This window comes from Diadema antillarum, unplaced genomic scaffold (assembly GCF_040938485.1).
Source record: "Diadema antillarum isolate AM-2024a unplaced genomic scaffold, OU_Dant_1.0 seq00000009_RagTag, whole genome shotgun sequence".
Classification (NCBI taxonomy): Eukaryota; Metazoa; Echinodermata; class Echinoidea; order Diadematoida; family Diadematidae; genus Diadema; species Diadema antillarum.
The window spans coordinates 242,400-371,885 of NW_027271131.1; the positions used below are offsets into that span (position 1 = coordinate 242,400).

Genomic DNA, 129,486 nt, shown 5'->3' on the forward strand with positions numbered 1-129,486 from the left:
AGCAAACGATACGAAAAATACCAACTTACCTTGAATTTTGATTATTTCTACGCACAGTTTCCTGCAAGGTGTTTGTGAGTATCTTTGATGTGCTCGCGCATTGTTGGGCAGTTTCAAGACTATTTTGTGCATGATTTGATATCGCATAAATATTCTCGTACTCGTGTACACGAGGCAACTGACCTATGGACGAGTACGAGAATATTTCTGCGATAATCACGCACAAAATAGTCTTGAAACCGCCCAACAATGCGCGAGCTCATCAAAGATACTCACGAAAACCTACTCAGCTCCTAGAATTTCAAATTTGAAAACACATGAATGAAATATCCACTTTGAAAAGAGGAAAAATGTGCGTAGAAATAATCAAAATTAAAGGTAAGTTGGTATTTTTCGTATCGTTTGCTTGTTGAAGCGTATGTAGATCTATACAAGTCAAAGATAGATTTGCAATTCCATCGCGTGACCAGTCTGCCTGCAGCAGAATGGTCAAAGCCGCTGTAGAATTGAGCGAAACTTTCATGTGAGCTCACCCCAGTAGATATGTCATCGCCGTACCGCGAAACGTCGTCTGAGTGCATGTTTCTACAGGTTGAGCGACATCGATTTATTAAAACTCTAATTTTTTTTGAAAAACAGGACGGAATTTTTTTCTTGATTTGAGCAATAAGAGTGGACAAAAAAATCAATGTGCCAACTCGCGGTTTTATTTCTGTTAGATGTGAGAGATAATTAGAATACAAAAATTCCTCGTGAGGGGGGCCCCGGGAGGTACTCACGAGGGGGACGGAGATACTCATGAGGAGGGACCCTCCTCACGAGAGGGTTTCCCGGACTGATATGTACTAGACGTCTATGTAGATTTAACATGTGTACACAAGCCTAGCAATATAACATTTTGATCAAAATACACCATCTAGATCTATTTAAAAAAAATGAAAATTCAAGCATGAAAATTAATTCATATGAAAGACAAACTACTGTACCTCTTTTATAGAGTCAGAAAAATAAATAGAAGTCTATTGAAAACAAAATATAAATATTATTAAATTATTATTTTGAATACGAATAGAATAGTTAGAAGAACACCAAGCTTCCGATGCATCTTGACGAGCTTCAGACTAGCGTATGTCTACACTGCAGTACCTGCCGGCGAGCTTGGCCAAAAAGCCACTGACAAGCCAGTGCCGACCAGCGAGCACCTGCTGAGCTGTGCTTCTTCCCAGCAACTCTGGGCCTGGAGGCCGGGGGAATTGTCTGTCCAAAGCTTTGAAGGTATGTATTTTGTTTTTGTTTTTACTTCCTCAGTTTTTGACCAGTGTTCTTAAAACTTGGCACACACATTGGTCTTGTAAGATGTGCAAGACATATTTGTCGAAGGTATGGGAAACTGTTGCCATGGTAACGGCACGTTTATTGCAGAAAGTCAGGGATAAATATTGCGGAGTGAACTACTTCCTCAGTTCTAGACCGATACTCACAACACCTGCACACACATAGGTAGGGACAGTGATTTTCTGTTTAGAAAAATGGTCTTTTCCATTTCTGAAAATATGTAATTCTGTTTCAAACTTGAGCTAAATTGGAAATTCTGTTCTGTCATAGAAAATGCACACAGCAAAAACATGAATTCCACTTTACAAAGGTGAGTTCCATGAGTTTTCAACAGAAAAGTACAAAACCCAAACGGATTTTCCATTTTGATTTACCAGTAAACGGAAATCACTGTCCCTACAATATGATCTTGGTGGTGGAACATGTAAGAAATATTTGTGGGTGTGTCAGAAACTTCTTTGCCATGGTAATGGCATATTATTAAATAAAAATCATGGAAAATATTGTGAAGTGAACTACTTCTTCAGTTTTTGACCGAAGTTTAATACTTGGTACATACATTGGTATCAGTGGGAAGAGGTGAAAAATAATTTTTTTGATGTGTGGGAAACAGCGTTGTCATGGTAATGGCATATTTATCGCAGAAAATCAGGGAAAAATCTTGCGGAGTGAACTACTTCCTCAGTTTTTTACTAATGCTCGTGAGACTGGGCGAACACATTGTTCTTGGTGGGAAGATATGCAAGACATTTTATGGATGTGACAGAAACCATGTTGTCATGGTAATGGCACATATTAATCTAAAAAAATCAGGGAAAAATATCGCAAAGTCAGATACTCAGTTTTTGACCATTGCTCATGACACCTGGTACATACGTTGGTATTGGTGAGAAGATGTGCAAGACATACAAATGTATTTTTTATGAGTGGGAAACTTGCTATGGTAACGGCAGAATTATTGCAATCGAAAACTTTTGCGGCATGAACTATTTCCTCAGTTTCTGACCAATGCTCACGAAACTTGACACATGGTTATAGCATATTCATCTAAAAAATAAAAAAAAATCAGGGAAAAACCCTCCAGAGTGAACTAATTTCTTATTTTTTGACCAATGCTCATGACACTTAATAGTACACACATTGGTCTTGGGAGGAAGACATGCCAGACATATTTTGGGGATGTGTCAGAAACTATGTTGCCTTGGTGATGGCATATTTATTGCAGGAAATCAGGGAAAAATCTTATGGAGTGAACTACTTCTTTAGTTTTCGACCAATGCTCAAGACTATTAAAACACACTTATTAATAGTCTCAAGACTTAGCACACTTATTGGTCTTGGTTGTTTTGAAGACAGACATATTTTTGGGATGTGTCAGAAACTGTTGCCATTTTTATTGCAGAAAATCAGGACAAATCTTGCAGAGAGAACTGCTTCCTCCTTTTTTTGACCAGTGCTTAATACGAGACTTGGTGGTGGGGAGGGGCTACTATTGATCATCTTCAGTGATATTTCTGGGGGGGTTTGGGCGGCTATGGAAGTGATTTAAATCAGTGATAAAAAAAAATCAGGGTGATTTAAATCACGATTTAAATCAAACCGATTTAAATCATGCCAACCCTGATACTGTAGCGTATGAAGTTAATAAACTAGCTAGAAAAAGAAGAACATACAAGATAGACAAAAAGATAGACTTGGAAACTAGAGTGCAGAAACTAGTACTGCATTTTTATATGCCGGAAAGGTAGTATTATGGTATGGTGTTCATCGTCTGTCTGTTAGCAGATGCTTGTGCGGATAACTCCTTTGTTATTCAACAGAATTTTTATGCCTCCGCCACAACGTGGTCGGAGGCATTATGTTTTGGGGGTTGTCCGTACGTCCGTCCCATTTTCGTTCTCACGATAACTTAACCATTTGACGGATCATTTTCACACTTTGCTCATGTAATGAATGCATACTAGGGTGACAATGATCTGATTAGATTTGGGGGTCATGAGGTCAAAGGTCAAAGGTCACAGAGGTCATAATACACACAAAAGTAGCCAGGTCTGGAGATGACTCTTGAATGGTTTGACATTTTAACTTCATACTTCATGCTTCATACAAAGTGTATATTCTCAGATCTGGCAAAGGGCGGAGGCATTAATTTCGACTGCATGCAGTCAAGATTATATGGTTTCATATTTGTTGCGATGAAAGGTATGGATGTGTAGATGTGCATAAAGGTGATATACCTTGCATATGACGAAGTGTTGCCAAGGTATCCACATTTTATTGAAAACATTAAACAAATCCGAGTTGGCATAATTATGCTTTAATTGAAACTGAAAGAGAACTGGCTTATTAATCTTTGGGCGTATAATGTTCTGAATCGCAGAACTTGTGTTCCGGTATGGTATTCAAACTGACTGACACAACATATGAGGGTCTAGTTTTATAATGTATTTCTCTTTTGCTTTCCAGTGTTTTTCAGACTCAAGTCAAGGCATTCAGAGGAAGGAAAATGGAGGTGGCTGAACAAAGCCAGAGCAAGGAAATTAAGGTAAAATAGTTTTTAAAAACAAAATGAAAATTTTCCTAGAATTTAAAGAGATGGCTATTTTGAAAAGAGGGGTAAAATGTGCCATACTCAATAGTACTGGACAAATTGAATGTCATAAATGAAGTGAAATTTCACTTCAATTGAATTTGATGGTGACACTTAAATGGAATGCTGCATTACACGTTCTGAGTAACACAATCATCATCAGTGATCCGTAATCAATATCCCAGGCCATGAAAAGTTTAGGGAAGCATTTGAAGTGATGAATGTATGTAAAGTTATTTAGAATCACAATTAAATGCTTGTTTTATTCCATTTGCTGACTTGCAGAAAAGTACTTACATGCCTCTCTGATGCAGGTCAATGTTTCATTTTGACATGACATTTAACCTGATCTTTATTGTGAACTGCCTAAACGTACATGATACATATCTTAATAACTTATTCATTTCAGTGTCAACTCATTGAAAATTGCCTGTATTGCTTTAGCTCAATGCATGATGAGCATTACATCATTGGTGTTCTTGTTTTTTATACCCCTGCCAAACAAAGTTTAAGGGGGGTAAATAGGAATCAGAGTACGGGCGGTCTGTTGCAAATCTTGCAGATCGAAGTCCTTTCTCAGTTTTTGACAAATAGTCATCAAACTTGGCATGTACATTGGTCTTGATGTGAAGATGTGCAAGTCATATTTTTGGGTTGAATGGGAAACTGTTGCTATGGTAATGGCATATTTATCACAGAAAATCGGGGAAAATTTTGAGGAGTGAAGTACTTCCTCAGTTTTTGACCAATGCTCACGAGACTTGGCACACACATTGGTCTTGATTGGAAGATTTATACGCAACCATATTTTATGGATGTGTGGGAAACTGCATTGCTATGATAACACTAATAATTTCAAAAAATTTCTCATGTATTGACGAATGCTCATTACACATAACACTTGTTTATTTTCCGCAGGGTGTGACCAGTGTGAATACACCAAAAGCACGTGTCCTTGCCACAGCCGTTCTTGAGATGAAAGAGGTCATCAAAAAATCTCTTATGGCAGCAACCATGGCTGAAGTAGAAAAGGAGTTGAAAGAGGCTTGTGCAGTTATTTCTAATCTTTCAGTGAACAGAATGTTGGTGTATGACAAATTCTTTGAGGAATATGTTGATGAACCAAACCATGTCCTAGTGGACAAAGACAAAATAATCCTCCATTTTGCATCAGCTACAATGCCTTCAACAACTGCAGCATCTTCAACAACTGCAGCACCTTTAACAACTTCAGCACCTTCAACAACTGCAGCACCTTCATATGCAAAGCTTTCAACATCACAGTCAGCCCTGGTTATCGCTAAAGGTGGCACCCTCAAGATCAGCTCAGAGCCTCCATTAGTGCAGGAATCCAGCCAGTCGCACTGTGGCCAGCTGTCTGAGAGAGATATAGAAGAAAGGGCGAAGATATTTGGCAGAGATGGGAAACATGTGAATCGTTATGGCAAGAGAATCAATGCAGTGGCACTTTCCTTAGCCAAAGAGGACCCATCACTTCTGCAAAACAGAGGGAATCTTCTCCAAAAAGCAAGACTGGCTCTTCACGAGTCTGGCTATGAGTATGCACATGGGAAAAAAACACGCAGTAAGAAATTTGGCACCGAGTGCCACAAGGCAAAAGAAGTTTCTAATCACAGTTGTGAAGTTGTACACCAGGACCGCCTAACTGAATTAACAGAAATTATCAGTAGCCTCCTAAGACAGGTTTCCTATTTGGAGAAGGGAAAAGAGCAAGCTGTAAATTCAAATCTGTATTGTAAGGCAGCTACTTTAGATCAGCAGGTATCTGAGATGAACCTGAAAATCTGGAAACTGCAGGTGGAGAAGACAGAGATCCAACGACATAACGTCAAGTTAGAAAAGAGAAGAAGTAGGAGAAAAGAGGCCAGAAGGCAGTCAAAGGAGACACAAAGTGCTCATGTAGATGGGTCAAAATTTTTAACGATGTACAATTGAGCCAAAACAACGCAAAATTTAAAAAGTAGGAAATTCTCCAAATCATTTATCTTACCTGAAAGAGTATAACTCAAGCTTTAATATGAACCCAATTATACTACAATGTACCTATTTGTGTATACACACATTCACATATTCCTTTATCTCTCCTTCTCCCTCTCTGTCTTTACTAAACCCCTCATTTACCCATTCTACCCTGTTCTTTCCATCTGTTCTACAATCAGGTGAAAGCTTTCATTGACTCTGTATCATTTTGATGGGGCCACCTTCCCTTTCACATTGTTGTATCTCTTTATCTTTGCAATTTTAAAATGTGCGGTCCATGATATGTATGTATGCATTCATTACTGTGAAAGCTAAATAGGATATAAATGTGTCATTTTTTCATTCTCCATCCCCATACAAACGTCTCCATTTATGTATGTACATGCATATGACTGTGTATGTATGTACAGTATGATTATACCTGTATATGTATGTATTATATAAACATCAAAATATTTGTTAAACCCATTTTTATCCAGTATGCCTTGTCCTTCCCATCTGCTCCGGCAGGCGAAATTTTTCACTGATGTCATTATTTTGATGGGGCTACTTTTCTGATTATGTTGCTGTTCATTACCGAGTATCTTTTTATTTTTCCAATATCTGTTAAAAATATGTGTGGTTTATGATATCTGTTTTACTGAGAAAGCTATGCAGGACATAAATATGTTATTTTTTTAACTCTCCCCCCCCCCCCCCATAGAAAGGTTTGTTTATTTGTGTGTATATGCAAATGACTGTGTATTTGTGTGTATTGTGTACACCTGTATATGTATTGTATACACATATCTACTTATTCCTATCTTTATCTCTCCTTCTCCCCCTATTCCTCTCGTATCTCTACTCCACATCTCTTCCGTACTGATACTTACCTTGAGAATCACTCTCATAATGTTATCTTTTCCCCCATATTTCTGCAAATTCTGAGTGGAGAAAAATGAAATTTTTATCCATATTTTTGGACAGTTAGACGAATTATTCTGTGAATTTGATGTTGTTACTTTGATGATGTTTAAAGAAGAATGTGGGTCACGGGGCTTTGTAGGGGTCGGTTGAGAGTGCTAGGGTATATAAGTTACATGTGATAATTCAGCCATCAGAATGAAATTTTGTTATGAAATTTAAAGGTCATGTTTACCTTTGGGAGCAGTGATTTCAAAATGTTCAAGATATCACATTTGATGCATATGTGTAGGTCTGTTGTGTCACAAAACATCCTACCATATACAATTTTCACAATAAAGCCTAAAATATAAGGAGATATCAGTGTTTTTCTCAATAAACCGTAACTGCAGACGGTTTAGTCTGGAAACATTCATTTCTTATTATAACTATTGTTCACATTTTGTGTATTTAACAACGCTTAACATCGATTATACGGATTAAAATTCTAACAGTGGTTATTTCTATCCCTGACTCACATATTAGAACTATTTTAAAGCACTAATAATGGGTTTTTGTTTCATCTGCAAATGGTAAATCATGCCTTTAAAAACAGTTGATTTAATTATATTGGGGGTTGTGCAATCACATTTCTAAATATCTTTTATTCATCAGTCATGTAAACCTGACGTTTTGTAGCTTTATTGGAGTAGAGGCAAATCAGTCCTCACAGCATTTTTTGTGTAGTTCTGTTTGTTTTGACAAATGCGGAATATGTTCTTATCTTGCATAATGCTCAACCTATTGATTTGTGTAATTATGATATTTTCCCACTCATTTCTATCACACATGTAAATGCTTTATTCTGTAATTGTCTGAATGTTTGAATTTGTATGTACATATTGTGGTGAATACCCCCCCCCCAGTACATTTTTCCCAAAAATCTTTTTCTAAGTGCAGACTTTAGATATTATGCAGAATCACGATCGTGATACATTACACATTCATTTTACACATTGTAGGCAGGAGGTACCGATAACACCATAGATTATAGTATGTGGGACTAAGCTGCGATTGTTTAGCGAACCCTAACTTGTCACATGAATCTAAGGTGCATACAATACCTGTTTCCGTAGCTGGTCAAGCTGTGAGGTATTCATACTTCTAAATTACCATAATTCATTGTTTTTGATGTGTATCCTGAATAATTAAGCTTGATTTATACTCCGAACCCCGACTGTCCCATTTGTAGTTCGCGGGTTCCCCTGTGTATTAGATGTGCAACCTGTTAGTTGTCTTGGTGATATTGAACGCTAACGTAGGGGGCGCAGTACAACAAAGGGCTTAATTATGGGACTTTTAGCCAATGAGCGGCCAGAATCGCCGTATATAAAGGTGGCGGGAAGCTTGATTCATCACTTTTCGGGAAATTCACTTCTGCAAGCACTCTCATCAGCATCACTTCTTTAGTCACACCAGTTCTCTCATCAATCGTCCTCAACCTCCATCACTGTAAGTCTCACTTGCTTTCTTTTATGCCTCATAGAGCTATGTCATAATATATGTCAGTGACTGATGTATCTGGTTTAATGATATTAAATGTTGATAATTAAGAATGATTGTTGGCAATGATGGTATAGAAGGAGTTCAATAGTAAAGTGACCAAAGTGTAACAACTTAGACAGATAGAAGATATTGACCAAGATGGAGATACTGTATTCAGTCGTATGATTTATTGTCTCATGATTCAATTCATTTACTGTTTTTATTAGATGAGACCAAGGAGAGACAACAGAAGAGGGTAAAGAGAGGTGCAAATTTGGGATCCGGGGATCCCACGATAGGGGAACATGGATTTATTAAAATATTCTTGACTTTTTGGACTCTCTCTATGACTACGGATTTTCAACAAATTAATAACTTTTCATGACACAATTATTCATGTTTGGCTCATCTTCAGTAGATGTGAATTTTGATACTTTTGAATTGGAATGCAGAAAAGAAACATTTTTGTGGTCTGGGTAAATCATTTATTATGTAATACCAATTTACAGAAACTTTGCCATACATTAAGAACTTAGTTCGAAGTGGTAAAGCGTACCTCAATAGGAAACAAGTGATGTACAATTGAATCTGCTGTACTGGTCAAGTTGGTATTCTTTGGCATGGTTACCATACATTACATTGGTATACAGCTGTAGACAGGTTATGAAGTATAAGTCCAGGTATTGTGGCAAGATTACTATGGAACGAATGTGTGTTATAGGAATCTATAGCAGAAGTCAGTATGTTACAAAGGCATAAATAAGATTGTATAAGGATGTGTATACATGCAAGTATAGCATGTATGGATGCATTGCAAAGCATCTTCCCTCAATATAAGTTAGCACGGTTCTTCAGCAGTATTGATGCTTGTGCAAGTACAGGTACATGTATGTACCCCTCCCCTTATTCTACCCTTACCCCCCCCCCCCCCCCCCTCCCCCCCTTTTCAACTCTGACTCCCGAGTATTGTCGACCCATCTGGAGTGGAAATCCTGCACAAGGATAACAGTTTTCGTGCTGAACAAGCACAGTCGAAAGATGGTACATGGCGTTAGCAATACAGAGCCTGGTGTTTACTTGCCGAATAGGCATAACTTGTATTTTTCATCCACTTGTGAATGTGATCTTAGTATCATTCCTGCATCTAGGCTGGAGTCTGGCAAGCAAGAGGATCTGAACCAACCTGGGTTCCAGTCACCATGTCAGTTGGAGAATTTGGACCTTTTTGCCTGCCGTTGTTCCCCTTCCCCCATTCCCCCCCCCCCCCCCCCCCCCCCGACGATAGAATGTGTGATAGACTTCACTTGGCATTAAGGAGAGTGGTTCACTTTTGTAGTGATGGTTCACATTTTTATGTGAGGATTGTACTACATGCCAATGTTGAAAATATAAATTCTCATAGTTACTTATAAATGTTCTTGAAAGTTATGGAACAGGTTGGAAAACACAGACAGTTGTTTTTATGAGAAGAATCTACCTGTCATAGTTGCCGGGAGATAGAATCTTGAGGCCAGTAACTATAAGCGAACATGTGTAAATTGCAATGTCTTCTAAGTGGCACTGTGTGGCACCAAACCAGTGACCATGTTAGGGAATAGTAATTGGGGCGGAAAAGGCCATGAAAGCCCGCCGTAGGGTGCAGAGGAGTGGATTGGGAAGAAGAATGTTTTTATACTGGAGAGTGGTTAATGTTTGATTGCTGGCATGAGGACATGGAGGACGTTTGGGGATCTGAGGTAGAGACACTGTCATATTAACTAGGTAGGAGGTTTGGAAGACCGAGAGAGTACATAAGGGGCCTGCTCGGAGCAAGGTTATGGTTGTGGATAAGAATGTAATGAAGGATGGAAAGAACGGTTGTTAAATGTCACAAATATAGAATCTAAGCATTGCTCTAAACGATAGGATAGCTACTGTTAAAATAAACTCTACTATTTACAATAGTAGGCAACAGAATTGTGTGTGAGGGTTTACTACATACTTAGTCTTATGTGAAGATACTTAGTCCCACGGTAACCTTTCCTATTCTTAAACAAAATGTCTGCACTTAGCTTTTCTTTTCTCTTTTGTTACAGTCAGTACAGAGCCATAGAAGTACCACCAGTATATCTACATACAGTCAAACTCGGATACCTCGAATTCGTCGGGACTGAAGAAAATGGTTCGACGTACGCGAATTTCGAGGTACGCGTACGTCGAATTTTCTTCGACTTATCCGATGTTTATCGATGTTCAACGTTTATCGATGTTCAATATGGTGTCTGTTATAGTGAATACTGATTGTTTGCATGCTTTTCAATTTGAATTGAATCAACTTTTATATGAATGAATTGAGTGAAAATCGGAAATGAAATCAAAATTTCAGAAATACAGATTTTGGTGGCCCGATCGCGCCACCAAAAAAAAAAAAAAAAGTCGGATGTTTGCCTTTACTTTTCAAAATGAACAGCGGTAACAATTGGCTACGTAAGATGCTAAAATAAATGTCAGAGTTTTGCGTTTAATTGTGGAAATGAATGACGGTAATATTCGACTCGGTATGATACTAAAATAAATGTCGGATGTTTGCTCATACTTTTGGAAATGAATAACGATAAGACTCAGCTCTATATGGTGCTAAAACTAATGTTAGATATTTCATTTTGCGTTCGGAATTGAATAAGGATAACATTCGGCTCCGGAAGACGCTGAAATAAATGTCGAATTTTTGCTATGACGTTCGGAAATGAAAAACAACATTCAACTCCGTACGATGGTTAAATAAATGTCGGATGTTTCATTATACTTTTGAAAGTAAATAGCAATAGCATTCGGCTCCGGAAGATGCTAAAATAGATGTCAGATGATCGTTTTTATGTTCGGAAGAAAATAGCAGTAATATTCTGCTCCATCATGTCCATATGATGCTAAAATAACTGTCTGATGTTTGCTTTTAAATTTCGAAATGAATAACAGTAACATTCAGCTGCGTTAAATGGTAAAATCAATGTTTGATGTTTGATTTGACGTTCGGAAAAGAGTAACAATAATATTCAACTCCTGACAATGATAAAATAAATGCTGGATGTTTGCTTTTATGTTCGAAAGTAAATTGCAATAACATTTAGCTCCGGAAGATGCTAAAATAAATGTCGAATGTTTGCTTTGATGTTCTGAAGTGAATAACAATAATATTCAACTCCGTACGCTGATAAAATAAATGCCGGATGTGTGCTTTTACGTTCGAAAGTAAATGTCAATAGCATTCAGCTCCGGAAGATGCTAAAATACATGTCGAATGATTGCTTTTACGTTTGGCATGTTTGGAAGTGAACAACAGTAACATTCTGCCCCATACGATGATAAAAAAAAAAAAATTGGATATTTGCTACGGTACATTTCAAAATAAATATCAGTAACATTCAGCTATACGTTTCATAGTCCAAAATGTCTGATGTCTGCCTTGACGTTCAAAAATGAAAAACAGTCACATTCGGCTCCTTGCGATGATAAAATAATTGTCAGATGATTCATTTCACTTTCGGAAGTGGATAGCAGTAACATTCGGCTCCGTTCGATAATGAAATAAATGTCGGATGTTTAAAATGAATAACGGTAATAATATTATTCTGCTCAGTACGATGCAAAAATAAATAACAGATTGTTGCCTTAAATTTTGGAAATGATTAATGGTATTAATCCGCTCAGTTAGATGCTAAAACAAATAGCGGATGTTTGCTTTCACGTTTGGAAATGGATTAGGATAGTATTCAGCTCCGTAAGATTCTAAAATGAATGTCGGTTGTTTGCTTTTACATTTAAAAATGAATAACGGTAACTTTCGGCATTTCACAATGCTAAAACAAATGTCGGATGCTAACAAATATCAGCAAATGTTCCCATTTTCTCATTTCAAACGTAAGTTTTGACCTCCTCAATATAGGGGCATCAACTTTTATAATAATATCTACGCCTATTTGTCAAATCTTTAAACACAGAGTAAGATGATTGAATTTTCTATTCATTTGTTATAGACATGGACATCTGTATCACTTCAATAATGCTTAATATTAATTTGTCTATGTTTAGTAGGACCGATTTAGTTTTTCTAATGTTTTTCCTGATTTTTTTTTTGTCACCAAATTTTACTTTCGACCACCAGAAAATAAAAATCAATGATATTGGTGGCCCGATAAAACTTAGTGCGGAGCCCTGTGTATTCTATTCATCATTGTGATCGGCCTATACTTCCAGATTTTCATAATCGCATTGCTGGAAAAAAAAAAGTTTCAGTGCTTGCGTTCTCGGGGAAGTAAACTTCGTGAAAGGCAAAAAAAAAATAGTTTAAAAAAAGGCACTACGAGGTAGATTGATGTTTTGACAGTGTACAGAGCGTGATTAATGGCAGAGACATAACTGTCAACGTAAGCAGGTGCGCCCCGACGGTTGAGAAATCTACGCGCACGGTATGACTGTCTCGATCAAAAATCAAAACACAGTGGTTAAAGAAAAGCAAATGATGGGGCAGCGCGTAGTGCTATCGTAAAGCACTCCATTGGCACGGGTGCTACGTGCATACCATGTACGTGTGTTGGTAGGTGTTGGGGATTTTCCTTGTCAGCTGTGTATCGGGTATTTCTTCTTGGGCGCGCGATTGTTCTGGTCTCAGAATATTTACAATCGAGTGTGAAAACATGTGACATGTCTTCGCTGTCCACGCGCGCTTAATCGGAGATGCTGAGTGATGTTTACAATTTCGATTCGAGCAACATGCTGGGAAAAACAATAAGTTAATTAAGATCGGGACATTAGATTTCCCTTCGAGGTAACCGAATTTCGAGTTATCTTTTTCGAGCTACGCGAATTTTAATACACGGAAACTCCATAGGAACAATCGGGACTTTCATTTTGCCCCCGAGGTAAGTGATATTCGGCTTATCCGACGTCGAGGTATCCGAGTTTGACTGTATTGTAGAACGGATGAAGTTAGAACTCTAACGTTAAGTGGACTGAGATACACATACAATTACATTGTACAAAGTGTAAATGAGTTTGTTTGAATTGCATTTTACTATGGTTTCCAAAGACCAAATGCCTTGTAAATAGTTCTGTAATAACAAGTGATCAAGGTTATTACATCTGAACCTAACGTTGTAAACTACAATTTCTTACTGTCACTACTGTTCTTGTACATACCTGGTTGCCTGTGCGTCACGATTAGTGTCCAGTGAGTGTTGATGTGAAGTACCAGTTTCCTGTAGTCGTATCGTAGTGTGAATTGTAGCCTGTATGTTCTCCTTAGGAACAAGTCAGTTGTAGTTTGAAGTCTAAGTACATGTAGGTAAAATTATCACAATAAGTCTGCTTGATGCGGACGCCTTTCTCCATCGAATTATAAACCCGCTCGGAAGCAATTGAATGTTACCATGCTACTCGCGAGACGAAGTGTGGTGTTTGTGACAGTGTTAGTGTAGTGGAGTGGCAATGTGAGGCTGCCTGTAGCGTGGAACTTTGACACTGGCTGTACGTGTGGTGTGAGACCACGAGGTGCTTAGATGTGGTTTGCATATTGCGCGCGTGTGCTGATTATATGGACTGTTGGATGCGCAGTAGTGAATGTTAAGTGTATGTGCACACAACATGACAGTTAGACACACACGCTGTTTTCTAAGATCAAGTTACAACCAATCACATGCCTAGTGTCTGACATAACTATTCCTGCTCACAGCTGTTCTAAGATAGCCTTTCACTCCACTGTTAGGGTCGCTTGACACCAAGTCAACTGATCACGGAGGTCATGACTCCTAAAACCATGTGGTGGCAGCAACAGAATTTTAGACGAAGGACACTCTCGCGTTACAATATTTTGTTATATTATACGCAATTTAGCCCTTGGGCTACGACATGTGATATGAATAAATAAACCCTTCAATAAATAAATAAGCGGAATTTCCATCCCGCAATTCTCGTGAATAAAAGTCCACTTCCGAAACAAAAGTCAGCTCTAACTGAGCTACAAATAATAACAATCCACAAAACAATGATGGTGCAATGATGCACGGTAAAAGTGACGAATAAAACTTTATTTAGACTGCGAGGAGGGAACTTATTCCCTTGTGCATAACATGCGAAGAAGCGATATGACTGCGCGCGCGTCGAGCGGGCTCTCTCACTGTGAGTTCTTGCGTAAACTCACGAAATGAAATATACTCTTTTCTTTTTCATTGCACGAACAATCAGCTGTTTGACCACCGACTTATTTAAAGTCTATGCTGACATGAAATGCCAATGCTACAGTATGATGATACACACAGAAATACCTTGATGGTTTATACTTTATCAAAGTTATACAATGCTGATGAAGGGAATATGATTGCCTACACAGATAAAAGAACATGCCATATTTAAAGTAAGTCTATCAAAAAGTAACTGACATAAACTCTTAATTTGATGAATAAAGTCCAGTCATGAGTGAGTCATGCATTAAAAGCTTCAAATAATCTAGCTGAATGACTGAAGAGAAGCATAAAGGGAAAACAAAAACTACAAATTGTGGGAAATGTGTTTGCAAGATAACCATCAACTGTTGAGAAAGTTTTAAATGCTAGCTGAAAAGTGGATCTACTCCATCCTTTTTGATTGAATGCTTCAGATCGACCGATCCATCAAACATAAAATCATTTCTGCTTTTCCGTAGATGGCCTGAACTTATCGTATTATATCACCTGTAGATTGATAATACAGTAAATTTATTTAAATGCTTTTCATGAGATATATTAAATTTATACATTTCCTGAAAGAAGTACACCAACGGACAACGATAAGGAAGTTTGCTTCACGACATTCCATAAATATTACAAGTGGATTAGTCACACCAGGTTCAGATTATTGTGCTCAGAGAATAAGGCCTTGTAACCTCTAAGCAAAAAAGTATGTCGGTTTCTATCTACAACAATGTAGTCTGCTATATAAACACATATATTGCTCTACAGGCGTATGTTTGATGCCCTCTCGTACAAGGAACACAAATGTGAAATTATAACTTCCAATCAAAATTAAAAATTTCAGAGGCAATCGAGAAACAACGGAAGATTTTCTTTTGACAAATTCTTGCCTGCAGCATTCAGTATTGGATGGCAAGAAAATTAGTCACTGAAAGAAATTTGCAAATGATAACATTTCTCTAAATGGTACATGTATATCATACCAAATGTTTGGAAAAATTGATGAAAATAAATTGCAAAACACATAATTTTCAAGTGGATTTTGAAATTGCTGAAAAGTCCCTACAAAATTGCTCTTGACCATATGCCAAACTTTCATGTCCTTCATACCATATCCACATATGTTCTGAAGATGTCATCATTCATAAAAGATAATATACACATATAATTAACATACTACAGAGCACTCCCGTTGTAACGAATTCCTGATACAAGTAGTATAAATTCAGATCCCAGAAATATAATTTATATACTGTATACGCCAAATATTTCGAGAGGTTTTTATTTTCGCAAATTTCGCGAGTCAGGTGCTATTCGCAAAATTAAAGACACAAGAAAATATTGACTCTGATCCCGATGTGAATGTGACGTATGCATGAACACTTCTCCGTTAAGTACAGGACCCAACGATCGCGAATTTAAGCACTAGCGAAATTGTTGGGAAGTCCCGATTCGCGAAAAATTAGACTTGCGAAATATATGGTGTATACAGTATCCTTATATACTTCACGAATAAAGGGATGGTACAGTATTGGTGGAGATGAAAATTGGGCTTTAACTTTTTTGCAAGATACCAAGAAAACACCTATGAAATAGTACAGAGCATACCATTTTAAGAGGAATTCAAAGTTTATTTGATGAAAATCGGGTTTGGAATAGCTAAAACATTCAAAAAACAGTAAAACAAAAAGATCGTAATAAAGTGTGGGTCCCACACTTTATAAGGATCACTCTGTTTTGGATATCTCAGCCATTTCAAAATCAATTTTCATCAAATAAACGTTGAAATCCTCATGGAATTACATGCTCTTTCATATTTTATAAGAGGTTTCTCACTATCTCACCAAAAAATGATGAAAACCTGAAGTTAAGTCTCAACCAGAACTATACGATCCCTTTAAGCTATGATGAAATTTCGACATAACGAAAGAAAACTGCCAGTCTGTGGGCTTTGTTATAACGGGGGTCACCTGTATTAGATACAGCGAGTGATGCTATAAAACCATACTGCTAGAGGCTCCGTCATACTTCTGCTGCTGACTGTGAGTTGCTCTTTGCACAGTTGTCGTCATTATCGTACTTGGCCAGATACTTGCTGAAGGCATCGTTGATGGCTTTCCTGAAACAAACAAACAAACATGACATGAATGACGAATATAGCTTTTAGTTTGTGATCATGACCTTTGACCTTGTGAAATGAAAATGACAAACAATCAGATGTAATTGGACCATTCAGAATTTATCAAAGTACTCTGGCATTACAAAAGATTGCAAAGCTACCTCATTGTTTGCAATAACATGCAAAATAGCACACAGACATTTGCTAATTTTAAGCTTTTGTTAAAGGAGTTGCAAACTGATAGTAAATTTCTGCAAGTTGGCACGTAGAATTTCGTACCAATGCATACATGGCAACGAGCAGAAGGATGTTGGCAAATGCAGTCAATGTGTGAAATGTGTGACAGAATTTTCAACATTATCAAAATTAGGGCACAACTAAATTATACAAGGCAATCGCCGAATTGTGTCTCGCCCATTCGCGTACGAGGAATTAATATTTTTTATAACTCCCACAAGTTAATTGACCTGCTTATGACCTTTGACCTTGTGGTGACCTTTAACACCCTAAGGGACATTCACCATCCAAGTTTGGTCACAAACGGACAAAGGGATCAAAAGTAATGAGCCATAATCGAAACGCGCCATAAAAACTTAACATTGGGCCCTAAAAATTTGTTGACCCCTATCTGTGACCTTTGACCTTGTGATGACTTTTAAATCCCATAGGGACATTTACCGTCCAAGTTTGGTCACAAACGGACATAGGGATCAAAAGCTATGAGCCACAATCAAAACGCGCCCTAAAAACATAACATTGGGCCCTTAAAGTTTGTTGACCCCTGTCTGTGACCTTTGACCTTGTGACGACCTTCATCTCCCCAAGGGACATCTTTCATCCAAGTTTGGTCACAAACGGACAAAGGGATCAAAATGAGCCATAAACGAAATGCGGCCTAAAAACTTAACATTGGGCCCTAAAAGTTTGTTGACCCCTGTCTGTAACCTTTGACCTTGTGGTTACCTTCAACTTCCCAAGAGATATCTACCATCACCCAAGTTTGATTGCCATTGTAGCAACATGTGCTGAGTTACGTGTGATAAGAGAGTCTTGCAAGTAAACTTTAACGTATGACCTCAAATGACCTTTGACCTTATCATGTGACCTCTTACGGCACTATAACATGAAGGTACCCCCAGTGCATCTATCACCCAAGTTTGATTGCCATTGTAGCAACATGTGTTGAGTTACATGTGATAAGAGAGTCTTGCAAGTAAACTTTAACGTTTGACCTCAAATGACCTTTGACCTTATCCTGTGACCTCCAACAGTACCATAACATGAAGGTACCCCCAGTGCATCTATCACCCAAGTTAGGTTGTAATCCAAGCAACTTATGTGAAGTTATTTGTCAAAAGAGAGTCTTGCAGGTAAACTTTAACATAGAAAAGAGAGTCTTGCACATACTCTTTAATATATGACCTCAAATGACCTTTGACATCATCACATGACCTCTGACAACACCATAACATGAAGATACCCCTAGTGCTTCTATCACCCAAGTGTGGCTGCCATTGCTGTAACAGATGCCATGTTATGCATCATAAGAGAGTCTTGCAGGTAAACTTTAACATTTGTGACGGACGACGGACGGACGACGGTGGGCGAGACAAAAATGGGCAAATTTTATGAAACTTTTGTGAACTACAAGGAACCCGCTATGCGCAATGAATGTACAAATTACCAGTAGCCTTTCTAATGCGTGCCATATGCCGAGAAGTGCGGAAGTACTGGAACCAATTGAAACGAGTCATGTGACCAAACAAGAAAAAAACAAAACAATTACCACGACTGCTAATGTGTCGTGGCATTCAATGCCAATGCATGACTAATGCGTAAACATGATGTGTCAATGCTTATCCTGAAGATAATGCATTTCGTACACTATTTGTAAATTCAACGTCACAAAAAATGGACCCTGTGCCACTAAATAGCATGTAATGGCACAACAAAATACATGGGCAGTGCAGGAGCCAAATTTGTCCAAGTGTCAAAAGTTTATACTCTTCTGACAACTCTTACCTGAACTCTGTCTGTTTGAAGAGGAAGGCTGAAATGTGCCCGCAGTCAACATAGCGAACCTTTGCAGGGAAAAAGAGGCAGTTTTGATAATAGGGCCAAGGCTTTATTCTGCCCGATTTCTGTCATTTGTTTGAGATGCATTCAGTACAATGACGCATCTTTTGATATGCCTACATCACACTGTACGGCCAGTAGCATCAACAACAGTGACAGAAGTTAAAAACCACAAACACACAAGACAAAATCAAAGTTAAAACAAAACCAAAAATATTGAATTGCAGTCAAACTATTGGATATAATTTCACATATACTAATGCCCTTAATGTCGCTTGCTCACATTACTCGAGTGCCTTACACTCAGATGGATTATTCTAAAACCTCTCTCTTCATCAGATGAGAAGCTGCACTCAATGTTCTTCACATCTGGGCTGAACATAAGATGAGTAGTGGTACAGAAATGAAAAGTGACATTGTTCTGGACAGCAGAGACAAGAAAAATTGAGGGGAAGTAATGTAAAGGATAAGAAAGGAGAAAGATATTGTGAGCATCTAGATGGAAGAAGCATTTTTTAAGAGAAAATGAATGCCCTAGAAGGTCGGTGTGGTGTAATCACATACACAATGATGGCCCAGCATGATGGAGAACATTAATACAGTCCGGCTTAATTTACCCGGCCATCACTTTACCGGATCTTTCTTTCTTATCCAGGTGTTGACTGGCTTAAGATTTTCTTCATGTTTTTCAGGCATTTCCAGTGCCAAATCTCAAATAATCATGGAGTTATATATTCCTGTGAATGATTTGTTGGTGAAACTTTTGAAAATTTGCAAAATTTGTGTACTTGAGACGATGGCATTTGATGCTACGCTAGTCAACTGGCAGTGGACTGCAGTGGTACCATGAAGTGGCAGTATGAAATTGATGAGTCAAGATCTCAATCTCATACCTGGTCACTATCAACCAAATAAACACACATATGAAAAGGAATAGCTTACTCACGTTTCATTTCATTTCTGTATCATCCGAATCATAGAACATGGCAATACCAAGCAAATAATCACAGCATTGGTAAATTGATGTTTGTATACCCCAAGCAGAATGTGCGAGAAAGTGTCATATCTGAGCATATCTCCCTTGTTCAGCTAAATCACTTATCCAGTTGCCTGCCAGTCCCGACATGGCCAGATAACTGAGGTTGGACTGTAGATGCTTCACTTAAAGAAGTGGCATGGAGTAGTACAAAGTGCAAGTAGTATAGAGTGGTAAGTGGTACGGAGTGGTAAGAGATAAGTGGTATGGAGAGGTACATGCAAAGTGGTAAGTGATATGGAGGAGTAAGTGGCAAGTATAGTATGGAGTAACAAGTGGCGGGTAGTATGAAGTGGAAAGTGGCAAGTGGTATGGAGTGGTGAGTGGCATGAAATGGTAAGTAGTATGGAGTGGTGAGTGGCATCAAATGGTAAGTGGTATGGAGTGGTGAGTGGCATGGAGTGGTAAGTGGTATGGAGTGGTAAGTGGTATGAAGTGGTTAAGTGGCACAAATGGTGTGGTAAGTGGTAAGTGACACAGATGGAGTAGTATTGAATGTGGTAAGTGGTATGGAGTAGTAAGTGATATGGCGTGGTAAGTGCTGAGAAGAGTAAGTGTAAGTGATATGGAGGGGTAAGTGGCAAGTAATAAGGAGTGGCAAGTGGTATGGAGTGGTAAGTGGTGGCAAGTGGTATGGAGTGGTAAGTGATGGTAAGTGATGGTAAGTGATGGTAAGTGATGGTAAGTGGTAACTGGTATGGAGTGGTGAGTGGTAAGAGGTATGGAGTGGTAAATGGTAGATATTCTCATCTTACCTCCACACCAGGCCAAAGGTCCTCCAAACTTGGGACACCCTTCCTGGGGATATAACCGTCCCTCAGGGCGGTCACCACGATGACTAGACTTGGGTCTACCGGAACAGAGAAATTGCCAACAAAGGTCGTCACGTCCATGACACCCCGCATGAATTCCAGGGCCTCCTTCTTGAGGTCCTTGTAGTCACCAATCCCTGGGAAAAACACAAGGAACAACAACAACAACAAAAAAAAAAAGGTCAACTTATATGTTTGTTATTCCTCAGACATCAAGGAACTGCTATATACCTAACATCAGCATTACTCGTCTTTTATCAGGAATGAAAATAAACCATCTAGAGGATTTCACAGAGTTAGGAATTGACTTATAATTGAAAGCACAAGCATGAATGAAAACTCATGATCAAGAGTTATAGGTCCAGACAGAACTCTAGCAAAATGACTTTCTTTGAGCATATTAATTTTCATTTTATATACAAGGTTTGCGTGTGAAGACTACAACAGCAAAGCAATAGAAGTACATGAGGAAATAAAGGCACATAAAAGTAGAGCCATAAGAAAGAATCACAATAGGGTGTCCAAATACCTTTTGAAGAATTTCTGGCTATATCTGTGTAATTCTTTGTGATCTTGATCTTTTGCTGTAAGTGCACAGACGACGTTCCATTGACAGCTTGGCTTTTGCTAACTGTGAAAGACTTGATAGTGGTCTCAGTAGCAGCTGATCTGACTTCAAGCACCTTCTCACCGCCCGACGTGCCTTTCCTCCTATCATGAGCTTGGCCGCTGTGGTCAGCTTTGACGGAATGGCTTGGCTCACCGTCATGCCTACGGATGTCTGCTGAGGAGACATTGGCTTCCCGATCCTCCACACTCTTGCTTTGGATACTCTCTTGCCAAACTGACTTTACGATTGTTGCCTGTAAGCTGTCTTTTGCCATGGTCTCCAATTCTATTGCACTCTTACTGGTCAATGACTCTGACGGCACTTCAGTGTCTAGGCTTTCAAAATTTTTCACTGTTGATGAGCTTTCAGACTCTTTGCATTCCATCACCTTCCTTCTTGAATCCCTTTGAGCGTCGCCATCAGCCATTTTGGCTCCTGATGTTGATCCTGAAAGACACTCTTGAACTCTTGCTGAAGACATTTCCTGTAGTATTTCTGATTTACTGGTGTCATTTGTGCCTTGGGCAGTGGACTTCCTTGCAAGTTTGACTTCTTTCAAGTCCTTAAGACTCTCTGGATAGTTCCACACAAACTCTTGTCCGATCCTAAAGGCATCAGTCTGTCGAGTGAGTAAAATGAAGACACAACATATTTACACTTTCGGCACAATGAATATGAATGATCTTGTAGGAATGCAGTGTAAAATCTACATCAAGAGACTGTACATAAAACAAGGCATGACGTGAGATTATACCTGTAAAGTAAACTACTGCTGACAAATGGCATACATAGATACAAACTGCCACTTTTCAGAACTAGATTGAAGAGATGGAGCAGAGAGCTCATTTTGGAAACTCGATCAATAATTTCTATAGAAAGCTTCCTCCTAAACATCACGAGCCTGCAAGGTAACCTGTCATAGATACATTTTTTTTTTTATTCAAGCCCATGAGCAAACTCTAGTATATAAGAGTATGAAAATATTTATATGATATTGGATGGCCTTGAGATTAATACAAGGAAATATTGGACGAGCTATGCACAAATATTGGACGAGTCGAAGACGAGTCCAATATTTTGCTTAGCGAGTCCAATATTTCCTTGTATTAACCGAAAATAGGACGTTCAATATTACCATTATTATCCTACAGAGGATTTTAGCAAAGAATGTTTTCACTTAGGCCTACTCTTTCTGTCTCCAAGTGCTGAATGGTCTCCTACTGTACTTGATCCTGACATTGGGTATGGTACCTGTACATGTACACTCTTCAGTGCAAGTTAATCCACTTCAGTCTCTGATAAAACAGAGATCTATGTCTCCAAGGTAGCCGTCATGTTACTGTTAGACCGAGATCTAGCTAATTTAGACCAGAATTAGATGTATTTGTATCCGAGATCTGAGAAACAATTCACGTCACATCTACCGTAGATCATGAAAGATCGCATTAGGCTACTACCACAACTAGTACTGTAGTCCTACTGTACACGTACTTACATAACTTACTTGTACGTACACGTACAGTAACTGCAATATGCATATCGTGCATGCGAATGCAAGCGGCGGCCGACTACATGTATATTTGTATATCGCGCGTGGGCTATCTAGCAGTAGCGCTGAGCAGAGCTGGTCAATCGTCGCCTTCCGCCTGCATCCACACACAAAAAAAAATGCAACTTGTTTTCATCAAACCTAAATTTTATTTCCTGTTATGAAAGTGATATTTTGAAAAATTGCATGAAAAACAATTTCAATTAATTGATATATGAAATTTGTTTGTATAAACACAGAATATTAGAAGGAACGATATTTTAGTTAATTCGTGATTGACCAATCACAGAAGTTTTTTCTTCATATTTCATGTCATCTCGTATATATCTCAACCAATCATGGTGCAGTTTATAAAAACTTTGGGGAATCCCCCTCTTGCCGTCCAATATTTTAAATATTGGTCGCCTCAGCAAAAAATATTGGTCGAGTTCAACAAACTTTCTAAGTGGGTCGGAGGGTATGTGGTGCGTTGATAAAAATAACACTTGTATTTGGGCTCTAAAAATCCTCTGTGTGGATAATAATGGATAATATCAGTGTTCTATTATGTGTGTATCCTACCTCGACAAACATGGCAAGCATCCTTGCAATGTTTTCATACATATAGTTGCAAACACAGAATGAAGAATATATACTGGTAGGCTATTCTTTGTGTTTGTTGGGGGCGTTTGTTTTCTATGACAAAATGATACCAATGCTCACAGTAGGCTAAAATGTCCACACCAAGCTTTCTTACCTTTGGGCATTTGCTCAGCTTCTTCATAATCTCCCCTTCGTACTCCGTGTGTCCAAGGTACTGGGTGACCAGCAGGGGCCAAGGGATGGACCCACTAAGCACCCCCTCGGTGAAGACGGGCGTGGCACTGGTCCAAGAGAGGCAGGGGATGAGCGGGATTGGTTTGTGCCAGTTGGTGGCTGTCAGCGTGGCCATCTGATGAGGGCGGGTACAGGAGAGAAAAAAACCAGTGAATTGTCTCATGGTCTTAAAGTTTCATATTGCACATCTTAAAATTCTACACAGGTTGCCATTCTGAGCAATAGCACAGAAAGTCAAGGTAAAAGATTGAGGACAACCTGAGCAAAGGTTAACAGCTATACCAGTCTTGAGCGAGTGATAACTGTTATTTGTTGGTTAGCTTATCTAACATGGGCACCAAGAGTTTTCTTGGTCTCATGATTGTACTGGTAATACTATGATTAACATTCCTCTGATTCTTTTATTCATTTAATTCATTTTCACATTTGAACAAATGTAAGTACACCTAAGCAATGTGAAACTTTCACTAAGTAAGATACTGTGGTAGGGCTAAGTTGATATTACTGTGGCTTGCAAGTTTCAGAGTTGCTACAAACATTGAACTATGGACATTTCGCTTTTATGCTCTGATATTCTCAAGCACAGCAGGAAGGTATCATGCATTTTAAATAAAGTATACTGAAGGATAGATTAATGGATACATTACTGTCTCATTACCTTTGCAAAACATTACTAAGATTAATCATCTACTTTTAATATGTATAGCACGATTGTCATTACTTTCACCACAGAAGTTACACTTCAGATGGTGCTCATTTATATAAATATAAATAAATAAATAAACATATTTAATAATAAAACACAAATACATATTGATATATAGTATGTATCTTTAATGAAAGGACAGATTAGCAAGGATATATTTCATTGCCCCAAATGGACCACTAGTACCATTATGGCTCATTATTCATAATACGGTGAACACCATTACCATTGTCATTACCAACACTATTAGCTCAAGGGGAATGAATAATCTCGTGACAAATATCTGACTACTGTATACGCCAAATATTTGGAAAGCTATTTATTTTTGCAAATTTCGCAAGTCAGGTGATATTCGTGAATTTGCACACATACATTTCTCCGTTCAGTACTGTACTCCACAATGGCGAGTTTAACCACTTGCGAAATTGTTGGTAAGTCCCGATTCACGAAAAATTAGATTTGCTAAAATATATGCCATATACAGTATGACACAGGCATTGTATACACAGAGTTTACTGATGGTAATGGCCGGGCTAAGACAATAAGTCACTCACATGTCCTCCCATGGAGATGCCGGTGAGGCCTAGGGGTCCAAAGCCCTGCCTCTCACACCAGTGTAGCAGGACCAGCCCTTCTAGGATGAGACCACCTCCCATCACAAACAGCTCGTTCACATGACGCAGACTGGAGCGCCTGGGAGAAACAATGGGTAGGAGAGATGAAAGAGGGTGCAAACTTTGAATCACATCCCTTACAAGTCTGGTAGTCTTGAGCTTGAAGCCACAATCTCTCTAAAACACCCCTCCATCTCCCCCCCCCCCCCAAAAAAAAAAGAAGCCCAACACATTCAAATCTTCATAAGTACAGAAACAAATACTGCTTTCATTTGTGACATTAAAATACTGTCAAGTTGGTGGTTGGGAGGGACGGGGAAGGAGGGGGGCGTGCTTATGGATCCATAATTCTTATTGTTATCATAAGTCACATCTGATGAAAAACAGCTCACTCGTGAAACCCTAATTTGAAGGGTGTAGAAAACACTGGACACATTTACAGGCGTGACTGGATCTGATATGACAAAGGCAAGTGACATACCCCTTTACACTGCATCACATTCTACCCAGAGACATATCATACAGCAGTGGTGAATTGTGCCTAGAATGGGCCATTATTCCATTATTTTGTGCAGTCAAGTCTTTCCACAAGGACATGACATGTGACCTCAAAACCTGAATTTCAGTTGCAAATCTCTTACTACTAATAAGCAGCATGCTAATTGAAACTTATGTCATTATCCATTGCAGGTCACAAACTTCAGTTTTCCCACTTCATTTTGTTGTTGTTTTGTTGTCTTTTCCTTTATTGGGTGGGAGATGAAGTCAGTATTTACATTTACTACAATAATGACTTACAGTTGCTCTTTTGGCTTCCTACATCCATAGTAGGGATTTTCCAAGATTAATGATCCGATGCCATACTCCTTGATGAGGGGTCTGGCAAGAAAGGTACGACGCCTCCAGAAAAACTGTGTGGGAAATAGAGCAAATGGGCTGTAAGATTTTCAACACAAAAGTCACACTCAGCACTTGTAGAAGATAACTCTGTTGATTATTTACATACAGTCTGAGCAATGTCTTAAGCCTGAATAGGGCAGAGACAGAATCCGCCCCCTTCGACATTTGCGCAATAATTCTGCAACGCGAGAAGGTCTCATCGTGAGGCTTTATTTTCCAAGTCTCGCACAACTTTTGAAACCAAATTCGCAACATCTGGGCATACCGTTACGAAGCCACACCCATTTTTGTAATTGCATGTCATCCCAAAACGAGCACTATTTTGTGATTTTGTGTACATTTTCCAGTAATAAACAGTGCACTCCAGCATGAAACTCATATAGATCTTGCAATTTTTACTACTAATCACTTTGACTGATTGACTTTATGCTACTTATGGTAGAAAAGTTGTCAGCGACAATTTTCAATGAAAACAACAAAGAAAAAACAAAAGTCAAAAAATGTAGAAATACATAGCAAATTCTGAAAAAAAGTATATAAGAACTGAAATGACTACTGAAGTTTTTATGATGTACAATTGTTGAATATATGTTAAAACATATATACAACCAAAAAAGTAGACTCACAATTCCATTTATCATGTTTAACAGGCTTAAATATGATCTTGGGCCTAATTTGCACATTCAATTAGAATTAGAAATTGATAATTTCGAGAAATCTGAAGACACACTCTTGTAGATTACAATGTGAGTGTTGCATAAAACTATGTGCCCATTTCCATCATGATTGCGCCACTAATGGCCGAGATTGGAGGGGGGGGGGGGGGGGGGGAATCTGCCCCTTCCAAATCTAGCAAAGCCAAAAAAGTCTGGCTTGATTAGGGTTAACAACTCTTGATCATTTAGTCCTTTAGTTTGCTCATGGCCCTATTTTATGCTTAAGTAGGTCTTTTTTTTCTTTTTCTTTTTTAGCCATAATAACTACCAAACATATAATTGATTGGTTCTTGACCAGCTACTACCATGATAACTGCACTTGGTAAGTCTATGATATCAGCAAATTGTTCTATGTATTACGTTATGATAGAATTACCACAGAAATCAAAGAAACATGATCAACCATACTGATATGTTGCACGCTAAGAATGTGTCCTCTCTCATATGATGACATTCAGTTCTAATCACATCAAACGGCAAAAATATGCATGCAAATTTCACAGTGCATCAGAATCTTCAGTTATCATGAAGAAGATGTAATTCTGTAAACCATATGAAGATGTGATAGAAAAAAAATCCAGAAACCAGACAAAAACAAGGAAAAGTAGAAATTACGCGTTGCGTAAAATATGTCCCCGCCGGAAGTAGCATTTAGTAGCAAAATGTACAATATAGGTAAAAAGATCAAGGTCAAAGGTGAAAGAAGTCAAGGGTCAAAATTCTATGTAGAAGTTTTGAAGCCCTCACCTAGTGCCATCACATAAAGCAAACGAAATCGAAATCGGGTTAGAAATGGCGAAGGAGTAGCATTTTGTAGCCAATGTACAATATAGGTAAAAAAAAATCAAGGTCAAAGGTCAAAGAAGTCAAAGGTCAAAATTCTGTGTAGAAGTTTTGAAGCCCTCACCTAGTGCCATCACATAAAGCAAACGGAATCGAAATCGGGTTAGAAATGGCGAAGGAGTAGCATTTGGTAGCAAAATGTACAATACAGGTCAAAAATCAAGGTCAAAGGTCAAAGAAGTCAAAGGTCAAAATTCTGTGTAGAAATTTTGAAGCCCTCACTTAGTGCCATCACTTAAAGCAAACGGAATTTAAATCGGGTAACAAATGGCGAAGGAGTAGCATTTTGTAGCAAAATGTAAAATATAGGTAAAAAATCAAGGTCAAAGGTCAAAGAAGTCAAAGGTCAAAATTCTGTGTAGAAGTTTTGAAGCCCTCACCTAGTGCCATCACATAAAGCAAACGGAATCGAAATCGGGTTAGAAATGGCGAAGGAGTAGCATTTTGTAGGCAATGTACAATATAGGTCAAAAATCAAGGTCAAAGGTCAAAGAAGTCAAAGGTCAAAATTCTGTGTACAAGTTTTGAAGCCCTCACCTAGTGCCATCATATAAAGCAAACGGAATCAAAATCGGGTTAGAAATGGCGAAGGAGTAGCATTTTGAAGCAAAATGTACAATATAGGTCAAAGGTCAAGGTCAAAGGTCACAACTGAAATTCTGTATAGAAGTTTCAAAGCTCCCATGTAGTGCTATCATAACAAGCAAACAGAATCAAAATCGGGTTAGAAATGGCGAAGGAGTAGCATTTTGAACATTTTGATCACACACGGACGCACAGACAGACGGACAGACGGACACACCGACACACAGACACACACACGTACGGAGCCCGTTTCATAGTCCCCTGCTCGAACTCGTTCGGCGGGGACAATAAGAGACAGCTAAACTGTACTACTGTTGGAGATATCATACGGCAATAACCTTAAAGGGACTGTACAATACTGGTTGAGGTGAGGATTCAGGTTATAAAATTTTTTGGTGAGATAATGAGAAACCTCTTATGAAATATGAAAGAGCATGTAATTTGAAGAAGGATTCAACGTTTGTTTGATGAAAATTGGCCCTGGAATGGCTGAGATATACAGTACAAAAAAGCGATCCTAATAAAATTGGCAGGCCACAACTTTCATTTTATCTCTTTGTTTTACCTTGTTTTTAGATATATCAGTCATTTCAAAACCGATTTTCATCAAATAAACTTTTGATTCCCCTTAGAATTTTTATATGCTCTTTAACATTTCACAGAGTGGTTCTAAATATCTCGCAAAACGTTACAAGCTGAATCCTCACCTCAACCAGTACTGTACAGTCCCTTTAATCTCAAGGTTCACTGCCCTTTTCTGAAAGGTTACTTGAGTGACAACACGTTGTTACTCACATGATCTCCTGTGCCAGCCATGTGAATACAGACCGGTTTTCGATGGGTTGGCCAACGAGTAGGCACCACAAGCTGAAACCTATGATAGTGGGTGTAGAAATACAATACAAACACACCGAATGTCAGCTGAAAAAGTGTCTACAACAACCTCATTCTTCTGGTATCTTAATCACAAAATTCTCAACTTGGACTCTTCATTATGCCAGCCATGTGAATACAGACAGGTTTTCGATGGGTTGGCCAACGAGTAGGCACCACAAGCTGAAACCTATGATAGTCGGTGTAGAAATACAATACAAACACACCGAATGTCAGCTGAAAAAGTGTCTACAGCAACCTCATTCTTCTGGTATCTTAATCACAAAATTCTCAACTTGGACTCTTCAATATTTGATCAAGTTATGAGCCAAAGAGAATTAAAATATTCACACATGAAAACTTGATATATGTGTACATTTAAAAAGGAATCAAATGGAAGGTGAGGTGTACTATTTGCATTAGGTTTTTACACAGCAATGGAATGAGTTTAGTGTGGATGACTGAAGTTGCCTTACAGTTTTATCATGTCCCCATCTCATACACTTGACAACAGGGCTCGACCTTAGCGGGAGCCCGGGGACCATTGGCTCCCCAGAATCGCTACGGGCTCCCTAAAAATGTATGAAAAAAGCCCGGCTGGCTCCTTAAGTTTTTTTGCCGTATAGTCTAAGCCTCACGTTTCAACACAGTACACACTCACATTATCATTTAATTGACGAAATGTTGATAAAATATCCTCACATAATCAGGTAAAACCAGCGTAAAAACATCAAATACTGGCTCTCTCACATTCGTCATCACTGATAAGTCGTATGACCGTGACGTCTTTCCATGCCTGGCCGGCCGGCCGCCCGGCCATTCGCCGCTGGCCCGTTCGTATACTAGTACTCAGTAATCTCCGTACGCTCCACGACTGCGTACAGTAGTACACTGCATCGGGTGTATGTACAGTAGTAGCCAGGCCTTTGCAAGTATGCGCTGGTATATGGGGGTGACATTCAAGATTGCATGCATCACTCAGGGATCGGGGAGGGGTGCCCCTCAATGGATCGTGGTGCGCACAAGTTTCAGTCCGGACACGCTAGCCCAGTCATAATATACCCGCGCCGAGCCGCGCGTCCTCATTTCATATCTTATGCAGACTACCGCTCGATCTTGCGAGATTAATCAAAGAACACGCGTTCTACTAGTGCTATGCTCAGTGTTGTACTGCGCGCGCTGCATGCACACGTGGATCGTCGATATGGCCACGAGAGCAAGACTAAGCACGTGCGAAGAGTGTGCTTTTTGATCTTTGGCCATGCCCAAACGAAGGTGCGCGATAAAGATGGACACAAAATGGCTACGAAAGAAATAATTACAAAAATATTACTGGATATACCCAAACACTATGAAGATGGATCAATTTTTATAATTGTCAAAAGAAAACAGTCCGTTCCAATTTAACCAAGTTTTGTAGTTATATAATGACACATGTTTAGATTACTTAATACTAGTATTTCTTATCCTTTTTGCAAATACTACATATAAGCCTTTTTTACAGGCTGTGGCTTCTTTACAATTGATACATAACTTTTTTTGTCTTTTCACTCTCTCCTCCTTCTTTCTTCCATCTCTCTACTTCTTGTTTTCGTTCTCGTCTCCATATTTCCTTCATTCTTGTTCACTTAGCGTATGAATACAATTTTGTATGTCTTTGCGGGTTTTTTTTTTGTTTCTATTTTTTTTTTCCTGAACCAAAAGTCACTCGTATATCTTTTGTTAATTCACCAGTGTTGTGTCCTTCTCACTCTCCCTCTTCACCTCCATATTCCTTCTCTCTCTCTCTCAATATTTCCTTTTTTTTGTTTTTTTTTCACCATATATCGTGTATATATTGTATATTTCTGTACATTTTTTTCTTTTCACCAATCGCATTTCATTATTTTCTTTGTTATAATCGTTTTGTACACTTTTCAGAGTTATTTTCAATTATTATTTATTGATATGATAATGTGCTATGATATGTTTTTCATTGGGCTCCGAATGGCGATACCCAGAGTTTGGGTTGTTGAGTAAATAAATAAACTTTCAAACTTTAAACTTTGAAACTACAATGTACATGAGATACAAAATACAATGTAGAGCTAAGTACAAAGTTAGTACACCTAGGAACATCATTCATTTCCAAAGGTAAGTGGTATCTTTATTATCTTAAAAAGATTTAAAAACTATAGTCGTAGCTTTTTTTCGATTAAGGGGATTATTTTGAAGATCGAGATTTGAAAGTAATGATTATTTCGTGGAGGTAAAAATTTGGCAACACCATGATCTCACAATCAAAAGGACGCTTTCAGATAAACAACATCTTCAAAGACAGCGCGTCTGAGGCAAACACGCACATCATCATCACCTGAGACGCACTGTCTTTGAAGTGACTAGTACTAGTAAGTTGAAAGTTGAAAGTAACTGAGTGGTCTCATGTGATGTGCGTAAATACGCATGAGGACCGCGCGTTGTCCATTTACATACAGGATTAGCGCGCACTTTCCTGTCTTATCTGTTAATAAGCGTCTTTGCCTGGCCATGTCATACTACAAACTACACTAGATAGACATCGATGGGCTAGCGATCCAGACTGATCCAATCAGTTACACAACATGTGGCGTTACATGAATGTTTCCAACCCTGAACTCGAAGCTAAAAAAAGAAGAACAGAAAAAGACAGACAGTATGAACAAACAGCTAGGGTAAGAAATTACAGAAAGGAGTGGGAGAGGGACCACACGTGGTTGAGGTACAATGAGGAGGAAAAGGTTATGTTCTGCACTGTATGCAGAGAAACGCAAACGAAAGGCGCAGTAGGAGGAAGAGGCCAGAATTTGTTTTATGTAGGTTGCAAAAACCTTAAACTAGAAGCGGTCAAAAAACATGAAACAAGTGAAAATCACCGTGTGGCCTTAAGAATCAAGGCCGCCAACGATGCGCCTCCCGGAACATCGCAAGCTGAAAAGGCGATCCGGAAAATGAATGAGACTGTGGTCAATCGACTGACGCATCTTTTCAGAAATGCACATGCCATATCAAAACAGTGCCGTCCATTCACCGATTTTGTGTGGTTGTGCAAGCTGGATGAGGCCAAGGGCATTGACATCGGGACCGCATACCGAACGGACAAATATGCGCAAGTCTTCACCCACTACATTGCAAAAGTAAGTTATAGATTTTACATGATAAGATGAAATATTTTCTAGTGCTGAAATAGATGTCGATTATGGTAAATAATAAAAGCTAATTGAAGAGGGTAAATTACAGAATACTGGTAGCGAATCACGGATAGCGCAAATCGCTCTGAAAATTAAAGAGCATAATTACGCTTGCCGATAGCAACCATAATAAAGTATCAATCCGCTCTGCGATACGGTCCGTGATATTCGGTTGTCGACGATTGCTGATTTGTTTACGTGTCACCGTTTTCTTTGCTCTGTGTGTGCGCGGTGAGAGTGTGACTGTGGTAGATTACGTCCCAGGTCAACGACATTAATGTAGTTACTTTTAGATTTTTATGATCCTGTAGTACTAGTCTAGACTAGAAGTAAACAATCACTCCATCCCGCAGCTCCCCCATGGGGCCGCCTCCTTTACCCGGAGGTAGTACCCCAAGGGAAACTCGATATAACGAGATGGCCGAGCCGTTTTCCTCGTTCTAGCCGATATCCCGTTATAATCAGTTGGTAAAAAAGAAAGCAATTAAATACCATACATAACGATATTAATTTGCACATGTGGGACTACCCATCATCTTTCAATCAATACTCATAACTTGGTAAATGTGTGTGAGGGAATTGCTCATCTTTATGGGTAAGAGGATGTTTTTTGCCAATGAAATCCAATATCAAGAATGTGTTTCTTATTAATTGTAGATGTTTGGGTGAATTTCGTAAATCTATATAGCTTGCGATTGTGTCAAGATCGTCTGTGGATTGGTGTGTACGTGGCTGGTATGGGTGTGTGTTGTGTGTGGAAAGCTTGAATATGATCTGCATAATGCTGTGTGTGCATGCGACACATTCTGTATACATGTACATTAATTACCGGTATGACTGCGTGTGTGTGAAGATGGGGAATTCCCTACGTAGAAAGCCAATCACAGCATCAGATTGCCTACGGCCGTCCCACCTCATTTTCTGCATGATGTATCAGTGCGCGCGCACACACACACCTTGCATGTATACACTTACAACATGCGGTGCTAGCTGTAGAGTGCACTGAAGAAAATATGTGTGTACAAGATAGTTTTTGGCGCATCGAGCTTTAAAATCTCGGGCTTTACAATCTCGGAACATGATAGCACCGGCAAAGCAAAGCTTTACCCGAAGACATTTTGCTTTACACACACACACACCAACACACACACACTCGCAACCACAAACACGCAACGCATGGAAACCAGCAGGAGATCACAGAAACCCTCCCGATAGCGTGTATATTCATGCATTGTCTCTTAAAACACCTGCTCAACTTTCAATTTGTCTTGTGGCCTCCAGTATGAAAAACAGATATTCTGAAATTTAACCTCCAGATGATCAGTCAAGCTACTAACACTATAGAATGATTGTAACTATTGGACAGACAAATCACAATATGTCTTGCAATGTTAATAAAATTATTATATTTTATTCTCTTTCAAGGCGGAAAGACTCAAGATGCAAAAACGCGTTGAGGAATCCAGCTTTTTCTCCGTCATCAGTGATGGAACAACTGATGCATCCGTCACTGAAGATGAGATAGTCTACCTCCGCCACGCAAAAGATGGCAAAATACACCTCGAGTTCGTTGCTGTGACGGGGGTAATCACAGCAGACTCCAAGTCCATCACCGATGCCATCATACGTGCTCTCTCCGACCATCTTGGCATCACACCTGAGGGTATGTCTCGAAAGATGGTGGGCTTTGGCTCTGACGGAGCTAATGTCATGCTTGGCAAGAATAATGGTGTGTCAACAAGACTCAGAGAACTGAATCCAGAGCTACAAGCTGTGCATTGCACCGCTCATCGCTTGGAACTTGCCTTTAAAGATGCGATGAAAAAGGCACCCCTGTGTAACAATGTAAACACGCTACTTCAAAGTTTGTACCTCTACTACAAGTACAGCTCCAAGAATCGGAGTGCTCTCAAGGAGGCTGCTGAAGCAGTGGGCGCTCCCATAGCTATCCCTACCAGAGTTGGAGGAACCAGGTGGCTTCCACACATGGAGCGTGCTCTCAAGACTCTTGTGAAAGGCTATCGTGCGCTGGTAACTCATCTCCATCAGGTAGGTCTGAATTCTAGTAGATTCTATTAACTCAAGGGGTGATCTAAACTGCCAAACAAATCATCTACATGTTAGTAACTAAGTGATATTCTTATTGAAAAGTAAACATATTGCTTCTCTGATTGAATACAAGTAAATAGTAATACTAATAGTGCATAAGATTTATATAGTGTATACAGTCTACTCTTCACTTGTATTCAATCAGAGTATTTTTTTTTATTTCAATTAAATCAATTCATGAGCTATGGAGAGAGAAAAAATGATATCTTTGCTATTTCAGTTCACCCCTTTGAGTTATGGAATCTACTAGAATTCTCTGTCATGTGCGCCAACATTCTAATTTAGGAAATGACTCCCTGCAAAATGACAATTGGTCTATTTAACAAACATTAATTCATTGATTACTTTTTTCCTGTATCTAACTTTTATACCCCATTATTTCAAAGGCAGGTAATCTCATTTGCAGCCCTTCAGCAGTACAACAAAACATCTTGACTAATGCCCTTAGGCTGTTGAATGACATGTCTGTGAAATCTGAAGCTCAGTTAGTAATTACTTAGAATTTGAAAAATGCACCAAACACTGCATTATGCCAGTTAGTTTCCATCTGAAACTAACTGAACCGAGTCAGTTCAGTAGTATTTACTTCAGATTCAGTAATATTGGTCTATGAATCTGCACGAGTATGCATAAAATTTGTAATGAATGTGTAGTATGGTACAATTTGTAAATTGTAAATAAATTTCACATATCAGCAGTGTTAGGGTCTGAAAGTACACTAGGAATTTTCGTCTCTATGATACTGTAATTGAATAAAAAATCTAACGGTCACTAAAATTCCATCAAAAGTGAAATTCTAGGTCCTATACTTTTCCTAAAGGTTAATGGTATTTTCTTTTATACACCAGTGTATTTACACAATGTTACTTTTAAGGCATGCAAAAGAAAATGCCCCGTCTGTAATATAAACTAATGATCAGATTGTTCTTTTACTTAGATTGAAGTGCAACCAGGTTACACCAATGACGCTAGAGCCAAGGCCAAGGGGTATCTCCGGCTGCTGGAACGCAGAGATGTCTTGATGTACTCCCTTTTCCTTCTGGATGTAGTGACTGTGCTCTCCAAAGTGTCCCTCACTGGACAAAAGCAGGTGTCGACACTGGCAGATGTATCAGCTGCGATAGAAGCTTCTCAAGTCACTCTCAGGAAGTACAAGAACAGGTAAGTACTAAGAAACAACTGAATTGGACAATATTCATATTTTACTTTAAAATGTGATAAATTTGAACAAAGAAATTACACCACAAACTGAAGCCAAATTAATTGTTGAGGAAGTGACTGGTCACTACAAAAATCAAATCACAAAAAAGAAAATATATATATATATATATTTCAATGTAAAATCCAATTTCACTAATATACCAATTCAGACATGATTATTAAACATACCAAACATGATATTAAAGTAAATTAAATCTTTCCCAATGTTCCTGCCATTAATGCTTAGGATGTCATCACCAGGCATGCTAGAGTTCCACAGGTGCTTTGGAGATGAAGACCTTACCAGAGACGTCAACATCGAAGTAGGAATCAGGGATTTGTTGGATGGCCTAGAGACAAGTCTTACTGGCAGATTTAACGACATGAATGAGGGTGTTCTGGATGCATGGAGGATCGCCAGCTTCGACTTCTGGCCAGAGGAAAATGAAGATGGTAAGATAATGGTGTATAATCAAAGCAAAATATTTTGAATCACTCACTAATTTCCACAGAATGCACTGGAATAGCGAGCTGGATTACACACAATGTTTTTTTTTTCTTTTTTTGGTAGGGAGGGGGGAGGGAGGGGGTCATTGTTCATGATCCAGCTCACTACACCAGTAACAGAATGTATGAACAATTAAAAATTGTGGACTGCTGGTTTATGCTGTTAAAAAGATTGACAAAGTTTTATGTTTTGCCACTTTGATTTATAGATTGTTTGTATTTGTGTGTTTGTGTGTGTGTGGGGGGCAGGGGCAGGCAATGATGATTATGAGTTAATGTGGGATGACAAGTTCTTCAAAATTTTACAAGCAGTGCACAAAGACTAAATACATTCCTGTGTTTAATTTCGTTTCAGCGTTCGGAGACGAAGCTGTACGTACCCTTGGAGAGCACTTCAAGAGTTCTCTGGAAGGGGCAGGGGTCAATAGAGGCAAACTTGCAGTGGAGTGGGATCTTCTGAAAGCAAGAATGTACACCAAGTAAGCTTAGCACTGAACATCTTTTTCATGATTAATTTATTATGTTGAAATCATATTTGGTGAAGCATATATTACATGTAATAGCTGAATGATTTTAAAATGAATACTACAGTGTAGTTGATTTAAAACACTTTACCTTAAACTTAGCTAATGGATAACTAGCTTAGTTCTTACGCATGATTTTTGGGGAAGATATTTCATTATGGTCCAGGTAGGTGAAATGCAATGCAGAAAATGCTAAGTAGAATGCAGTTTTTCCTTTTAATTGTCACTTTGTAGACACAGCAAGAAGGGCCAGGATTGGAGCAGCATTATCCCTGCACTTCGTGATCAACTGCCCAACATATGTTGCCTTTTGGATCTTATGCTGTCAGTTCCTGCAAGTTCCGCGGATGCCGAGCGAGGATTCAGCCGCCTCAATCTCGTCAAATCCAATCTACGCTCCGTTATGGGTGACGACAGGGTCACAGACCAGCTCCTGATCATGCTACACGCTGCGGACATAAGTGAATATGACCCAGAACAAGCCATCAGTCTGTGGCATTCTGGGGGTTCACGGACAAGGCGCCCCGACAGTCATCATCATAGTCCCTCTCATTCTGAGGATGATCAGTCATCTGACGAACAGGACTAAAAAGTTCGGGACACTTATCGACATATTGGTCTCCTGTTGGTCGAGCTACGATTGGGACACACATTATTAGACTCATTCACTGCAGCGATTTGTTAGCAGAGGATTCATAAGACTACCTGAAAGTTGTGGAATATCGCCTTGCACCGTGTATTGCCCAGTGAATCTTGTGGGAATTTTTGTTGTAAAGAAACCTTGTCTGTAATTGTGTGATTTATAAGAAGGGAAAGATACCCGAATTGATAAGGGTGTTTTGAATTAAGACTTTGTAATTTCGTGCAATCCTTTTGGTTGTCAGGTTGTGAAGGCGGAGTAACACTATTCGATATCTATCCATTTCAGTATTTTGTTGGAAACAAGTCATGCCTCTCTTACACTGATACATTGTTCGCATATTCTGCTCAAACCCACAAACCCGCCCAAACTGATCGATGAATCGCCAGATGCCAGAGTACGATGAAAGCACTCCTGCCACATGTAGCTTGTTTTTTATGTGATGATTGAATATCTAGCGGTGATTCCTACTGGATTTGAGAGTACAGTTAATCAAAGCAAAGTTTTTGGCGCCATTTTCTCTACACACAATAAGGGTGTTTTTAATTTTAAGACTTTGTAATTGCGTGCAATCCATTTGGTTGTGAAGGCGGAGTAACACTATTCGATATCTTGTATCTATTTCAGTATTTTGTTGGAAACAAGTCATGCCTCTCTTAAACTGATACATTGTTCGCATATTCTGCTCAAACCCACAAACCCGCCCAAACTGATTGATGAATCGCCAGATGCCAGAGTACAACAAAAGCACTCCTGCCACATGTAGCTTGTTTTTTATGTGGTGATTTAATATCTAGCAGTGATCCCTACTGGATTTGAGAGTACAGTTAATCAAAACAAAGTTTGGGTGCCATTTTCTCTACACACAATAAGGGTGTTTTTAATTTTAAGACTTTGTAATTGCGTGCAATCCTTTTGGTTGTAAAGGCGTAGTAACAGTATTCGATATCTTGTATCTATTTCAGTATTTTGTTGGAAATAAGTCATGCCTTTCTTACACTGTTACATTGTTTGCATATTCTGCTCAAACCCACAAACCTGCCCAAACTGAACGATGAATCGCCAGATGCCAGAGTACGATAAAAGCACTCCTGCCACATGTAGCTTGTTTTTTATGTGGTGATTGAATATCTAGCGGTGATTCCTACTGGATTTGAGAGTACAGTTTATATCAAAGCAAAGTTTGCCATTTTCTCTACATTGTTGCGCACTACATTTCTAGGACCACACAAATTTATGAAAGTTACATAGATTTGAAACACAGAATATTTTCCCAAAGCAGGACTATATTGGAACTTGCTGTATCAGAATAATGTGGCACACAGGGGATGTCCGATTAAAACCATCCTATGGCACATACAGAGTTGACATACTTAGTTAATCACTGTGTGTTTATCTAACAGACTGTAGTGTAACAGACTTTAATACGTGAGTAATTATCTCAAAAAATTGAAAATGAATAGTTAAATCAATCATTCATTGTCATGACATGAAACAAGTGTTTGTTGTCTTGAATGAATAAAATACGACCAAATCGATATTTGTTTGTTAACTGATGTATTGTTATCAGTCAGGCTCCTAAATTGCATCGTACAGGACCGGTTCTATCTCTGATTCTTGCAGGTGAAGTCTTGCTTGATGTAGTCTTGCTGAAGTTGATGTTTCCTCTTAAAATCACCATGATGGGCCCCACATCACACACCCTTAAACACACAAAGAATTAAACACACACTCAGTCACAAACAGTTACACACATCACACACACATGCGAGCACACACACACACACACACACACACTGTCACTGTGCTAAAACCCGTTAGAGACTAAGAACAAGGTATCTCAGGCTTGTGTCTGTGGAGAAATGCATGTTATATAACTGCTGATTGTGACTTAGGGAAACGTGGCTCCCTAAAACTCAATTTGGCTCCCTAAAAAGGTCTCTGAGGAGCCCGGCTGGCTTCTTAGAAAAAAAGTTAAGGTCAAGCCCTGGACAAGCATGTTTACAAATGACATGAAAGGTATGCATTGGTACACTTATTCATTAATAAATATTTCATTATCATATTCATTCTGACCAGGATTATATCCAAGTGCCAAGAGAATATAATTCATCTAAATTATAACACGATTTTGGATAATGGGGAATGTGAACATGGTTTATTACTTTGAACAATAGAGAAGTTCCAGTAGAACCCTTATTCATACACATTGGGGTTGTATCTTTTTATATGATCCATACATCATTATTCACTATAAATTTTCCAATAGGAAGAGTGCAAAAAAAAAAAAAAATCATTTGAAACCTTCGGTGTTGATAGATAATTGTTTCTTTTACAAAGTGGAATTTCCCAAAGCCTCCTTTTTGTCTATTCAATATACATATACTTATCTAATTTTTACATTGGCAACATATTTTTATTTTCCAAAAAGTTAACTTGATAACTTCAGCTAGTTCCGCCTACGATGGTAATCCTTCTCCATTAAAAGATATGCAGCAAAATCCATGGGTGCTAATTTAATGACCACAAAATGATTATTTCTGCAGCAAAATTGCCTTTAAGCCTAGATGGGGTAACGAGGATGTTACAGCACAGAAGCCCCACATCAGACTTCTTTGTTTACTTGTCCCACTATGTTTTATGAGACTGTTTTGACAAAGTACAAAAGGGCATCTTTGCTTGGATTGTGATGTTAAAGATGCCATGATATCAAACATGATTCCAGTTATAGAGCGCCATTTACGATGCTTGCAATTTGCACGACACAACCACAGGACAAGAGTAGGAATTCAAATCTCATATATCTATGTACGTGACAAACTTCATAAGTACTGTAATATTGAATGGGTAAGTCACAGGCAACAACGCGATAAAATTTTGCCTCAAATCTTTCATTCTACAATGGCCTACAGAAGACATCACCACATTACATTTCTGAATGAAAGGTTTTTAACATGATTTGATTCTAGATAAAAACGGAGTACAATCGAACAAAGAAGTATGACTTGTAAGAGAGTAAAAGTGGCTATGATATTCATTCCACCCCTGTAAAAAAAAAAAAGAACCATCTAAAAATTAAGAAAATTAAAGCATTCACCTTGCTGTTTTGACTTCACTTGGCATCACATTTGGAAGATATTTGTCGAATGGGGACCTAAAATGGCCCTCCAAAATCCGCACCTCGCCCTTTTCAACATCCTAGATAGGTAAAGATAGGTAAAGAGAGAGAGAATGGCAACATTCATGCAGTTAACAGCTTACAGAACACACATTCACAGAAATTACTAAAAATACATACAATAGTCTTAGTTTTGACATTTCTACTCATGAATTATGAAGACCAAGTACCATGTGTGCAGATAACATCATGACTACTGCTTGGAAAGAAAAGTTGTAACAGTACAAATCACCATACCCTTTCTCATACCTACATTCAAGATGGAAGTACATGTACAAAGCAACTACTAAACTTTTTGCACATTTAATAACATTTTGTTGGCAGCCATTATGAATATCATAATTTTATAGGAATAATGTGCTTGATTGATACTTAACAACTGAGCCAGTTTCACTCAATTGCACTAAAGCAATATTGCTACACCCCTTGTTCACATTGATTTGAATGAATACAAGAACATAGCCCATTTACAGAAGAGCCAAAAAGTTCCATAAATCAATTCAAAATATTTGCTATTTATAAGAACTTTACTGACTTTTGAATTTTCATATGATGTTATGTATCGAAAACAAAATTTTTTCTGCAAACAAATTCGGTGTGGTGATAGAGTCTCACAGTTTCTCATGCACAAAACTTCTCTAAATTCCCTTTTGTGATAAAATCAAGCACAAGAAATTATCTCCTTGGCACCACATGCTAATTGCAAGCATACAGCTATAATTGCTAATATTCACAAAATGGATGATTGGTTATACATATCTTCATTTTATGTGCAAACCGATGGAGTGTCATGAGGCAGTGACAGAAGCAGCATCTAATTTGCAAGAGTGACTGAGATTAATTATCCCTCTAGATTAATCATCCCTCTTTTGCAAACACACACAACATAAAATTCCCACTTACCATTTTTTTTGGTCTAATTTTGGAACAAACTTTGACAGAACTTACTCTATGTTGGACTGTACTCTTCTCATGATTATTATTATTATCATTATTATTATTATTATCATTATTATTATTACTAATTATTCGGCTTTCAATCACAAATATCAACATTACATTTAATTGTCAAAAATCTATTTTAACATGAACAGGGGTTGCCCATAATTTCATTCAGACTTACACTGTCTACATTGACAGGATAGTTCTCATCCACTAGTTGCTGGCAGGTAGAACGGTCTGCTAACACTCGTAGAAAGTCAAATTGCCTAATATGAAGGGAAATAAAGACAGAAATCAACTTCAGTATTACCAGAGCATACTTCAACTCAAGACTAACAATAACATTGGACAATAATGGTTCTCACAGGCTGAATAAATGTACGAAATGACTTTGGAATAAGCTTGAATCTGGCATTCTTGGCTATGCAAACGATTCTGCAGGTCATGACATAGAACTCATGCGAGAAAAATTTGCTTCGAATTTGATAGAAAGAGTGCCATGAAGTAATGGTAACAGAACAGAAACTAAATTCATACAAAGTACCAGGTCTTGGAGAAAATATGATAACAATCTTCACTGATTTGTAGCATCATTGTTTATGTCACCCTATTGTGTTGAATATTGGGCGCTAGCTATCAATACGCGCTATCACATTCGTTCTGTAGACCTGTAAAATTTCTTGGTGAACTGCAGTGAAATTTTGTTTTTATATTGTGTCTTCCTCAATGGTGCAGTAATGGTTAGTGCATAGTGGGTCATTAGCCAGAGGCTTGGGTTTCTTCCTTCAATTTTCCCACAAACAAGATTCAAATCTTATGTAGTAAATTGTTAGTACCGGCGTCATGTTGTTTTTTCCACCTGAGTGATGTGATAGATTTATACAAGTTTGAAACCCGGCCCAATCTAAACATCGGTTTATTAAAAAATAATAATAATAATTTTCTTGTCAAGATAATGAGTTGCACACAAATGGAATGAGGTGTGCTATGGTTTGGTTTGTTGCTGATATAGGTCAAGGTGAAGGGGCTAGTTATATTGATGAACTCACCGCTTGATAGTTGCCGGACTGCCCCATCCACGGGTGAAGAATTTTGACAGCAGCAGTCTCCGGTAAATGACATCGAAAGTACTCGCTTTTTGATACATTTCTCCAGATACTTATCGGCAAAATGATCACAGATTCAGTGGGCCAATGTTTAGAATTACAGATGCATTGTGCTGCGTACTGAACGTCGCGTTGATAAGTACAAGTCTTGAAGTAGATCTCTAGCTCAATCTATTAATCAGTGCAATGGTCAAGACATCCACCCATCCAGGCACGTCAGTTTCCATACACAAAAACATATGCATCGGTCTATTGCATTGACTTGCGCGTCTCAACCATTTACTTCTACGTATACATCAGTATCTTCCCGACTAAGGAAAGAGACTAACAGTTACCCGGATTAAAGTATTCGTCAAAACTGTCAGAAGAAGTAGTCAATAATACCGGGATGACAGCGAGACAAGACTCCCTAGTTGGCCCTGATTTCCTGCGCCCTGCCAGAAGGCTCCGCACCCTCAGCTCCTCTTAGCGGAGGGGTATTGTGTAACACCAAAGATCGTGCGTATACACTATAAACTACGATCTTCAGCTTTGGTAACGGCGATCCATCCCATGTGCATCCCAGCATAGCATCTCCCAGCTAGCTGCACGTACCAGCGCAGCGCGGCGCGGCGCCGTGCATGAGCATGTGCGCCAGCTTTTTTGACCTCGTCTATCACAAAGAGGTTCTATAATGGTCAATCATCAGTGGACGAAATTAATATCATGGTGTACGGTGTCCAAGTGAATCTCTTGATGGTAGATCACCGTGAAAAATAATTAGAACCGAATAGAACCTAAGTCCCTGGATTCATAATGTTTTTCCAACGAGTGAACCAATGGAAAAAAAAATGGACAATTTTTTTTTATAGCAAGCAATGATTAATTAACAAAGAACATGCTATTTTCTCAAGACATATCACGATAACCAAGGTTAAGGATCCAGGAATCAGTCTGTAAAGGGGGGGGGGGGGTCGCAACTATTATTTCTGGTGCCACTTCCGGGTTTCACTTCATTTTGTAACATTTCTTTTCTTTTGGACGAAAAAGAAAGTGGGGGGGGGGGGGGGCGTGCACCGGTTGCGCCCACCCCCCCCCCCCCATACGCCAAAATATCTGAGCTACTAGTAAGTTTGTTAGTCCGAAAATGAAATAGGCCCAGTAAGGTTCGCTGGAAGGTTCGTAACTGATTCTAAGGGGAAAAAGCATGGGCGTCACCAGGGGGGGTGCGTTGGGTGCGAACGCACCCCCCTTCAGATCCTGAAAAAAAAAATAAAAATCAGTCTGCGAGCGACCTCAACGCCGGACGCTAAATAATTACTCTTTTCTATTTTTTTTTTTTCATATTTTGCACCAGGGACACACACACACACACACACACACACACACACACACACAAAAATCAATTCGCACCCCTAGTTCTGGCAGCACTGATTTTATACATATCTATTAGTATTCTACAGTGTTTACTATTTATCGACCGTACTGTACATCCCTACGATACCGAGCACTTATACACGTTTGCATGTACGTGTGCTACTTACAAGTACATAGTAGGGTCTATGTACATTACTTCTGGTCTATGTACATTACTTCTGACCAATCCATATTGCCAGCCCAAGAGCAAGCCTTAGCCTCATTAAAAAAAGATGAAAAAAAATGGAGGGGCAAGCATATTATTTTGCCCAACCCCCCCCCCCCTCCATAATTCCAGAGACGAGAAGATTCTCTTATCTTTTTTTTTTTTTTTTGGACCGAAAAACAAAAAGTTACCCGCATAAAATATTGGAGGGGCAAGCATATTTTAATTTTGCCCCCCCCCATAATTAATAATTCCCGAAATGAGAAATTTTCTTGCTTTTGAAATAAAACAAAAATGTTGCCCCCATAAAAATATTGGAAGGCAAGCGCACCATTTGCCCCACCCCACATGATCATAATTCCCGCGGTGAAAAGATTGTCTTGCTTTTTTGTTAGAATTCAAGAAATCTGTCCAATTATTTCACCCAAAAGCAGTGGCGTAACTACGGGGGGGGGGGGGGGTGCGCCCCCTCATAATCAGCTGGTAAAAAAAAAAAAGACTTACCGAAATAGTAATTCAAGTGTTAGTAAACTGCTTTTGAATGAAAGGGTGATCAAGAAATAAGACATTTTTCTATGATTTCTTTTAACCATAATTAGATAGGTATATAGTGTGAAACATTGTTCAAAAAGCCCGGACCCGACAAAAGATTGTGATTCAGCGTGATTCCTGGTTGGCATTCTGCATATGGTAAGCAGGATGTGCGCAGTGTACTCAGTACATCCGAATGAAGAGTCGCTACAATGTTGCGCAATGTGATGTAGAATGTACAGCACCTTTGTACCTTACGCTTCGTTATATCAAAGCTAGATCATTGCTTTTGCAGTGTTGCTTTACATACTAGTCTATGTAAAAATGTCTTGCATTGCCAATAAAAAGACTTGACCTGGGCTAATTCCTAACTTTTCCATCTACATATAATACACACACACAAACAAACACGCACAATTAGTTTAGGGGATGCTCTAAAGTGCAGATTTTGGACATCCTTTCCCCACTTGGTCACTTCGACGCCACCTCGCTGGTCATACTTCCCCCAGTCATGAACATAAACCCACACCCTTGACTACCAGTGGCGGATCCAGGGGGAGTGCGCACCGGGCGCACCGGGCGTCCGCCCCCCCCCCTTTAATTTCCAAAGCGAAAAAAAAATAATAATATAGCTTCAAACGGCAGTTTTTGGACAGTAAAATGTCAACATTTTCAAGCTCGCTCGCATTTAGTCGTAATGTCATTCTCCTGAAGTTGCTGCCAGTAATTGCCGGCAGTTGCGCCTGGTGCGCCCCCCCCTTAATTTCCAAAGCGAAAAACTATAGCTACAAACGGCAATTTGGGGACTGAATGTCAAAATTTTCAAGCTCGCTCGCTCCGTTCGCTCGCATTTAATCTTTATGCCATTCTTCTGATGTTGCTAGATACCAGTAATTGCCTGCCGTTGCGCCCGGTGCGCCCTCCTTAATTTCCAAAGCGAAAAAATATGGCTAAGAACGGCAGTTTTTGGACTGTAAAATGTAAAATTTTCAAGCTCGCTCTCTTCGCTCGCTCGCATTTAATCGTTATGCAATTCACCTGATGTTGCTGCCAGTAATTGCCAGCAGTTCCGCCCGGTGCCCTTCCCCCTTAATTTCCAAAGCGAAAAAATATGGCTAAGAAAAGAACGGCAGTTTTTGGACTGTAAAATGTAAAATTTTCAAGCTCGTTCGTTCTGCTCGCTCGAATGTAATCATTATGCTCTCCTGATATTGCTGCCAGTATTTGCCAGCAGTTGCGCCCGATGGGCCCCCTTAAATTCTAAAGCGAAGAAATATACCTACAAACGGCAGTTTGTTTTTTACTGTAAAATGTCAAATTTTCAAGCTCGCTCGCTCGCATTTAATTGTTACCCAATTCTCCTGATGTTGCTGCCAGTAATTGCCGGCAGTTGCGCCCGGTGAACCCCCCCCCCCCACCTCCTTTATTTCCAAAGCGAAAAAATATGCCTCCAAATGGCAGTTTTGGGACTGTAAAATGTCAAAATTTTCAAGCTCGCTCTCTTCGCTCGCTCGAATTTAATTGTTATGCCATTCACCAGATGTTGCTGCCAGTAATTGCCAGCAGTTGCGCCTGGTGCGCCCCTTAATTTCCAAAGCAAAAAAGATACGGCTACAAACGGCAGTTTTGGGACTGTAAAATGTCAACATTTTTAAGCTCGCTCGCTCGCATTTAATTGTTATGCCATTCACCAGATGTTGCTGCCAGTAATTGCCAGCAGTTGCGCCTGGTGCGCCCCTTAATTTCCAAAGCAAAAAACTACGGCTACAAACGGCAGTTTTGGGACTGTAAAATGTCAAAATTTTTAAGCTCGCTCGCTCGCATTTAGTTGTTATGCAATTCTCCTGATGTTGCTGCCAGTAATTACCGGCAGTTGCCCCCGTTGCGCCCCCACCCCTCCTTTATTTCCAAAGCGAAAAAATATGGCTCCAAATGGCAGTTTTGGGACTATAAAATGTCAAAATTTCCAAGCTCACTCTCTTTGCTCGCTCGCACTTAATCATTATGCCATTCACCTGATATTGCTGCCAGTAATTGCCAGCAGTTGCGCTCGGTGCGACCCCCCTTAATTTACAAAGCAAAAAATTATGGCTACAAACGGCAGTTTTTGGACTGTAAAATGTCAAAATTTTCAAGCTCGCTCGCTCGCTCGCTCGTATGTAGTCGTTATGCAATTCTCCTGATGTTGCTGCCAGTAATTACCGGCAGTTGCGCCCGTTGCGCCCCACCCCTCTTTTATTTCCAAAGCGAAAAAATATGGCTCCAAATGGCAGTTTTGGGACTGTAAAATGTCAAAATTTCCAAGCTCGCTCTCTTTGCTCGCTCGCATTTAATTATCATGCCATTCACCTGATATTGCTGCCAGTAATTGCCAGCAGTTGCGCTCGGTGCGCCCCCCCCCCCCTTAGTTTACAAAGCAAAAAAAAATATGGCTACAAACGGCAGTTTTTTGGACTGTAAAATGTCAAAATTTCCAAGCTCGCTCGCTCCGCTCGCTCGTATGTAGTCGTTATGCCATTCCCCTGCCAGTAATTTGTCGTTTCACACCGTCATTCCATAATCCTTTATAAGGGATGCAACCCTCTCCGGCACTTCCACACCCTCCCCCCCCCCCCCCCCCCCCGATGAAATCCTAGCTACCGGCGCGCCGTTGCCCTATCCCCGCTTGGTTTCCCTCAAAAAACAGTAAAAGTCTAGGGATTGAGAGCTTCCTATATTCCAAATGTCTGTCCAAAAAAATCTCGTAAACATTTAGTGTCAAAACGCACCCCCCTTGAAAAAAAGCTGGTGACGCCCCTGAAAAGATGTTGAGATCGTTATTCCGAAGGTTCTTTTATCAAGCTTTATTCTTAATTCGAATATAAGAAGTAAAGTTCATTAATCTGAAAAAGGAATAAAAGGTGCATTGAAACAAACCTTCGGAATTTTGAACCTTATTTCGCAGGGATTTAATATAGGAATATGAAACTTTGATTTTCCGTAGGCCTAGTAGGCCTATAGATTCAGTATAACCTTGAATTGAATGATCCTTATATTTTACTGCTGGAATTAAAACTTTGAGTTCTCTTTCTTGTTCGTCATACATGTACTCATTTTTTACCTATTTTCTTTTTTTATATTTATCGAAGTAATCCATCACATTTTGTGCCTCGCGTTTTCCTTGAATTCTCACCTTTTCTATGGTCTTTGCCTGTTCTCATGTCTCCCTCTGTTTCTCCTTCCAAGATAATTCCTTTTTTTCCCTTCACTCTGTTTGTTTTTTTCTCTCTCTTTCTCTTTAACAAGTGAGCTTACTTGCGTTTGTCTGTCTCTTTGTGTGTTTGTTTGTGTATGTTATTGTGTATATGATTATTATGTGTGTGTGTACTTTTTTATATCTATAAGCAAATTGCTTCCTTGGTGTTATTTAGTTACATTGTCCACGAGGATACTGCAAATCATACAAGTTGAGTTTTTCAGCACGTCTCCTCCTTTACCTGCAAATTCATCTGTGATGCGTATTGTTAATTTCACGTATTTTTCTTCGTTAGTACATTGATACTGTATTGTGTTATTTTGTGTATGTATAGATGTTTTGCATTGTTGGAAATGAAAAATACAATAAAATCAAGTTGAATTAAATGAACTTTCAAAATAACAAACTGCACCTGACAAAAAGGAACAGATGGTAGGGCCTATAGCCCTATATACTTTTACTATTATGGAACAGGATGAATGTAGGATCGCCGCATGTGCATTATGGAAGGATGATGATACGAATTAAAATAGAAAAATAATATTTGTAAAAGTTAGGTCCTATATTGTAATTTTCTAAGTTTTCAAGGAAACTAGCCCATCTGTAGGCCTATGTGGATTCAATGAGTGCAGAAATAGAACATGTCTGCATGCATGAAACTTGACAAAAGTTGGGCAATCCGGTTGTGATTTTAATTTGTTAAATATTCATGGTTATTATACTCCCGCAGTTTATGAATGCCGTGTATGCACATGTCGATTGAGGGAATGTATAGGCTCCATTTGTTTCTCACTGATACAGGTGGAACTACTTGTGGAAGTTTCTTTATTTTAATTGTCTTAACATTCCACCCTGCGACATAAACGGCGACCAGATTTAAACAAAACCTTAAAAGTTGTGCGGGAATATGAATTGTACCTTAATTCACTAGACACATACTTATATAGGTTATTCCAGGACTTATTACGTTTTAACGTATTGGTTAGTTTAAGTTCTACTATGCATTCAGGCTCCTGTCATAATTATGATACCTCTGCATTGATAGAAGACTATCTAAACGCCTTATGGGTCCTATATAGGCCTATCAACATCGGGGCAGATGCAGGAATTCTGTAAAGGGGGGGGGCGCAACTGACATTTCTGGTACCACTTCCGGGTTTCTTTTTTTTTTTCTTTTGTTTTTAAAGAAAAATAAATGGGGGGCGTGTGCTGTATGCGCCCCCCTCTGGATCCGCCACTGAACATAATCCATGAGTAACTGATTGTAAGTGATTGTGTACTATTCTTTTTTCTTCACATTGTATAAACGTGAATGATGCATTCATGTGAATTATAAGGGGCCGCGGCACACGCCCACTTCGGAAGAAACGGGATAAAACGATTTTAAAAAAATCACAAACACAAAAGAAAAACTTTGACTGTATCGACGCTTTCTTTCCTTGGAAGGGGGAGGGAGGGAGAAGACAGCTAAAAAAAACAAAGACAAAAGAATAAAACAAAAAACAACAAAACAAAATATCCCCATACGGCTATTCGCAGTATGGATACGCCCTCTGAATAAATCATACAACCAACGCGTTGGTTGCAACGGCGCGAGCAGTACGTTAACCCTAAAAAGACTGGGCTATTTTGGTAGCTTGAAAGACTGGGGAGGGGGGGGGGGGGCTAAAGGCCCCCCCCCCCCCCCTTAAGATCTCGGCCATGGATCGCGCGATCGCCGCGAAAATTTGCACAATGGTAGTGTGCGATGTAATCTACAAGATCGTATGTTTAAATTTTCCAAAATAGTCTTCTTTTATTTTATTTTGATTAATTATGCTAATTTATGCAAGAAATCAGGGGCCGTATTCTGAGAGCTAATTAAGTGTCTGATTAGCACTTAATTACCGAATTGGTATTCTGAGAGCATGATTAAGTAGGGGGTATATTAACTACCATAGCAACAAGCGTTTTGGCGGGAATGACTTACGCGTTTGCGCGTATCAATGCGCGTGCACCTCTGAGAGGACTTAATCACAGAGTTAATTACGAATCGGTATTCTAAAGCCCGCCGCACACTACACGATTTTGCCCCGATTCACCGGTCTTAAGACCTTAAGACTAGAAGTGTGACGTCACAGTCTTGCCATTTTCTAGTCGTACGACTGGGTCTTAGCGCCAGTCGTAGAGATTTGACATGTTGAATCTCTACGACCAGTCGTGAGCTTTCAGCCATTCACAATGCAGCAAAATGCAAACGCACGCAGTGCGCACTGCGCGCGCTTTACCGTCGGGTCGTATAGTGTGCGGTGTCCGGTCGTACGACTGGTCTTAAGACCCAGCTTGGCTTAAGACTTTAAGACCAGTCGGATCGTGTAGTGTGCGGTGGCCTTAAGGGTGTAATTAAGTATGAAAGTTAATGGAAAACTTAATGATACCAAAGAGTGTCATTAACTACTCCGATATCACGCAATACATCGTGTTTTCTCTGCCACGACAATGCTTACCGTCTTCGGTAACCGAGGAGCGGTTGAATGTTGTTATCGTGGTATCCGTAGAATTCAGAGAAAAAAAGAAATATAGCCGATCTTCGAGGAATTTTGTCATTTTATGTGAGCAAAGAGGTTGAGATCTTCGCATGCGTAGGTGAGGGGTTGTAATCAAATACCGGAGTGTGCGCACGGAGCTCTTGGGTTGTAATTACAGGGGGCGTGGAGGAGCGCGCATTGAGGGCATATTTGCGCGTGCAATCATCATTTTGGCTTCTAACAACGCGTCTGATTGGATGGAATAACAATTAGATGGGAGGGACCTAAGATAATTACAGGGTACTTAATCATACCTTAATTACGTCCTCAGAATACCGATTTTGCCCATGATTAAGGGGTAATTAACTTCACGACTTAATCACGAAGTTAATTACAGACTTAATTACGACCTCAGAATACCACCCCAGACTCTTTGATCTAAATCAGTAAATAAAGCTCCAAAAGCGCTCATTTTGGGTCTAATTATTCTTTGTGGCATTCTTAGCAAATGCACTTGAAAAAAAATTCGGTATCAAAATTAATTTCTTATTTATTTTATTGTTTCATGAATTTCTTATGTATATTTGTTTGTTTTTTCGACCTTTTGTTTTTGTTGTTTTTTTTTACAAAATTTGTGGCAGACACTTTTTTTAAGCATAATACTCCTAAAACAAATTAATTTTAGCCATTGAGAGTAAAAATAAGCATATTTATAATTATGAACCATGTGAAAAAACTCAATTTGCATTGACTTTGTACACAAAATCACATTTTTGAGCCATTTTCGGCCTCACATGCATGTATACAAAATGTTATACTTCAGAACCGTACCCCCGGGCGTCACAAATTTGGTGTCAAAATGTGCGGGAAACTTGAAAAAAAAAAGTCATAGAGCATCGCGGCGAAAGCATTGCATGTTGCAGAGTGATCGCGCGAAATTTCGGGGGGGGGGGGGGGGCTTTTAGGCCCCCCTCCCCCCAGTCTTTTTAGGGTTCAAGGCCGTGTCACACAATAACGCGGGCTTGTGGCGAGGAGGTAGTTTCCAGCACGTAGAAGATTTTCAGCGGGCGAATAAGAATGTTTGCAATTTTCATTCATGCCTTGTCATACCGTACGGGGGAACTTCTGCGGCTTGACTTGCGGGGAAACAAATTTACTCCAAGGAGCTCTCCGCAGTTGGTCCGCACCTGACAGTATCTAGCGCGTAGTTGCCCGGGGGTGCTCACGCAAGTCCGATTTAACCGCAGCCAAGTTTTGAGCATGACCAAAACTTTTTCCGGGTGAGTCGCGGGAATGCCCGTAGAGGTACACGCAGAACGCCAGTAGGAGACCCTTAGCGGCAGTACTTCTCAGGCAATTCCCACGCAGGTACTTCGCAGTCCCGTATGCAGCCAAGATAATGATATTCTGTGAGATTTCAGCCATTCCATGAGAGGAATTCCTTCACTAAGTTGTCAGCCCCCACGCGACTGGTACAAAGGTCACACAGTATACTCGCAAGTATAACGCGTCCAGCAAGTAAGACACATGCGCTGACTCGCACAAATCCTTTTCCGCCCTCAGAAATGTCCGGTATGCTATCAGAAAATCCCTACACGTAACAAGCCCGAGTAGCTTGCCCGGAAAGGTGTGACAGGGCCTAAACACGGTTGCGGGTAAAAAAATATGCGTGCGCACCTCCGGGCGACTACTTACATGCTAGGTACTGTCATGTGCGGATATCTACTACGGGGACCTCCGGGTAGTCAAAATTGTTCTTTGCAAGTCGCACGCAAGGCTGGTGTGACACGGCCTTTATATAGGCAAAGAGGTTCTACCATCTTTGGTTTATAGGCCACCCTACTTACCAAGTGTGTGTGTGTTTGCTTGTTTGTTGTTTGTTGTTTGTTTGCTTGCTTGTTTGTTTGTTAGTTTGTTTTAGTAGTCTTTAATGATCCTAATGATCATATACCACACGATCGATGAGCCCTGAAAATATAAATCGCGCGATTATATAATATGATATATGATATGAATTATGTAAAACCATCCTGGCGAAACAAAGCATAATAAAGAAGAGCATTTAGTATGAAAGAGAAAAAGAGACACGGTTCAAGCTCCATATCTCAAGCAATAATCATCATAGGTCCTATACCCAGATAACTTTTTGTCTGCCTTGCAAGAGAAAATGCAAAAGAGAAAAACGAGTGGTAGTGTTTTTTTTTTTTTCGCTTTAAATCAGGGACGGCGCTATACTACGTGATTTCGTTTTTTGTTTGTTTGTTTGTTTGTTTGCTTGCTTGCTTGCTTGTTTTTTAAAGTGAGGGGCCGACTTTATGGAAGCAGCTAGGGACTTCGATTCATTCTTTATGATGGGGCGGGGGGGGGGCATTTTATTGGCTTCTTCTTATGGTGCCACTTCCGGAGTTAATTTGTAGCCATATATATAAAAAAAAAAAAGGTCTTTCCCATAGTCGGGTGACACTTCTTTCCTGAAATCACCTGACAATAATCAAGCAGCAAAAAAAAAAAAATAAAGATAATAATAATAATAGAATAAATAAATAAATAAAAGAAAAAAGTGTGTTTGTGTACGTGTGTGTGTGATTTTTGTTTTCTTAATGTAGTGCCCATGGTGCTTTGTAAGTGAGTGAAATGATTCAACATGATACAATTATTACCATTCAAGAGATATGATTATAATTATGTCTCATGTCAATATTTTTGGTGCACGTCGCGAGACCGACATCCAGAGTCATACAGCCCATGAGTCATACAGACCACGAGTTATATACAGCTCACGAGTCGGAGTCATACAGCCTAGGCCCTATATATTCAATAATATGCCTAGTGTGGAACTCATGGGCTGTGAACTCGAAAGTGGGCTCAATGACTCATGGGTGTCGGTCTCGTCGGCTAATAATGGGATTGATTCATAATCGATTTATTTATGTTGAAGAGAGAACTTTGCAATATCAATTAAAAAATGGATAATCATTTGTTAGTGTTTTGAATTGCATTCGTATACTAGTACAGTATATTCAAAAGGCCTACACCTTGTGACCTATCTTCAGGATGGGTCAATTCCCGATTGATTTGAATGAAATCAATAAATTTAATATCAAGGGGAAAAGTGTGTGTGTGTGCATGTGTGTGTACGAGTGTGGGGGAGGTGGCAACACCTCTCCCCCCCCCCCCCCCCCCCTCCCCACCCCCACCATGATCTCACGTCCCTCTAAATGAATTCCAGTACTTTAGGCTTTCAGTCCCTATACAAGTACAAGGTGTATAGAAATGGGTCTATTATAACATACACAATGGTATTCGATCCTGCGCTCCCAACGACTCGACCTCATCGAGCGAGCTGCTGGGGTTCGGGTCGCCTTATCCAGGGTCGAGTTGTCTCGGAGCCTTCCCGCGTCTTCATTCGAAAACACAGCTGCACCAGATACACGTGTGCATGGCGTGTGCTGGCGGTATGCATCGGGCGGGCGCGGCGGTCAATGACGGGCATGCATATATGAAGTGGCGCAGCATATGAAGCAGTCGACAACAAACCCACGTAGAGTTTTAGTTCGCCTACGACGGTACACTTCACCAGCTTGCAAATTAAAGGGGCCAATATCTACTCTGAGTCTGCTGATACCCATTGAGAACCCGACAGAGATTCCCGGAAGCGCGGTAAGGAGCTTGGGGTTGTGTTGGTGGTACAGTATCAATAATCTTACCCTTGGGATAGCTGCAAGAGGAAACGAGAAGTAGGCCTAACACGGTTATGCACTACGCCGCTACACTAGTTGTGCTTACTATCCAAACAATTTGTGTCGGCTGAGCTCCATACAGGAAGGGCCCCTGTTCACCTTGTGGATGCGCATGAGTCAAACATTTTGTGCCGTTACCATGACTTAACTTTAAAAAAATATATATATTTTTTTTATTTTTTAAATATTCAGGTCATGAAATAACTCTTTCGCGATCGGTTTGCGTAGACCAGGGACATCTTTTATGCATTGAAAAATTAATATTAATTAATTATAATTAAGTGTTATTTAACATGTTACGTGAGTACTAACTGCTACTTAAATACCACATTACTAACGCCTAACGGTTAGGTTATATTACTAGGTTAGACTAGGGAGTAGAGGTTCTAAATTTGTGCAAGTTGAAAAACCAAAAATTGTGTGATGTAGAAGTCTAGAATTACATTTAAAACTACTTTAACGTTAGTACTTAGAATCACCATAGGTATAAAGAATTCTGTTTTCAGTGAGCAGCAGTGCGGCGTAGGTCAAATGTAAAATGAAGTGCATGTTTTTCTACATAAACTGTGGTCAGTGGCAGATCCACACAGGGGTGCACTTGGCATGTGCCCCCTCCCTTTTTTAATTGCTTTTAGAATAGAAGAAATAAAAGGAAAATGAAAGAAATAAAAAAAAAAAAAATGAAAGGGGGCGTGCATGTGCGCCCTGTTTAATCTTTCAGAAGGCACATAGACCCAGTGGTTTAGTCGAATGTGTACGTGGGCAGATGGTGCAAGTTTTCTACAGAGACCTACACATGATCCTCTTTGGTGCTTACGCTTTAATCGACTCATTTCCAGGAGTCAGAAGAAGTCCGATCCACTGTAGTCAGTTGTCCAATCACAGTTCAGGTCATGATTCGGCTGATGATGACAGCTTTAGCACACTTCTTCTGTGACATCATACTAAGAAGCGCGCACCCTGGCATTGATCACTACAGTCTGCGTGACGTGACGTACAGGCGAAGACAACAAAAGCAACATTACCTTCTACCTAGCAACACCTACGCGCTTTACTCTCGACAGTTCAACTTCGGCAATCTTGATATCAATGCTAGCGTAATTGGCACTATCATCCAACAGCGCCCCCTCAAATGCCGGGTCTACGTATATTTAAACCATCTTTGTCAGTCAATTGTAGTGGCATCAGATTTTTCTTTTTTTTGCTTGTCAGTTGAATAAACCCGGAAATGGTACCAGAAATGTTTTTTTCCGCCCACCCCCCCCCCCCCCCCCCCTTAATGTATTAATTCCTGGATCTGCCCCTGATATGCACACACGTGGCAGTGAAATCACTTGAGTTGTGGTTGTTCACTGAACTTATCTGAAAGCAACCATTCTTCTGTTAACCCACATCTCTCGCACCTGGATACGGGCTATAGATACTGTGCATAAAACCACATCCGCCCACCTTATTGTCCTCAACCTACAAATGTTGTTCTAGTACAATGGTAGGATTTTCCTTGCACTCATACTCTTAGGTAAACTAAACGTAGAAGGTCTAGAACAATAGATCTCATTCTACTTGAAGCAGAATCGGAACTTCAGGTGTATTGAAAAAAGAGTTTAATTCTTGAAAAAGAAAATAATTGAATTAAACCAATAGAGTATAATTGTGTTCCAGTTCAGAAATTCAGTGTTTATGTGAAGTAGGATCCAGTGACCCAGAAATTATTAATGATTGCGACCTGTGCTTCAATCACTAGAAAAGGCAGAATGGAGACTCCTCCTCGACCTCACAAGAATCTTCCCGGCAAAACTGCAGAGGAAATTGCTGCCGTTACCCCAACCAGGAACAAGAACAGGAAAGGCACAGCAGAGTAAGTTGACATCCTAATTTGTTTTGTCTTATTTTGTCTGTGGTGGGTCCACAGTATGTCATGAGGTATAGATCGTTCATTTCAATTACAAAACAAAATCTGGACGTGTGGTTCAATTTTATGAAGAGGAATTTACATTAGACACAATTTCATAGATGGATCTAGTAAATGCAGACTAGATATAGGGTAGATCTATAGAAGAAGAGCACATTATTTAAGTGTGAGGAGAGTTTTAAAAAAATGTAGAATTTTTACAGTTTTGGGTTAAAGCCTTGTGCTGTCTTTGTGTGATGAAACGGTCACAATTATTCTTGTGCAGAAATGTACAGTAAGAGAATGTTGAAAAGAGAATTTCACATCTGTCTTCATGTTTCTAGCGCATAATGAAAGAGCACCTGTCTCATTTATAAGGCAGGATGAATAATATCATTATGACAATTATGTCATGGATAAGCAGAGAGAATGTGTACTTTTTACATTTAGATATTGTTAATGTCATTTTAGCTTGTATTTATATATTCATGGCCATTTTCAAGATGCATGGGAGCCTTTCAATTTTTTTTTCTCTCCTTTTTTGGTTAACTTTAAGTGTGTATGTAGGTAACAAAAGCACATAATTATCATATGCAGGGACACAAAAGTTTCAAAGAGAGCTGACTACCTTCCCTGGGATGACTACTTCATGGCTGTAGCATTTTTGTCTGCGCAGCGGAGCAAAGATCCAAACTCTCAGGTAAGCTAAGAATGAACATTGGTAGGACGAACATTCAAACAGCCTCACTACTGACCAAAAACACACTCACTCTCTCACCTCCTCGCCCCCCCCCCCAAAAAAAAAAGAATATATCAAATAAATTGGTAAAGTGGGCACCAGAATAGCCAAAGTATTATTGCTTTTATTGTTGTTGTTATTATTATGATTATGATTATTCTTATTCTTATTATTGTTATGATTATGATTATTATTGGTATTGTTATTAGTAGTAGTTGTAGTAGTAGTAGTAGTAAGTAGTAGTAATAGTAGTAGTAGTAGTAGTTGTAGTATTATTGGTAGAATTCATTCTTTTGCAATTTCCTAGTCTGCCAAGACATGAAAATATTGAAATTGAATATGATTTGTATCTTCATGCAAACACACACACCCACACACACATAAACCACACATGATTTGTAAAACAAAGAATAACAAAAAAGAGAAAGAAGGGTCAAACATCAGCCCACTGGAAGAAGTGTGCTTAGTGTTGAATGTTTTGAGCTGAACATATTCCTCTGGCTACTGAATATACGGTGGCAAGGTGGTTGAGTCAGTGTTCTGTTTGGTCTTTATTACCATGCCACCAGGTTGGAGCATGTATTGTTAATGAAGAGAAGAAGATTGTGGGTATTGGATACAACGGCATGCCAAATGGATGCAGCGATGATGAGTTGCCATGGACACGGACCCACGACGACTGGTTGGAGACGAAATATCCATATGGTAAGACAAATAAGATGACACCTTTATCTTCTTTTGTGGGTAGATTTGGAGTGTGGAGCTTCTACTTATTTATCATGTTTCCTAAAGGAAGCAAGCAAACAAGCAAATGCCCTTAAAGATAATAAAAAGTTTTGGTACCTTAAAAGCTTCCCTGAATTTCCTTGTCTTGGTTTGTGTTTCAGGTTAAAGTACGTTGTCTGTGAGAATTACTCGCCCCAAAGTGCTCTCATGTCTCAGTAATCATGCAATAATGGTTTCGTACCAGAGCCGACGCTGTCCAGCGTCGATAAATATTGTACGAAACTACTGACTGCGACCAGCAGCGTGCAGCCCATTGTACGCATAGCTAACTGCGACCAGCAGCCCCATACGCATAGCGTAATGGGGCTTCGCATTGTAGCATTCAGGATCATGACAGAATTAGTATCGCGGGTAAATGTCAACTTAAAATCCAAAAATTTCTTCGATTTGAAGACTTACCAATTAAGTTGAAGTATTGAAAACAGGCTTCGAACAACGTTTGGTTCTGCCAATAGTCCCTTTCTGTTCGAATTGATGACTGAGTGTGACTCGGTCGAGAGGACCTTGGGAGAGCTACATACACTGGATACCATGGCCAGCGCATGCGCACACAAACATCTTATCCGTTCATGGATTTGAAATTTGTGTGCATGTGATGTGTTCGCATGCACTGGCTGTAGTATTCAGTGTACTGTATGTAGCTCTCCTAAGGTCCTGTCGACCGACTCACATTCAGTCATCAATTCGAACAGAAAGGGACTATAGGCAGAACCAAACGTTGCCCGAAGCCTGTTTTCAATACTTCAAGTTAATTGGTAAGTCTTCAAATTGAAGAATTTATGGGATTTTAAGTTGACATTTACCCTGCGATACTAAATCTGTCATGATCCTGAATGCTACAATGCGAAGCCCGATTACGCTATGCGTATGGGACTGCTGGTCGCTATGCGTATGGGGCTGCTGATCGCAGATTGCATGATTACTAAGACATGAGAGCACTTTGGGGCGAGTAAGTCTCACAGTGTTAGTTATATGAAAGGTACTTTAACCTGAAACACAAACTAAGACAAGGAAATTCAAGGACACTTTTGAGGTACCAAAACTTTTTATTATCTTTAATATAGCTGGCTCTCTGTGCTATATTCTTGATTTCATCAGAGTCCACTAGGCAACCTTAATTTCAAGGAATTTCTTCAGATTTTGTGTGCCATCACAGTCAAATTAAAAAAAGTTACAAAGGGGTTTGTCCAAAAGTTTAATATGGAGAAAAGAAATGTTTTGTCTGTGTTTGTTTGTAGGTTGATGATTGAGTGGCAAGCATCTCCAGGCAGCCTTTACATAAAGCATGAATTGATTTCTTTAGCGTTTAAAACATTGATTGTGGAATAAAGTTTCTGGTATGAAATTACATTGCCCACATTTACACATGCAATTATCGACAAAAAATAGCCCACAAACCCCTCCCCTAAACCCCTCCCCCAAAAAGAGTTAAAAACAAAACATACCCCCTCCCCATCCCAAAAAATAAAAACACACAAAAATGATAATAACAGAAATATCTGATGAACAGGTAATACAGAAGAAACTTCTTTCAGTTGCCTTGTGCACTTCCTGTAAGATTGCAAAGATTTACTTCCTGAACTGTTTCATCTCATGAGTTGATCTAACATTCTTTGATATATATTCTCCATGCCTAGCACATGAAAAGGATATTAAGTGATTCTCACAATTTTTGAATTTTAGTTTGCCATGCCGAGCTCAATGCCATCATGAACAAGAATTCTGCGGACGTTAAAGGATGCACAATGTATGTCGCCCTCTTCCCCTGCAACGAATGTGCCAAAGTCATCATCCAGTCAGGCATCAAGAAAATCATCTTCCTCTCTGACAAGTATCACGACAAGCCCGTCATGGTGGCATCCAGGCGCATGCTCGATTATGCCAACGTGGAATACAGGTGAGTGCCCCTCTAATCACATTATCTGTCTCTAAGAGTTTTGTGGTGCTTTAAACCAGGGAGGTGTAAGAAAAGGAGAGACAACTCGTTCGTAATTCATGCAAACACATGTTTGGTTTCAAAGCGTTACAATGGGATGTCTATCATTCCACTATACGCTTTGAAGTCATGCTCGGCACCGCTCTAGTTGCAAGACGAAGCTCGGAGACGAAGAACGCATTTCACCTTTCGTTGAATTACAAGCTTTATTCCCCCGTAAAATTTTAAATGAAATACTCAAATTGATTAAGAGTACAAGGAAAGAATTCAATATTATAAACATGTATTTCTAGTTTCTTCGTAATGCGCAAATCGAAATGAAATGAAAATTAGGCCCTCTTAAAAACCTAATATTTTTCTGTAATGCACACATTTCCGCATGTTAGTTTTCTATCCTTTAATCTGGGATATTTTGATCTTTCAAATAAAGTACTCCGCCAGAGCGTGCTCCAGCGTGCTTTTAAACTATTTGCTGTTAAAATTGTCAGTTTCACACTGCATTTTGATTCGCTGCTCTTATTCAAGGTATACAAAGTCATTGTTGCCATCACATTGAAAGAGAGAGAGAGCGAAATGCAGTAAGAGCAAGTATTTCTAGATGTGAGAGCGCTAGTCCTGATTATTGATGCTCTCTTTTGTCAAAGCACCTGATTTCCACCTGTTGTTAAGCGCATAACTTCTCGGTGGTGCCGCGCATCCTTCAAAGGAGAGCAGGAGTTGTCTCTCCTTTTCTTACACTTCCCTGTTTAAACTTTAGAGAAGATGTGAGCTGACTGATATATGCCAAATTACTGTATTTCTTATGCCACTTGTTTTGTTGTTGATCACAAAATTTGTCCAAATTTCAAATTGTTGTATATGTCCCAATTCACAAAATATTCAGTAAACAATCCCTTACATCACTAGATTTTGTGTTATATTTGATTCATAGACAGTAGCTTTGGGGTTTCTGGATGTAGAGGTTAGTGTAAAAACAGGAGTGACCCAATATGAACTTAAATACAGCAGCCATCACAAATTAAAATACTCGAAACTCTCCATTCGCTTTATGAAAAAAAAAATATGAAAATGTGAGCTCTTGAAAGATAATAACAACTGTCTGCAGCTTCTTTTCCTCCAAAAGGTGATCATTTTGAAGTTTTTGTAACTCGACCAATATTTGTTGTTCAATTTCGTGAAGATCAGACTACAAGGAAAATTCATGAAGATTAAAACACCATGAAATATACCACTGTTACATACAGTAATTGGCATATGAAGTTTGATCATGATATCAGTGTTTGTTTTTTGCTGAAAATTTGTGTATACTTTGTATGCAAAACTTATGTACCCACAGTATATGTGAAACAGCAACCATCTTATTGATTGTACTCCATTCATTCAAACTGTCTAGAACATCTTGCAGGAAGGCATATTTAAGGAAGCAGTCAACAAAAGCTGGCATGTCAACATAAATGAAATACTTTGGCCATCTGATTCTCATGAATAACAAAACCTTGCTCTATGCACAATGATATTCTTCCTCCCGTGAACAAAATAAAACTTGTGTTTTTAACCTTTGAGATCATTTATATGAATGACCTTCCATGAAGTCCTGCATATGAAGTTTTCTGGCAAACAAGGCAGTACAGTGAAATCCTTGAAGTTTTTGTTTAAGTTAAGTGTTTTGACATGGTGTTTTGTGTACAGGAAGCTGTCCTATTGAGCTGCATCAAATCTTGTTTAGATCTGGATCCCTCACCTAATATAAATGTTTATTCATGTCAGAATCATCATATGGCGGTAGGCCCTTTGTTAGGAAGAGGACATTAGGTGTGCCCCATAGCTGAACTCTTCTCAACCTTAATACATTGTACTGTCTTAAAAATCTGATTTTCAGGCAATTTACACCGTCAAAACAAGAGCTCACCATCGACTTTTACGCTTTGGACCCAGATGCCAGACCAACGATAGATGACGAAGTGTCCTCTTTAGTAAATGGGATTGATAGACTAGCATGAAAGGTGTAAGGTGATATGTACAGTATTATAAGAGATTATTTATAGTATCCCTCGATGGAACAAATGAGAGTATACAGGGTAATAAGAGTGGTACTTTTAACTGTGTTTTGTATTGCTTGAAGTTACCAGGTTTCAGAGAGGGTTAGAACTTTAACCTGCTGAAGACTTTTCCAGAGTATACTTGGGCAGTTGTCAATGCAAAATGTAAGTTTTCATACAGCAAAAACAGGTTAAAATGATTATAACATAAATCTATCAGAGGTTACTCTATCACGTCTTTCATGGTAATACATGTATGTAATGCAAACAGCACAAAACTAAAGTCACTGGATATGGTGCATTTGTATGCCTTTTTGGTCTTAAGTGCTAATTTGTGGCTTGTTGGCCACATTGAGTTGACCTCAACCATAAAAGCATCGTCAATATGACAGCATTTTCATGATAGGCAAAGGATCAACAAGTGTAGAAACAGTGGTGTGACTGAAGGTGAATTTGATGGCCAGTTTATAGTTTGTGATGATTTTTGTCTACCATTTTACCTTTTGAAAGTGCCTGTGGTAATATTCTGTGGCAGCCTTGATCTAGTTCTCATGTGGATGTCGAGTGTTTAGCTCTAACATCATTTTCTGACAAATTTCCTGAAATATATGGAAGTAAAAAGCTTTTGCTGACGTCTCATTGATGTCTCCGCGAGATCTCCTAGTCGGGGGCCAAGTTGCGACCAAGTGGCTGAGACTGATTAGTTTCCAAGGTCTCCAAGATGACTGCAATTTTGCGTTGACCCATTCGCAACTTTGCGTTGACCCATTGGCGACCTAGCAGAGACCTTGGAATAATGTCTTCATGACTGAAGAGACATCTCAGAGATGTTGCAGCGACATCTTTGTGACTTCTGGATGAATGAATTGTCATCTTATTTGAAGATGCCTCTGAACTCACCCTGCAGTCCCCTTCTTGCTGAGAGCACAAATCATTTTGGGGTCTCTTGAGTTGTGCAAGTCATGGAAGTCATGGCGAAGTCTCCTCCAGTGAGATACGCTCTAGGCTTGTGGTAGTTTTTTGTAAGGGCTTAGAAATAAAATATGTCAATCTAAGCTTGATATATATGTATTCCACAGGGGCAAGGAAACTTATGAATGTTAGTTGAATTCAGGTGAATGTGGCAATATAAATGCTGTTACAGAGCTATTTGGGATTATTATTATTATTATTTTTTTTTTATATGATTGACAGACAGGACCTGTTGATGAGTCACTCAGTAGCAATTGACAAGGCATTTCAATCCAATATTTTTTTAAAATACATGTACATGCAGTCTCCTTTGTATACTGGTAGTTACAAGTATCATACAGAAAAAAAAAAAAATCATGTGACTTTTGAGGTGCTGTTTGATAAGTATTTTATGTGTAGGCGACTCCCAGTTCATCAAAGTCCTCGTGATGGGCATTTTTCTTTTGTTGTATCGAAATCTTGCTAGAGGTGAAGAGTAAGCTATATGAATATATATATACACTGTGTATATATACAGACCTGTATATGATAATTTTGGGACTTGAATTTTTACTTTGTTGTAACAAGAATTTTGTCATAACCATGTTTGTTTTAATGGGAGTTCAAGCATTGTATTAATTAATGATGTAATCTGTTTACTCTGTATGAAAAAAAAAACTGTGTCAGCACTCATTCAGCCACTATGCTTGATGTATTTCGGGACAAGGTACTTTCAATGAATACCTCCATTTTGTAGCTCTTATGCATTTCCTTCCAAGACATGACATGTACTGTGTCATGTAGAGGACAGTTTAATGTGCCAAGTCTTCCACAAGTCAACACAGTGAAAGACTGCACTTTTTTGATCGCAGTTTTTCTGGATGCAATTGATGAATTACAGGCCCTGGTTTGAATTAAGGATTCACAAACCAGAATGTGAAATACAGCATTTTGAAGGACACAGCATAGACTGAAATAATACTTTTCAGTCGTTGAAGAGTCCAGGGGTCCGTTTCATGAAAGTCTGATGAGAGACTTTCCGCTCGTAAGACACACTAATTAGAGACTTCTTGAAATGGATTTGAAAGTCTCTCATAGCTGTGTTTGAGGGACTTTATTTGTTGGCCATTCTGAAATTTATGTAGAGACTTTTAGTTGATGACTTGATGTTCATGTTTTCATGATAAAGTATGGTATAATTAGGTACACTTACGTATCTGATGAAACAGACCCTAGATTTTTCCAGGTGTATGATACTGAGTGTTTATTTGATTTTAAATTCTTACAAATATTCAATCATGATTAAAACCCTAAGGATGTAAACACACGCACAAACAAACAAACAAATAACTACAGAATCTGAATGAGCTTGAGTGTGATGCATATGTACAGTGAATGTTGTACAATGTCATTTTTCAAAGATGACAACGATCACAGATAGTGCAGTGAACTTTGCTTAATTGATGCTGAAGCTATATATTTTGGTCATACTGCCAATCTTGGCCAACTTCAGCAGGTGATTTTGTACTTTACATTTTGTACAGTGAGAGCCCAGATTTACATGGAATGCAAAGTGTGTGTATTCAGATATGCAGACATTTTCTTATAGTTTATGGTAATCAATGATGTGAAATCAGAGTACAACTGTATATGCACGACATCATTTGAGAGGTACATGTATGTATAATATAACACCATAGGTATTTTAACAGAAGAAAAAGGCTAAAGTATATAAATATTATTTAAAAGTCACTTGTAAAGTAAAGTCACTTGTTGAGCAGGTGTGATATTTCTGTACAGATAGGTTGTAAATGTTATTTATATCATCAGGCAAAGTATATCACTTGATTTGGAAACACCTGGTACTCTGGTTGCTCTTGAATCAGAAGCATCTAATCATCACCAAAGAATAACACGGAATGACTGTTACTGCAGTCCACATGTACCTGCAGTAAATATCAATAGGCCTACTGTACATAGCAAGTGTCTCCAAACTAGCATCTTCAAAAACAGTCTAAAACTCACTTGTTCATTAATTCTATTGTAAAGCGCATTTGAACATGTGCATGGATACTGTGCTACACAGGTTGTAGTGTGTATTGCTGTAGTACCTGTATTCGCGAATTTCGCCAAGGTCAAGATTCGCGAAATTGAAATGCACGCGAAAGTTCTTGTCTCTCAATGCGCCAGTACAGCAGAACGCCATTTGCAATTCGCCAAAATGTTATGCCGCAAAAAATTCTTGCTGTAAAGTTATAATTATTGCTATCAGTGATTTTGTGTTGAGGCATGGTTTACTAGTATTAGATGATGGTTCAGGACATACATGTGAAGTACATTATTGCATGTATATCTGTATAATCAACTGTTTATTAGGGGGAAAGAAATACAGATGTACAGTACCTCGGTACTCGTAGTAGCACTCCATTTTCAAAATGACTGTCTGATAGTCACACAAACAGCAAAACTACAATGCTTCTCATGTTCTAATGCAATTCCCGTTGTTATAATGCAATAGCAACGGGAATGGTCAAAATCTTAATACAGTGTACTTCGAAATCCATCACATTTCCTTAAAATAATTCTAAACTTTAACATGATAGTGTATCCTTCATACTGAAACATTGTGGAGATGTAGTAGGCCATAGCATTAATATTACTAATTTTCATCATTTTTGTCTCTGAGTTTCATTCAAACTTCTGTTTAATACTTGAAAACCTCGTTATTATGAGCTGCGTGGGACCCCTGAAATTTCCTCATTATATCGGGTATTTCGTTATGATCAGGGATTAAAAAACAGTACATGAAAAAAGGAATAGGACCTGCAGAATTACCTCGTTGTCGGGTATATCGCCGTCTGACCACGTTATAACCAAAGAGTATAGAAGCGCACGCAGTGCGTGCGCTTCTATACTCTTTGGTTATAACGAGGTTCCCCTTTGCTGTGCGTTAAAATGTGTTTGCAAATGAAGTGGCATTTCACTTTGATAAGTGTTACTCAATAGAAAAAGGGAAACTACGGTTATTGGGTTTTTTTTTTCAGACTGTTCCTTTAAGTTGAACAACAGTAAATTGGTTATAGTCCAGAGTTTCAGAATTTATAGTGATAGGGATAAGGAATAAGAGTGTTTTAAAAATTTATAGCAAATCACAACGAACAAGGATGGTGATGTATAGCAGCTTCACCGTAAGAATGTATACGTGGGGGCTCAAAGAAGCGGAACAAAAGAAAAAAGCAGGCATAAATTCTACACAGGTGACGTTAAGCAAGCGGTATTGTAATGGAATTGCATTGCTACGCTAAATTTTCTGCAATAGTGAGCCTCCTACTCATGCGTTCTTGTGGTGAGCCCCCACTCGTGCATTCTTATGATGAAACTGTTACCTTGCTCAGTGTAATTTTAGGTTTTTCAGAATACTAGTACAATTTATTGGATTCTCTGCTCAAGGACCATGCCCCACAAACGTCAACACGAAGATGTCCATTTATGTACTACATGATGTGAAATTATGAAAATCGCCTGGACTTTCCCCTTGATAAATTGATGTTATCATTAGAAAATGGCTGCGTCAATCAGGGAGGTGTTACAGAGATGGAGTGGTAACTCTTCGTAATTCATGCAAACACATGTTTGGGTTCAAGGCGTTACAATGGGATGTCTAGCATTCCACTACGCTTTGAAGTCATGCTCGGCACCGCTGTCGTTGCAAGACGAAGTTCGGAGACGAAGAGCGCATTTCACCTTTCGTTGAATTACAAGCTTCTGAAATTATTTCACCGTAAAATTTTAAATGAAATACTCGAATTGATTTAGAATACTTTAGGAAAGAATTCAATATTATAAACATGTATGTCTAGTTTCTTCGTAATGCGCAAATCGAAATGAATTGAAAATTAGGCCCTCTTAAAAACCTAATATTTTTCTATAATGCGCACATTTCCGCATGTTAGTTTTCTATCTTTTAATCTGGGACATTTTGATCTTTCAAATAAAGTACTCCGCTAAAGCGTGTTCCAGCGTGCTTTTAAACTTTGCTGTTAAAATTGTCAGTTTTACACTGCATTTTGATTCGCTGCTCCAATTCAAGGGACACAAATTCATTGTTGCCATCACATTGAAAGGGAGAGTGAATTGCAGTAGGGGCAAGTATTTCTAGATGTGAGAGCGCTTGTCCCGATTATTGATGCCTCTTTTGTCAAAGCACATGGGCAACACCTGTATAGTTGAACGCATAACTTCTCGGCGGTGCCGAGCATGACTTCAAAGGAGAGCATGTAGCTGTCTCTCCTTCTCTTGCACCTCCCTGCGTCAACGTTGGATCACGTATGATTAGAACTGTTGCTTTGGGTGATTTGTAGGCCTATACCGGGTGTCCCAAAAAAAGCGGAACGGTGGATTTTCAGTACCTTTCGTTCTAAAAGTGATATATTTTCTGACATCATCAGAAAGAGCATCTTCCGCAGAAGACCATGATACCAAAATCATTAAATTTGGTTCAGTACTTTTTATTCTACGCCAATATCTGTAAATGCAGTCATTTTCAATTTTTTGCGACTTATGAGATAATAATTTGGGTGCGACACGCGTTCCATACGGTGAATTGTGTAAGCTCGTTGATCCATGTTAACAAAAGATAACGCTTTCATATTGGGCGCGCGCACACACACACACACACACACACACACTGTTTTTTCCTGGCCCGTGCCCAATGTGAAAGCTGTATCTTTTGTTGACATGGATCACCGAGCTTACACAATAGTCACCGTATGGATCGCGTGTCGCACTCAAATTATTATCTCATAAGTCACAAAAATCCGGCGAAATTTGACAATGACTGCATTTTCAGAAATTGGCGTAGAATAAAAAGCACTGAACCAAATTTAATAATTTTGGTATCATAGTCTTCTGCGGAAGATGCTCTTTCTAATGATGTCATAAGATATATAACTTTTAGACTGCAAGGTACTTAAAATCCACCGTTCCGCTTTTTTTGGGACACCCGGTATAGTACATTAGTTATACTTACATTGTGACCATGGCCAGAGAAGGGGGCATTATCGTCATTATGAGCAGTTGCGATGTATAAAATAATATATGAAATGTACAGCGGGTTAAACAAACTTATTGTTGTTTCTTTTCTTCTTCTTTTTTAGGAAAGAAAGCAAAGTTCATCATGATTAATTTAGGAGTTCAATCTGCATCTTATTTGAAATTTATGTTCATGTGATTGGAAATGTGGCGTCATTTTAAAGATCTAAATCGAACAAGTATGACATTATTTAATTGTCTTGAAGTAAAAACACCTCGAGTTTGAGTATGTTTGCGGCGTTTGTCACTGCATATTTGTATTTTCACATCTATCTAAGTACACTGTACGTGTATTTTCTTTAGCACTTTGCCGTAGGGGATACAGTACATAAATGTATTGTTATTAAAAGCACAAAGCTATAACTGACGTCATGTAAACGATCGTGTGTTTCACGCCTTCAGAGTTGTTCAAATACAATGTAATATTAAAACGAGTGTCGCATCGGCTGGTAAAGCCCCCGTTCCACTGTCCATGTATCACCGATCAACTCAAAGCACGAGTTGTGCTGAAATCTCTGAAATCGGATTCGACAACAACCTTCGCAGTTCAGAGACACAATCGTGAAAATTGTGTTTTAATGCAAAGGGAAAACTAAATTTCTTGTTCAAATTGACTTTGATTGAGAAAAATAGTTGCTGCCTATCACTCACTGACTCACAAGTTGTAATCTTCTCCATTGTTTGTATACATGATAGTACAGTATGTCCCCCCCCCCCCAAAAAAAAAATACAATCAGATTTTCGCATTGATAACACGCAATATGATTAAACTGTGTAAATGCTACTTCAGAGTCTTAAAATATAACATCTTAGCTCTATTTTGCAGAAAAACCCCATTCAATTTGGTTAAGCGGTCACAGAGAAATGTGGATTGTTGTGTGAATACAATAGAACTTGGAGGAAAGGGATTCCTGACATCCTCCACAAAACTCCTCATTTCTCTTTGACCACTGAAGCAAATCGAATGGGGTTTTCTGTAAGATGTGGACAATGAGTTATAGCTTCATACCATGAATTTGTAGTTAGATTGATTCACTACATTGTACATGTATTTTTAAAGATATCATTGCGGAGGGTCCCGTTGAATTTTTTTTTTTTTTTTTTTTTTTTTGGGGGGGGGGGGGGCATACGGTACAGTGTATGTTGAACTTCATAGGAATCAGAATCGAAGTCCGTATACACAAGCACCGAGTTAAGCGACATCCTTGAACTAGCTTTTTTAGCTCACCTGAGCCGAAGGCTCAAGTGAGCTATTGCGATCGTTCTTCGTCCGGCGTCCGTCATGCGTCGTCCGTCGTGCGTCGTGCGTAAACTTTTTACATTTTCATCTTCTTCTTGAAATTCGCATTTTCGGATTCGGATTTTCACCAAACTTGGCAGGTAGCATCCCTAGGGGGTTAGGATCTCAGTTTGTTAAAATGGGCACCATGCCCCACCCAGGGGGCCCCCAGGGGGGCCCAAACCCCCCAAAAGTAAGGAATCTTTAAAAATCTTCTTCTCTTTAGAACCATGGGAGCTAAGTTAATACTATGAGTTAATACATTGATGACTGTAGTTTCAAGTTTGTTCATGGCGGAATCAGAGGTGCCCCCCTTGGGACCCTAATGGGGCCTAAATTGTGCATTTTCATCTTCTTCTTGAGAACCCCATGACCGATTATCACCAAACTTGGCAGGTAGTATGCCTAGGGGGTTAGGATCTCAATTTGTTAAAATGGGCACCATGCCCCACCCAGGGGGCCCCCATAGGGCCTAAACCCCCCCCCCCAAATTAAAGAATCTTTAAAAATCATCTTCTCTAGGACCAGAAGTGATAGAGCTAAGATAATACTATGAGTTATTACATTGATGACTGTAGTTTCAAGTTTGTTCATAGCGGAATAAGGGGTGTCCCCTTGGGACCCAGCGAGGGTAGTTGGGAGGGGTCCTAATGGGGCCTAAATTGTACATTTTCATCTTCTTCTTGAGAATCCCGTGACCGATTTTCACCAAACTTGGTAGGTAGTATCTCTAGGGGCATAGGATCTCAATTTCTTCAAATGGGCACCGAGTCCCACCTGGAGGGCCCCAAGGAGCCCAAACCTCCCAAAATTAAGGAATCTTCTCTAGAATCAGAAGTGATAGAGCTAAGAGAATACTAAGAGTTAGTACATTAATTACTGTAGTTTCAAGTTTGTTCATAGCAGATCCAGGGGTGCCCCTCTTTGGGTTAGGGGGAGGGGTGGGGAGGTCCAAATGGGGGCCTAAATTGTACATTTTCATCTTCTTCTTGAAAACCTAATGATGGATTTTCACAAATCTGGGCAGATAGCATCCCTATAGGGGGTTAGGATCTCAATTTATTAAAATGGGCACCATACCCCACCCCGGGCGCCCCAGTGGGCCCTCAATCCCCCCAAATTTAGGAATCTTAAAGAATTTATGCCCTTATTGTACATTTTCATCTTCCACTTGAGACTGCCTGGTCAATTTTTTTTTTTTTCATTTAGTATTTATTGGTAAAAAGCAAATTTTGGTAGAGAGCTGTGAATAATTAAGATTAGTGACTGCGTGAAAGGTGAACGTGCGATACTCAGGTGAGCGCTAGACCCGCGGGTCTCTTGTTTTTTCTTTAGACTCATCCAATCTGTTTTTGTTTTCTTTTAATTCACGCTATAACTGGCTCCATATCTATGCCTGAGTATCGGGACGATGTTGTTTAGTCGTGTGTCTGTTACATGCCGCGGATCATTAATCATGCATATCATCCATGACAACTGGTGTATATCCATTTCCCTTTGAGTACATTGATGGGTTAATAAATGCAAATGCACATTCCCGAATGTGCTACAAAACAACTTGAAACAGAAGTAGTGAGTTTATGCGTAAATTGTGGCTCTGTGCACTTGTGTGTCATCTCATGTACGGATGAAATAATGCAGAAATAGAAACAGTCAATCAAACAATTAATCAATCAATCTCGTTTTAATCGCAGATAGTTACGTCTTCTCTGTCTAAATGTTCCGTTGAGACAGAAAGCACAACACAATTATTGTAGCCAGTCATAATCGGCCAACCAACAGTCATCGCAGTCATCTGAAGTTCATTTTTAATGATTAAGTATGGTATGATTAGGTATATACAGTAGTAATACTGTATTAGATAAGGTTGATGTCATGATGAAGAATTACATTATACACAATGCACACTACATACTATTGACTAAAAAGAGTATTATGTACACGTATAATACTATTATAGCGAGTTTTTTTCTTCGTTATAAACATCTTTGCAAATTTGGTGAAAATCCGATTATCCGTTCTTTAGTTATAACATGGGAGATTAAGCTTATGTACTTTATGACCACCATGAACTTTGACCTTTGATCTTTTGACCCCACAATTTAATTATTTCTTTAATACCTAATTATGAACATACCCTGCAAGACTGGTGAAAATTGGTTCCTCCGTTCTGAGTTATATTATACACAATCAGACAAAAACGGAACCGAGAACATACCTCCACCGACTGTAGGTTCCACCTACTGGCGGAGGTGAAAATAAACAAACTCAAGGTTTTTATACAACAACGCTGCGGCATAAATCTGACCATGGAGTTATGTAGCTCCATGATCTGACACTGTATGTTCATTGAGCCGTGTGTTGCAGGAAAATATGGTGACAAAACAACAATTACACGCAGGTGGTTACGCTAAGCAAAAAAGAAAAAATTGCACTCATGATCACAATAATCAATATTGTAGTAACAATAAAAACACAATGACATTGTTTTACAACGAAGAACAAAATTAATTGAAAGGAGAAGGAGCAGAGAAGGGAAGAAAGTTCTGTTAAAGGCATAATCTACCATTTGCAGATGAAACAAAAACCCAGCATAAGTGCTTCAATATAGTTCTAAAATGTGAGATAGGGCTAGAAACAACCACTGTAAAAATTTGAATCTGTATAATCAATGTTAAGTGTTGTTAAAAACACAAAATGTGAACAATAGTTATAATAAAAATATTTCTGGATTAAACCATCAACAGTTACGGTTTATTAAGAAAAACACTGATATCTCCTCGTTTATAGGCTCTTTTGCGAAAATTTAATATGGTATGGTGTTTTATGATACAACAGACCTATAAACACATTATGCATCAAATGTGATATCTTGAAATTTTTTGAAATCTCTACTCCCAAAGGTAAACTGGACCTTTAACGTCGTCAGGGCATGTGAAAGGGCCATAACATAAACAATATAATCATCTGTATGTGGAAAACATTTTTCTCACTTTATATTTCAATGTAATAAGCTTCGAAGATTCTATTCAGCTTTTATCAACGATATTTCAAAATGTGGGTCCAGTTTAAACACATGTATGTTGGACAAACAATCGTCATTTCTATAAATGGGAGATGAAATTCTGGATCGTTTCGTGGGATACATAACACTGTAGTTGTGTGCGTAACTATTACAATGAAATAAGCCGTGACATATTTTCGGTAGGTGATTGCAGTTGTAATCAACACAAATTGACCAAGCTGAAGTAAATGCAAATCTTTTTTTTCTAAGAATTTTATGCCCAGATAACAGAGCATCAGTGTGTTCTCGGGTGTGGAGGTTAAAAACAATTCTGAGCGCCACCTATTGCATGAGAAGAAGTTTGTCCAATCCAGCAATGTCAGATAATAATTATGTAGTTCCCAAGTAAGAATTCTATATTCTAAATACGGTTCGAAGCTTGAATACAATGTCATTAATGCATATTAAGGAAGATGATATTTCAGTGTGTACATTACACCTATATAACGCAAAATGATTTTACAAAATAATATCATTAATATGACACTTCCATAAAAAACTTTTACTGGTAATCAGTACAAACACCAAACAATTTAATGGGAAAAAAACGTCTTATACAGTAGTAGTATCAAATAAATTATTACAGTACCTGGGATCCGTTTTATCAAAAGAATATACTCAATTATAAATTTCCTGAACACACAGGCTGCCATTGACTTATGATAGAAATCAACTACATATTCAATTATAACTTCATAAAACAGGGCCCTGGTATATTTTCTTCGTCATGAATGTACTGCTTGTAGATGTCTATACCAAGGTAACAAATGTAAATAAAAACAAACAATATCATCCAAGCTTATATTCATAATCATAATATGAAATTTTGGTTTCAGTTTATATATGTTTTTCATAGGTCACCTAACAACGTTCTGGTTATCCGCTCTATGTACAGACGGCGAAAAGCGCTTCTGTTAAACAACGTTAACACCTTTAAGTTTGAACTGAGAAATGATTTGTACATGTATTACACTGAATAGATCGATATTGTAGAGATCAGCTTGATTGTGTTGTCGTATTACTCGTACATGGTGCTTGGCATGAGTCACTCCTCCCGACAGGACCCCGAATCGTCACAACTCTTGCCGCTGTCTTCGCTGACTCTGGCTTCCAAGAGAGATTTCAGTCGTTTCATTTCAACTGGAAAGAATTTAGAGCGCAAAGAAAAGAAGAGGAACTTAAGTTCTTCTATACAGTGCATTCCCGTTAAAACGAACACGGTCATAACAAAATTCCGGTTACAACGAACGAAAAATTCAGACCGCAAAATGTTTGTTTATTGCTTATGAAATATTTTGTTTGGTTGTATACACTCTAAAAAAATCCGGGTCAGAACTGACCTGGAACTGGGTCCGTTGGGGTCACACACCATTCCGGGTCAAAAATGACTTGGCATTTGGTCATGAAGACCGGGAATGGGGTCACCCTGACCCAATTCATGACTCTGGATGGGGTCGTATTAGGAAGTTTCAATACATGTACATGTACTATAACAAAAGAAAACTCTCGGTCCCGAGGACTTCGTTAACGGTGATCCACTGTACATTTGCTCTACCATTGATTTTTTTTTGAAGAAAAAAAAAGAACCACGTTATTAGTGTTGCCTCTCTATATCCGCACCGACAAGAGCGTGTTATGAGTTTTTACATCATTACTAACCAAACTATGTTAGTGTAACATAATCAGCATCAGCAGAGGAGTCAAATTGACTTATAGTGAAGCGGCATAGCTTGAAAAATTAGAGGAATTGTGCATTTTATGATAAAAGCACCAAATTTCGCACACATGTTGACAATGACATTTGAAATAAATTCAGATATTGGGCCATCGTAAATAGCGCCCTCAGCGGCCATGGCAGCCATTTTTCAAAATGGCCGCCATAAAATGCCATTTTTCATAAAAATTTACAAATTTAAGAAGGGAAAATCAATAAGATTTTGCAAACGAGTGGGAAATAGCATTCAAAATAAATTTAGATATTGGGCCACCGCAAATTGCGCCCTCAACGGCCATGGCAGCCATTTTTCAAAATGGTCGCCATAAATGCCATTTTTCGCAAAAAATTAAAAATTTCAGAAGGGAAGATCAGGAAGATTTTGCGAACGAGTGGGAAATAACATTAAAGATAAATTCAGATATTGGGCCATCGTAAATAGCGCCCTCAACGGCCATAGCAGCCATTTTTTTTCAAAATGGCCGCCATAAATGCCATTTTTCATAAAAATTTACAAATTTCAATAGGGAAAATCAATAAGATTTTGCAAACGACTGGAATATAGCATTTAAAATGAATTTAGATATTGGGCCATCACAAATTGCGCCCTCAACCGCCATGGCAGGGATTTTTCAAAATGGCCGCAATAAATGCCAGTTTTCGTAAAATGTTACAAATTTCAGGAGGGAAATCAGTAAGATTTCGCAAACGAGTGGGAAATAACATTCAAAATAAATTTAGATATTGGACCATCGCAAATTGCGCCCCCTAACGGTCATGGCAGCCATTTTTTTTCCAAAATGGTTGCCATAAATTCAATTTTTTATAAAAATTAATTTCAGAAGGGAAAATCAACATGATTTTGCAAACGAGTGGGAAATAAAATTCAAAATAAATTTAGATGTTGGGCCATTGCAAATTGCGCCCTCAACGCCAATGGCGGCCATGTTTAAAATTGACCGCCATAAATACCACCTTTTCCTCTGAATTTACTAATTCCAGAAGGAAAAGTCAATAAGATCTTGCACTCAATTCAAAAATTCCGCTCGAAATATATCTTGCGCCTATGTATTACATTATTGTAGATAGCGCCCTCAATGGCCATTGCAGCCATTTTTCAAAATGGCCACCATGGATTCCATTATTTTTTATTTCCTGATTTCACCAAAGGAAAAGTCAGTAAGATTTTGCACACAATTTGAAAATTATGTTTGAAATAAATGTTTGTATTAGATAACTGTAATACTGCTCTCAACGGCCATGGCCGCCATATTCCAAAATGACTGCCATTGTCATAATCGTTTTGTTTAAAAAAATGGTAATTTCTGAAAGAAAAGTTAGCAAATGTGTACATAAATTGAAAAACCATGTTTAAAATCAAACAATATATTTAGATTGCATGAACTCTAGAAATTGTTCCTTCACAAATTTTCAAGAAGAAAAAAATTGCTAATAACGGCAATTGCAGCCATTTTCCAAAATGGCTGTCATAGATGCCATTTTTTTTAATGAAGATGTCCTAATGCCGGAAGAAGACAATAAACATTTTTTTTTTTGCGCAAGTTGACAATTAGAAACAAAGAAGTTTAGACATTTAGTCATCATATGCTGTGTTTTCATTTGCTATTTCAGCTATTTGTCAAAATGGCTACAATACACTCTTCTCTTTTCTATCAAAAAGAAAAAGAAAAAAAAAAGAAGCAGACATCCATGGCGGTCAGCATGGCCCTTGAGGGCGCCTTCTAAGAAGACCTTGTACTTAAATTTATTTTTGAGCATAATTTTCAACTTGTTTGCAAAGTCTTATTGACTTTTCCTTCTGACATCAGCAAATTTTTGCACAAAAAAAAAGAGCAAAACGTGGGGGGGGGGGGCATCCATGGCAGCTGTTTTGAAACTTGGCTGCTACGGCTGTTGAGGGTGCACTTTTGGATGGCCTAATATCAAATTCAGTTTAAATGTAATTTTTCACCTTTGTGGAAATTCTGATTGACGTCTGCAACACTTTACGAAAAAAAGACATTCAAGGTGGCCATTTTGAAAAATGGCTGGAATGGCCATTGAGGGGGCAATTTGCAATGGCCCAATAAGTTTACTTTTCAATGTAATTTCCCACCTGTTTGTAAAATCTCGTTGGCTTTCCCTTCTGATTTCAGTAAATCTTTTCGAAAATATAGCATTTATTGCGGCCATTTTGAAAAATGGCTGTCATGACCGTTGAGGGTGCAGTTTCCGATGGCCCAATATGGAGATTTGTTTCAATTATCATTTCCCATTTATAACCAAAATTTCATTGACTTTTATCTTTGAAATTAGCATTTTTTTTTTAAAATGAAAAAGTGACACTTATGGTGCCCATTAAAAAAAAAAAAATTGGCTGCCATAGCCATTGAGAGCGCAATTTTCAATTGCCCAATACCTGGATTTATTTTAGATGTAATTTCCCGCTTGTTTGCAAAAAAGAAAAAAATGGCTTTCCATTCTGAAATCTGCATTTTTTAACGAAAAAATGGCATTTATGGCGGCCATTTTGAAAAAAATGGCTACCATGGCCATTGAGGGCGCAATTTCCAATGGCCAAATATCTAGATTCATTTTGAATGTAATCAACATTTATGGGCAAAATCTTATTAACTTTTCCCATCTGAAATTTTCAAAATCATCGAAGAACTGGCACATTATTCTGTTATTAGACAGATGGACGTTGAGGGCGCAATTAACAATGGCCAAATATTTAAATGCATTTTGAATGTAATTTCCCACTTGTTTGCAAAACCAAATATTTTGAAAAAAATGACATTTATGGCGGCCATTTTGAAAAATGGCTGCCATGGCCGTTGAGGGCACTATTTCCGATGGCCAGATATCTAGATTTATTTTGAATGTAATTTCCCATTTGTAACCAAAATCTTATTGACTTTTCTCTCCTAAAATTAGCAAATTTTACGAAAACATGGCATTTATGGCAGCCATTTTGAAAAATGGCTGCCATGGACGTTGAGGGCGCTATTTTCGATGGCCCAATATCTGAATTTAATCTAAACGTTATTGTCAACATGTGTACGAAATTTGGTGCTTTTATCACAAAATGCACAATTGTTCGGCTATGCCGCTCCACTATTATAGGAGTCAGCAAACATGGATACAATTTATAAAAACTATCTGACAATTTACCTGCATTAGCTTGGAGCTTAGGCAGAACATTGAGCTGAAAATGGCATCGCCGTGGGGCTGGGTTACCCCACCTATTTTCAAAGGGAAGAGATAACTCCTTGTAGTGTGGCTCAGACTTCGTAAACCTTGGCCATTCCGGAAATAAGGTGTCGGCAACCACAGTGTCTGCTGTTGATGCAAGATTCGGATTTCTGCAAGTGCGTCAAGGAGAGATCATGTGAAAAAGAGACACACCAAAATGACAAAAGGCTGCACGTAAACGCTAACATCTTTATACTGTCGAAAATCTACATAATAAAACAAGCGGTTCGAGCGGTCTAACGATCACATATCTTTTACGTGTGCGTGCGTGTGTGTTCCTACAGACAGTTGGAACCAGAAACATAATGTAGACAGGCTACGTTTATATTTGCTGTTATAGATTTAAACAGATATGGAAATTTGTTACTGAGTTGCTGTTTGAGTTGTTGAGATGTGTAAATAGTTCAATAATTTTGTTGAAAAACATTATTTTAAAATACATGTCTGAGAATAACTGACCAAGCAGAGAAAGATTGTTTTTAAAAATGGAACATAATATAGAGGAAACAATTTCTCATCAAAAGTGGGTAAGATGCATAATATTTACGTTTATAAAGATGGGAAAACATGGGAGAACCACTTTGGCGATTTTTCTCTTTAATCATGTATGCCTTATCATATCATATTCCGTACATGCCTTACCTCATTATGATCGATTTACTATGCTCGAGTAACTCTTGATTATAGTTACGTTCAGACGGTGATCCTGAAAGTCGAGGACAAGCTCGATAAGTGTCGCACGGTCGATTTCGTTACGAAATCAGTCATTTCGTTGACGAAGTTGCCATCGTTCCCGAAATCGACACTTGGCGCTCCAAAAAGCTTAACCTCAGTCGAAGTTAACTTGTCCTCGAGATTGAATGTTCAAGGTGAAGTTCGTATTTTACCACAATTATAATTTTGTATTGTTGTACACTGTTGAATACATTTTGTAGACTTTTGTATAGTCTGTCTGTTTGTACGAATTTGGACGAAATTGTTGTTTGTATTCGTTTCATTGCGAAAAAGACGGTGGCATTAAACGAAATTCGAATAAAAATATAATTAAGAAGTGTGTGTATATGTGTGTATGTGTGTGTGTGTGTGTGTGTGTGTGTGTGTGTAAACGAAATGGGTTGCACAATGGTAAGATGCTTTTAGTTGTCATAGCATAATATCCTACCCTGTTTTGGAGAAGTTAGACCAGTACTCCATGATCGTTCTCGAAATGACGACTTCATCATTATTGAAACTTCCCGTCATGAAAGAGCCTTCTTCGTCGTCGGCCGCGACCATGAACGGTGAACCGAATACGTAAGGGACGTCCTCGGCATGAGCTGCACCCATCCACGTGGAGTTTTCACCCCACATCGAGGCCGATGGTCTATGAGTCATCAGGTAATGGTACACGGTGCTACCGCCCACCGACAGGAGTTCGGCTGTCTTGAATGTCGGACACAGGAACACGTTGTCGCCGATGAACAGGGCGCCGTCATCGGCGAAATCCGCCTCGGGGTCGTCGAGCTGCCACAATGTCCAAAGAGTAGCATTGTTTACAGGGCAAGTCCACCTTCATAATCACATTTTATGCCCATGTGGATTGACTGAATGCAGCAATATCAGTAGAACACATCAGTGAACTTTGGGGGAAATCGGACAATCCGTTCTGAATCCGTTCTGAAATTATGAATTTTTTAAAGTATCTGCGCAGCCACTGCTGGATGAGAAGACTACTAGAGTGTATGATATCACAAGCGTAGAACGATAATATAAGGAAAATATAAAGAGAATTTCACAACATTTATTTTTTTTTAGATGCACTTTTCCTCGACTTGTCAATGACGTGTGTTAAGGATAATACTACTCCCCCTGGCTGCTCTTGAAAGAGGAAAGTCAAATGTGCCTTTACTGTAATGCGAAAAAAGAGAATTTATTTATGTTGAATTTTTGCTTTGACCTATACCTCATGACGTGTTACTTGAACTCTTTTATATCGCAGTCGAATTTTCAGAGTTGAAGTGCATGCTATGTAGCTCGAATGAACTTCTTTCTCTTCATTTTACACCGAAGAAAAGGAAGGTCCCGTTATCGATAAAATTTGGTATAACTTGATTTTTATTGTATTTTTTGTTATTTCAAAGATTACTGGGGGCACATGCAAAGAAAAAGCTTTTAAGCTTGATTCTTCAATAATTTTGCAGTATAATACAATAGATAATTCGCAATAATATATGTTATTACAAAAATATATGATGATAAATACTTCTAATAGATATTACAAAAATATGTGATAATAAATACTTTAATACATGTATATACTTTTTCCGGCGACGTATAAGCAAATGACGCCATGTCTAGGACCAAATCGTCCGATCCGTCTTTGACCAGCGACAGATACGCGTTGATAGAAGATCGCATTGTTGCCTGGTCCCACACCATCTTTTCGCTGCTGGCTCCCCCCACAGCGAGTGGATGGAGGGCTACGTTTCCTTCTTCCTCCAGACAACCGACGAGGACGGGTACGTGGTTGAACTCGCCGTCGGCAGCCATTTCCACGGGGTCACGAGGAATGAACTGGCCGTCGATCGCCGGGCGGGCCAATAAGCCCGCCATCGCTTCAGGGTTCTGGAAGTTATGAATTTATAATTCGTTGATTTCAAAGGATATTTCTAATTCTTCAATGATCTTAAAGTGCCTTTTTTCTGGCTTCTCTATGGAAACATGCGAACTTTGACGTTTCCATCAGATCTGATATCCCGTTGTACTATATAGAGGTTGTAGTTTAGACGACTATCATACCACCTTGCATACGGGGACAGTAAGGAAATTTGTGTCTTCAACAAAGTTTCGGACGAGAAAAACTGGAACGAAACTCTGATCATAGGAACAGTATCTCCCGGCGATGCATATTGCCTGTTATCCCTGTATTCTTGCTGTTTGCATGATCCATAACATCTACTTACATAGTACAAATTGGTATTTCATAATTCACAGTTATTGGATGACTACCTCGGTGATTTTAAGGAGAAGCTATAGCTCTTTGCATACATTGTTGAATGATAGTCAAAATATTCCTTTCGTGTAGGTTTTCAGTGGTCGTTTTTGTGCAACATTCCGAACAATATAATGCTCTTAAAGTCTAAATTTGAAAGGTTAAACGCTGTCTACCTATATACATTCAATGATTTCTATTACGCAGATATAAGCTTCAATCTCCCATTTGTAATATGTCAACAACAACAACAACAACAACAACAAAATCACTATACATGATGTGTTACCCTGTGTTGCGCTCTCGAATGAATCTTATTCAAACAGCTGAACATTGCCACAAATTAGTATTCAGTAAGGAAAGAAGCACTCGGGGAAATCAGCAATAAACAAAGAGCAGGGTATTTAATCCGGTGAAGTTGTCTCGCCTTAGTCATATCCAACTGGACCCCATGGAAGACAAGCTATTGCAGCTGAATATGGACTATCCAGCCATCTTCTCAGATGGAAATGAAACAAACAAACAAGTTCTTGATTATTTCAAGAAGTAAAGCTTTCTAAGCATGCCAATATGTTTCAAACAATGTAATTTGAAAATGAAATGCCCTGAATTTCATTGAGTTTAAACGATAACTTTTTCCGCTATAATCATTCAATCAAGAATTGGAGTAAACAAGATAAATATAAATTAGGTAACGCGTTTCAGTAGAGACCTTTTCAACGTTCAGTCAGTGATGAAGGGTTGCATGTTATTGTGAGTCGCATCAATTTTTGATCATAATCATAAAACGATATTAACAATAATTCATAATATAAGCAGTTTTACATCTTTTCTACAAAATATGTCTATTTTATACTTATGGAAGGAGAAGAAAATAAAAATCATTTAGCTGAGTCTTACCTCGACAAAGAAATTGATGCTTTCGTCTGCAGATTTCTGTCGCAAACATTCGACAAGCTCATGGGAAGTAGTGGCGCTACAATTCATGACTTTCCCAAACTCAAATGCCAACTGCCGACTGTCTTCCACAAAGTATCGAGTCCATCCGCCTGTTGTTCCGCTCTACGAAACCACAGTAAATTTCAATAATGATCACAACAAAATATTCTGTTAAAGATTACGAGCTTACACCTTTACTAGTATTTATAAAAACTGAAATTTTAATATGAAAAAAAACCCCATAAAGCTTACACTTGAATATCTTTTCAGACCCTCCCAAATAAACGCATGAATACCATTGCTCTATTTTTTTTTTTTTTTTTTGGGGGGGGGGGGGAGGAAGGATGGGCGGGACGATGAAATTAACGCTGTCACACCTGCACCCTATTATAATTACAGAGCTACCAAGTCTCACGCATTCTGCGTGAGACTCAAGCAGTTAGGGGCCATCTCACGATCTCACGCATGACACCCATTTTTCTCACGCATCGGACGAAGTCTGCAACTTGGGCCTATAATAATGAGCATAGCTCAAAAGATTAAAGTGATAGTTGCAATTGAAGGTATATTTCCCTTTTGTCTTTCAAAATAAGTAAAAAATAGTCACTTAAGTATATGCCCCTGATCGCACCATTAAGAGCTAAACATTGAAAAAGCTCCCTACCGTGGGAGGCCACAGGGGAAAAACCCCTCCCACATCCTCGCTCGCGCGCACATTCGCATGCCGAGATGCTGAGTCATGAAAGTCTCACTCATAAATTTTTTTTGAACTTGGCATCCCTGTAATTATGTCATCTGAAATAACCTAGCATGGGATTCAGACATTCACCCCTTTTCAATGTATAGGTGATCCTCATCTTGCTCATATGACCCCAAATGATGGAAAAAGAAAATATGAACTGAAGCTGGCATCACAATTCTTCCGCCTGCATGCACACAACTTGAAAATCTTCAGGCTGGGGAGTATATTCTGATAATGAAGCAATTCAACTCGAGCAGTCGACCCTCCTGCGTGTAATGCGCCAGCCATACATGTACAGTAAGAAAATGTTCAATTGTGATTAGATTAGCTAACACAATACTCTTGGTAGACGAAACAATGTGAAACAAGAGACCCGCGGGTCTCGCGCTCGGCTGAGTTTCGCAAGTTCACCTTCAATGCATTCTTGCAGACTCTTACCTGACGAACATTGGAAACCTGGGAGGGAGGCAGGTTTGAGGGTTTCCATGGAGCATGGTGTATATATTTGCATATTCTAGTACACTGGTAAAAACAGAAAAAAAAAACCTGTCAGGTAGGCATACACTGTATTTAGAAAATTTGACTTTATTATGAAGTAAAAAAAATGATCAAAATGTAACAAGTAACCACTATCGGACTCCCGCCCAATAGCTGGATAATAACCATAAATAACCTTGAAAAAACACCACTAATGAATTTGCTCAGAGTTTTTCTGCCAAGTTTGGTACCAAATTTTCTAATGTGTTTTCAAGGAAAAGAAAAGTATGTGGTGGTTCTCCCCTCCCTCCGGCACAGGGCCCGGCCCATCCCTGGAACTGTTACAAACAGTCTCCAATCTGCTTACTCATAACAATAATTGTGACTTATAACTTCTGGTTCTAAGAAAGATGATTTGTGAAGATGCCTAAATGTGGGGCTTTGTTCCTCCCAACGGGCATTCTAGTGCCCCTAGGGGCCCCAAGTGAAGAATTGTGCCCATTTGTACAAATATATTTTCTAGTTCCATGACATGTGCTCCCGCCACAATTATTGTTCCCATGAAATATCTGCACGCTAAATGAATTCTAACCACAAACAACCCTATATACACCTCATCCTAATTCTCACATCAAACTAAATCTTACAGCCTATCACGAATAAGATTTGTTAAGATTCCTTGATTTTGGAGTTTTGTCTGTCCCCCCCCCCCCCCCCCCAAGCTCTGGGCATTGTGCTCCAATGGACCCCCACCGTATAATAGAGAATGGTACCCATTGTGCAAATAATCACCCTCATGATAATACGTGGTGTACAGGGATGCCAAGTTCAAAAAAAAATTATGAGTGAGACTTTCATGACTCGGCATCTCGGCATGCGAATGTGCGCGCGAGCGAGGATGTGGGAGGGGTTTTTTCCCCCTGCGATGTGGCCTCCCATGGTAGGGAGCTTTTTCAATGTTTAGCTCTTGATGGTGCGATCAGGTGCATATACTTAAGTGACTATTTTTTACTTATTTTGAAAGACAAAAGGGAAATATACCTTCAATTGCAACTATCACTTTAATCTTTTGAGCTATGCTCATTATTATAGGCCCAAGTTGCAGACTTCGTCCGATGCATGAGAAAAATGGGTGTCATGCGTGAGATCGTAAGATGGCCCCTAAATGCTTGAGTCTCACGCAGAATGCGTGAGACTTGGTAGCTCTGGGTGTACCTGCCAAGTTTGGTGACAATTTGACTTTGTGTTTGAAAGACGAAGAAAATGTACAGTATAGGCCCCAATTTAGACCCACCCCCCCCCCCCCCCCGCCCCGCCCCCGCCGGACCCTATGGGGGAACTCCTGGATAAACCATGAACAAACTTGAAGTACAGTAATGAATATGCTTACTCAGTATAGGCCTATCGATTAAGCTCGATCAGTTCTGGTTCTGGAGAAGAAGATATTCAAAGATTCCTTGATGGCGGCGGAGGGGGGGGGGGGTCATGATGGTGTCCATTCGAACAAAACTTGATTGAGATTGTATTCCCTTAGAGATGCTACCTTGCCAAGTTTCGTGAAAATCCGCCGCATGGAGTTTTCAAGAAGAAGATGAAAATGTAAAAAAGTTACGCACACCGCATGACGGACGACGAATAACACACAACGGACGCGGGACCATGAGTAATCGCAGGAGCTCATTTGAGCCTTAAAAGAAAAGCTAGACGCTATAGGAGACATGCCACTTGAACATTAATGGTATATAAAGTTGCCTAAATACGCACTAAAAATGAAATGGTAAATTCACATTTTTAATGTTTTCACTCCTCTAGCCTTTTGTTTGAGGTTAAATTTAACACGCAAACTGTTACATTTAACACTCAAAATGTCGAACTACCATTTCAGAAATTGGCAATCCAATATTTGGAGTGTTAAATCAAACACTTTACAAACAGGTTGTTGAAGTGACAACACGTAAAATGTTGATTTACCGCTTCATGTTTTAGAGTGTATACCAGCGAACATGGACCACTGCGTGAGGACCCTAAAACCACCAACCTGCATTATTGCTCCAGAAAACAGACCAGCGCTCATGGGAGATATCAGGTGGTAGTTGACGGAGATGGATCCAGCGCTCTCCCCAAAGATTGTTACCCTACTCGGATCTCCACCAAAAGCTGAAAATGGAACAATACTTGAAGGGAATAATTATGTTTTGCGGCTAAAGTGTAGTAAGAGAGGATTTTTTTTCTTTTTGTGTTTGTTTGTTTGTTTGTTTGTTTGTTTGTTTGTTTTGGTTAGTTGGTTGTTTATTTGGGTTTTCGTTTTTGTTTTGTTTTGTTTTGTTTTGTTTGTATTTTCGCTTTTACTGTTTGTGAATGAGGTCGCAAGCTCGTTCAGAATTATTATGAACACCAACTGAAAAAGGAGGAACTATATCCTGAGATTTGAACCCGCGTCACTGCATAATTATGCGTATAACCCAATCGGCCAATCGGCAATACACTGAGCTGAAGCCATGCAGTTCATAGCAATGGCACGATAAAGTTTGAGCAAAATAATACCCAAGTACCGTACCTCACCTCTCGTTCATTCTCTGTTGGTCTTATTCAGAAGTCACTGACCTGCAGAATCTAGGCGAGTTATAAAAATGAAGGGAATCGTTGTGCAGGGACGGTGTAGTTCTATGGAAGTTCCCTTTCTGTTTTTGTTTTTGTTTTTTGTTTTTTGCTGTTAGTGATGGGCCTAATACACGACGCAGTAGGTGACGCGTGTTCAAATCCCGTGCTGGTTCATTCTTTTTCACTTGGTATTCACAATAAATGTAATTTTACAGATCGAGCATACGACTGAGAGTATAGGCGCTACATAACAAGAAAGAAAAAAAAGAAGGGGAACCTTGTTTCAAAGTTTGTACTGAGGCTTTACGATTCTAGGCCATGTTGTCGTCCATGCGATTGGGAGTTTCGTCTTGGGTGATTTGTAGTATTAATAAATTTCTTTCTTAGGAATATTATGCCTTCTACGGTAGTAAACATGAAGAATGAAAAGATGTAAGTAAACCAAGCCCAGATTTTCTTGAATGGGTAGCTGGTGATGACAATTATGCGCTGCAAGACAATAGTTTAAGCAACAACAGCAATAATCAAAACAAAACAAGATCTGTTTCTCCTGCCATTAAAGTGCTCAATTTCTTCGTTCGTGAACACCTTGACGAATAAAGTCGTCAGCAGATAGAATGTCAGTGCATCGATGATGATTATGATGATGATCCACAGCATTTGTATAGCGCCATATATCTGTTGTGGAAACATTAAAAGGCATCGACCGCTGTGAAGCGATAGCCATATTTACTTGGTTTATCATATAGAATTATTGCTGAGATGTATCCGTATCGGTGACACGACATTTACTCCTGCGACAATGGCTCCGGTCTTAGTTTCTCCAAGAACTCGGGGTTATAGGGTTAGGGTTGTGATACGGTATTAGGCTTGATTTTGATGTGAAGATTAGGATTTGGGTTAGTGTTATGTTTGCGGGTAGAATGTATGTTTGGCTTAGCGCGTAGTCATGGGAACAATATTGTCACAGGAGCAAATTTCATGGAACCATTAGTATCATCATTACAATCGCCATTTGATATTTTGCTCCAAAGAAGAAACCGGCGGTTTGCTCACCCTCGATATTCTCCTGAACCCACAAGAGAACTTGTCGCTGGTCGAGTAACCCGAGATTTGCCGGCATCTCCTCGTCGCCTAGCAACAAGGCAAGATAATTTGAAAAAAGAGCAATATATCAAAATCAATTTCAAATCATTAAATCTAACTTCAAGTCATTAAAGCAACAAAATAATCATAGCATAGGCTCTTCTAACTGATACTGCAGGGCTCTTCTTGCTGAATAAACACATCATTTCTTGCTCTAGTAGCTTTTAATATTCATCATTGCATAATAGTATTGTGTGGACCACATCTAAACACAGTCATGTAAGTTTTCGTACATCGGCTCCGCGACATTACACTCTTTATCAAATTGTACTCCAGTCTGCAGTTGTATTAATGCTTCACAGTTTCATTAAAGAGATAATATATATTTGGCTGAGATGGGGCTTCAGGTTTCCAACTTTTTTGTGAGATAATGAAAATTCCTCTTACGAAATATGTAAAAGCATACAATTTTCAGAGGAATACAAAGTTTATTTAATGGAAATTGGTTTAAAAATAGCTGAGATATCCCCCGAAACAAAGAGGTCCTAAGTAAAGGTGGGACTCACATTTTATTTGGACCTCTTTGTTTTACTTTGCTTATGGATGTCTCGGCCATATCAAAACTGATTTTCATTTGAAAAAAGTTACGTTGAATTCCTCTTAGAATTGCATGCTCTTTAATATTTCATAAATGGTTTCTATGTCGCAAAAAGTTAAAGTCTGAATCCCCATTTCAACCAAAACTATATCATCCCTTTAAAGCTTAAATTGTTGTTATTGTTGTCTTTTGTTATTTGTTGTCCACCCACCTGTTGACAGGAAGCCCATGAACCCCAGTCGATAATTAAAGGTCACAACGATGACGTCATTCATGGCAGCCAGGGGAATGGGCAATATTTTCGGTATAGAGCCCGCCCCAAACAGAAAACCTCCTCCGTGGATCCATACCATCACCGCGGCCGACGTCGGCTGCCCAACCAAAGAAGAGATAGATAGATAGATAGATAGATAGATAGATAGATAGATGTCGGTTTATTTCATCAAAAAGAAAATACACAGCATGCAGCCCAGAGGCTGAATTGCGTGGCCTTGATGTACGCATGTACGAACGAAACAATACGATACAATACAATAATTATTCACATTAAACAGTAGACAGAAAGATCCGTCTGTCCGGAGGACTCCTTTTTGCCATTAACGCTGTCCTCCGTAGACAGACGGAAGGTTGCAGTACCCATTGCTGTGTGGATGTTCTTAACCACTGTCTCTATGGAAAATTGGGTGAGGTAACTCACCCTTCTCGATTGCGTCTAATTCACGGCCCTAGGTCGGCAAATTTAAGCTTGTATAGTGAAATTAGCGTTTTAAGAATACATTACACTCACCAGATTAATGAGTAATCCAACATTTTAATAGAATTTTCAACGTAAAACACTGCCTGTCGCGTTGTCACGTTCAAACTGCAGAAACATAAACTATGAATCTATTAGCCAATCACATGCGAGGTAGTTTCTACGTGTTTGTTTTACTAAAACAGGTACCTCACATGTGATTGGCTTACAGATTCAAAATGGCGACTTACAGCTTGCGAACGGCGATGTTGCGATATCGATAAAACTTCTGCGTTATAACCGAGTTTATGTGAGTATTTCGATTGCACAATGTGAGAAATTTATCCCAAATATTGCTGCATAATTGTGTCATGTCATGTCAAACTTGTTTGAATGTAAAAAAGCTGTCTGAAATTTGGTTTATCGTAACGTTTGATCTGTGCGCGACTGCTCCACACAGGAGCCGCAATCGTTGACTTCGGTGTGCATACGGAGGGGATCCGTGAAGCCAGACGCAGTCTCCGCGGAACATTCCCCGACGGACAGATACAGACCGATCTTTCGGTCAAATTAAACAGATACAAAAGTGAGCCTTATACATATACTGTAACTACCAAATTTCTCTTTCAAAATACAATATTCCATCAAAGACTAATTTCACATAAGTAATTGCAACTGGAAATAAAATCAATTGATTTAGAATATGAAGAGATACAAATATATTTACAGTTGTATTTACACGTACGGTGCCCCCAACCGACTATAATGATATCGTGTACCAAATTTCAAATCAAATACACAAAAACCGCATAAATTAACAGTATATTTTTATACGTTTTCCTAAATAAAGAGGCAATTGATTGTGAGAGGAAGTTATCAGAATAAAAAAAAAGTTGGTTCAGAATACTTGGTAGAATTTTTATGAAACACAGAAAGAAATCATGCAGTTCAAACTGTATTTTGACGTGCTGAGATAGGATTTAACTTATTGTGTGAGTGCGTACGATATTCGATGCAGGGGAGATTTCATTTCACTTTGCTATTCAATTCCCAGTACAACACAAAATATTCGAATATACATATAGTAACAACAAAATCTGCACAATGTTGTAACAAAGAAAAATACTGTGAACTGACAATGAATACTGTGGCCTTTCTGATTATATACCGAGTTGAAATTCAAGTTGTTGGAAATGGAGAGGACAGTGGAAAAACAAAGCTTGCACATGTAATCAACACTCTCCTTGTGGACAAGAGCTAATTACTGAACTGTACTAATAAAAATAAGGCAAGTTTCCTTAAAGAGAGAGAGAAGAAACACGTACACACAAAAAAAAAAAAGCGGGCGAAAAAACCCAAAATGAGGCAGCTCTCTTGTATTAAAAAAAAACGGGAAAAGGGGAGGAATTAGAGTGAAAGGGTAACAGGAAATGAGTATAAAGGAGGACAAGGAAGACCGGGCTAGGGGCAAAATCGGAAGAGGAGTTGAAAGGTCAATACCGACACACGCGAAGTACCAAATGCGAGTGGCTCACTAAAGCATATGGTGGAAATTGTGTATTTTGAAACGATTAACGATTTTGATGAGGAGAAGAAAAGAACTTGAAATAAGAGCGTACAAAAATATAATTCATTCTGCTCGATAAGAATTTATGAAAAACTTCTTCAATATGAATATGAAACTACATCTAAACTTAAAACTTCTTTTATACTGTTATCTAGAGATCTCCAAAATTTAGGGCCAGATTGAGCAGAAAATGCAATTGGTCCTATAGTCAATGGCAGGCGGCATTTTTCAAAGGGAATTGTGAACTTTGCAATAACTAAACTCATGCGCTTATAAATTATTGTTGTCTATATTTGTATGGCTTATTTTTGTGTGTGTTCTGATCAAAGTCTCTGTCCAAAGTTCAACAGAAGGCAGTGGAAGCCTAATATTGTGCCCACAATGGGTTCGCGGTCTTCATGAACCTCCTATCTTCCATCACGCTCATACACAAGTATGCACACACATACGCACACATACATACACATAACTATAGGCGAACTAAATAGTGAAACACAGGTTCTGCGTCTTGAATCAGCCAGAAAATTACAGAAACACAAAATAAATCAGATTAACTGCAATACCCAGTCCCCGCCTGCATACATACGAACATAATCACACTCACACTATATACACAAGACTAGAAGCGACTAGTAAGCAAATAATCAACGTTGGTGAAGGTGATGGGACAAACTATCACTTCCGAGGCGATCTGGATGTAGCTATCTTTCCGAAGCGCAGCTGAGGAAAGATAGCGTACACATTCAGATCGCCGAGGAAGTGATAGTTTGTCTCATTGCCTGAAACTAAAAGTTGATTATTTGCTTTATATTCCACATCTACGGTACTAGAAATTCCCATTTTATTCCACATCTGAAACCGTTTTAGCTGTCTTTAGGTAAGCTTAGGGCTTAGGATACGTGTGCGCGTAGATGACAAAACCATGAATTTGCTGCGCGCACCGTGGACGGCACTGAAGTGAAAGTGCGTTGCACTGTGTACTATCAAGCGACCTAGTTAAATGATAGTCCACAGTGCAACGCACTTTTATTTCGCGCGTACTCATCTCGCGTTAAGACTGCATGGGCTGCCAGAGATCAGCAAAACAAACAGCTGTCTTTATAGATGACAAAACAATGAATTTGCTGCGCGCACCGCGCGACACTGAAGGGAAAGTGCAATGCACTGTGTACTATCAAGTGACCTAGTTCTTCTCAGGTGATGTGATGGGCAAAACTACGCTTTATCACGTGATCAGCTCTTGGCCAATCCTATAGCAAGATTCTTAGTATGTGGAATATAAAGGAAGATATCCGTCTTCTATAATTTCTATAACAGGCAGGATGATAATATTCATGAACATGATGATATTTAGCAATGATATCAGTGAAGTAACAATATACTAGGCATATAATAATCAATTAACAGTGTGTAATAGTTATGATGATAATGACAGACGCAAAATAATTCTCTGTCGGCGGAGTTAATAAAAAAGAAAGGGGAAAACAGATATACGGTGGTTTACCCGTGGTTCTGGCACAAATACATCAAGATACAGACAATCTTCGGCTGTTTCAAGACCAAGGTCAATGGCAGGAGTTCTCATTTGCGGGCAAGCCACGGAGGCTCTTGTCGCGTCGAAATCTCCCGTGATAACTTTGGGCACGGGTCGCCTGTATCGGAGATCCCCTACGGGTGGTTCGGCGTAGGGGATACGGGTGTAAGCCTCGACACCTCCCCGATAGCCGACGAGCTGATACGGATCGACAACGATTCTTTTTCCCGTGAACGTCGCCCGGGACGTTGAGACTACGGGGTGGTCGGCTGCCGAATCCGCTAAGCATGATGTGCCCAGTAAATCTAACACTGCAATCGCCACTACAGTTGCAAGTGCTAAGTTCGCCATTTTGCTGACCCGATACAACTCCATTCCCCACAGCACGCTTATATAGGCCTAGGCACGTGTTACTTGATATGTTGCAATATCAGCTTCCCTCGATAAAGTTTTGAAGGAGGCCAGAGTATGAAATGTTTGTGTACAATGCCGCAGTATACTAGTCTCCCGGAAACAGACAGTGTTTTGCCAATGTGCTGGAATGTACAACTGATACTGCTCATGATAAGTAACTAACCACTTTGTCTTTGGGATCTTCGCTCACCGATATTGTGCGTTGTATTGGACAACTATTATTCTAAAAACGAAAAAAATATATAATTCCAAACATATTCCACTTCATTTCCTTGAAATTTAGTTACGAATGTGAGCAGCTAGAACTAGCCTAATTGCGCTTTGTTGAGTAAAAGTTGAGATCAAACGTTCTTTAGTCAGAAAATCAATTATGTAAGTCTCTGAATACTCAATTCTCATCGGTTGATAACTAACTTACGTTCGACTTTTTAGTCTATGATTGATTTCATCTTTTGATATAACATGGCCATATATATGTATTCATTGTACGTCGACCTTTAAAGGTCCTGTTTACCTTTGGGAACAGTGATTTAATTTTTCAAGATATGACGTTGATTTTAATGCATATGTGTAGGTGTGTTGTACTACAAAACATCCCATTATATAAAATTTTCGCGATAAAGCCTAAAGTATGTGAATATATCTATATTTTTCTCAATAAACCGTACTGTAGACGGTTTAGTCTGGCAACATTTTTATTATAACGATTATTCACGTTTGGTATATTTAACAATAGGGTCTATTTAACATCGATTTTGCCGATTAAAATCTTTACAGCATTTGTTTTTTCCCCATACAGAGCTGTTTTAAAGCACTAATGATGAGTTTTCGTTTCATTTGCAAATGGTAAATTATGCCTTTAAGACAGGCAGCGATCCGGGGAGAAAAAGGTGCCAGGTAAAAATGGCAGAGGTAAAAATGGCAGAGGTAAAAATGGCAGGGGTAAAAATGGCAGAGGTAAAAATGGCAGAGGTAAAAATGGCAGGGGTAAAAATGGCAGAGGTAAAAATGGCAGAGGTAAAAATGGCAGAGGTAAAAATGGCAGAGGTAAAAATGGCAGGGGTAAAAATGGCAGAGGTAAAAATGGCAGGGGTAAAAATGGCAGGGGTAAAAATGGCAGGGGTAAAAATGGCAGGGGTAAAAATGGCAGAGGTAAAAATGGCAGAGGTAAAAATGGCAGAGGTAAAAATGGCAGAGGTAGAAATGGCAGGGGTCAAAATGGCAGAGGTAAAAATGGCAGAGATAAGAATGGCAGAGGTGAAAGTGGCAGAGGTAAAAATGGCAGAGGTAAAATGTTAGAAGTAATGAGAGCGATTTCGTCAGAGATAAACGTATGAAGAGGTTTTGAATGATAACCTAGCCAGAGCAAACTGTATTTATCGAATTATCAAATCCAAGCTGCAGATTTGAAGAATGTTTATTGAATTATGTTTTAAAAAGATTAAAGCACTCTCATTATTCTGAGTTTGATTCAGTGGCGTAATCTGTCTGTTCAGAGGTATGATAAACCAGCTAAGAGCCTAGTAGGCCTATGGGAAATTATTTGTATTATTCAGTATTATTATTATTATTATTATTATTATTATTATTATTATTATCATTATTATTATTATCTATCATTATAAGGGGGTTCCAACAATGCTGCAAAGCCCTTAAACAGTATAATCCTAGGTGTTTCGCCCAATGAAGTTATCACACACACACACACACACACACACACACACACACGCACGAACCCACTTTTGGCATAAACATATACTTCTATACGCAGATATACATACTCTCACATACACACTCTTACACAAACGAATTCAGCTCACGTCTAGGCAAGTATATTGTCATTATTTTTTGAACTGTTTAGTGTAAAGAAGTGAAGGAGACATAGTCGAAGCAAACCGCTAATTTTTCACTTGTTCTATGTTATTTTCTCACATTCAGGTTTCGTAGGAGCCTATCTATCTCACAAGGCCTGATCACGACATAATGTAGAAGTAAAAATACAAAACGCAAAAAAAAACAAACTACAGCAGATGTGTCGGCAGACATAAGTAAGCTCTTGCAAAATATTTCATTACATTGTTCAAGTATCACATGGCGCAAAAACAAATATCTCGAAGTTTAATGAGCACTTTGTGGTCACTTTACAAACTTATGCCTATTAAAACTGGGGACGAACTTTAGCAATAAACTGCTCTAGTGAGAGAAAAAACCAATAGTTTGCCATGGAATTTCTTTCATTCAATGTTGAACGAATCCGCAGGCGAAAAAATGTCAATGTTTGATACCTTTCAAACTTAGCTGTTGCCCCAAAGCATGGGCGTAAATCCCGGAACACACCAGAATCAGGTCAGTACCACCATTAGACCCAGAGATAATCGCAACTGTAGATTTCAAATGGCGACCAGTTTGAAATCCAATATGGCGGACATAAAGAGAGAATTCCAAGTGGCCCAATATCTGAAAATTTTTGCAATATGTTAATGTACATTTGTGCCAAATTTGGTGCTTGTATCACAAAATGCACGATAGGTTTGCTAAGCTGCCCCACTAAGAGTATTTAATGATACCCCTTTATATATAAAACATTTTCGTGTAATTACTGATTTGTTTAACCCCTAATTTTGGGGGAATGGGACATCAAGCGGGGAGAAATGAGACAACCTGGAGAGAAATTGGATAACCATCATGACCAAAGTAGGATTTACATGTGCCGCGGGGAGAAATGTAACACTGCCCTATTAAATTTCTCCCAGTGGTAACAGAAACAGTAAAAGATCCCTGCCAATTTTTCATACCTGCATGTCTGTTATCAAGCAATTTTATTTTCAGAAGTTTGCACACTAATATTAAAATACCTATTAATATAGTATAGGACCTACCAGATCTGAAGTAAGTTTGATATTTTACTGACAAGATACCTGTAGAGCTGTATAGTGGTTAATATGTCCATTTTCAGGTGTACCGAGGCTCATCTTTTTAATGATATAATTGGATTGTTGACTGGCCAAGCATTTTTCAAGTTACATGAGTGTCCCATATTTCTCGTGTCCCATTTCTCCCCGGTCTCCCCCGTGCTTTATTTCAGAAGGCACGAAAAGCGCATATTGCGAGAAAGGTGTCAGAAACACGAAGAAACAAAATCTGTCACTTTTACCTCGTCCTCTTGTATTTCAACGACTAAATTTTTATCAATGGCATTTTTATCTCTAGCATTTTGACCATTGACATTTCGACCACTGGCAACTTTACCTCTGACATTTTTACCACTGACATGATTATTTACCTCTGAAATTACCCCTGCCATTTTTACCTCTGCCATTTTTACCTCAGTGCCATTTTTACCTCTCCCATTTTTACGCCTGCCATTTTTACCTCTGCCATTTTTACCTCTGCCATTTTTACCCCTGCCATTTTTACCTCTGCCATTTTTACCCCTGCCTTTTTTACCTGTGCCATTTTTACCTCTGCCATTTTTACCCCTGCCATTTTTACCTCTGCCATTTTTACCCCTGCCATTTTTACCTCTGCCATTTTTACCTCTGCCATTTTTACCTCTGCCATTTTTACCCCTGCCATTTTTACCTATGCCATTTTAACCTCTGCCATTTTTACCCCTGCCATTTTTACCCCTGCCATTTTTACCTATGCCATTTTAACCTCTGCCATTTTTACCCCTGCCATTTTTACCCCTGCCATTTTTACCCCTGCCATTTTTACCTCTGCCATTTTTACCCTTGCCATTTTTGCCTCTGCCATTTTTACCTCAGCCATTTTTACCTCTGCCATTTTTACCCCTGCCATTTTTACCCCTGCCATTTTTACCTCTGCCATTTTTACCCCTGCCATTTTTACCCCTGCCATTTTTACCCCTGCCATTTTTACCTCTGCCATTTTCACCTCTGCCATTTTTACCTCTGCCATTTTTACCTCTGCCATTTTAACCCCTGCCAATTTTACCTCTGCCATTTTTACCTCTGCCATTTTTACCTCTGCCATTTTTACCTCTGCCATTTTTACCTCTGCCATTTTTACCTCTGCCATTTTTACCTCTGCCATTTTTACCTCTGCCATTTTTACCCCTGCCATTTTTACCCCTGCCATTTTTACCTCTGCCATTTTTACCTCTGCCATTTTTACCTCTGCCATTTTTACCCCTGCCATTTTTACCTCTGCCATTTTTACCTCTGCCATTTTTACCCCTGCCATTTTTACCTCTGCCATTTTTACCTCTGCCATTATTACACCGAACCATTATTTATTACATGTCAAAAAAAAAAACTATACTGTCTACTGCATCAGCGATGTGAAAAAAGACACCATGTTCCATTTTCTGCTGGCTTCGTCTGTTGCAAGGTCACATAATTATGCAACTAAGATGACTTGTTATGGTATTCATTCTAAAGATGTTTCTTTGTTTTGAAATGTTTAGAAGATCTTTTAAGCATTGTCTATGTGTTTAGGACAGTGGTTTATTCTTCTTGTTTCTTTTTTTTTCAGCGCATAATTTGGAGTCTAAATGACTATAGTTTATGATTTCTCTTCTTTGTGTTTAGTATAATGTACCCATATGTTTAATGTTACAACAGAAACATTGTATGTTTTATGTCACGTGAAGATGCCCATGTACTGTAATTTGTTTCCATTATCGGCCGCCAACGAGTAATTGCTTTAAATAATGGTCCTCTTAAGTTATCAACTTCAAACCATGTCATATTTAACAGATAAACAAAACATCTACACTAGGGGATTTAAAATATTGATTTATGGTGTATTCATTTGTGCAGGGAAATTCACTGTTGATGTTTCTTTACAATCATAGATCGAAACGCTTTTTTTCTGAGTGATTTCTTAATGCAGGATTAGAATAAGATGTTGCATATAATGAATAAAACGTGACACAACATCAAGTGCGACCGATATTTCTGTGTATTTATGACAAAGACACCCTACAAAATCTTGTAGAAGAATATATCATTCGCATGGTGTAAGGGACATACCAAAATTTCAATTAAATTCAAGCCATTTTTTCTTTTCTTTTTTTTTTTTAAAGAGAGCATACAAAGTAAGAATGTAATAACGTTCGTAATAATTAATAAGAATGACTCTTAGAGTCATGGCACCTTATACTTCCAACTATTATGCAAATGCATAATTGCACGTATCAATACTGGTATACGATGAATTCATTATGCCTAAATCATGAATGTAATTTACCTTTGAATAAAAACGACAACGCGACTTTTACTGACTTATACGAAAGAAGAACGCCTTTAATGACATCACAGGTAGGCCCAAAATTTCTCTTGGAACTGAGTAAACAATAGTTAAATCCTTCTTTAAGATGTAAATGTTTCTAATTCATGAGAGAAGATTCTGTTTCCTATGAATTTAGCATAAAGGTTGGTTTGTTAAATGCTTCCTAGGGCTACCGTCACAACCCCTAAAATCAAGCCAGCTCGGCGACCGAAATTATCATTTCGTGGACGAAATGTCCATTTAGTTACAAAATGTTGTCATTTCGTTACAAAATAATCATTTCATCGACGAAATGACTGATTTCGTAACGAAATATTCCACGCGACACTTGGCGCTCCATGGTTTTTGTGCATGGTTTAAACCATGATTTCATTTGTACTACCTTCGTGAATTCGGGCCAAAATGTAGGTACCTTCACATTAATATACGTAAATTACGAAAGGAAAAGGAAAATGTTTACTTTGCAAAGAAATCTTTATGACGAAACAAACTCTATTTTGAGGAGAATAAGGGAGAAGGAAAGCGTCTTTTTGATTGCATACAGGCTTTCATGATTTCTTGTCTTCACTAAAGTAGGCCTACTTGGCTTGTGAGCCTCGCTGTCGTGATCATGAAGTAGAATTAAATTCATCGTAGACTTCGTTGCCCTCTCAGATAGAAAGCAAAAGCGTTGTTGTTGATGGCCCAGTCACATGGTTATATACCCAGGTAGCTCGTGAGAAATTTCCGGTAGAGACCGGCAGGCCACCCCCGGTACGTCTACGAGACGCCGGTAGATGACCCATCAATCATCGGTCGGTCGCCCAGCAATTTCGTAAAAATCGACCGGTGACCAGTGGGAGATCGTCCAGTTGCCGGTGGGGCGTCACTCCGTGACTGCTAGGACTCTGCGAAGAGAAGATCTCCATATTCATACAATGTGTCATATTTCGCAAAGTTTTTAACCTAAAATCGACTGGGCATCGCTCGGGCACCCCTAGCGGACTTTACAGGCTGCTTGACATCTCCAAAAATCGCTGGTCTGTGCCAATATTTCAGCGCCGACCGAGCAGGCTGCAAAATGGTTAGTCGCCACTCTAAGTTGTGACCGTAATTTCAGATTGCATCTTCTAATTTTTGCGCTCGGCGATAGCTTGATTTTAAAGGGGGGGGGGGGGCTAGTAATATGATCGGTGGGAATCAGTGGGAATGATGGGGGTGATTGTTCCAATCCTCGTGGGATTCATTGAAGAGTACATTATATATAAATTATCTATTGTTGAGTGAAAATGTTATTTGCTTCAGAATGGTCTCAATATCAAGTAATGTGCAGTTCAATGTTTCCATGTTGGCATGCCTGTACAGTGACGGGGCGATCGTTAATGGCCCGTTACCGACCGCCCCGTCACTGTACAGGCATGCTAACCTGGAAACATTAAATTGCACATTACATGACTATGAGACTATTCTGAAGCAAATCATTTTCACACAACTTATATAATGTACTCTTAAATGAATCCCACAAGGATTGGAACAATCATCCCCAGCATTCCCACTGACTCCCACTGATCAGTTACTAGCCATCCCCTTTATATCAAAATTGGCACTACTTTTCTGACATGTCTGAAAAAGTCCTAGTGACATTACGCAGTGAATATACTGAAGACAATACTTACGATGAGAACAGGTATAATAACAATAAAATTTGGTTCAGAATTTGTCGATATTGATAAAACTATACAAAAAGAATCGTCTTGTGCTCGTGAATATGTAAAGTGAAAGAAACACTTTTTTAGACTGAGTTTTCGTGGAAGAAGATATGAAAATCAAGTAGTAAGTGTTTAACAGATTAAGCATAAAATATGCTTGACCGAAAACACCAAAGTCTGTTTAATGACCCGGTTTCTCTCCTGATAATAGATTGTAGAGAAGTGAGGGGCTTAGGATAGGTGTCCTTTCAAACCGCGAATCACATAAATTTATATTTTATCAATTCGGCTGATCAAGTCTATAGTTTGTGCGAATTCATTTCTTCATAAAGTTCTATGACCTCGTCGGCGCATCTGATGACGTCAGGGGTCAGGTCACTTCGGCTTGGCATTGCACTTGGTGGTATGAACTTTGTGCTGTCTATTGTTCTCTGGTAGAAGGATTCGTAGCTGATGAGATGTTGAGCAGACGGCACCTTCCAAGATTCCATCGGTCGGAGGGACCCTTCCCACTGCAGCATCGATTCCTTGTACGGCAATCCGACCGCCCGACAGTACTTCGGTAATATTTCGGCAGGATTTCGGAGCAAATCGTCGCCATCGATCACTACCGGCTGGCTGTCGAGGTGGGTGGAAACGTGCTTCCAGATCTTGTACAGCTCCCCAAAGAAATATCCATCGGGACAATATCGATTGTCATATTTGAGATCAAAATTATCTTCAGTCACTATATCTTTATTAATCTCGTCTGACAAGCTTTTAACTCTGTATACGGCCCGACGGTAGGACGGAAGAACTCGCCAGGGATGGCGGATCAGGAAAGTATGTTTGAAGCCTTCAGGTAGGAACCGAATGCCGTCGTCACAGCCGTAAGCAATGTCTTTTACAAAGACATGCTGACTGGTGGAACGTTCCAAGAATCTTTTGACTGATGCGTACCTGCAGAGATGAATGAAAGGTCAACTCAAAACTTCATAAAATTTATCCGCATAGAGTTTCAAGAAATGCTAAAAATTCCTTCTTAACACCATCTCTCTTTCTCTTTGTAAAACCATGGACCTACCACACACATGGACCATGAACGGAGGTCTTTCTTTAATCCCATCATCACCACCGCCACCTGATTATGTGCATCTGAGTACATTCAGACGTTTGGATTGTGTAATTGTGTATCGTCACTGGCAAATGATAACCGTTTCGCCTCTTTTCGGTCCTATTTGGCTGAGGTGCCTTTTCAGACTCAACTGCCTTTAAATAAACACCAATGATGGGAAGCAGCAAACCTCAAACAAGGACAAAGTTTGCGGTAATTACTGAAGCGGAGATTTGCTGCCACGCATCCCTGAATGGCGAGACAAGCATGTCGTCTACTGTTACTGTCCATGTTTACTCTGAAACAATGTGCGACAAATGGGGAAAATAGATTACAAAACACAGTCAGTCCGCCTAATTATTTGCTTTGAAAAAAAACCCCACATCATTTCAAAACAATTTTTTAATAGAAAATATGTGATAACATGAATAGTGTTCAAAAACAACAAAACACTTTGTAAACACACAAACAACATATTTATTACCATAACAAGAACAATCGTAGTGTCGTCATAAAAGTACCTTTTAAACAAAGTACCTCACCATGATTGATCATTATCTGAAATCTGTTTCCAGTGGATATTTCGTCAGAAATTCCAACTAAATCAGATAGTCAGACACAGACGGGTATAGATTATTGCTATATCATTAATGTCAAGCATATAGAAACACTCTGCACGCGGTACAACGTATACATCACAATACTTGTACAAAGTACGCGTGCTGGAAAATAACTGATGTATGATATAGTGACTTACGAACAAAACAAACAAACGTGAGTTAACAACAAATTCTTTGGTTGGGTCTAGGGAACTGAAAGAATTAAAATCTGTTTACGTTTGACTTCGATCCGGGGAGAAGGGGGAGGGGGTGGAGGCGTGTCTTACTGGATACGACCATGAATGTATGCACGCCGCTATATATTCCTACATGCGGATATTCGCCAACGATGTCTCTGTTTTTCTCTTTCTTCTGAAGTTTATCTATGTTTGGGGTGGATTTCCTCTTTTAAGGAATTTTCTGCCGAAATAATTATCTTGCATCATTAACTTGGCAACTTGTTTTTTGCTTCGTTTTTGCTTGCTTGTTTGTTTGTTTGTTTGTTTGTTTGTTTCTGTTTGTTGTTGTTGTTTGCTACGAATCTTATATTGGTAAACATTAGATTTAAGTGGCTCAGTTCATTGAACCTGCACAAAATCAGAATGAAATTTACATGAATTTAACTGTGTACGAGAAAAAGAACTCAGAAGCTTTAATCTTGTAAACGCGTTTCCAATTCATGAATCAGCAATGGACAGAAATGAATGAGAGACTTTTCAAAATCATGCAACAATGATTTTTTTTTATTATAATATATGAATGACAAAAGGTTCAAATGAATGACATAACAATATGTATATAGGCCTACATTATGATTATGACACACTCACAAGATGATTGTTAATGATATAGCACCAAACCATATTTTCTCCAAGGACTTAGGGTTATATAGGGTTGTGTTAGGATTTTAGGGTTAGTTTGATAGTTAGGATTAGAATTATGCTTAGGGTTATGTTTGTGAGTGGAATTTATATTTGGCTTAGCGTGAAGATAGTTCATGGGAGTAATTATTTCGCAAGAGCAATGCCATGGAACCAAATGAGAATCATTGTGCCACGAGCCTTGTCTCGGAGAACTCACGATATGTAGTCAGTACTGAATCTCGTCATCGTGATTTCGGTCAACTTGTCGGCGGCCTTCTGGTAGATCTCTTCGTTCCCCTCTCGATCTGTAGGCAATTTGGCGCCGAAATGATGGCCACATTCCAACATGGCGATGTGGCAGAAGCAGTAGGGCTCAAGCCATATCTCGCTTTCCTCGATAGATGATAGGCACTTGGTCAACGAAGTGGAAGCCGACCTGGGGACACACCATAGGATGGTGCGACTTTGACTCGAGGGGTCGATCTCGGAGGACATCGCGCTGATCTTGGAAGTTAGTGAAGACAAGCGATCACAACCAGACATACATGTAGCCTATACAGATATGGACACGCAACTTGTATGTCATCTCGGTACGATTTCGTCAGGCAATGTACGAGTGTTACTATTTGACCTTTAACCTGTACCTGATCATATGGAAATCGTGTTCTCTACCTGCACTTTGGAGTTGGCTGTGAATAAGCCAGTTCGGGGTTCCAGTTTGCGTATGAGCAGAAAAAAACCGCCATTAATTGTACTACAAAGATACAGTTTGGCTTTTAAATTCACTGAGTTTAGCACCAGGTGCAAATGTAATCCTTGTAATGGAGCCTGCCAGTATACATCCACCTGACAGTAAGCCTGTTATTTGGAAATGTTAACAGAAAAGCACAATGAAATGGATGCTTTCCAAAGTGTTGACCGACGAATCATTCTTTTCATGAAGATCTACGCAGGTTCATTCTTTGTTTGAATACGAGTTCCGTAAACTGCTATGTTTCAATAGGCAAACTGATGCATTATGTCGCTTTTAATCAAGTGAAGTGCGATGCCTTACCAACTGAGAAAAATGGAAGATCATTTTGTACCCATGTGGACATGAGCTATATATCCGACCTGGCTAATTTGGTGAATCCACACAACTCAACATGCAGAATGACGATTAAGCAACACTCACACATACAAACACACACACAGAGCCACACACACACACACGCAAGGTTCAGAACTTATTTCTAAAATTTTCATATGCAAGTATGGAGGTGTACAGCAACCTTAATGTTGACCACTTCCTGCTTGGTTGACGTGTATGGTTGAGAGTCTTAACTAAACTTTTAAAGGCCTTGTCACACCTTTCAGGGCAAGCCTTGGGTGTTTACTGACAGGGAACATTATTTGCTGTACGGAGGTCCCACAGATGGCCCGCACAATTCAGTACCTACAACACGTATCTCGCCCGTGGTTAGGCTTTTGTAATGTAAAGATGTAGAACCACAAACTGCCCTTACAAAAATATTTACGATTACCACGATTATTTGATATTTCTGGGAGAATTAAGGTATTGTACGATGGAAATAGAGTTGAATGAGGGAGAAGAAACTTCAGCTTGGAAATAATCCCAGTGTGGTTTTTTTTTTGTTTTCTTTTGTTTTCTTTTAGAAATAGACGTTATAACAAGGTGCAAATGCTTGTTCAGAGTCAGTTTTCTCTATCATACTCCCAAAATTTCAGAATTTGTTTTCTTTTCTAATGATATCGTCAATATTCTTTCACATGTCAATTCTCATGATTTAAAATGACACAATCTAAGATATTGGAAATTAGTAGCCTATATTCTCTTTTTCATCATCTATATACGATTTTTTTTTAAGCGAATAAATCGACATATTCAAGCTGGGATCATTTATTTTGATAACATTCAATGTGATATTATACGTTGGTGGAGGATGTGACTTTTCTCCTAAATAATTTTATCTCCCTGATAATTTTCCAATTTGCATTGATATTTAAACTGACCTTTTTTATTCTGTCGGGGAAAAAAATCAAGAAAAAACAAAATGTTATCAATTGTACGTTGACCCGAAGTCACTTCGAGCCAACACTTCTGGAGGCGACGGAGAGGGGGGGGGGGGGGGGAATGGACGTGTCCTATAGATAAGACCCTTAATGTATACACACAACTATTTCTATACGTGAGGGTATAATAATTTCGTCAATGGTGTTTCCATCCATAGACTCACTCGTCACATGAAATCGCCGCAACTACTTCAATTCAAATTCAATTCAAAATGATTTTATTTCCATATAAAGTAATACAAAGTAATATACATAACGCTTACATGACATCAAAAGGAACTTTCAATCACGTAATTTTCAACAAAACATGAATACACGTATCATAATGATATTAACGCTGGTTTGGATAAATAAACAAGTAAGCAATACAATCTTAATTTATAACTTTATATGGAAAAGAGGAAATCACAAGAATAGCATAGCTTGTAAAATTTGTGAATTACTCTAGAAGGTGAGGGCATCTCAAGAGCCATCAAGGACTCCATGTATAAGATTTTGATATCCTGATGTCAGGCGAAATAATCAGAAAAAATACTAAAAGAGACTATGACAAGGACAAGAACATAAGCATGGACAAAATAGATAGAAAATAAAACTAAAGATAGGCATGACAAAGAAAGGGAGGGAAACAAAACAAGACAATGTCTACATTCAGTTATCTGAAAAGGTCATCAAGGCATAAAGAAGAACTTAAGATTCTTGACGAATTTAGCTTACAACACAAACTCTTGAATTGTTAACAAAATGAAGTACTCATCATGAATTCATTTATTAGTTTTTTTTAATGAAAATAACAGTTTTGATTTAAAAGAAGGTAGAGTCAGAGCATCTTTTAGAGTATTATAAAGGCTGTTCCAGAACCTCGGGCCAGTGAAAACGAATGTATTTTGGGCGAGAATTGTACGTAGTAATGATAAATGATATTCACTGGAACGTCGAGTGGGATAATTGTGTACAGCATCATTGCGTCAAAAGATTTCTCCCTTTATCAGAGTTTCAAATAATAGTCATCTATCAATCATTGCTTAACTACTGGCATGATTGGTAAAAAGACACAAGACACCACTTTTACCAAGACTGAGCATAACTTGCATGTTTCCTTGCTACTAATAGCAATCAAAGACAGTGTATGAAACATGCAATTTAATTTTTGCTTAATCTATAGCGGAATATGCATTCCAGTGTCTTTTATTATTCATATTAGTGCTTAAGTAGTTATGAATTATTGGCGGATGATTTCATTTGACAGAATCTTGATAGGGTGTTTGTTTGGTTGTTTGTTTGTTGTTGCTTTGTTTTAGTGGACGTATACACCAAAAATCTGAAGAAAAATGATTTAGAAAAATCGTTGAAAACATATGAAACATGATTATTTAGACATTCATTTGGCCGCATGAGTGGTGATCATTAATTGTGTTCAGAAATAACAAAAGTAAACATATACATTTGCACTTTAGGTCCGTTAATGCATTTGCTACCAAAACAGTGTTAATTAAATTCTACTAAACACAAAAGTTATATATGCATTTCTTTCATTTCACGAAAGGCAGTTTCTCAGTATTTTTTTTTAAGTCAAATTGGCTGATGTTTTAATATGATGGACCTGAATAAACAAACTGGATGTGAAAAAAAAAATCAATTGTATATAAATATATAGCCTATAACACTGGGTGTTACCACAAAAAAAAAAAAAAAACATTTCCCACTTTGATCCTTATTAGTTCGAAAACTATATTGAGATAACACTGTCATTGATATGAGTAATAGCTGAATCATGTACAATTTACTTGGTGGTGATTTGAATAAATTAAGCAAGCATGAATAAGTTACATTAAATCCATGATTAATTTTAAAGTTAAGTTCCAGATTTTGATCAAATTTGAACCATCTGTACAGGGTCCTTTACACAGGAACCAACGATGTGTATGTGAGTGTGTGCTTACAATGACCATGAACAATAGACATGAATACCATGCACGAATACCTTTTCAGAGCTCTGCTGACTAGACTACTGGTCTTTGCTCCAGGGCACATGAATGCTTTATTAATAATTCATGATGGATTACCCTGGGCACTGCTAGTATGAAATTATGCGTTTTCACATCAGCCCGATGTTTCGAAATAGCGCGCTATTTTCAGACTTAGGAAATTAACCCGATCACGAAATAGTGCGCTATTTGATAATGTGAATACAAATTAGCGCGTTAATTGATTGATTGATGAAAATTTCTCGACTCCAACTCGGGAAATATCCGAAATAGCAGGATAACTAATGCGAACTAGCGCGCTATTTGATAATGTTCAGGCTGGTGTGAATAGGAAATGAAATAGTGCGCTAAATTGCGATCGCGAAAAATATCTCGAGCCTGGATTGTTATCGGGCTGATGTGAAAACGCCTTTTATGGTAAAGTTAAAACGCATAGACATGAATAATGTAATCACATGCTTTCATGTGCTTGCATTCACTACATTTCGGGGTGAATAAAGACTGACCTGTAAAAAAGGAATTTCTCATGAGTATATAGAGTATTCAAACCCTGGTCATTGTTCAGGACCTTCGTCTGGGTGTTAAGCACACATTCCTATTTATACACACCTATTGACCCCTGTGCAAAATTAAAGTTTTGTATGCACAGGGTTGAAAATAGAGCAAAATCTGAACCCTAAATCTTGAATTTAATAAAACTGGTTTATGCTTTCATTTTTAAATTACCTCCAACAAAATTGTACATTATTCAGTTATTGCTCATGATCAATGTCAGTTTTATGTGATACATAGTTTTTGAACTATTAAGGATCAAAAGTGGGAATTTTTTTCAACACCTAGTATGCGTGTATAGTATAGTATGTGTGTGTGTACATGATTATGTGTGTACAATGTAAATGGTGTTTATCTAAAGAGAAGTAAAATGTGTTTGTTGGTGTATACGGGAGCACGGAATTTGATTGAACCTACAAAAATGCACAATGAACCACACCGTATAAAAGGACCGTTTGATTATTAATTGTCTTCTAAAAATACGCAGAACAGACAATATAGATAATTGATTGAACAAAATTAATATAATGTAATTACTCTTTACGCATACGTAAACACTTTTGACTCTGTGTATGAGACTGTTCAAACAGCAACGTCTAGCAATAATAGCGAAGATGATGCGTTGATTATGACAGTAATTTGAAAACACCCACACAGAAAACCAAGAAAAAAGGGGGAGGAAGAAGAAAAAAACCCGTTTCATGAGACTTTGCGAGAGGACACTGAACATGCTGAAATGAGGAAATAGAAGCAGCCACATCTACGCTTACCCCACGTGTTATTTTCCCTTTCTCCATAATGGACTCGCCCAGACTGGCAAAAAAAAAATGAAATCAATAATTCAACGCACTCTTTTGTTGATTCTCTTTATTAGTAGGTTGAACCACGGGGGTTGAACGATCGAGCCTCGGGTCGTTCAGCTAGCATCAACGACGTATACATGTTGCACGCAGTGAGCTGGTGTGGCGTCTGAATTCCGCATGACTTTACGGCTTCAGTGACTTCTGCATTGACTTACATGCTCTCTTGGTCTCTTATCACGTGACTTTACGATCTCCTGCTAGTATTTATTTTTGCAAGCGATATTTCATATTTCAAAATGGGTCTGCTGAGAAGCTTGACGATATTCGGGGAGATGATCCTCCTGGTTGGTGTTGTGGGCACCTCTCTCGCTTCGGTGATAACCATCGCACTTTTGAAGGTATTGTTCCCTATACCTTTAGCTCCATATTTCAAGTTGGGTCTAAATAGTAGGATGTAGAGATCCTACAATACACCAAAAGATTAGATCTACTATTCTGATGTAGCAACACATTTCGCTTTCAACAAGAAATATTGATATAAAATCTGTTATGAGTTTGCGTATGATACATGCATAGACATACCTATATCGTAAGGTGTGTTGTATGTCTCGGCCATATATATATATATATATATATATATATATATATACATATATATATATATATATAGATATGCGTATATATATATATATATATATATATATATATATATAGATATGCGTATATATATGTGTGTTGAGAGTTCACGTATTGGCTCCTTGACAATGCTTTGCAATGTTTTGCTTTGTTTTGATACCGTCATTGTCAAGACTCCTGAAGAAGGCGGAGGCCGCTGAAAATTCGAGTCGAATAAACTCATTCTATATTGGCAAAAAAAAAATGCATTACCAGTTTATTTCTTGATTACTTCATATATACATATATATATATATACACATATAACACACACACACATATATATATATATATATATATATATATATTATGTGTGTGTGTGTGTACATACATGTAAAGGATATAATCTCTGTTGGTCATACAACTTTGTTGTGGACAAATCTACATAAATAAGAAATGATTACGATAAACAATGAAGAGAAATGCTATGAATTTGATGAGTATAGTGCACTGCCTTCCATGCTATAGGATCAATTTTGCATAATAATTCTAAGCAGCCGTATCTGATCGCCGAACAAACAGTCACATAAACTTAGCAATTCAGTACTATGTCAATATAGGCTGGCATTTTCGAACGCAAAGGTCTGTCATAAACATGATCCATAGGTAAGCTAATGCCAGTATAAAACAAAGGGGAAAAAGTCACTCTTTGCATCTCGTAATTACATTATAAACGAAAATTGCGTAAATTCATGTATACATAATCAATTTTATATTGTTCATTCGAATAATCACTATGCATAACAAGATTTTGCAAATCTTCCTGGGGTTTCATGAATGAATGCAGGTTCAACATTGGTTATCGTTAAAGACCATGACGTTGATATAACCGGCAGAGTAGACTTCAAAGATTCCCTGAAATGCAAATGCATGTTAATTTGTGTTGATTTATGATGATACCCTCAACATAACTTTTGCGGTGAAACGAATATCTAGAAACATTCCCCTCCACATAATTTGCATGTTCCCTCACTATGTCTTTTGTTAATCATATTAGGTAATATCACAGAAACATGCAAGTTATGGTGAGTCGAGGGGAAGGCGCATTCCAATGTCTTTTGTTAAAATGTAACATATCAGTACTTTAGCAATGATTGCAAGATGAGGTCACAACAGGAATATTGGTTTGGAAAGTTTTTTTTTGTGGGCGTATCCAAGTAATCTAAAGAAAAATAGAAGAAAAATTAGTTGAAAATATATGGAATGTTGCTAGATATTTGTTTCACCGAAAAAGTGATGATGAGGGTATCATAAATCAACACAAATCAACATGCATTTGGATAAATCTATGCCGCGGTTGTTCTTTCATTATGCAAAGTCAAAATGTAGTGATAACTAAACACAGAGATTGTGATCGACGATGTTTGAATAATTATGATCAAGTATTAGATATGAACTTTAAATAGACATTTATAGTGAACGAATGGACTTTACCCTTGACGTACTGATATAGAGCACAGCATCATTGAAAGCGGGGAATGAGGGCATAAAACGCAACACTGGGTAGAAGCGTCACTTCATGCAATAGATGAGATGTTTTGTGATGAAATTATGGTCATTATAATGTTCACTATCAATATGTTTATATATATATATATATATATATATATATGCATATGTATATATGTATATATACGTGTATAATTCATTCATTCGCACTGTCATCCCTGACGAAGGGGGAGGACCCCCGAAAATTCGGATTTTCAATTAAAATCAAGATTGGCATTTAATGCATTCCTCTGTTGTGACATTATCATTGCTATATATATATGTGTATATATGTATATATATATATATATATATATATATATATATATATATATATTGTCTTATGTGCTAGATAGCCGATATAGTGTGTACGACGGACCATTATTCTGATTTTGACGATTTTGGAAGTGTATAATTATAAAGTATATGTTAAGTGGTGAGCTTTTAAATGCAGCGTGTTACGACGTTCCGAGTTAACAACAATTTTGATATGAAGTTTAGTGCGTTGCCAATAGATTATACATCTAGAATATCTGATAAAGTATTGTATATGAAGTTTATAATTTTATTATTATCATAATGTGTCCCTTTTGAAATCCTGAAATTTAGATTCCTTTGATAAGCTGGTATAGAGGTAGGTAATTTACACGTTTCCTCAGAATGATAAAACGTCTATATGATGGATTTTACATACATGAAAACTTGCGAGGGTATGACGTCATCAACTCGCTCATTTGAATATTCATTAGCACTGTTCAAGAAATGTTTCCCAAAAATGATATGTGAAATTTCAAAATGTCATATCTTTCTTATTTCTTATCTGATTTTATTCATTGTTGTATTAATTAGGGAATATTTTTCGCCTTCGTTTGAAGTTAATGTATTTCTGGGGTGGATATTTTCTTCTTTAAGCGTTTGTGCATCCACGTGGACATTAAACAGTACACAGCACAGTGGAAAAAAAAAACTTAAACAGTTAACTGATTGCTTAAAGAAGAGAAGACAAAATCAAATATCATGCTGGCCATGAATACGTTGTTTGTCTATTGTGCAGTGGAATGATCAACATCTGTATACATGTAATTAATATGATTGGACGCTCGAGCGTATCACGTGCACGCGAAGTCAGCAGTCACAATCAGATACACTGTCCTACACTTCTTGCAGAATTTATGATTCGTTTATATGCACATTCTTATACCTTCTGGTATGTCGCTATATCAAATAAGGCCGGTTATTTCTTCAAACTACTTAAGATGGCAATTTGCATTTCTGTGATGTATACTGTGTGAACAGTTATCTCTTCCTGTTGTGGATTGATCTTATGTTATGTTTCATAATACATGTATATCAGATTATATTACACGTCAGAATATGTGGGACCCTCCATTTCCATTCCCATCCCTAACTTGTACTATTATATATGCATATGTGTATGTTTAAAAAATGTGCAGTTGTGTTTTGTTCATTTATTTTGTTACTCATTTTCACATGTACTTTGTTGATTCACGGTTTGTTTGTTGTTGTTTTTTGTGCAATCATTACAAACGTGTTCTGCTTATACATTGTATATAATTTCCCTGTTTTTCAAACTCTTCCGTCGAGATATTTTCATTGCAACTGATTGACTAATTGCCCTACATCGATGCAGGGCAATCTGTTAGTCAGTTGCAATTTCTCTGTTTACATTTGATGCAAATGAAAAAAAAAAACAATGAATCTTGAATATGCGATAAATAAATTCCTTCACAAACAGCGGTGTTCTGGAAGCAGTGATGCAAGAATCCAATATCTATTCCTTATTCGCTATAAAGATTAGAACCAACACTTGCTGTCGGGCGAAAGCTCGGTGGTCTAGTGGAGATGACGCCTGTCCGGTGATCAGGAGGTTGTAGGTTCGAATCCTGCTCGAGTATGTAAACCCATGATTATTTTATCATGGCTACTACTGAAACACTGATCAATTCAGTGCTTATTTACGTCGATGTATAGGTCAATTTGTCAATCAGTTGCAATGAAAACATCTCGACGGAACAATTTCATGAATTTGAATCTATTCCGATGTCTTGTTACAGGGTGACTTCAAAGGAGGGTGCCCTCTCTACCCTACGGTCACCGGTGGGGGCGACAAAGTCCTCATTGGTCTCAATGATGTTTCAAACTGCAACTACGTAATCACATTTAACGTGAGTGCAATAACTTATGTTTGCAAGATGCAATCATTGATTGAATATGATGAATGTTCTCTCTCTTTTTTTTTTACCTTACTATCGGAAGTCATGTTCATACAAATGATAAAAAAATTAATGCTAAAAGTACTAATCATAACGTAATATTGACGACCATTACTGTAACCTGCATATGGCTATTATAGTGATTATGACGATCGTAATTTAACGATATTTATATAAGCCTATATGGTTTATATTACATATATTTCCACCCAGAACCGTATTTTATCACACTTTCATTTCGTTATAATGTGTCCGCGCCTGTGTGTGTATGGAATATTGTATAGAATAAGTGGGTTTTTTTTTCATGAGAATTAGTATGTTTTGGAGGATTTTTTTTTGGAGGGGGGGGGGGGGCGTGGGGGTAGGGGGTGGGAGGGTAGTTGCCTGCAAGCTACGCATTATGCCATCATGGGGGTGCGTCTCACTCGATCAGTTTCTTGTGAGCACATAGAAAGGGTCGTTGGAATGACGGTATGTAATTATGTCTAAAAAGGCCGTTGGGGTTAAAGGGCACTAAAAAAGGCTGTTCGGGTGTATGATTAATAGGGCTATTCGGTCTCCTTTCTATATATATATATATGTATATATATATATATATATATATATATATTTATTTATTTATTTATTTATTTATTTTCTATTTTTTTTAATTAAGTGTAGCCTGTCGAGGTGACTTAATTACTCCGTGAAGGATTTTGCACTTTTTTTCAGCCATCCAGCGGAAATCAAATAATGTTCTCGCTGGTCGTATATTTACATTTATTTTAATCGAACAAAAGGCGACACATAATACAAAGTATACAAGCAAAGAACTAAAGAAGTACAAGCTATGAAGTTCATAAAATGTATGTGAGAATGTAGGCCTCTGTATAATAGTATATATTTATATCCATAAGACGAATAATGCATGCTTGCAAGAATCACATTAAAAAGTAAATAAAGCGATGGAAAAGGTATAGCTGTAATAGTTCTGTAAACAAACAAACTGCAAACTGTATAGTTTTATCCTTGAGCAAGATGTAATGTTTTCCTATCAATGTTCCCCTTGACTAGCACGTGTACATAATGGATGCCAGGCAATAAAAGAATAGCTTTATCTGGCAGGGCCCTTTGATAAGGCAGTGACAATAGTGTAAAAGGGCCACAGGATAAATAGGAAAATTCATATATTGTCACCATTTATTAACATCATTCTACTATTTCTTCAGGTCATCGCATTACTAGCCGCCATCCTCATTGGACTACCAAGAGCCATGGAGTTAATGAAAAAGAAGAAATCAATAACAGGGAGGTATGTCAGGAAAGAACAAGCAACAAGATATAGGACTATACCCCTAATAGAAACAACATCGAGTTTTCTGATTTTGCCATCTCTTTGCTTCAATTGCTATAAAAACGATACCGGCTTTGTGATCAATAATTTTCCCCCTAAAAGATCTTGCAAATGAATACCTCAGTCAATAACCAGAGTGGCAATTAACTGCTCACAATGGACACAAAAAAGAACGAAAAGTAAAGATCATCCAGACTTACATAAATATCATATACACGCTGAAAAGGGAGCCATGATGTACGATACCCCGAGTGAACTGCGTATAAAAACGGTATGAATTTAAGGGTAGATTACTTCAATGCTTTCATGATTTTGCATATCCAAATTATACATGTCCCTCTTTCATGGACTAAAAATGACACCGCTTTCTTTCCAAATATAGCGACAAGGCGGAATGATTAAGTCAAGCTACATTGTGATTGCTACCCACAAACACGATATACATATCGCGCTTTGATGTCGTAAAATCGGCACCATTTTTTCATTCCCTCCCTTTTTTCTGAATTAGAATTTGTATCATGAATGACTGTACATTTCAATGTGCCAGCAAGTTGAATTCATAGTGGAAACTAAAGTGAACAAATATTTGATTGATTTAATTTTCTCTTCACCTTTCTGCTATTCAGCACCATTTTCCAATTCGTCATCGTTATACTATGTGCCGTGATCGCCCTCCTTGCCCTTGTCTCGGCTTGCATCGTCACGGTCGGGTTCAAAGACCTGTGTGATGGAATGGTATCATATTATCCACGCTCGAGGTAAGTAGTGTTGTACACCAAGCATCAAAGTCTTATGCCGTACAAGTACAATTGATTGCTAAGGACATGCTGAAATAAAATCTATGTTCGATATGACTTGATAAGCAGGGTGCATGTCACACGTTATATATACAGCCCACACCACGAGTTATACAGTCCACGAGTTGCACAGCACACGAGTGCAGTCCACGAGCTGGATACAAGAGAACAATGTCCATGATCACGACACCAAATAAAATAGGTCCACGAGCTAGACACTGTATGCAAATAAGGCCACGAGCCATAGACATCAGGCAAAAAAGGCCCATGATCATGAGATCGACTTTATAGAGGGCCTTGATAAGCCCATGAGCTCGACACAAATTAATGTCAAGCCCGTTGACCTATTTTGCTTAACATAGAGCTCATGTTCCTTCCTAGTGTCGAGCTCGCTGGTTTTCTTTCTTAGCGTCTACAGCTCGTGGCCCCCTTTTTTTTTTTCTTTTTTTTTTTTTTTTTTTACTGTGGTGATCCCATGAGTCATACAGCCCATGAGTTCAGCACTAGGCAAATAAGGCCCACAAGTTTGCACTGGGCAAAAAATGATCCTCGAGCTCGACATTAGCATCACGGGGCTTAATATGTCGGTCTTCTGGGCCTTGCTTTTCTTAGTGTCGAACTAGACTAGTGGGCCTTGTTTGCGTATAGTGTCGAACTCATGGACTGTATGACCCGTGGGCTGTATAACTCGTATGGGCTGTATGACTCATGGGCTATATAGTTCGGCTGTATGATTCGTGGATGTCGAACACGTGAAGTGCACCCTTTTTACTTGGTGTCTAGCTCGTGGGCTACATGATCCTTGGGAGTATGGCTCATGGACCTTTTTTCAATATGAAAGCACGTGGGCTGTGTGACTCGTGGGTGTCTCTGTATAGCTTTTAAGATGACCCCGATGAACAGTGTTCAATCAACCCGACGGAACGCTGAATGTTTCAATCATTTCTGTTTTGTTCAAAGCAGTATAATAACAGTCTCCCATAGTGGTAGACTCAGTCACAGAAGTAGATGTATTCATTGATTAGCCCCCATCTCTCGTTGAATATCCATATGGAAATACATGGTTTTGTTGAAAAGTCCTTCTTCTTCCCTTCCTCTGTCGATATGACATTATCCAGTACAGAAAAAAAAAGTTTTTTTTTTTTTAATTCAAAAATATTTCAAACAGCGCCTGTGTACACTTAGATTGTTGCAACAGCAAACAGTAATGGCGAACTTTGAACGCACACACTACAGTAATCCTCACTGCCACCAAATAGGAAAAAAGATAGTCTTATTTCCTTCATTTACATAATTATGTTCCTACTCTTTGAGCAAAATATTGTCAAATGTTTCCATGGCAAAGTCAAAGAGTTTGTATGCTCGTAATATTCGCGGTTGTGGATCTTTCGTTCTTTTCCCCCTGTCAATGCGTTCCAGCTACAAACCCCTCCTCTCTAAAAAATTAATCATAAGTAAAACAAGATATGACTTTCTCATCCGCTTTGCAGGTGCATTGACTTCCAAAACGATGAGTGGGAATATTATGATGGAAGTCATTTCTACGACTATTTGAGTGCTTCACAGGTAACCATAAACAGTACTGGTCTCTAGATATAAATCTTGCTTATTTTCCTTTCGTCTTAGCCCAAATTATTAATTTGCTTTCTTCATCTTCTTGTAATTCTTCTTCTTCTTTTTTTTTAAATTCTATCTGGTTACATTTTCTTCTCTGGTTAGATTTTCTTCGCTCGTTAGAATTCCCTTTCTGGTTAGATTTTGGTAGAAAATTACAGAAGAATATACTCTCAACTTCAATGCCACGATCCGCATAAACACTGGATAAATGAAATTGGGAAAGTAACAATCACATAAAGCACAAACTATAAACAACAATACTAATCTTGACGAAAATGACAATAAATACATTTATCTGGCGTTTGTATTGAAATGGTCTTTATGCATGTATTTCTCTTCATTTCTATTATTAGTGTATTGTATACAAAATAATATATATTTTCAAACATATACGTATTTATGAATGTATGTATAAATCATATTATACATTGCATATATTGTATATTAGGTGTGTGTGTATCACCATAAGAAATGGGATGACTATATACATAAAATATTTGCAAACTTAAAGGACAAGTTCACCTTCATAAACATAAGGATTGAGAGAATGCAACAATATTAGTAGAACACATCAGTGAAAGTTTGAGGAAAATTGGATAATCGATGCAAAAGTTATGAATTTTTAAAATTTTTGTGTTGGAACCGCTGGATGAGGAGACTACTACAGCTTGTGAGTCATATGCGTACAACAGTATAAAGAAAATGTAAAAGAAAATTCAACATATTTTCACTTTTTTCGCATAATAAAAGAGCACTTGACTTGCCTCTTTCTAAAGGCAGGGGGAATAATATTACTCATAACATTTGTCGGTAACGAGTCAGGGGAATGTGTACTTTTCTCAAAAGATGGAATTTTGTGAAATTCTCTTTATATTTTCCTTATATTGTTGTACGCATGTGACATCTAAGTTATTCATACACTGCAGTAGTCTTCTCATCCAGCGGTTACTGCACAAAAACTTCAAAAATTCATAACTTTTGAACGGAATGTCTGAATTTCCTCAAACTTTCAATGATGTGTTCTACTAATATTGCTACATTCTCTCAATCCTTATGTTTATGAAGGTGAACTTGTCCTTTAAGGCTGTCCTGAGTTTGTCTACAGTAATTGCAATCGTGATTTTGTCCAACTCGCGAACTGACAGTTTGACGATAATTGGTGTAATAAATAAATGAAGACCATGATTATGATGATACTGTTTGGAGCAAAATCAGTTGTAGCGTTGTATAAAGGTGGTGAAGTCATCATTTTGTAATTATTCTTTTGATTGCACATTTGGATATTACACATTTTACACATAATTATCTATCAACTACCGTCTCTAAGGCTAGAAATGTCACTGTACTTCAATATATACACCCCGGAACTTTATATGTAAACAATGGCTTTTTTTGGGCTTGATATTTACTAGACAAATGTTGTTTAAAAGTCGTCTTGCCTTTCCACGTAGGACGGATACACTCTACATTTTCTTCAGGTTTATTATGATTAATAATTGTGATACCTTTCTGATTGATTTTCCTGATTGTAATGTATGTGCTGCCCAATATCTACTTCAGTTTATGTAATTTCGTATTGTATATTTTGAATGAGAGGTGCATTCGTCACATTTGTTTACAAATTTGTAAAACATTTTAAAGGTCCAGTTTACCTTTGGGAGCAGTGATTCTAAAAATGTTCAAGATATCACATTTGATGCATATGTGTAGGTCTGTTGTATCACAAAACATCCTACCATATAAATTTTTTGCAATAAAGCCTGAAATATGAAGAGATATCAGTATTTTTCTAAATAAACCATGACTGTAGACGGTTTGGTCTGGAAGCATTCTTATTGCATCTATTGCTCGCATTTGTGTATTTAACAATACTTAACATCGATTATACTACTTCAGATTTTTACAGTGGTTGTTTCTATCCATAATTCTAGAACTATCTTGAAGCATTAATGCTGGGTTTTTGTTTCATCTGCAAATGGTAAATTATGCTTTTTTTGATTGCATGGCTCTTAGAGTTCTTCTCTATCCTTTGACATATGACATCTAATGCCATTGCAGGTAGCATCTTGGCTGAGTTTTCTTTTTTGGCTATTGGTTGGTGTGGCCTCATTTCTCCTGTTGACGTTTCTCCGGCAGACCAGTCGCCCCGAATCAGTTCCAACTTGAGCCTCCGACGCTGACGCAATAACCATGATGGCAATCATAGCGAAGTGCAGTTACCGCACATATCTATCTTTGCAAAAGATTTGCATCCAGCCGTAAAAACACGAGCAACAGCGCAGTCCTATCACGCATATTGCATGTAGTAACAGTGTTAAGAAATAGCTATAATCCGGAGGTGAATGAGTCGCACTCTCCCAATAATATCACTCATTCACAATTTAGATAACTCATATTACACTCTTAAAACATCCGAGTCAGAACTGACCCGGAACTGGTTCCGCTGGGGTCATACACCATTCCGGGTCAAAAATGACTTGGAATTTGGTCATGAAGACCCCGAATGGGGTCACCCTGACCCAATTCATGACTCTGAATGGGTCATATCTGACCCCATTCCTTATCATTTCTGACCCGGAACGGTGTATGACCCCAACGGACCCAGTTCCGGGTCAGTTCTGACTCGGATGTTTTAAGAGTGTAGTCTCTTCTCGTGTAAACCGTGTCGGATCACCAAGTTGTGCTCATAATGTGCCAATGTTATTGCATGAAGTACTGGTATGCCCTGGCCATAGGCTTGACTATCCACAACTGGCGTCCGATATTTTACTCTTCACTTTTTTTATTGAACGACAGTTATGATTAGTTGCGGTCAAACCTACTATGCGCTCTGTCTCACATAGCTATTAATGATAAAACGTGGAGTCTCGTGGCTGTATAATGTGTAGTTTTACCTACTATCTTAATGAGTAAATGTAGGGCACATTGATTTAGGGAAGAGTTTTATATCATTATTCATGTCAAATTTTGACATCTATATGAGATGTGAAACTGTATATCTGATAATTATGTAGCCCACCCTGAACCAGGTGGAATAGCGTTTACATAATTATAACACACAAACCCCACTGAGAAGTCCAAATGCGTAAAGTTGCGTCTTTAACACGAAATTCATTCACAATTACATAATGAGCAAGAGTGATTTTGTCCATTTGATTATTGAGTGTGACTGAGTGTTATGTCTAACATTATCAAGACCATCATTTTTTGAACTTCAATATCAGTCCTTTACATCATGATTATCACTTTTTTTTTGCAATCTTAACATCTTTATTTTCAATTTGATTATAATATTGTTTTTATGATCTTAATTTTACGTATTTATTTTCACCATGTGTTATCCACATGAGATGTTCTTAACATTCAATTACAATAGACCGTATACAGGTAATGTACTTTTTTTTTAAAAATTGACACCTTACATAATTAAATTAAATGTTCCTTTTGTGAACTTGTTTGCTATATTTGAATATTTGGAATAGAGCTGGCGACACATTGAGACGAAGATTGCGGAAATGTGTGTGAATTATGAGTAATGAATTAGAATGCACAAAATGCAATGTGCAATCAGTTGCCGCTCTATAGTTAATTTGAACAGCGAAAAACGATCTCAGATAACGATATTTTGATGCATGAGGGAGTTTGACGAATATGCCTGCTGCTACTGTGAAACTGAATGACAAAACTATATGAAATTGGCCCGGGAAACCTAATTACACCATCCCAATAAAGGCTCAACGTTTAAACATTACAAGAATATATTCAAAATTTAAAGATTGTCCTACACCGTGAGTTCATGAACAAATTAAATCTGTTAATTTTGGATGTTCCAAAACATATACCTGTATTTCTTTCTTTCTTTCGATTGATTTGACGCAGTATTTATCTCTGTTCTAAACTACATTATTATTTTCATCTTTCTTGTTTGAAATGGAAACAACTCGAATGAGCAAGCATCGTGTATCTACATGTATAGTAAACCGGAACTCATTTTTTTTTTTCATAATGAGAGCAGAGGGAACTTGTCAACGGGCTGTGTATGTAGATGACACACGACGAGATTACTTATATTCTGTAGACAGAGCCTGAATGTAGTCTTTCATTTTGTCCTATATATCTATCTACTAACCCGAATATGAAACATGATTACAATTATATATCATATTGTGTATACGCAAGGTTCGAGATGACAATATCAAAACTTGAAGTATAATAATATTACCTATTTCCCTCTGTTTTTTCCATATAATTGTCTATACTCTAAATCTTGTACGTGTAATATTTTGTAAATTTGTATCACATTCATGCTTATGGATACTGCTACGTTCGTGTGTAAAATAGTTTGTCTGTCTAAAGAAAGTCTTCCAATAAACGCTGCAGTTGTAAGAATGGAATGCTGTAAGATTCTTGATTTTTATGACGGTTTGAATTAATCGAGCTTATTCACCAGAGCTTCGTTGTTCAGCGATGCCATTTGCAATAATACCAGTTTTTCACTCATTGTGACAGTGATCTGAAGGCTGCAAAGTTGCACCCGTATGATGGTGCGCCTATATATAATGTGACACTGGTAAAGGTGCAAAGTTGAACCTACTAGAGAGTGTTTGTCTTAGAGTGTACTCAGTGAGCAGTGGCTAATAGCACAGAGGACATAACAACTAATCTTATGTTTGTTTGTTTTTTCACTGAATCCAAAGCATCCTGGAGAACGAAAGAAAAAAGTGCAAATACTATTGTGTTGACAAAAATGAGAAGAAAATTTGAGATATTTTTACCACAACTTCAAAAGCATTCCCTGTTATGCAACAAGACTACATCACAAGAAAGGTTTGTGTGTGCGTGTGTGTGTTTGTGTGTGCGCGCGTGCGCGTGCGTGCACTGATCTGATGACGGAATTTATAATAAAAATTATTACCTATACGAGGGAGTTTTGGGAGGCAATTCCGGTTGTTATTTTGCAGGGTTAAAGGTCAGGAGTTGTTATTTTGCAGGGTTAAAGGTCAGCAGTCAATATGCTTTTCACCACGTCGCTGCGTAACAGTAACAGTATGAGCAAGCAGTGCAATCTTCCGGTTTGGGGAGGTGGGAAGAGAAAGAGTGGAATCTCTCTCCCCACCTCCGATCGACCACGAAAAGAAAACATTCCAGGACGTCCATGGTGTCAGTTACACGCACCGCAGAAGAACGCTGATAAATCAACTCATACATGGTCGACCACTTACAGCAGCACTAGGCAATGACTAGTCCATTTGTGATCAGTAATTGCACAGTGACCATCAGTTTTACAACTCTCAAACTTTAAACAGAGAAGTAAAAATAAAGTGTAAGAACGTTCAGAAGTTTGAAGTTTGCCTGTTACAACTACATGTATCTTTGAAGTTGGAGTTGAATGATATACATTGATGAACAATATTGCAATTATTCAACATGTTGATGGTCTACAGGTAGTCAAATGTGGCTTGATCTGTATCATATATAGTGTATAGCCGTATTTACATATTTCCTTAAGTTACCTAGGGGATAGGTAATAATTATGATATTGACTGGCCTTTCTTTCGGGAGATACCAGATAAATATTGCCCGCACTGAAAACATATTGCCCTCGTCTTCGACTCGGGCAATATGCTTACTCGGGCAATATGCTTTCAGTTTGGGCAATATTTTCTGGTACCTCCCTCAGGGCCAGTCAATATTATATAATTATTACCTATACGAGGGAGTTTTGCGAGGCAATTCCGGTTGTTATTTTGCAGGGTTAAAGGTCAGCAGTCAATATGCTTTTTGCCACGTCGCTGCGTATAACCAGGGAGGTGTTTCCTCTCACCAGGGAGGTGGAAGAGCCACCTCCCTGCTCTCACCTCCCTGGTATAACAGTAACAGTATGTGCAAACAGTGCACTCTTCCGGTTTGGGGAGGTGGGAAGAGAAAGAGTGGAATCTCTCTCCCCACCTCCCTGCTTTAAACATAAACATTCCGATCGACCACGAAAAGAAAACATTCCAGGACGTCCAGGGTGTCAGTACACGCACCGCAGAAGAACGCTGATAAATCAACTCATACAAGGTCGACACACCACTTACAGCAGCACTAGGCAATGCTAGTCCATGTATTTTGTGATCAGTAATTGCACAGTGACCACCAGTTTTACAACTCTCAAACTTTTAACAGAGAAGTAAAAATAAAGTGTAAGAACGTTCAGAAGTTTGAAGTTTGCCTGTTACACCTACATGTATCTTTGAATTGGAGTTGAATGATATACATCGATGAACAATTTTGCAATTATTCAACATCTTGATGGTCTACTGGTAGTCAAATGTGGCTTGATCTGTATCATATATAGTGTATAGCCGTATTTACATATTTTCTTAATTTACCTAGGGGGATAGGTAATAATTATGATATTGACTGGCCTTTCTTTCGGGAGGTACCAGATAAATATTGCCCGCACTGAAAACATATTGCCCTCGTCTTCGACTCGGGCAATATGCTTTCAGTTTGGGCAATATTTTCTGGTACCTCCCTCAGGGCCAGTCAATATTATATAAATATATAAACGACAATTATTGTTTGTGAATTAAGACGTGATTAAACTCAATTTGTGCTTTTATTACTTAAGAACATAGATATTGGTATAACCCTATTAACGGCTATAACTATAAGACTCATAGGCCCTATACAAAACGAAAGTGGGCACCGTGTTCAGATGTTAAGCATGGGCTAACCATGAACCATAATGCTGCTATAAGGTTGGAAAGTGTGGTCAGGTGTATGTGGCGTGGTGATTGTGCGGACACGTGCTATTCATTCATACATTCATTCATCCATCCATCCATCCAGTCATTCATTCATTCATTCATGTTTTATTTTCGTTTCCAAACAATACTGAGGATGCACTCGTTGAGGAAGCACTCGGGTACATACACAGTGCAGTCATAATTATCATGATATCAAAGTACAGATTGTTATGGCCAGTATTTCTCAAACACTGTAATAAAATTAACTAATCAAATTGTAACAAACTAATGAAAATATGGAGACACAAGGTTTTACATGTTCAGGGACAGTAGGTAATTCCAAATATATGGACCATTGTGTCGAATATAATTATACACTCGGCAAAAGAAAGAAATTAAACACTTTTTTAAATTTCAGATATTTCATACCACACTGTGATAGAATCGAATTTAAGTAACATTATATCAAATTGAAGGAAATTTCATTTCATTCCATATTAGTAACACAGTACGGGGAACTTTATGTCTGAATGATCACACACGTTTTTCGCTTCGAAGGTGCAAAAGTAAAAACTGCGAAAATGGACAATATATGCGGCATTAATACTCAGACCAAAAGAAAAAAAAAGAAAAAAGAAAAAAAGAAGAAGAAGGTATTGGAAAAAAGTTTAATATGAAAAGTACTTGCACCCGTGGGCAAAAAGTGTTTACATTTTGTAGAAAGCGAGGAGTAATAAAAACTACATGAAATATTTTGAAAGTGACGTCTTGCTTCATTTAGAAGATGATGCCCTTGGAAAATGTAAGCTATAACTCCAAACATTTTTAACTTGTGGTGTCCATTTGTTGGTTTCTATTCCCACACCCTGCCTCGCTTCAACGGGAGAAACAAATCAGCTCACGAAGACAGTCAGGCTTGACACTATCGGAACCAAAGTAGGAACTAAAAAATACAACTGATGTTGAAGCAATAGCATAATGAGAAACGATAACTATAATCGAGTAGTCGTGTATTGTATTTTATTTTCCTGTAGAATAACCGCTATACCATAATGTATGACCGAACTGTCTTTCAGTAACGAGAGAGGGCGTAATTGCTACAATTACCACTGTAACAGACACAATTCGTCCTCATGGTGTATGATTTTCAGCAACGCCTTCCCGAGTATACAAATCTAGCGGTGGATTTTGGATTTTTTTTTGTAATCTATATACGCATAATGCGCATTACACAGGACGTTAGTATGAAATATTCACCCAACAGTAATTTCATTATTGACTGTTCATAAGACTGCGTTACGGCGGTTGGATAATAATTGTACCAACACATTATTAACTTGTTTTATAAAACATGTAAAATGGTGACGTGATATGTGATTTAAATTCTGCGGCATCCATTTTAGCAGCATTCCTAGCCCAGCACCAACTGTACAGAAGCTATTAAACTGGACTCACACGCAAACTTATTGCATTTGTAATACACGCCTAGACGGCTGTGGTCGTTAGTATATACCGGTAACAGAACCATATCGTAATCCCTGGTGAAATATAAAGTTTAGACTTTAGGCAAAATAAACGACGGTCACGTGATGACAAACTAGCCAATCATTTGATTCGAAACCGTGTTGACATTTCCAATATCACAACAAGTGGCATGTATTTACATTGATTGTAGTCATTCAGCACGCGGAAAGTAATTCTCAAGTATTTTGTTTGTAATCATGTCTTTATTGCTAAAACAAAACAGATCAAAGGACGTGTTGACATACCAGGTCCATAGTCCTATTCTGAACACATGGCAGGGGATGACATATTACTTACAAATGCTAACAGTGAACGAGTTACAATATAGTTATATTATTTGCAACAAGTTTTGATGATGGACAACAATCATCATCACTATACATCAAAAGTGAATAACGATTTTCTGATTTGGAGAGCGCTGTAGTTACATGATAATCACGTACCATTCAGTCTATACATAAAAGTTTATGAAGTTATTGTTTCCAATCGATCTCCGCAATTCGATACGAGCAATCAAGCTCTCTTATGCCAAAATTCTTTCTACTACGATGTCACGCTATAGCCGATGTGTATGGGGCCAGGAAAAAAGGATTATCATCATCATCATTATCATCATCATCATCATCATCATCATCATTATCATCAACAACAACTAAACAATGAGTTCACGGCCAGCAGGGGCGGATCCAGGAATTCCGTAAAGAGGGGGCGTGTTTACAAAGTTGAAGGGGGCGCACGCACCCCTCCCCCATTTTTTTCTTTTTATTTCTTTTGTTTCAACAAAAAAAAAAATAAAGGGGGGGGGGGGCGTGCGCCGGTTGCGGTCCTCCCTGGATCCGCCCCTGTGAAGTAACATTCACCTCATCACACTGATACACAAAATAACACTCAACGTACAAACCAAGATTCATCCCAGCACAATGCACACCGCACTGCACCGCACGCCCTTCGTACAATTACTTCCCACTCAGTGAGTGGCAAGATTTTCTTTATGTATCTCTTTATTGTGCCCTTCGCACAAACTTACCTCCCACTCAGTGAGAGGCAAGATTTTCTTTATGTATCTCTTTACCTGGGCCATCTTCCTCGCCAAGCTTAGCTTATGATGATGGTCCCCTGCATTTCATTTTTATCATTTCCTATTGCTTCCTTTTATATATGATATTCGTTCTTAAAAAAAAAAATGTATGTATGATCCAAACGTTACGAATATCAGCTCTGTAAATGACTATGTAAACATTTTGTCGATTGGTTGATTTGTATTGATTTTGAAATGCAGAAATAAAGACTGAACTGAACTGAACTGAACAACAACTACAATTCTACAGCAGCAGTAGCATTATAAAGATGTTCCTATGATTTTTTTTCCTCTCGTCGCGCAATTTACTTAAAAACTTTCCATCAATATTGTGCTACAGGTGTATTTCCAATATTGTATATTTCGTGTAAAAAAGAAGAAATAACCAAGAAATCACAAGGGAAAGGAAAACTGACGAAAATGATCGCTAAAAGACGAAATTATTTGGGGCCTTGGAGTAGTCAAGAGTTATTTTTTTCGAGGAAAGATACATAATTCAGCTACAAGAGATATTATCAAGTGTGGCGTTCCACAAGAAGGTCGTTTAGGACCGCTGCTATTCATAATAGGCCTTCAATATATATATATATATATATATATATATATATATATATATATATACATATATGTCTTTGATTTTTCTTCCGAATCTTTTTACATTTTGCTGATGATACGCAGTGTTTTTCCTGCCCATAACGATATCGATGTTCTTGTTGAACAAGTCAATACAGACTTGAAAAAAAAAGTGAACAAGTGGGTCAGAGCTAATAAGCTATCATTGAATGTTAAAAAAACCCCCAAAATATATGCATTTCAGCAAAACTGTTGATTCTCTTAATTCAGAAACAGCTCTGGATGATTATGATTTAGAAAGTGTGTTATATTTTAGATTTCTTAGTATTTTTGTAGATACAGTAATAAACTTCCTTGGAAATTATACATGATTGATCATATCTGCCAAATTATTTCTCGTAATATAAGTACTATGAATAGACTGAAATTTTACATTCCACAAAAGACATTGCCTGTGTTATACTCCTCCTTGATAAACTCCCTTACCTTAATCATGGAATTTTAGTTGGGGGCAATACTCACCAGACGCTCCTGAATAGAGTGCTATTACTGCAAAAGAAAACCCTTTTTTTCACTGTAAAAAATTTGTTTAGTTTCTAAACACCTAACTAAACACTTTTCTGTGACAGTTTAAAAACACTGCGACGCGTTTATTTATTAAACATGTTTAGAAACTAAACACATGCTGTGTTTATTTTCAGCACACCCGAGGTGTTTATCACACACACATGTTTATGTTTTAAACGGTTCTGATGTTTAAAAACTAAACACCTGCTCTGTTTATGGCCTAAACACCAAACGTTTACATCATAATCACTCACAGTGTTTAAATACTAAACACCGCACAGTCACGTCATAATCGCCCACAATGTTTAAGATCTAAACACTGAACCAAAAAATAAACATGACGCACTGTTTACAATGTAAACACTGCGACATGTTTATTCGCTGTGACAGATTAAAAACACTGCGACATGTTTATTTGCCATTTTAGTGTTTATTCTCAGAACACATGTCTGATTTTTAGATCGATCACAAAATTGCATACACTAAACATGTGACATGTTTACATATTAAACATCGCAATTTCTCAGTGTTTGTATGATACATGTTTACACCTTATACATGCTGAGTGTTTATAATTTATATTATGAGACATGTTTACACATCATGCATGGTAATTTTCACGTGTTTATATGAGACATGTTTACACATCATACATTCATACATGCTAATTTCTACGTGTTTAAATGAGACATATCATCATGCATGTTAATTCCCATGTATTTATTAATGTAAAGTGGATTGTTTCCACTTTTTTTTTGCATGGAATGAGATAAACGCATAACCTTATATAGAATTAAATTTACCCAGCATGTACCAAATCATCAGCACACTTACATCGCATAATACCAGGGAAGACCTGGGTTAGCTTTCACAAACATTTTGTCTACAAGAGTCAATTGCAATTCTCTGAATGCAAGTTATCAAAACATCAGTCAAAGCTTGGGCAATATCTGATGAATAATAAGTTAAAATCCTTTGAAGGGGAAATCGAGTCCAATAAATAAGATAGTCTGATAAAAAAAGAGTAAAATCTTACAAGTTTAACAGTAAAAATTTTATTGAAATCGGATGAAAAATAAGGAAGTTATAAAATTTTCAAGATTTGCTAATTTCTGCAAAGCAGTTTAAAGTGGATATGAATATGCAAATGAGTGAGTTGACCATGCCATAACCTCACAATTTTCCCTTGATCGTGTACAAAAAAAAATGATGAAATTCAATGTTTATGTTAATGAAATGTGAAACATTATGGTATTGCTGGTTGAATAACTTCAGAAAAGTGATCAGTTAGATATATCAGGACTTGAGCCTCGGGAATAATTGCGTTTGAATGAAAAACTTGAAATTAAGTAAGTTGTGAGGGAATGACATGCCCACGTTGCCATTTGCATATTCATATCAACCATTCAAGAACTGTTTCCTAAAAAATTAGCGAAACTTCAAAATGTCATAACTTCCTTATTTTACATCCGATTTCGATCAAAATTTTACAAATGAACTCTTAATATTTTACTCTTTCTTATCAGACTAACTTGTATTTGGACTCGATTTCCCCTTTAAATATTGCCATGTTTTGCTATACGACACAATAATGAGTTAAATGCAAGATACCTGGGAGTCACTGGCCTCTCCTATACACACAGTAAAGTTTGTATATGCAGGAAATGGCACACAACTCATTTTGGAGAAAAAAAAAGATATTGCATTTAACAATTACTTTTCGGTCACATGTAATTCTTGGCCTACATTCAAGAATTGCCGTCTTTCTACTATATTCAGAACTAATTCTTAGTATTGTAAGACAAACTAATAAACTTGTTGATTGTGAATTGCAACTCAACGCTTCGGAAGCTTGACATGTATGTAACACTTCCAGGAACATAACTGCAGTCTGTGAACAAATCCATGCCGACCTTGAAGACTGCATCAATTATTGGCAAAGTGCTTTGGGGTGTACCCGAACCAGATTAGGCTCACGGCAAATTATACCATGCACAACACTATGGTCGTATTGGTACTGATCAGGGAGTGTAGATGATGCACTCCATCATAAGGAGACCAAAAAAAAAAAAAAAAAAAAAAAAAAAATGTTTTCACTGTATTTAGCCTGTGGTGAACATCTGCACTCCCTGATCAGTACCAATAATGGAACTTAAATACATACATGATATTGTTCTTTTCACTGCGACGATTACTGAAAGTACATGTAGGCTAACAGTACTGTATGGATTTTTCACTTTTGCTATTTTGAGAGAAATATTAGAATGTTAGTGGATTTCAAGGGGTGAGTGAGAAAAACTCCTACCTTGCTAGAACCTTGGAGAAAGAAGTCAAACTCGATGGGTATACATGAATAGTCTATTAGAGTCTACTGTAGTATCAGTCTCATCATACTCCACATAATCATGGTATGGAGGGCTACTTTCAATCTCGACACAGCAGAGTTTTTGGTAAAAGACAAGAGGATATGAACAAAGAAAAAATAATGCATTGCAACTGGAGGCGGGAGGGTATGCAAGGCTGTCATGAACACGCGATGTGATCAGCAAGACTCCTCCCTTGTCAATTTGTCAGTCAGTTGCAAGACTCCTCCCTATTCTCCATATACTGCATTTCTAATACCTCTCTCCATGTGACCGATTTCAAGAATATCTCAGAAAGAAAATATTAACTACCGAATACTGCATTTCCTATCAGGTCTACAAGAAAATTGCAAAGAATTCCAAACAAATGCAACTTACGGGCCTCTTATTATATAATATCTGCTGATTGTATTGGAAGCACCTGAAGGAAAAAAATGAAATGGCTGATATTTTGATTTGATTTGTTTTGATTTCTATATTCCTTTTTGCACAAGAATATAACAGAAAGCCAATCGAACAAATTTATTGAGTAATACCTTAACAGTGAATTACAAGGACATTGGTTGATGAATAAAATGAAGTGAATAAAATTGTTTTTCTTAATAGTGCAAAACGATTTCAAGCAAGTGTCTTTACATGTTAGATAAAATTGCAATTTTACGTACCAGCTGTTAAAAAAGACAATTACACATATCTATGAGCAATAAGTATGCAGGTGACCATTATCGTAAGCACAGAGGACAATAGAATCGCTTTGATTTGGATATCCCTGCCATTTCAAAACCAATTTTCATCAAATAAGCATTGAATTCCTCTTCGAATTATATCAAGGCCCCCTACCTTCATATTTCTTTAGAGGTTCGTCATTATGTAATACACACACGCATACACACACACGGAGAACTGAAGCCCCATCGCATACAAAACCCTATCATCCCCCATATGATTTACTTTATTCTAGTATACAGGTTTAGATGCACACTGTCAGTGAAGACAAAAAAAAAAACAATAGAAAGGTTGCTCTAACAGGTGGGATGCCTCCTAATAGGTCTGAAGTGCATCATGACGATGTGAGACATCACATAGCTAGCGGGAAAATGATTAGTAATATTCAAAATTATTATCCATGGTTCATTTCCTTCATATGGCATGTAGGCCTATAGATATACTGTATATCAGTATATCTTGCGATGTCCTTGTAATCCTCAGATGTTTGCACTTTTAGACGGGTTGTATAGAAGTAAGCGCATGCATCTTTCATTCTAATCCAGACAGGTTTGGTGTGATCCCTGATCAATTCTTCCATGACGTACTGGTGCTGGTAAAAAGAAATGATTACACAAGGAAAACAAATCAGTTGGCTTTCCAATACAGTGGACTTAACTGCTCCCATAGATTCTGAAAATGAAAGGATAGCAAAGAAGTTGACTGATTCCATAAGCAAGTTCAAATTAAAAGGAATGACAGAATCCCTTCATCACATTAGCACTTAGTATCTTGCGTTAGTTTTTACTTACTTTGATGAATTTTCTGGAAATAATTCAAGTCTTTTTTGTTGTTGTTGTTGTTGCTTCTTTCTTATTCATCATCATTATCAAGCAGAGTTACGACCATTACTATATCCTTTGTCTCTTGGGTGAAGATTTTCACATCTGTAATTTACACTTTCAACAATATTTGCAATAAATCAATTTTTCATATCTATTTTAGCTAATGGATTGGATTCGGGAGTCGGGAGTAATCCCCCCCCCCCCCAAAAAAAAAACAAAAACAAAAACAAAAAAACAAAACAAAACAAAACAAAACAAAAAAACAGAAAAACTTCAAGCATGTAAAATCTGCATTTTATAGAAACTCATTTTTTTTTTTTGGCTCTGCAATTTTGAGTACATGTACTTACTTGATTTCCACTTTCCACATGGGTAGTAATTAGTATACAGTGATGTACTATCCCCAGTTGAGTTACTCTGCTGACTGCACCATTCCTCGTTCTCTGCCAGCAGAGGTAATGTCTTGCAGAATTTAAACAGTCGTCAGGACATCATCGTCACCCACTTTGGTGCCATCGGCATCCCTTTCCAAGACATCCTAATGGGCTTTACATTCAATTTTCACCACCTGTTGAGTTATGAAGAATTTACAGGGAATAAAACTGAATTTCACTCAAAATATAGTCACTAACCCATATCGTCATTCACATGAAAGATACTTCATAACTTCGTAAAATTAAAGATACAGTGAGTTTACCCGCTAGGCCGAGATTACCCATAACTACGGTACCGGTAATCTGTAGAGTGTAGGAATATTGTAACATTAACAACACTAACACGTTACAGTTAGACTAACGTTAACAACATAACAGTAACACGTTACAGTTAGACTTAGATTTAGAAATAGAAAACTAAAACAAACGAGCAAAATCTTTCAGGGCGTAGCCTATTTCTACGCCTACTACAGTTTACATTAAACGAGGGCAATTTTGCAATAAATATTGTTATTCACCGACTTAGCAGACTTAACAGACATACCGCTTTCATGGAGGCCCCTAAACCTAACCCCAACCCTAACCCTAACCCTAACCATAACCATAACCAAAAACCCTAACCCAACGTTTTTCCCATAGGTTTAACACGCGCCATGCCCCAATCTGTGCCGTCTTAAAAAAAAAAAAAACGCGGCCCGGCCGGCAGGCTAGAACTTTATCGCTTCGACGCCATCTTGGCTAGATCCGCTCCTTTAGCTTTAATGCAGTATAGTACGACAGTACAATCAGTAGAGTCGATCGAGTCGTAAGGACAGTGTATAAGATAAGCCAGCCTCGAACGAATGCGCACGTACTGTAGGCCTACGCACATCACGCTGCTTGGGCAGCGCCAGCCAGCCAATCAGACAGATCCACCCGTACAGGACGTACGCGCACATCTCCTTTCCCGCCAATTGTGCATTGATTATGGTCATAATTATGCATAGCATGAGTGTGCGCTAGAAGCGCACGCACAGGGCACCACTGCGTGCGTTGTGGCCGCGGCCGTCATGTCACATGCGCTGCTGACTTGTAGAGTACGAGTAGCACAGTGTTTATGTTAAACATGTGCGGTGTTTACGAGGCGTTCTAAATGTAAACGCGTCTGTTTACCCTGACAGTAGAAGTGTTTAGGCCTAACCAACAAACATTAATTGGGTAATGCCCTAAACCATGAACAAAATAAATTTACAAAGGCAACTCCCATTCTAGCAGTTAAAATATAGAACTGTACATGCGAAACCAAAATATAAATTTATTACAGTTGTATTACATATTTTTAGGTTATCCTTTTTCCTTTTTGATTAGGCATTTCCATGAAAGGCCTAAAACATGAATTATTTCATAGTGCATCTTGATGT

The 129,486-nt window shown here is 38.3% G+C and overlaps 6 protein-coding genes and 1 long non-coding RNA gene across 7 annotated transcripts; 4 read left to right on the forward strand and 3 right to left on the reverse strand.

Moving 5' to 3' along the window:
* Positions 1-1,135: 1,135 nt before the first annotated feature.
* Positions 1,136-4,976, forward strand: LOC139725015 (uncharacterized). Its single transcript, XR_011710527.1, has 3 exons — positions 1,136-1,275; positions 3,802-3,880; positions 4,844-4,976. It is a non-coding gene; the product is annotated as an uncharacterized lncRNA (long non-coding RNA).
* Positions 4,977-15,624: 10,648 nt separating this feature from the next.
* Positions 15,625-42,596, reverse strand: LOC139724993 (protein ABHD18-like). The gene is made up of 11 exons (XM_071636086.1): positions 42,167-42,596; positions 41,299-41,383; positions 40,095-40,195; positions 28,734-28,812; positions 25,693-25,805; positions 24,835-24,973; positions 23,495-23,689; positions 21,129-21,828; positions 20,543-20,736; positions 18,698-18,756; positions 15,625-16,675 (listed from the first exon to the last, which is right to left on the reverse strand). The coding sequence occupies exons 1-11, from the start codon at positions 42,262-42,264 to the stop codon at positions 16,579-16,581; spliced, it is 1,860 nt and encodes a 619-aa protein (XP_071492187.1). The 5' UTR covers positions 42,265-42,596; the 3' UTR covers positions 15,625-16,578.
* On the forward strand, positions 31,412-36,946 carry LOC139725038 (zinc finger protein 862-like). The gene is made up of 6 exons (XM_071636128.1): positions 31,412-31,963; positions 33,443-34,066; positions 35,064-35,287; positions 35,574-35,779; positions 36,189-36,303; positions 36,592-36,946. The coding sequence occupies exons 1-6, from the start codon at positions 31,412-31,414 to the stop codon at positions 36,944-36,946; spliced, it is 2,076 nt and encodes a 691-aa protein (XP_071492229.1).
* A 12,950-nt stretch (positions 42,597-55,546) lies between the features above and the next one.
* LOC139724994 (deoxycytidylate deaminase-like) lies at positions 55,547-61,149 on the forward strand. Its single transcript, XM_071636087.1, has 5 exons — positions 55,547-55,655; positions 56,286-56,388; positions 56,997-57,132; positions 58,897-59,110; positions 61,029-61,149. Exons 1-5 carry the CDS (start codon positions 55,552-55,554, stop codon positions 61,147-61,149), a joined length of 678 nt encoding a protein of 225 aa, XP_071492188.1. The 5' UTR covers positions 55,547-55,551.
* A 10,981-nt stretch (positions 61,150-72,130) lies between these two features.
* On the reverse strand, positions 72,131-90,198 carry LOC139725016 (acetylcholinesterase-like). Its single transcript, XM_071636105.1, has 9 exons — positions 89,761-90,198; positions 86,168-86,327; positions 85,329-85,406; positions 83,710-83,828; positions 80,414-80,575; positions 78,841-79,146; positions 77,705-78,045; positions 76,462-76,652; positions 72,131-72,713 (listed from the first exon to the last, which is right to left on the reverse strand). Exons 1-9 carry the CDS (start codon positions 90,163-90,165, stop codon positions 72,619-72,621), a joined length of 1,857 nt encoding a protein of 618 aa, XP_071492206.1. The 5' UTR covers positions 90,166-90,198; the 3' UTR covers positions 72,131-72,618.
* Positions 90,199-96,952: 6,754 nt separating this feature from the next.
* Positions 96,953-100,225, reverse strand: LOC139724996 (uncharacterized). The gene is made up of 2 exons (XM_071636088.1): positions 99,921-100,225; positions 96,953-98,087 (listed from the first exon to the last, which is right to left on the reverse strand). Exons 1-2 carry the CDS (start codon positions 100,196-100,198, stop codon positions 97,448-97,450), a joined length of 918 nt encoding a protein of 305 aa, XP_071492189.1. The 5' UTR covers positions 100,199-100,225; the 3' UTR covers positions 96,953-97,447.
* A 5,034-nt stretch (positions 100,226-105,259) lies between these two features.
* Positions 105,260-115,674, forward strand: LOC139725017 (uncharacterized). The gene is made up of 6 exons (XM_071636106.1): positions 105,260-105,517; positions 109,358-109,468; positions 110,725-110,807; positions 111,476-111,607; positions 113,137-113,212; positions 115,322-115,674. The coding sequence occupies exons 1-6, from the start codon at positions 105,416-105,418 to the stop codon at positions 115,427-115,429; spliced, it is 612 nt and encodes a 203-aa protein (XP_071492207.1). The 5' UTR covers positions 105,260-105,415; the 3' UTR covers positions 115,430-115,674.
* Positions 115,675-129,486: the final 13,812 nt, after the last annotated feature.

Bases quoted from the DNA above. Each gene is read 5' to 3' on its own strand.
- LOC139725038 (XM_071636128.1), top strand. From the start codon at position 31,412: ATGTGGCGTTACATGAATGTTTCCAACCCTGAACTCGAAGCTAAAAAA. The intron at 31,964-33,442 runs GTAAGTTATAGA...TTCTCTTTCAAG, and splicing joins TCACCCACTACATTGCAAAA to GCGGAAAGACTCAAGATGCA. The intron at 35,780-36,188 runs GTAAGATAATGG...ATTTCGTTTCAG, and splicing joins GCCAGAGGAAAATGAAGATG to CGTTCGGAGACGAAGCTGTA.
- LOC139724993 (XM_071636086.1), bottom strand. From the start codon at position 42,264: ATGTATCAAAAAGCGAGTACTTTCGATGTCATTTACCGGAGACTGCTG. The intron at 41,384-42,166 runs GTGAGTTCATCA...CCTTCATATTAG, and splicing joins AGTCCGGCAACTATCAAGCG to GCAATTTGACTTTCTACGAG. The intron at 18,757-20,542 runs GTAAGATGAGAA...TTCCCTGCAAAG, and splicing joins ACCTTTGGCCTGGTGTGGAG to GTTCGCTATGTTGACTGCGG.
- LOC139724994 (XM_071636087.1), top strand. From the start codon at position 55,552: ATGGAGACTCCTCCTCGACCTCACAAGAATCTTCCCGGCAAAACTGCA. The intron at 56,389-56,996 runs GTAAGCTAAGAA...CCATGCCACCAG, and splicing joins GCAAAGATCCAAACTCTCAG to GTTGGAGCATGTATTGTTAA. The intron at 57,133-58,896 runs GTAAGACAAATA...TTTGAATTTTAG, and splicing joins GGAGACGAAATATCCATATG to TTTGCCATGCCGAGCTCAAT.
- LOC139725016 (XM_071636105.1), bottom strand. From the start codon at position 90,165: ATGGAGTTGTATCGGGTCAGCAAAATGGCGAACTTAGCACTTGCAACT. The intron at 86,328-89,760 runs GTAAACCACCGT...TTGGTTGGGCAG, and splicing joins TATTTGTGCCAGAACCACGG to CCGACGTCGGCCGCGGTGAT. The intron at 78,046-78,840 runs GTATATACATGT...ACATTGTGGCAG, and splicing joins CTTATACGTCGCCGGAAAAA to CTCGACGACCCCGAGGCGGA.
- LOC139724996 (XM_071636088.1), bottom strand. From the start codon at position 100,198: ATGTCCTCCGAGATCGACCCCTCGAGTCAAAGTCGCACCATCCTATGG. The intron at 98,088-99,920 runs GTGAGTTCTCCG...TCATCTCTGCAG, and splicing joins TTCAGTACTGACTACATATC to GTACGCATCAGTCAAAAGAT.
- LOC139725017 (XM_071636106.1), top strand. From the start codon at position 105,416: ATGGGTCTGCTGAGAAGCTTGACGATATTCGGGGAGATGATCCTCCTG. The intron at 105,518-109,357 runs GTATTGTTCCCT...GTCTTGTTACAG, and splicing joins TAACCATCGCACTTTTGAAG to GGTGACTTCAAAGGAGGGTG. The intron at 109,469-110,724 runs GTGAGTGCAATA...CTATTTCTTCAG, and splicing joins ACTACGTAATCACATTTAAC to GTCATCGCATTACTAGCCGC.